General features: G+C 49.7%; 1 protein-coding gene across 12 annotated transcripts; it reads left to right on the plus strand.

Annotated features, from left to right (window-relative positions):
• Positions 1–40,875: 40,875 nt before the first annotated feature.
• On the plus strand, positions 40,876–113,623 carry PPP6R3 (protein phosphatase 6 regulatory subunit 3; the record flags this gene model as incomplete). 12 transcript variants are annotated; one of them, XM_080697790.1, is made up of 23 exons in its annotated part: positions 40,876–41,102; positions 45,471–45,657; positions 47,914–48,051; positions 50,537–50,602; positions 52,468–52,580; positions 57,791–57,904; positions 68,382–68,511; positions 70,914–71,066; positions 73,348–73,497; positions 75,527–75,591; positions 77,393–77,508; positions 78,943–79,028; positions 84,866–84,952; positions 89,285–89,382; positions 90,870–90,924; positions 91,694–91,824; positions 96,433–96,554; positions 100,592–100,745; positions 101,989–102,095; positions 104,384–104,534; positions 109,760–109,777; positions 110,032–110,151; positions 113,572–113,623. In XM_080697790.1, the coding sequence occupies 23 exons, from the start codon at positions 40,876–40,878 to the stop codon at positions 113,621–113,623; spliced, it is 2,640 nt and encodes an 879-aa protein (XP_080553916.1). The 12 variants fall into 12 exon arrangements, with proteins under 12 accessions (XP_080553916.1, XP_080553921.1, XP_080553923.1 ...); XM_080697795.1 differs by having other exon boundaries at positions 89,303–89,382; XM_080697797.1 differs by having other exon boundaries at positions 89,336–89,382.
• Between the last annotated feature and the right edge of the window lie 8,754 nt (positions 113,624–122,377).

A 122,377-nucleotide genomic window follows, 5' to 3' on the forward strand; every position in this document is an offset into this window, starting at 1 on the left:
CACCACGCCCGGCTGGATGGTGTGTTTTAATGTTCGACCATTTTAATAGAGGAGAGTAGCAGTTGATTGTTTTAATTTGCAGTTTCCTAATGACGTACAATGTTGAAAGGTTTTTTGTGTATTTTCATCTGTATATCTTTCCTAAAGTGTCTGTTGAAGTTCTTTGCCAGTTTTTAATTGGCCTATTCATTTTCTTAGCGTTGACTTTTAAGAGCTTTTTGTGTAGGTGGGGTAGTTGTCTCTATTCCTAGTACTTAGGAGACTCAAAGAGGAGGGTTGAAGGCTTGAGATGAACACAGGATAACTTACTGAGACACTGTTTAAAAATCAAAAATAGAGCCAGGCGTGGGGGCGCACGCTTGTAATCCCAACATTTGGGAGACTGAGACAGGAGGATCGTGGTTCGCAGACAGCCTCAGCTACGTAGTGAGGCCCTTTGCAACTCAGACCCTGTTTCAAAATAAAGAATAAGCCGGGCGTGGTGGCGCACGCTTGTCATCCCAGCGCTTGGGAGGCTGAGACAGGAGGATCGCACAGGTTCGAAGCCAGCCTCAGCTACTTAGTGAGGCTCTCAGCAACTTAGTGAGACCCTGTTTCCAAATAAAACATAAAAAAAGGTCTGGGAGTATAGCCCGGAGGTAGAAAGCCCTGGGTTCCACCCCCAGTACCACCAAAACAAAAACAAAACAAAATAAAGAATAAAAAATAGGGCTGGGAGTGTAGCTTGGAGGTAGATGCCCCTGGGTTCCAGCCCTAGTACTACGGAGGAGAAAATATAAAATGGGCTGGAGATGTAGCTTAGAGGTGGAACCCCCCCTGGCTTCAATCCTTAACACCACACACAAGTACACAAAAACACCTGGGTTCAGTCCTTAAGACCGCACGCGAGTGTGCAAACAAGAGTTCTTTGTATATAACTCATTTATGAAATGCGTTATCATATTTTGGTCAGGATGGTATTAAATACATAGATCAAGCTGATAATAATGGCTATCAAAACAGTAATGACTCTTCCTAACTATGAATGTGTAGTGTCTTTGGGCTGGCTTCGAACCTGCGCAGCCCTCCTGTCTCAGCCTCCCAAGTCCTGAGATGACAAGCGTGCCCACCGCGCCGGCTAGGAGCCGATTGACTTCTACATATTAATTCTGTATACCGCAGCCTTCTCATAACCCCAGACTAGTACAAGAAGTGTCTCTTTCTATATTCTTTTGGATTTCCTACCTAGGCGATCAGATCACCTGTGAACAAATTTTTCTGTTCTCCTTCCCGGACGGAATGCTTTTTATTTCCTGCTCTCCTGCTGCACTCGTTAGGACTCGCCGTACACGACTAGGAGGAATGGTGAGGGGTAGCCTTGCTCTGACCAGTATGTACCTGTTTCCCCACATTTCCCTCTCAGTATTAATTACGTGTGATTTGTTTGCTGATTCCCTGGGTATAAAATATTACCTTGTGGATTTTTTTTACCAAGAAAATTCATGAAAAATGAGCAAAACGCCGACTGATTTTCTGATGCTGGCTTGTGCTCCGTTTCTCCTTGGGCGAGCGCTCTGGCCGGGTCGTGGACGCTCACGCGGTTTCTATCATTAGGTTTCTGTTCGCTGGCTCCCACCAGGCATTGGGCAAGCTTGAAAATGATCCTCGTGCTTTGAGGTCACTGCCCCGGTGTTCTGAAAGTGCTAATTTGTTTTTATTCCTATATTTTATCCTTGCTTCTCTTTGTGTGTTTTATTCCCTTATCTGCCACATAGAAATAGGCCTCTGAAAAGAAAATTTATATCAGATAAGTTTGTGTAATATAATAATGGTTTAATTAGCTAATTTCTAGACCTCGTGTTTTCAACTATAAATGGAGTTTTGAGAAATAGATGAAATTTATTCAACAAATATTTGATGGCTTCGTAAATGCCGGACACTAAATGTTTAAGAACGGCCTGGTGCCGCCGTGGCGGCCTGCAGTCCTAGTGCCCGGAAGGCAGGGTAAGGTCGACCTGGGGGTCAGCCTGAGCACTCGGGGCCTGTTTCTCAGGGGTACAGTGCGCCTAGGTTCAGTTTTGACTTGTGACAGTTTGTGAGGTAGCCCGTTGGTGGTGCCCTTTCCAAGTCCTAGCCTGGCCACTTCTTGTCTACTGCTCGGCGTGTGTGTCTGTAACTTAGAAGATGGTGTGGTGTTCAGATGCAGACGTGTGACCAGTCCTTAAAAGCCATCTTCTCTTAGCATCTCCTTTGTAAATAAATACAGATTCATTCTCTTACAGCAGCTTTATTGAGATACAGTAAAGCCTACCCCCCCACCCCCCCAACCCCCGTGCTGGGGATTGGACTGGGGGCATTTTACCTCTGGGCCACACCCCCAGCCCTAGTTTGAAATGGTCTGAGTTGCAGAGGGCCTCACGAGCAGCCGAGGCTGGCCACCAACCTGCGATCCTCTTCTCAGCCTCCCAAGTACTGGGTTTCCTAGTGTTTTCATGCAGTTGTGAACCTATTCTAGTCACAGGTGAAATGTGCAGTTAAACTGGAAGCTCTCAGGGCTCCAGTCTAAGTCAGTGCAGGCCATTGGGACCTGAGCTGCTATATAACGTGCTGTTCATTTGGAATACCCTGTCAGCGTCCTCCTCTCTTTGCAGGGCCACATGACTGCGCTTTCTGTTTTCTGTGGGATGACAGAAGAATACTGACTGAGACTTGTCATTCTGAGTGAGCCGCACCCTCTCCGGTAAAGTGATTCAGGGCATAGTCAGCATGGGTCCAGTTCTTTTTTCTCCTTTTCTAGACAGAACTTGCTTATGTTTTTCAGGCCGGATCCTGCTGTCTCAGTGTCGTAGTACATTTTGGGGACAAAAATTAGAAAAAATTAATGACAAAGTGTTTGCATGAACTTTACAGGCATGGTTGTGCATGCCTGGAATCCCAGTATTTGGGAGGCTGAGACAGGAAGCTCACAGGTTGTAGAGCCACCTCAACAATTAAGTGAGGCCCTCAGCAACTTAGTGAGACCCTGTTTCAAAATTAAAATAAGGCTAAGGTATAATTCAGAAGTAGAATGCCTGGGTTCAATTTTAGTACTTCTCCCCGCCCTGCCCACACACAGACCAAATGCTCGTATATCCAAAGTTAAACTTTAAAAGTTGTTTCCTGAGCCAGATGTGGTGGCATACGCTTGTGATCCCAGCATTCGGGAGGCTGAGACAGGAGGATCGCGGTTCGAGGACAGCCTCAGCTACTTACGCCCTTTGCAACTCAGTGAGACCCTATTTCAACATAATGAATTTTAAAAAAAAGGGCTGGGGGCGTAGCTCAGAGATAGAATGCCCCTGGGTTCCAACCCCAGTACCGCAAAAAAAAAAAAAAAGTTTTATTTTTGTAGTTGTGGAAGTGAGAGAAACTGGTGATGGAACCCAGGAGCATTTTTGTTTGTTCTGCTTTGAAATAGTGTCTTTCTTTCTAGGTTGCTAGTCTTGCTAAGTTGCTGCGATTGGACTTGAACCTGCAGTCTCCTGTCTTAGCCTCCTCCCCAGCACAGAGATTATAATTGTGTGCCACCACACCCATCTAAACTGTTTTCTTAATTCTAATTGTGTGTGTGTGTGTGTGTGTGTGTGTGTGTGTGTGTGTGTGTGTGTGTGTGCATGCATGGTACTGGGGATTGAATCCAGGGGCATTCTACTTCTGAGCTACAACCCCAGCCCTATTTATTTTTAGTTTGAAATAGTCTCACTAGGGTGCTGAGAGTGTCACTAAGTAGCAGAGGCTGGCTGCAAACTGCAATCCTCTTGTTTCAGCCTAAAGGACTGGGATTACAGGCCTGTGTTACCACACCCAGATTCTAATTTTATTCTAAAAGTATCATTTAGCTGGGTTTGGCGGCACACACTTAGCGTTTGGGAGGCTGGAGGCTGAGACAGGAAGATCACGGCTCGCTGATAGCGGTGGCTACTTAGGCCCTTTGCAACTCAGTGAGAGCCTGTTTCAAAAATAAAGAATAAAAATATAGGGCTGAGGGTGTTGCTCAAGTAGAATGCTCCCAGGTTCTGTTCCCAGTACTGCAAAAGAAAAGTATCATTCACATTAAACAGGAGTTGTACTTTGAGTGTTTTAGTTCTAAGTGAATGTGTATAAGTGGCGCCAGTGCACAGCCAGTTCCTGAGTGACCTGTGCCGGCCCCGTGCTTCCTGTGCTCTGACCATAGACGGTGAAAGGAGATGGACACAGTGAGGGCGCCCGCAGTGACACGGAGATACAGTGCAAGCTGCACATGTGGTCTCAAGTTTTCTAATGGCCACATGGAAAAAGTGTGTGCATGTGTTTGCACGCGCGCCTGCGCTGAGAGCCCTGCTACGCTGTGGAGGCTGATCTCAAACCTGTAGTCCTCCTGTCTCAGCCTCATTAGTAGTGGGATTACAGGTGTGTGCTATCATGCCTGGCTGAAAAAAAAAATTAAAAGGGTGAAGTTATTTCAGTTATGTATTTTTTGCCAAGTGTGGTGGTGCATGCTTGTAATCCTAGGACTTGAGAGGCTGAGACAGGAGATCGCATAGTTTCAAAGCCAGCCTCGGCTATTTACTGAGGCTCTCAGCCACCTAGTAAGACCCTGTTTCCAACTAAAGAATAAAAAAAGAATAGTGCTGGTAGTGTGGCTTGGAGGTAGAAAGACCCTGGGTTCCATCCCCAGTACCAAAACAAAAAAAATTAATTATGTAATTTTAAATTTAATCCTGTATATCCAGCTGTATCCATTAGCATTCTTGCAGCTATAATCTAAGATTGACCACATAACTTAGAGGAAAGATTCATTTTCTTACAGTTTTGGGCTCAGTTGACGTGAGGCCGGGGACTGCGGATCTGAGGCCATGGCGGCCGGAGGTGGAGGGAGAGCACATGGGCTGTGCTCCCATCATGGAGGCAGAAGAGAGAGGAGGGGAAGGAGGAACCCATCATATAATCCAAGGCCGCACCCCCAGGGGCCACCTCCAGTCCTGTTGCTTTAGCTCTCCACCCAGATAAAACGGATTTATCCAGTGCTGGGATTATAGCCAGCTTGGCTGCACTATGCCTACTCTGATATTAACACATGAGCTCCTTACATCTAATTGTAACCCCAACATATTACATTTCAACATGTAATCAACATTAATGAGATATTTTCATTTATGTTTCAGTGTTTTGTTTTATTTTATCTTATTTTATTGGTGGTACTGGGGGTGGAACCCAGAGGCTTTCTACCTCCGGGCTATACTCCCAGACCTATTTTATACTTTATTTGGAAACAGGGTCTCACTAAGTTGCTGAGAGCCTCACTCAGTAGCTGAGGCTGGCTTCGAACCCATGGATCCTCCTGTCTCAGCCTCCCAAGCGCGGGGATTACAAGCGTGCGCCACCACGCCCGCCTATGTTTCAGTGTTTTAAATCCACGGTGTGTTTTATATTTCTAGCTCATCTCAGTTCACACCAGCCACATTTGAAGAGCCCAGAGCCTGTGTGGCTGCCACAGTGGGCAGTAGAGATGGGCATTGCTGTCCTCATCACTCTTGTCCACATGAGTGGCAGTAGAAAGTGGCTTGGAGAGGGCAGGGGGGCCGGGCTGAGCTGGGAAGCGGGTCCATCTTCAGGCAGTAGTAGAAGTTAGGAAAGAGGCGGGACTGGTAGCGTTTTGAAGCGCTGGCTTAGTGTACAAAGAGGGATCCAGGCTCTGTCCTTTTTTTTTTTTTTTTGCGGTACTGGGATGGAACCCAGGGCATTCTACCTCCGAGCTACAACCTCAGCCTTATTTTTAATTCTTTATTTTCAAACTGGGTCTAGAGAGACCCTGTTGCAGAGGGCCTCACTAAGAAGCTGAGGCTGGCCGCGAACCCGAATCCTCCTGTCAGCCTCCCAAATACTGGGATCACAAGCCTGCGCCGCCACGCCCGGCTTCACAAGTTGGTTTTACTGAGATGGGGAAGACTTGGCAAGGGAAGGCTTAGCTGACTGTTCAGCCTGTGGAGAGCAGAGGTTCTGTTCTGGTAACATGAACGACACGTGCTGTGAGTCATCCAGGGGGAAGCGTCTACAGGTCAGTGGGTATCTCTGCGGTACAGAGATGGTCTTCCTGGTTTTATAAACCGGAGCTCAGCCATGTTTAGAGTGTTTTAAGGGCTCAGTAGAAGGGCCTCCCTAGACTTTGTCTCCACTGCTGGAGAGTGAATAGAATGGCCGTGAATTCACTCCAGCAAATGTGTTCAGGTTGGGAGCGTGCAGCCTGAGTTCTGTGGACTCCACATATCAGCTGGATAGGAGCTACAGGAGGGGCCCAGGTAAGGCGATGGAGAAGAGGCCGGGAGAAGCAAGGCCAAGCAAGCCAGGAAAATGGCCTCTTGAGGAAGCTGAGGAGGTAAGGCAGGACAGAGTTTCATTTGGATTTAGCCCCAACCGGAGGCCGGTGGTGACTTGAAAGAGCTGTTTCAGTTAAGTGGTACGGATACCGGGTTGCAGTGAGGCGGGGAGGGAATGCTGTCAGACAGAGGGCTAATTCTTATTTTTAAACAACCACAACAAATCATTGAGAGACCAGCCCGGTAGAAAAATGGACAAACGAGCTGGGTGTGGTCGCTTGGGAGGCAGAAACAGGAGAATCGCTCAGGTTTGAAGCCAGTCGCTGGCTTAAGAGACCCCGTTTCCAAATAAAATATTAAAAAATAGGTCTGGGAGTGTAGCCTGGACGTAGAAGGGTTCCATCCCCAGTACCACCAATAAATAAATAAATAAATAAATAAATAAATAAATAAATAAATAAAATGCAGCAAGCCGGGCGTGGTGGTGCACGCTTGTAATCCCCGCGCTTGGGAGGCCGAGATAGGAGGATCGCACGGGTTCGAAGCCAGCTTCGGCTACTTAGTGAGGCTCTCAGCAACTTAGTGAGACCCTGTTTCCAAATAAAATAGAAAATAGGTCTGGGAGTATAGCCCGGAGGTAGAAAGCCTCTGGGTTCCACCCCCAGTACCACACACACAAAAAATAATAATAATAAAATGAAGCAAAATGGACAAAGGATGCGAACAGATGCTTGACAGAAAAGTGAAGTGTGAATGTCCCCAAACGTGCAGACAGTGCCCGGGTCCATGCACGAGGAAAGCAGCGGGTGAGCAGAGTAGAAAACTCGGCCGGGCGTGGTGGTCACGCTTGGAACCCCAGCACTTGGAAGATGAGAGGACAGGAGGGTCCTGGTTCGCGGCATCCTCAGCTGCTTAGTGAGGCCCCCTGCAATTTAGTGAGACCCTGTTTCAAAATAAAGAACAAAAAATCGGGCAAGGGGTAGCTCAGAGGTAAAATGCCCCTGGGTTTAACACCCGACACCACACACACACACACACACACACACACAGAGAGAGAGAGAGAGAGAGAGAGAGAGAGAGAGAGAGAGAGAGAGAGAGAGAGAGAGAGAACCAACCAGGTGTGGTGGTGCACGCCTGTAATCCAAGGCAGGAGATAGGAGGATTGCAGGGCGGAGGCCAGCCTCAGCAACATCGACTCTTAGCAACTTGGCAAGACCCTGTTTCAAAACAAAAAATAAAATAGGGCTGGAGGTGTGACTCAGAAGTAGAATGCCTCTGGGGTCAGTCTCCAGCCTTTCAAAAGAAAAAAACACTTGAAAACCAAGTGGTCATCAGTGGTGATCTGGTTAAACCAGAGCAGCACTAAAGCGAAGGCCGCGCTGTGAAGCATTCCGTTCTTCATTAGACGTTTTGGGGATGGAGAGGCACGCCAGTGGCCTGGTGTGGCCGCCAAAGGCGTCTTTGCAAAGGGCTTGCTGGTCTTTCTGCTTGACTCTGCTTGGTTTAGTACTTTTTACATAGGTCATTAGTCCGTGTTACCTTTTTTTTTTTTTTTTTTTTTTTTTTTTTTTGCGGTACTGGGGATGGAACCCAGGGGCATTGACCTGTGAGCGACATCCGAGCCCTATTTTTTATTCTTTATTTTGAAACAGGGTCTCATTGAGTTGCAGAGGGCCCCACTAAGTAGCAGCTGCGGCTGTCCACGAACTGCCACTCTCCTGTCTCAGCCTCCCCGAGTGCCGGGAGTGCAGGCCTGCGCCCCCGCGCCCGCCCACCTACCTTAGGTTCCTATTGGGATGCTTTTAAGGGGACTCTGCTGGGTTACTTGTGTCCTGAGCTCCACCCCACAGGAAAGGTGTGGCATGTCTTACAAGCTTTCCTGAGGACTTCACTTTGCATTATCTCACTGCACCTGCGTCCAGGGGCTCTGTCAGGAGAGCGTCCTTACTTGCTTGGCTCCCTGCCAGGCATCTCAGTGCGTGCTGCAAGGGCATTAGAGTGTGGCTGATGCCGAGGGCTAGCTACATTGGTCATCTTGTTGAGGAAAGGGGCACTTCAAGCCTTCGTGAGCCATAGGCTCCCATGCCACCCACACGGTGCTGCCTCTCTGACCTCTTGGTACTTGGCCTTTTTTTTTTCTTCTTCAGAACTGGGGGTGGAACCCAGGGACATTCTACCTCCAAGCTATACCCCCAGTCCTATTTTTTATACTTATTTTGAAGGAGGGTCTCACTGAGTTGCAGAGGGCCTCTCTATGTAGCCGAGACTAGCCTTGAACCTGCGATTCTGAGCCTCCCAAGTACTGGGATTACAAGCATGTGCCACCATGCTGGGTTGGTTTGGCTCGCTCGCTTTCTTCTTTCTTTCTTTCTTTCTTTCTTTCTTTCTTTCTTTCTTTCTTTCTTTTTTAATTTTTAAGGTTTAATTTTTTTTGCAGTACCGGGGATGGAACCCAGGGGCATTCTACCTCTGAGCTACACTCCCAGCCCTATTTTTTATTCTTTATTTTGAAACAGTCTCACTGAGTTGGAAGGGCCTTTGCAAAGTTGCTGAGGCTGGCCGCGAACCTCGGTCCTCTGGTCTCAGCCTCCCGAATGCTGGCCTTCTTTAAAGATAGGCAGCTAGCCAGGGTGAGTGGCATAGGCTTGTAATCTGTTACTTGGGAGGCTGAGAAGGGGTAATCTCAGACTCATGGCCAGCCTCAACAACTGAGTGAGACTCTCCATACCTTAGTGAGACCTCGTTTCAGAATAAAAGAGGTAGGGCTGGGGTTGTATATAGCTCAGGTAGAAAGCCCCTGAGTTCAATTCCCATTACCAAAAAAAAAAAAAAAAAGCTAATTATTCATGTGTGGGCTAAAACTAAACAAAAGTGAGGCACACCCAGGCAGGCTAAGCCAGTCTCCCAGCAGACTACTTTTGAGGGTATACAACTTGAAATACACTGTTATTTGTACTTCCTGCTTTTTTGGTTATTTTCCTTTTCCTTTTCAGTACTTGAAAAAGCACTTTTCAGTAAATGAATCCAGGGGTGCTCTACCATTGAACTACACCAGTCATTTTTTTTTTTTTTTTGCAGGTCTGGGGATGGAACCCAGGGGCATTTGACCTTCAAGCTACGCCCCCCGCCCTATTTTTTTATTCTTTATTTTGAAACCCGGTCTCACTAAGTTGCAGAGGGCCTCACTAAGTAGCTGAGGCTGTCGGCGAACCGCGATCCTCAGGTCTCAGCCTCCCGAATGCTGGGATGACAAGCGTGCGCCACCATGCCCGGCTTACCCCAGTGGTTTTTTAATTTTGGTACAGGATCTAAGTTTCCCAAACTGACCTTGACCCCCTGTCCTCCTGTGTCAACCTCCTTGACAGCACTGAACGCACAGACGTGGACCACTGTGCCTGAATAGGGCTTTCCACTGCTAAGATTTTGCTTAGATTTACTTCTTAATAATTTGAGATTGAGGTATTTTCATTGATTTTTTTCCCCCCCTTCTTTGACTACCCTGGTTTCACTTATACTTCTTAGATCTGTAAGAATGAAAAGCTGTAAGATTGAGGCGCGTCCAGGCATGGTCGTGTGTGCTTGTAATCCCAGTCCTTCGGAGGCTGAGAAAGGGGGTTTGTGGCCAGCCCCAGCTACTTAGGCCCTCCAAAATGTAGTGAGACCTTGTTTCAAAATAAAGAATGCAGATAGATCTGGGTTATGTTTCAGAGGTAGAACGCCCCTGGGTTCAATCCCTAGTATCGGGAAAAAAAATTTTTTTTGGAGAATGTTAAGTAATTGTTTTTTTTGTGGTGCTGGGGATTGAACCCAGGGGCGTTCCACCTCCATGCCTTGTCTCTTGCCCCATTTTTTATTCTTTATTTTTGAAACAGGGTCTCACTGAGTTGGAGAGTGGCTCAGCAAGCAGTTGAGGCTGGCTGGGAACCTGCAGTCCTCCTGTGTCAGCCTCCCACGTACTGGGATTACTCAAGTGCACCACCGTGCCTGGCTCCTCTTTTTATTTTGAAACAGGCACAATAAACTTGCTAGGTCGCTGAGAGTCTTGGTGTGCTTCGGAGGCTGGTCTTGAACCTGCTCTCTTTCCTGTTTCAGTCCCAAAGTGCTTATTAGTGTCTGGCTAAGTTGCTGAGGCTGGTCTTGAACTTGGGACTACGTTTGCACCGCCATGCCCAGCATAACTAATTCAGTTAGAATCATGGAGACAATACAACTTTTTTGGTTCATAAAATTGAGACCTAGAGATGTGAAATTATTTGTTCAGGAATATAGACCTGCAGTTTTTTTTTTGTGTGTGTGTTTTGGTGGTACTGGGGTTTCTGGAAGAAGCCCTTCTACTTCTGGGCTACACTCCCAGACCTATCTCTTATATTTTTTATTTGGAAACAGGGTCTCTTAAGCCAGCACACTAGCTTGAACCTGTGCGATCCTCCTGTCTCTGCCTCCCAAGTGCAGGGATTACAAGCTTGCGCCACCACGCCAGCTTCTAGACCTGCATTTTAATATATTATTTCTATGTTTAACTTTGTGTCAAAAAATGCTACCTAGTAGAACTTTATATGATCATGTTCTTAATCTGAGCGTCTGTGTGGCTACTTAAACTTTTTATTAGGTTCATGTGCTCAGTTACCCTGTGGCTAGTAGCGACTGTGTTGGATAGTCAAGTCTATACAGTGTTTCCCCTCTTTTTGGTTGGAGGGTGGTTACTGGGAATTGAACCCAGGGGCTTTCTACCTCTGAGCTTCTCTTTTTGTTTTATTTTGCAGCAGTGTCTGCTAAGTTGCCCAGGCTGACCTTGAATCTGAGTACTAGGATCAAGGGTGCTGACCTTGAATCTGAGTACTAGGATCAAGGGTGCTGACCTTGAATCTGAGTACTAGGATCAAGGGTGCTGACCTTGAATCTGAGTACTAGGATCAAGGGTGCATGCCAGTGTTCCCTACTAGAGCAGTTACTCTTCTGTTTGAATGTGGTACTGGGGATTGAGCCCAGGGGCATTGTACTTCCAAGCTACACTCCAGCCCTGTTTTTTATTTTTATTTTGAAACAGGTTCTCACTAGGTTGATGAGAGTCTCACAGCCGGTTGAGACTGTCCTGGAACCTGCCGTCCTTCTCAGTCCCAAGTGCTGGGATTCAGCCATGTGCCGCCAGCATGCCTGTCTGAGTGATTACTTTTTTTTTTTTTTTTTTTTTTGGTATTGGGAGCTGAACCCAGAGGTGTTTTACCTCCAAGGCAAACCCCCAGCCTGATTTTATTTCTTACTTGGAAACAGGGTCTTTCTAGGTTGCCGAGAGCCTCACTAAGTTGCTGAGGCTGACTTTGAACCTGTGATCCTCCTGTCTCAGTCTCCCAAGTACTAAGATTACAAGCATGTGCCAGAGCAATTACTTTAAAAAAAAAAACAAACTGTAAGAACCTGTGGTGCTGTTGTAGCTGGTTGTGATTCGGTTTCCTCTTGGTGTTTTGTCCTTTTTTAAGGACAGTGATAAGAACCTATATGTTTGTTTGTTTGTTTATTTGTTTATTTATTTATTTATTTATTTATTTATTTATTTATTTATTTGTGGTACTGGGGTTCCTGGAAGCTCTTCTACCTTCGGGCTACACTCCCAGACCTATTTTATATTTTTATTTGGAAACAAGGTCTCTTAAGTCAGCGCGGCTGGCTTCGAACCTGCGCGATCCTCCTGTCTCCGCCTCCCGAGTATGGGGATCACATGCGTGCGCCACCACGCCCAGCAAACCTATATGAATTCTTAATGTAAACATTTTAGCTATAAATTGACAAATTATAATTGTTTATATTTGTGGACACAAAGATGGTTTATGAATACAAAATGGGCTAATTAAACATATAACTAAACTACTATATCTCAGATAAGTATCATTTTTGTGTTGAGAATATTTGGAACTTAATCTTAGTGATTTGAAATGTACGTGACTATTTTCTGTTTTGTTGATGACGCAGTACAAGTTTCACAGAAATAGTTTGTATCTCCTGTCCGAAGCTTTGCACCCATTGCTCTTCCCTCGCTCCCTACAGTCTCTGTTCTTCAGCCTCAGATATCAGTCACTTGGTTTCCGAGATGCCATATCAAAGTTTCTGGCTCTTGTGCTCTGGATTATGGCAGTCTTGGCCTTACCTCAGTAAAAGTGCGCGCACTTCAGCTGAGCCAGCTACGTACAGCGTGGGGCCGAGCTGCGTTGTCACTTGCCCACGGGAGCACGCGCGCCCACTGGCCCGCACGCGCGCCCACGGGGGCAGAGCAGGCGTGGCCGGTTGACTTGGATGCAGTTTTTTTTAACTTTTTACTGAGCTTTACTTTCGATGCTAATTACTAATTTATGACTTGGCTCCATCTTAATAGCAAGTTAGATTGGGTTGGCATCTTGTATGTCTGTAGTGATTTGAGTGTCCATTCGGGTGCATAGCCAGACAGTGAGGTAATGCAGCCACATGCCAGTCTTTACGTACAAGGCCTTGCCTTCAGCCTATGGTAGTATGGGCTTACCTGGACGCGTGCACTTCTTACGGTAGTGCTTTGACACTCTTAGTATGGTGATTTTGACCAGTTTAGAAGCCTTAGCATTCTTGTTGGCTTGTGTTGGTATTTCTGAAATGAGTTGACAGTTCCCATGATATATATTATATATAACTGTTATTGGAAGATGCCCTTTGAAGATGTAGAAGTTTAATTTGTCCAGGTTCTGTCTTCCAATTATAGGTGCTTGTGCAGTTATTTAAAAAAATTATTTTTTTTGCAGTTCTGGGGGTTGGCCCAGGACCTTGTACATGCTATGCATATGCTGAACTACATTCCCAGCCCATGTTATATTAATAAATTAACTAGTAATAAGTGGTACGAGGGATTGAACTCAGGAGCATTCTAATTTGAAGCTACATCCCCAGCCCCATCTCACTAAGTTGTGGAGTGCTTCACTAAGTAGCCGAGGCTGGCCACGAACCTGCAATCATTCTGTCTCAGCCTTTCAAGTACTGGGATTACAAGTGTCTGCCACCATGCCTGGCTTTTACTTTATTTAGCGGTACTGGGGATGAAACCAGGGGCATTGTACTTCTGAGCCTCATCCCCAGCCCTATTTTATCTTCTTAAATTTTTTGAGACAGGGTCCCACTGAGTTGCGAAGGGCCTCACTAAGCAGCTGAGGCTGTCTGAGCCGCGATCCTCTGGTCTCTGTCTCCCGAATGCTGGGATGACAAGCGTGCGTCACCACGCCCGGCCGTTTACTTTATTTTGAGACAGTCTCACCAGGTTGCCCTGCTGGTGCGTACTTGGGATCCTCCAACCTCCTTAGTAGCTGGGATTGTAGATGTGCACCACCACATGTGCTGTGCAGTTAGTTATTTTTGAGATTTTTATAGTCAGAATTTTGCGAGTGATTTTTACTCATAATGTGCTGGGCATTGAAGATAAAATGAAATAGTGAGCAAGCCTTGTGTAGGTCTCTTCAGGCCCTGAGCACACACCTGAGCGGGGCCGTGGAGGGTCACTTCTACTGGTCACACCATCAGAGTTGCCGGAGGCCGGCCTGGGGCGTCATCGCTGCGTGGCTTCTCCTTTGTGTTGTAGTGTTCTGGCGTTCAGCTGCTGCCTGCCTGCCTGCAATTGAGAATGCCCTTGTGAGCGTGTGACAAGTGACAGAAGAGGAAACGCCGCCTCGTGGCTTTTGTTTGTGTGTGTCACTGGGGATGGAACCCAGAGGCATTCTACCTTTGAGTTACGCCCCCAGCCCTATTTTTTTTATTTTGACACAGGGTCTCACTGAGTTGCAAAAGGCCTCACTAGTTGAGGCTGTCCGCGAACCAGAATCCTCCAGTGTCAGCCTCCCGAATGCTGGGATTGTAAGAGTACACCACCATGCCCGGTGTACTCATGCTTTGTATAACAGCTTTGGCTTTCTTGTGAATTTTCCAGCATCAGGTGGAATACTGTGGTATTTATATTAAAATGTATATGAGAGCATAAATAGTTATTTATTTTAAAACAAATCGTGATGCATGTGCGATCTAGGGTAAGGCCTTTCTTATCATTGACTACAAGGAGAGTACGTAATCAAATTGAAATGCATTTACCCAGTGCCAGTACAAAGGGCCTGGGAGGGTAAATGTTGATTCCCGGCAGTCTCAGGTGTTTAGTTGAGAATCTGTTCTGCTGTTTTAGGCTAAACCAGTCTTCATTCTTAAATTATTTTTATGTGTGTATTATGTGTTTCTTTATATACATATATATATGTACACATAATTAAGAATGAAGAAACTTGGGCGTGGTGGCGCAGGCTCAGGACGGGTCACAGCAGTGCAGCGACGTTCTGTGTCCCAAGGAGTTCCTGTTTCTAAATGGAAAGTAAAGAGCCCGGAGTGTAGCTGGGAGGTGAAATGCCCGTGGCTTCAGTCCCCAGTACACACGCACTGCATGGGCCGCAGCACACAGGAGACGCTCTTGTTGCTGGGGAAGGACTCAGGACCTCGGACCTGCCAAGTTGCACCACTTGGCCGCAGTCTTGCCCCTTAAGTGCTTAGGTGATATTTTTATAAGTATGTTGCACTTACATTCCTTTCACAGGCCTTAAACAGAGTCAGTAGTATTGTAAAGAGGCCAGGTTTTGTGGTTAGACGAGATTGTATGGCTGTTGAGAAAAATGCGGCTCCTGTAAGGAATGATTGGCAACAATAAACACAAAAATAATAAAATATGCGATTTGCCCCTGTCTTGGTTCCTTTTTGGGGAGAGGTCTCGGGATCCGTGTCTCTGAGAGAGCGGGCAGTGATGGCTGCCCTTGCAGTGCGCGGGATGCTCTAGTCACTGAATCATAGTCCCCCGCGAGCTCCATAGCATCGGCTGCTCCTCACTTTGAGTAGCCCTTTCTTGTTTTGTCCTTCAGTTAGGAAATTAAAAGTATGACTTTGTAGAACTGGTAGAGCAAGTGCCCTGGTTTCCAGTTCTGATGTTCCTGGGGGAGGACGCTCCGTCACCCTCATGGACTCCATCGCTGCCTGCCTGCGTGTTTGACTTTCTGGCCTGGTAAGTGTTCTCAGTGGTTTTATGTCACAGCTTGATCTCCTAAGTTAGAATCTTCCCAGGAGCTGGTCGTGGTGGTGCACGCTTATAATCCCAGTACTTGGGAGGCTGAGGCGGGAGGATCGGAGTTCGCGGCCAGCCTCAGGTACTTAGTGAGGCCTTGTTTCAAAACAGAATTAAAAACTAGGGCTGGAGGTGTACCTCGGAGATAGCATGCCGCTGGGTTCCATCCTGGCAAAAACAAACAAGCGCGCCTCCCTCCCTCCCTCCCTCTCTTTCCCTCCCTCCCTCCCCTCTCCCCGCTCCCCTCTCCCTCTCCCTCTCCCTCTCCCTCCCTCCCTCTCTCTCCCTCCCTCCCTCCCTCTCTCTCCCTCCCTCCCTCCTCTCCCCTTTCCCCTCTCCCTCTCTCTCCCTCCCCTCTCTCTCTTTTTCACCCCCCCCTTCCCACGCCAGGACCAGGAACCCTTTGTCTTGTCTCCTAAACAAACCTTGTCTACCTCTTACCACCCAACCCACTCTGTCCCCACAGACGTACTGCGGAATTCTTTTCATTTTACTTGGTTTATTCTTCCACCGTGTCTTGTTTTCAATGGTTTAATTTCCACAGTGACTGTAGCCACTGTTACTGTGTTTAGAGCTTTGATTACTTAATGTTAGATTCATAAATTATGGAAGCAGGAAGAAAGCTTAGAGTTAATTTCCTTCACCTCTTCTGTTGTATAGTTGGAGACGGGTGCTTACGTTAAGCAGTGTCTCTCACTACACAGCTAGAGAACAGCCGGGCCTCAGCAGTTAACACTTTCCCAGTCCTGCCTTCTTCTTACACATTTATTTTCAGTAGTAAACCTGAACCGTCCCATCATAGCAAACATTTTTATTTTTGTTTTTATGCTTCTGGAGATTGAACCCAGTAATATTTTACCTGTGAGCTACACCCCTGTTTTGAAGCAGAGTCTGAGCTGCTGAGACTGGTCTAGAACGTGTAAATGAATCCAGGGCGTTGACTCCTTAGCTGTATCTCCAGCACTATTTTATTGTTTATTCCTCTTTTTATGATAGGAGCTTTCTGGAGGTGTGTTGCCATCCTTGGTTTTGGTTAACATTTAAGTCAGGGCTACACAGCAGAGTTGATTCTGACGTTCCCGGCTTTGTCCACTCTACAAACAGCAGGGAATGGGGACCCTCAGCACCTGCGGACACCCTTACCTCTTAGTGTTCATTCCTAAATAGCACCCTCCACTCGGGTGTGCAGGGGCGAGTAGGGCTCCCTGGAGGAATGGCTACTTCAAGACTGCGGCAGAGATGTCCAGGGTGAATCTGGGACTTGCTCTGAGAGGGAAAGGAAGAGCGTGCTCAGGAAATAGGAATAGCGCACAGGGTCTCGGGGCTGGATCTGGGCAGATTGACTGTCACAGTAAGTCGCAGTGTGGGCAAGAGTCATACAGCTAAGGGATTCGGGTGAGAACAGGTGAGCGGAGGCAGGAACTATCGCGCCAAAGGAGCAGTGGAGCTAGCCAAGAGTGCCGCTGTGGTGCGGGGAGCGTCCTGTCTGACACTAATGGCACCGGGCGCTGACACTGACGGGGAGCGTTCTAGGAAGCAGTCGTATCTGTCTATAGATTACTTACTAATCAGTTTCTAAGGAAACTGCTTACTGTACATTGAGGAAACCTGTAGATATCTTAAGTGACCAGAATTATAACCAGTAATGGACAGGTTGGTATCGATAACCTTGTATCTTTACTGTGGTGCTGCAAGTTTGCAATCCCAGCATTCCTGGTTCGCGGACAGCCTCAGCTACTCAGCGAGGCTCTTAAAGAACAAAAACAACAAAATAGGGCAGGGGGTGTAGCTCAGAGGTGGAATGCCCTTGGGTTCCATCCCCAGACCCGCCCCCCCAAAAAACAGCACTCAGCCTCGTTTGTGTAACATTTCTGCAAGAAATACATAGCCTGTATTCTTCAAAGATATTAATTGAAAGACAAAAAGCGCTAAAGAGCTGCTTCACAGAAAGTTGGAGACGGGGCATCAGTTGTGATACATGATCCTGGATGGGAGGCCAGGGGGGTTGCCATCAAAGACGTGCGTTATGTGGCCAAACTGGAACGTGCTGTAGACGGGAACTGTATGTGTTTATGGGCTATAAGGGTGAAGGGAGGCTGAATGCACCGGCCCAAGTTCAGTCCACGCCACCAAAAATGAACGAAGGACTGAAGAGGCTGTGCTGGCTGCCCTGCCCGGCTGCGTTAGGAGGGTGGGGCAGATGGGAGGCGGGCGAAGTGGAAGCCACACAGTTATATCCGTGGTGAGTCTAGTTGGAAAGTTGTGTTTTGTGGTACTGGGGATGGAACCTAGGGGCATTCTGTCTCCAAGTGACACCCCTAACCCTATTTTTATTGTTCAGTTTGAAACAAGGTCTCCCTGAGTTTCAGAAGGCCTCATTAAGTAGCTGAGGCTGTCTGTGAAGGTGATCCTCCTGTCTCGGCCTCCACACTGGCTTGTTTTTGTTTTTAAGGTTGAGACAAAGCCCAGCACGGAGCCACACGCCGCAGTCCCCGTACTTGGGAGGCCGAGACAGTTTTGCAGGCTCAAGGCCAGCCTCAGCAATTTAGTGAGCCCGTTTCAAAATAAAGAATGAAAGAGCCGTGAGTGTAGCGAGGCAGTCCACACTGCCGTTCCACCCTAGCACTCCCCTCCCCAAGGAGTAAAGGTTGAAGTGAGCGGCCAGTGGGGAGCGTCAGGCTCGCCGGGCTCCTTGGCGTGGATGTTCCTGTAGACTGACTCAGTCCGGCTGCTCTGGTCCAGGAACCCCGCGAATTCTCGGCCTTTCCCTTCAGTGTCAGTCACCTTGCTCAGGAGGCCGTTTTATATTTCAGTCTGGAGAGCAAAGTTTTGCCTCCTGGCAAGAAAAGGAGGAGCCCAGGAAGAATCGGCTGGCCGGGGGTGTGGTGGAGCTGCGCCCAGCCTTGCTCGGTGGCCGCGGAGCCCTCCGGCTCTGTGGTCAGTGGCAAGCCAGCCCTTTTGAGCTTTTAATCTTGAAACAGGAAGTCACTAGGTGCCAAGGTCTCGGCCGTCCTCCTGCTCCTGGCTGGAGAGCTCTCTCTACCCTGTGGCCTGTGCTGGTGTGAGAGGGCAGGCAGGGGGAGACTTGAGGATTTAGGTGTCCGGTGAATGTTTCCAGTCGGTATTATTTCTACCGGCCAACTTTGTTGTCTCTCCTGGTCCCGTGGAGTGCGCCTTTAAGAAAATGAGCCAGGCCTGTGGCACCTGCCTGGAATCCCAGCTCTTGGGAAGCTAAGACAGGAGGACCGCAGGTTTGAGGCCAGCCTCAGCAATTTACGAGGGCCCGATTCAAAATAAATAAAACAGGACTGGTGCATGGGGGGCATATGAAGAAAGGTACTTGTAAATTTTGTTTTAGTATTTTAAGGTATCGTGTCTTTTAGCCAATCTTATGTTGGATGAGAAAGCCATTGATGTTTTTATAAAATAAAGATAAGAATACGAGCTGGGCGTGCTGGGACATACTTGTAATCCCAGTACTTGGGGGGCCGAGACAGGAGGATGGCAGGTTCGTGACCAGCCTCAGCAATTTAGGGAGGCCGTCCACAAGGCCCTGTTTCCAAATGAAGAATAAAACAAGGCTGGGGTGTAGCCCCTGTTTCAGTCACTGGTAAACACATGCATGTATGCACACGCATGCGCACGCACACACACAGTTTTTCTTCACTCACCTGTAGTGCTGTTATAGCATCTGCATTTATTTCTTTGTTATTTAGTACTGGATAAAGTGTGGCAGAGGCATGGCAATGCCCTTTCTCTGTGTTCACATCGAAAATTTCAACTGACTAGAACTTTATTTTTTTTGGGGGGGTACTGGGGTTCCTGGAAATTCTTCTGCCTCCGGGCTGCACTCCCAGACCTATTTTTATAATAAACAGGGCCTCTTAAGCCAGTGAGGCTGGCTTCGAACCTGCGCCATCCTCCTGTCTTCACCTCCCAAGCGCGGGGATTATAAGTGTGCGCCACCAGGCCTGGCGTTGACTAGAACTTTTGAATTCTCTGAGGTCGGAAATTAAGACCCTACATCTTTTAATGGCAGCTATTATGAGACCATACAAGAACTTACGTGGTTATTTCTTTTATTTTTTTTAATAGGAGTGCTTCGGTTTCATACCATATTCCACTTTATTCCTTCTACTCTGCTAATGTGGTAAATTGGAAGACAGCTGTCACCAGGATAACCTGTAATGGGCAAGGAGCCACGGAGAAGAAAGCTTTTCTTTTAATTTTTAACCTTGGTTTGAAAGGTAAGACCATTAAGATATCAGGAATTTCCTTCCCTTAGTCACAATGAGGAAAGCAGTGTTCTTTCCCGAGACCCAGGAGCCCAGGTGAGTAAGGTGTAGGGCAGTGTTTTACCTAGGTGCGTTATGGTGCTGCGATGTTTTAGGGCGGTAGATGGGCAGTCTCTAGGGTCTGCTTTGGTGTGTCTAGGAGTCTGCTGAACAGAGGCATTTCAGAGGTCCAGCAGGGACGGGGGGCACTGAGGACTTGGCAGGGCTCACAGGTTGAAGAAGCTTGCAGTCAAAGAGTGCTGTGAGAGACCTGCCGAAGGCCGCGGCCTCCAGCTCGCCTGGCTCTGCGGGGTGTGCGTGTGCGTGTGCGTGTGCGTGTGCGTGTGCGGGCTGTCTGACTTCCAGCCAGCCGCCTGGCTCTTTTTGAGTTCTAATTGCTATCACTTTGGAGCTCTTTACGGGAACTTTTTGTTAGAGATTATCTTTACATATTTGATTCTCGGCTCATTGGCATCAAAAAGGAAGCCACAAGGTAGAGCCTCTGGGGGCGTCATGCAGACATATTCACAGTTTCCTTAGACCGTTGCATCTCAAGATGGCAGGCGCAAACCATCGAGTTATCCATCTTTCTGACCTGGAGCTATCTCCAACACGAGTTGAGCCTCTTTTTACTCTTTTCTTCCTGCTGACCAGTTCTTTCCCAGGCCTTTGGTTCCACCCTCGTGTGTACTTTCATTTCTACTCCCCTCCAGCTAACTCAGGCCTCCCTGCCTTAGGAGGTCCTGTAGCGTTTGCTGTAACAGGTGTCTCACCCGGTGAGCTTTCCTAGACACTGAGAATACACTTTTCTGAAGACAGCTCCCCTTCACGAACGGTCCTGCTCGAGCCCGGAGAGTCCGCTGTGCTTACACGGCAAGCCTCTGGCTCCTTGCCCTCGGATTCAGGTTCTTGTGCCGTCTGACTTCTCCAGCCTGACTCCCTGCTCTTCGCCTACGGAGTCCTGTGTGGCAAATCCCTCCATGGGTTCATTCACCTCTTGCCTCCTTAACTCATCTGGTTTGCGTATTGTTCTGTGTGTTTGATTTCGTGTCCTCAGGGAACACCCCCCCCCTTTTAAAGAACCCAGGGGCTTCCTACTCTGAGCTACACAGCCCAGCCCTATTTTATTTGTTATTTCGAAGCAAGGTCTTGCTGAGCAGGCAGGGGCTTACTAAGTTGCTGTGGCCATTCTTAAATCTGCCACCCTCCTGTCTCAGCTACCAAGTACTGAGGTTGCAGGTGTGTGCTACCACAACTGACTTCTTACCTTTTTGTCTAACCTTTCTAGATTATTTCAGGTCCTTTGTGAACTCTTATTAGAGTATCTCATTAAATCATTTTAGAAGCCGGGCGTGGTGGGCACGCTTGTGATCCCAGTGCTTGGGAGGCTGAGACAGGAGGATCGCACAGGTTCGAAGCCAGCCTCGGCTACTTAGTGAGGCTCACAGCAACTTAGACCCTGTTTCCAAGTAAAGTATAAAGTAGGTCTGGGAGTATAGCCTGGAGATAGAAAGCCTCTGGGTTCCACCCCCAGAACCAAAAAAAAAAAAAAAATCATTTTAGGCCTGTTTTTTCCCCTAACTAGATTTTAAATACTTCCTGAGCAAGGAGTGTTGAGTTCCGCCTTCTGTCTTTAGGAATCACTGGAGGCCCGGCTGTGGGATTTAATCTCAGAGGCATTTCTTCGGACTCTGAGACTTTCTTCATCTCTGTCTCCCTCCACTGTATTTGTCTTTGCCGGCAGGTCCTTGGTTTGGGCAGCTTGTAGAATAATTTTTTACCTTTAACTGTACTTCCTCTTCCTTTGTTTACTGTCTGCAGTCATTAGCATGCTTTCTCCTACTAGGGAAAGCACACTTTTGTAGTGAGTGCCAGGTGATGAAGAAGGATTCCCGAAGTAGACCAGCACATAGAGGTGTAGACTAAACTTTATTACAGAGGACCACAGAGTGAAGATGACAGGCTTTGCGGGCAGAACACAAGGCATTATGCAAGTGTTTCTGTAACAAGAGGGAAAACTCTTCACAGACTTTGTTATTGATGAGGTTTGAAATACGGTAATGGAGCTCACTAGTTTAAGTTTTTTCATTAATAGGGAGACTGGGATCCTTTCTCTAGGGGAATGACATTTCGCCTCTGTGCAGCCTTGGAGCGCTCATCTAAGGCAAACCCTCGTCTCATCTGCCACTGCGGCTCTGCGACGGGTTCGCAGGTCCGGTGATCTGCACGGCTGCTGCCGCATTTGGCCATCGCCTCAAGCTGGGGAGTTGAGATGAGTGTCCATTACTCTGAAGGCACGCACAGAATTGTTCTGGATTCTTTTGGTATTTGAGTTTTGGCTTGTCATTACCTTATAAATTAGCAACTTCAAGTTGAAGCTTAGGTGAAAGCACCTGCAATGGGAATTCCCTTCGCCTTGCATCAGTCTGATAAAAACTGGCTAAGATAGTAGTTTGAGCTCAGAAAGCACGACCGTGAATTGGCATGGGGCGCTCGCGCCTCGCTCTGGCTCTGACAGCGCGGGGAGTGTATTGAGCGCCTCCCGCTCCTGGTGATGTGAGCAAAGATGGCTGTGGGAATGGGTTTCCTTTTTTTGGAAAAGGTTCGTGTGTTGGCACTATTTCACTTTGTAATTTTAAATTGAATTCACTAAAAACATATGCCACAACCTCAACAAAGAGCCAGTCTCCATAGCTGTTGGGTGCTCAGTAACTGATTGAGGCCTGTTCTTCAAAAAAATTTCAATCTGGCCTTGAGCTCAAAAAATTGAAATAAACCTTACCACTGACAAGCTGTCAAGCTGTTGTGTGGCAGAGCAAGGCAGGAGCCAGTGATGGTTAGGGCCGTGAAAGAGGGCGCTCGTTGTGGACAGTGCTGCCGAGCGGCGCGCGGTAGATTAAAACCGTCTCCCTAAGGACTTGCTGATGACCGACAGAACAACCGCGGGCTCGGAACCGAGCCTCTCCTCTGCCGTACGCGGGATTTTTTGTAGCACGTCATAGCAGATTCTGCTTTATTTCTTTTTTTGTGTGGCACTGGAGATTGAACCCAGGAACATTGCACCTCCAAGCTTACACTCCCAACCCTGTTTTACTTTTATTTTGAAACAGGGTCTCACTAGGTTGATGAGAGTCCTGCCTCCCAAGTACTGGGTTGATGGGCATGTGCCACCACACCCAGCTCAGATTCTGCTTTCAGGATTTCCCCTCAGCTTTGGAAGTGTTTGGCCTGTAGTTGTTTCATAAAGACTTCACATAGCAGAGCTAAACACTTAAATAGTATCACAGGTTTCTAATAGGTTTCCCCATCCCTATCTTCCTCACCTGAACCTTTAATCTTATGTACTTCCATATTTCTTTTTTTATTGTTTGTTTTTGTTTTGTTTTTAGTGCTGGGGATGGAACCCAGGTGCATTCTATCTCCAAGCTATACCCCCAGCCCTATTTTTTATTCTTTATTTTTTGAAAAAGGGTCTCACTGAGTTGCAGAGGGCCTCACTAAGTAGCTGAGGCTGGCTTCGAATCTGCGTGATCCTCCTGTGTCAGCCTCCCAAATGCTGGGATTACAAGCGTGCGCCACCACGCCCAGCTACTTCCATATTTCTAAGTGATAAATCTTTATGTGACCATCTCTGATCTATTCCACTCTTAACTGTGAAGAAGGTTTAGCTCCTAAATGCATAGCTCCTTCCCTCCTACATCTTCTAATATAGTTAAACCACAGCTTTTGGGTAAAATCAGTACTACTTTAGTTAATTATTCCCTAGATCTCTGACTTATTTGCAGAGTTCTTTAAAGACTGGTCAGGTAGATCCAGCAACCTGCCCGTCCACCTCCTGTTCTCCTCAGAACCCCGCTCTTGCCTTACTCTGGCCTGGTTCCTTAGCCTTCTCTGCAGCTGCTGTGCTTTCCCGCCATCTTACTTCTGGAGGTTGTCTGCTTCTGGGCTTCATGGATCCCTGGTTTTACGTATTTTTGCCCTGTTTTGGCAAAATACATCCTCAGTAGCTCCCGAGAAAGTGTGAACAAATCTTTCAGACCGTCCCTGTCTAAAAATGTTCTTTCCTAGAACTGCTAGTAGAAGAAGTTAGTGTCATTCTGATTGCCTGTCTTTCTTAAAATGTTTTGGCTTTTCACGGAAAGTTCAGGTTATCTTTGCAGCCACAGATTGCAGCCTTTCTCAAATCTGTCCCACCACTCATTGTGATGTCCTGAGCAGTGTTAAGAAAAGCCACATTTTTTAAATTCGGAGAAATTTTTTCCACTTAAGTAAATTTTGGGGGGAGTTGGCCATTGCGAGGGCTGGCAGATTACTATGTTCTCCTAAAATTCCTTTTATTTGAATATAAAACTTCACAAATGGACTTTTTTATTTTTAATGTTTTGAAATAAATGTGTTGGTATTTGTCTTGGCTCTCATTTGATTTGGTTTTTTGGGGGGTGGTATTAGGGATTGGAGTCAGTGTCATTCTGCCATGGAGTTATACCCCTGGCCCTCCCCTTTGGCACTAAGGATGGCACTCAGGCATTCTGCCTCCAAATTACACTCCTAGCTCTTTGTGTTTTGAAATAAGGTCTCACACAAGTCGCTGGGGCTGGCTTTGAACCTGTGGATTATTTATTTGTTTATTTATTTATTTATTTATTTTTGCGGGTCTGGGGATGGAACTCAGTGGCATTTGACCACCGAGGTACACCCCCTGCCCTATTTTTTATTTTTTATTTTTTATTTTTGAAACAGGGTCTCACTAAGTTGCAGAGGGCCTCACTAAGTAGCTGAGGCTGTCCTCAAACCACAGTCCTCCGATCTCAGCCTCTTGAATGCTGGGATTACAAGTGTGCACCACCACGCCTGGCTGTGGCTGTGAACATGTGATCTTTCTTTTTTTTTCTTTTTCTTTTTTCTTCTTCTTTTTTTTTTTTTTTTGGCGGGTCTGGGGATGTAACCCAGGGGCATTTGACCTCCAAGCTACAACCCAGCCCTACCCTATTTTTTTTATTCTTTATTTTGAAACAGGATTTCACTGAGTTGCAAAGGGCCTCAGTAAGTAGCTGAGGCTGTCCATGAACCGCAATCCTCCGGTCTCAAACTCCCGAATGCTGGCATTACAAGCGTGCGCCACTTCTCCCACTACCTGTGATCTTTCTGTCTCAGCATCTCAAGTAGGGATTGCAGGCATGTGACAACACACCTGGCTGAGTTGACTTTCTTCTTGATACTTAAGTTATCCATTGTACAGTAGTCACAGAAGGAAGCATTTTCTGGAGGTTGATAGTGTATTGCTGCTAGTCTAGGCACTTGCTGATTATGTAGAAGCTGATAAACTTTGTCAGGCAAGGAAGATTGAAGATAATAGCTAAAGCTAAAAACAGGGCCTTTAAAAGGCTTCTTTTGGGGAGGGGTTGCTGGGTCAAACGCAGGGCTTTGTGTGTACCAGGCAGTGCTCTCCTACTGCGCTCCGTCTTGCTCATGGCCCGGGTCGGCCTTCATGGGGATCGTGTCCGCCCAGTATCTGGGGTTATTGATGTGCACCATCATGGCTGTCAGGTCTTTAAAATACATCTGGGACCAATCTGTCAGTTCTGTCTTCGCACAGAATTGGCTGTGCGCATTCTTTTTATTTTTTTTGTGCTGCTGAGGGAGGAACCGAGAGCCTCGTGCATATGAAGTAACTGCTCTACTACTGAGTTACACCCCCAGGCCTTTATTAATGTATTTTTAAATGAAGACAGCATTTTCTGAACTTTTTTTTTTTCTTTTCAGTGGTACTGGGTGTGGAACCCAGAGGCTTTCTACCTCCAGGCTACACTCCCAGACCTATCTTAGATTTTGGAAACAGGGTCTCCTAAGTTGCTGAGAGCCTCAGTAAGTAGCTGAGGCGGGCTTCGAACCTGCGCCATCCTCTTGTCAGCCTCCCACGCGCTGGGATTACAAGCGTGCGCCCCCGCACCCGGCTTCTGAACTGTTTTTTAAAAGCGTCAGATATGCTCTAGAATGTCTATGTGATTACGAAAGACTCTTCTTCCAGAACATATCGTCTGTTGCAATGTGTGATAACGAAGGGGCCACCATCCCTTGCTCCGGCTTGGGTGATGCACCGACTGCACGTAAGTTGGTCTGACTCCGCAAGAACTCTGGTGGACGCGGGGCCCTAAGCCTTCCCTTGACCCGGGAAGTGTAGACTTTTTAACTAGCCGCGCAGTTTTCATACCACTGCTTCTTTGCTCAGGACCACCCGTCCTGCGGTTTCCGGAGCTTAGAAACGTTAGTGCTGTTCAAGCAATGGCGGTGCTAGTCAGAGCCACGCTTCCTCTCGCTATCGTCCCGTCTTTTTTGATATTGACTCCCCGTTGTTGATTCTGCTGCTGTTGTGGTGGTTGGGATCCTACCTGGTTCCAGAGGTTTGGAGACGCATGGATGACGCCGTTCATTCACTCACGATCATTGACCCGTTCATGTGGGCTGTGGGCTGAATCCAGGGGCTTTCTGCCTTTGAGCTACCTCCCCTGTTTTACTTGTCTCGCTAAGCTGTGGAGGGCCTCGCTGGCCTGAGCCCGGGTCCCCTGTCTCAGCCCCCCAAGTCGCTGCGTTGCAGTCGTGGGTGAGCGTGCCCACCTCCGAGGGTACTTGGCAGGAAGCCCTCCTTCTGTGCGCCATGGATGCGGCGGTGCCTGTCCTCACACTCGTCGCGCTTCCTGAGTCCTCTGCTCCTGTGCGGATGCCCAGAGGAGGCACCTGCACTGAGCTGGGTTTTTCTTGCTTCTGTTCCTTTGCTCATTATCATGGCTGCTGAAGAAAACTTTTGTGTCATTCTTCCTTCCAACTTCTTTCTCACTTAAAACAACAACAAAAAAGCTGTTGTTAAGATAAGTAACTTACGCTTTGCACATGTAGACTGAGGATTTGAGAACGAGGATAGACACGTATGTAGGCTTGTGTGCCGTGTGAGGCTTCCAGCACTGACGGGCCATAGACAGCAGTAGTCCCTCGGACTGTGCTGCCTGTGACGGGCTGTCCCGGGCTGTGCACGCTCCGTGGCCATCGCGGTGACGTGGGTCTGTGGGAGGGCTGCGTGGCTCTCATGCATGTCTTCATGATGAGAATTTGTAGAGGAGCATAGCAGTGCTTGATTTCATTTGGACTAGTTAGGAAAAGAAGTCTGGATTTCTCTTGGTTGCCAGTTGGCCTTCTCTCTTTTCTTTTCCTTCCTCCCTCCCTCCCTTCCTCCCTTCCTTCCTTTCTCCCTTCCCTTTCTTTTGTGGTACTGGGGATCCACCTCTGAGCTACACCCCAGCTCTGTTTTATTTTATTTGTTTGAAATAGGGCCTCACTCATTTGCTGAGGTTGTCCTGAACATGCCATCCTCCTGCCTCAGCCTCCCAAGTACGAGGAATGCAGGCGTGCATCGCTGTGTCCAGCTTCCTTCTCTCCTGTGCCTTCCTGCCTCCCTGACTCTCCATTCCTCATTGCCGCTGTCCCTTGTTGCCCTCACTGGCTTGGCTCTGGTCATCCTCCTGCCTCTCGCGCGCCTCACACTCCTTAAGTGGAGGCGTCCACTGCTACTCCTCCAGGGCGTTGACTTTTTTTTTTCTTTTGGTGGTACTGGGGTTCCTGGAAGCCCTTCCACCTTCGGGCTACACTCCCAGACCTATTTTATACTTTTTATTTAGAAACAGGGTCTCTTGGGCTGGCTTTGAACCTGCGCGATCCTCCTGTCTCTGCCTCCCAAGCGCGGGGATGACAGGCGTGTGCCACCACGCCCGGCGGGCTTTGACTGTAAAATATGACAGTGTGATGGAAGATTAGGCCTCTTGCCTTACTTTTAGCACCCCTGCAGTAGATCCGACAGGCGTGTGTGGACATTTGCTTTCTGAGCACTGTGCATTTTCCAGGCTGCTCAGAATTCTAAAGGCAGGCAAGCCTAAACTTTTGACAAGGAGGTGCAGCTCAGGAGTGAAGGAAAAGTGAAGGCTGCACTTTGAGGAGGGTAGGGTTGATATGGGAGGAGGGCTGGTGAGTGTGGGATCTGGTGGGGAGCCTTGTGTTCAGAGTCGAGGCCATCGCAGGATCCCAGCATCTTCTTTGGGCCGGCCGCTCTGGTATCAGGCACTTCCCTCTCCGTTCCTTGTCCACGTTGGCAGCGTCGTCGTTACGCTTGCTCTCCTCTTGCCACTCCTCGGCTTTGCCTCTCTGCCCTCACCCTTGATGTCTTCTGCATAGTGGGCGGTGCCTGCTCAGCAGTCTACCTTCAGCCTCTCCTGCCCGTTTGTCCTCTTCCTTCTCTTCTGTTTTTTTCTTTTTTCTTTTTTTTCGATTCTGGAGGGTGGAACCCAGGGGCAATCTACCTCCGAGCTGTACCCCAGCCCTATTTTTTATTTTTTATTTTGAAACCGGGTCTTACTGCATTGCAAGGGGCCTCACTAAGTAGCCGAGGCTGGCCGCGAACCGCGATCCTCCGGTCTCAGCCTCCCAAATGCTGGGATGAGGAGCGTGCCCACCGCGCCCGGCATCTGCTGGTTTTTCCAGAACCTAAACTCTGCAGAGCACTGCCACGCTTCACTGTCATCGCCCTTATGTGGGTGTTCCTGTCTTCTCCTATTTAACATTCTTTCTTTCTCCCTTTTCCTTTCTTTCTTTCACTGGGGATGGAACTCAGAGACATCCTGCCTTTGAGCTACACCTCCAGCCTTACTTTTTATACTCTGTTTTGGAGCAGGGTCTCACTAAGTTGTGGGGAACCTCAGTAAGTAGCTGAGGCTGGTCATGACCTGTGATCCTTCTGTCTCCGCCTCCCGAGTACTGGGATTAGATAAGTGCAGGCTATCACGCCTGGCTTAGAATTGTTTCTATGTGCTATTAAAATACTTTAATATCGCCGGGCGTGGTGGCGCACGCTTGTCATCCCCACACTTGGAAGGCGGAGACAGGAGGATCGCGCAGGTTCAAAGCCAGCCTCGCTGGCTTAAGAGACCCTGTTTCCAAGTAAAATATAAAATAGGTCCGGGAGTGTAACCTGGAGGTAGAAGGGTTCCATCCCCAGTACCACACACACAAGAAATCGGGCTGGAGGTGTAGCTCGGAGGTAGAATGCCCCTGGGTTCCATCCCCCGAATAGGGAAACAGACAAAAACTCACTTTAATTTCTATCGTAGATGTGTAATGAACACTTTCCCAGTTAAAACCCGGTGATTCTGTCTTTGCTTCTGCATCAAGCCGGACTTTGCTGTGCCATATTTCCACATTCCCCAGTGCAGTGTAAATTACTGCTTAAAAAGTACCTGTTAATTAATACAGCACAAAATAAATGGGCTTGATCTCTTTATATACTGCTCTCTGAAAATTGGAGCGTCGTCAAGTCAGTTACAGATGAAAACTGGAAAGACCCTGGGCCACCCGGGGTCGCCGAGCGCTTTTGAAGTAGTGGCGAACAAGGAGAAGAAAGTAGCTCCTAGTTTGTTTTCCTCGCTCTAGAGAGATGCATCGTCCTAGTAGATGCAGTGGACACCGTGTGTCTAGTGTGACATGGGTGACTATGAAACTGACAAGTGTGTGTGTGTGTGTGTGTGTGTGTGTGTGTGTGTGTGTGTGGTACTGGGGTTCCTGGAAACCCTTCTACCTCCGGCTACACTCCCAGACACCTATTTTTTGTATTTTTATTTGGAAACAGGGCCTCTTAGGCCATCGAGGCCTCCTGTCTCCGCCTCCCAAGCACGGGGATTACAAGTGTGCCAGGCGTGACAGTTTCTACTAAGTATGAACTTTGTAGTTCTGTGGTCTTTTTCCTTCTACTAGGTGAAAAGTACTTTTAGAGCAGGCTGTTTTCACTTTCTGTTCCGTGTTCTGCCTCTTGTGAAAATTACTTTCTTCTGGGCTTTGGACTTTGCTGTCAGGGAAAGAGCTTATCATTAACTTCCATCCTGAGGGAGCTCCCACGGTGACTCTGCAGTCTTCTATTCTTGGATACTTTGTTCCGCGGCCCTTCCCTGCTGCCCAGCAACCACCAGACCCTTCTTGGGCTTAACACTTCCCTGAGTCAACCTTGTCACATTCTCCACCAACCTCCCTGACCTGGGGAGAGTGTTGAGGCCCCATGGAGCCTGGTGCTGCCTGGAGAGCGCCCACAGCAGCTCGCTTTGCTGCTCAGGGCAGGCTTTTCCCGGCCTCTAGAGCCCGGCCTGCGCCCTGCAGGTTGTTTGGATATTGAGAGGCCTCGGGGACTGGGCGAGGACGAGCGAGGATCCTAGGGGTTCTTTCTTGCAGCCATTACTGCTTCCCAACATGTTTGCGTGATCTGGGCATTTCTTTCCTTTCTCTTACTGTTTCTTCACAAGCATGTGCCACGCCTGGCTCGTGATCTACCTTTTCAAGTTGAAATATGTCTGCCCAAGTTGTTATATTTTAAGAATATGTGTAATTTCTCCTTTATATTATTAACTTAGAAGAGCATGAAAGTTTAGCCCATAAAATCCTCTCTTTTACCTGCACTGGCCTTTGCATGCAGGCAGTTCTTAATGACTGACAGGCCGAGGAGGGACATGAAGAGGCCGCTCAGCACGAGCGAGGGAGGGCCTCGAGTCCCGATCGTAGTCATCGCAAACCCAGAGCCACACCGCGGGCGGGAGCCAGCACCCCCGTGGCTCCTGAGCCCTGGGCCTGTGACAGTCCCAAGTGCCGCGTGCCGTAACACACACTGGGTTCCCACCAGCTTCTTCTCATTTCTGCCCCTCGATGAAGATGTTGGGAGGTTTTAAGCGTGTGCGTGCCTGCCGGCGTGTTATTTTCTTTTTTTTTTTTTTAACTGCCATTTTTTTAATTAAATGGATGTTACTTAGAAAGTAAGACTAAAGATTATAAAGCAGAAGAACTTTATATTTTGGAAAAATATCTTTCACAAATAAAAAATAAATCCTCGAGAAGCAAAAAGCCTAAGAATAAAGAAAAAATATTGTTTACAATTTATATATCTGGAGATAAGTGAAAAAATAAGAGTGCTAAATTATTAATTCAAAACTTTGATGAAAGTAGAGATCCTAAATAAAAGAAGTTCTGTAATTTTGAAAAACACATAAATATAAAATGTTAAAGTAAAATACAGGTAGTTCAAAATCCTGGAATAGTGCAGTGAATTTTAAAGATTATTTCTTAAGTTCTGCAATGTTCATAGAAACAATAACACTTGGTATAATTTCTAAATGGACATAATATTTTGTACTATTAGCCTAAACTTTAATTAAATGTCTCTGATTATAAGCTAAAGATTACTTATTACCAGGGTAGTTTCTTTTGTACAAATATAAAACTTTCAAAATCAGAAGTATTCTTATTCAAAACTAGATGTTTTAGCAATTACTCAAAGAAATGTATATTCATGTACAAATATGCCACAATAAAATCTATTTTTTTTTCATAGATATCGCTGACAGAAGTCAGGCAGGAGAGGAGGCGGATAGCTCCTCTTCATTTTTTATTTTTACTTTTTTATTTTTATACAGTCCTGGGGATGGAACCCAGGGGCATTTTACCTCTGACCTACACCCCCAGCCCTATTTTTTATTCTTTTTTTTTTTTTTATTGGTGCACTGTATTCATACATCATAGTAGGATACATACTTTTGTAGACATACATGCACACTTTTCCCAGTCAGCCCCCACCCAATCCCCACCCCATTCTCTCCCTATCCCTCCCTCCCATGCTTGGCTTAGTAGTTGACATCTAGTATTATGGCAATTTATCTAAAATTAAAAATGATAATCTCACATAACAGTTTCATTTGTCTGATACCAAGCTTTTGATGACTTAAAGATAACATTTCAATATTTCTTTTTGCTTTCTTTCTTACCAGAGAATATTTTTTTCTGTTTTTTAGGTGAAACTATCATATATTTATGTATTTATTTTTCAGAAAAAAATCTATCCTAATATGGAATATGGAGTCTAGGTACCCAAAACAATCTTGAAAAAGAACAAAGCTAGAAGATATATATTTTCTGATTTCAAACCATATAAAGCTACAATAATTGAAACAGTGTAGTACTATTCTAAAGGCAGATATATAAACCATTGGAGTTAAATAAAAGCCTAGAGCTAAATTCTTCCCTATATTGTCAAGTTATTTTTGACAAGGTTTCCACGAACATTTGGTGGTGGAAATGATAATCTTTTAACTAAATATTGTTAAAAAATAATAATTACATGGAAAAGAATAAAATTGGACCCTTACCTAATCCCATATACAAATATTAACTCAAAATAGATAATAGACCTAAATATAAATCTTAAGACTATAAACTTTTAGGAGAAAATCTGGGTCATAAAACCTCACAACATTGAAATTGACAGTGATTTCTTGGATATGATTTCAATGGCACAGGCAACAGAGGAGTATACAGACTCCCTAAAAAATAAAAAAATAAAAAAATTGTATATCCAAAGACAATGTAAACAGAGTTAACAGTTACTAATAGAATGGGATAAAATATTTCCAATTGCTATATCTGAAGGTATATTAATATTCCAACTAGAAATCCTAAAAATTAACAACAATAAAGGCAAACAATACCATTTAGAGATAGGTAAAAGACTAACATAAATAATGAATCTCCACCGATAACCAATCTTAATTGTCTGTTGGATGGAAACTCTTGTTTCTCTGGTTCTGGTGTGTGTTACCTATTTCTTCTTTGTAGTTAATCTCTTTGAGTATTTTCTCTAGCGCTGGTTTTGAAGACATAAATTCCTTCAGTTTCTGTTTGTCATGGAAGCTTCTTATTTCTCCTTCTAATTTGATAGAAAGTTTTGCTGGGTAGGACATTTTTGGCTGGAAGTTGTTTTCTTTCAGAGTTTGGAATATGTTACTCCAAGCCCTTCTGTCTCTCATGACTTGGTTTGGGAAGTCTGGAGTGATTCTAATTGGTTTGCCTCTGAATGTCACTTGGCCCTTTGTTTTTGTTGCCTTTAAGATTCTCTGCTTGGCTTCCACAGTGGTCATTTTGACAATTATGTGGCGTGGGGATCCTCTTCTCCGATCCTGTCTAAAGGGAGTTCTATAAGTTTCCTGGACCTTTGTATCAACCTCTTGCTCTATGTTTGGAAAATTTTCTGCTATTACTTCTTTGAAGAGATTGTTGATCCCTTTGGTTTCACTTTCTTTTCCCTCCTCTATTCCAATTATTCTTAGGTTAGCTCTCTTAAAATGGGCCCATATTTCTTCAATATCAGATTCCTGCTGTCGGATATTTTTTTCTAGATTAGAAACTATGAGTTCATTTTTGGATTGCTCATCTTCTAAGAGCGAGATTCTGTTCTTCATGTGTTCTAATCGGTTGTTTGTGCTTTGAATTGAGGCCTTTACTTCATTAATTGCATCCTTTATCTCTTTTTGGCTCTCTCTGAGTTCTTTTCGAAGCACCTCTATTATTTCTACAGTTATTTTCCTGATTTGATCTTCTAGAAATCTCTGATTTTCTGTTTTATCGGGTTCTGATGTTGTGGGGTTGTGGGCATTTATTGCTCCAGTATTATTCCTCTTTCCCATGATTTCGGATGTTTGTGCCTTCTCTGGGTTCTTCCCTTGGGTCACTATGACTTCCCTTAAGGTGTTCTGGATCTCGAGTCAGTAGTATCTCAGACCCCACTACTCCTTTACTGGGTTGTATCACAGAGTCTCCGACCCAGAGAGTCGATAGAGGCTGCTTTAGACTGGGGGGGGGTGCCAGGTTGCACGTTCTCCTATGGTGTGATATCTCTGCCACCGCCCCTCCCCCACTGGGTCAAGTCCCAGTGAGTACAGTACTGGGATTTCTCCTCTGTGGCCCGCAATTTGACTCACTGTTCTTGAGTACGCAGATGTAGCTGTACTGGCCTCGCTGAATTCGCTGCTGCCGCCGGTGGCAATATGGCGCCGCTGCTATGCCCTCGCTATGGGGCTGGCGTTTTTCTTCTTGATTTTGATTTCTACTCTGAATCCCTGCAGTGTGTGCTGAGCTCGGCCACTGGGAGCTTTAGATGCTCTCTGCGCGGAGAAATCCCGCCTAGCTGTTCCGCAGTGGCTCACCACGGCTTGCTGTAGCCGTCCGGTGAATTCGCCAGTGCCTCCGGCAGTATGGCGCTGCTGCCGTGTCTGCCGTGTCCTCGGGCGCAAGGCCGGTGTATCTCCTCTGTGGCTCTGTTCTCAGTCCGCTTTCTCTCTGGAGCCTGGTGATTTTTTGTTTCACTGGCGATGGTGTTTTCTGGCTATGAAAGGCGCTGATTTTGTGGTAATGGAGATTTGTTGTTAGCGGGGCTCTTAAGCCCCGCTTTTCTCGGTCGCCATCTTCCCGGAAGTCCGTGTTATTTTCTAATGTTAGTTTTGTCTTTATATGTATTTATGGAGATTTTTCGTCCTGGTCCTTTCGAGACCGCCCTGCTCTGTTGCGGCCTGGCCTAGCTCCTGAGCCCCGGTGCTTCCGCCCAGCTCCCAGGCCCAGTCCGCAGGCGCATCGCCAGGCCGGCATGACGAGGGCGCGAGTGGAGGCCTGGAGCGGGCGGCCTGGGTATGTTTATGTGCCTCTGCATCTATGTAGTCATGTAAAGTACGCACTTAAAGTATTCTCAATGCGCCAATAAAAGATGAAAAAATAACATATTCCCTCATAGCAGTTTTTTAAAGTAGTATTAAAAGCTTATGACACATTTAGTTGTCTTAAAGTCCTGCCCATGTGTTATTTGGGCAGAAGCAGCTGCTTTTCCTATTTTTGTACTGGTTGTTTATACTCCATATGTTTAGGTAACTGCAACTATTTAACTACAAATAGGCCCTTTCTTCCAAGTCTGGCATATGATATCAGATAATTCACTCTTCTGATTTTTTTGTGGCCCTGGGAATTGAACCCAGGGGTATTCTGCCTCTGAGCTACACCACCAGTTTGACCTTATTTTTATTTGTAAACAGAATCTCACTAAGTCGTAAAGGGTCTCTAAGTTGCTGAGGCTGGCCTCAAACCTGTGATCCTCCTGTCCCAGCCTCCCAAGTACTACTGGGATTTCAAACGTGGGCTACCACGCCTGGCTTAAATAGTTCTCTTTGGATTTGGGAATTCAGCGATTCCGGTGGGACCAGTCGTACAATGCCATAGACAGCTTTGGCTTCTTGAGGCCACTGCCTCTGCAGTCCGGCCCATGCGCCCACGCGCGAGGCGCTTGGCCTGTGCTTCGCCCCTGTTCTCTTCAAGCACGTCAGTCTTGCTAGTTGCTGAGGCGGCTCGAGCCCGCAATCCTCCTGTCTCAGCCTCCCAAGCACTAGGCTGTCAGTGTGCGCCCTGCCAGTCTCAGGTCCAGATTTGCAAGACAGAAGCACAACGCACCAGACCGGCCTCTTTTTGGGATGTGAACATTTTGCCCTTGGTCTAGCCAGCCCTGGGTACGGGTACTTTATCGTTGATAGAGGGTAGACGGAGGGCTTTGCAGAAATCAGTTTCTCCCTTCTGCATTGAAAATTGCTAAATTTAAGCAGACCGAGTTTGTAATAGTGTATGAGGTTTGTTTTGTTTTTTTGGTAGTACTAGGGATTGACCCCAGGGACCTTCTACCTCCAAGCCACACCCCCAGCTAGTTTAGCAACAGGTCTCAGGAGGTCGATGAGAGTCTTAGTCCTTGCTGAGGCTGTCCTTGAACCTGTGGTCCTCCCATCTCAGTCTCCCAAGTACTAGGATTACAAGCATGTGCCACCACACCCAGCTCCTCTGTAAGGTTTTGAATTTGAAATTCTTTAAAGGTCTTCCTTGCCATTTCCTGAGTTTACTGCTCATTTTTTGGTAGTACTGCTAGCCAGATGTATTTTCAGAGAAACAAATAGCCTGGTATTATTATTGGTTTTGTTTTTTGGTGTGTGTGGTACTGAGGATTGAATCCAGAGGCATTCTACCTCTGACCTACATCCCCAGCCCTATTTTATTTCTTATTTTGAAACGGGGTCTCCCTGAGTTACTGAGGCACCCATCAGCCTGTCCTCGATTCCTGCTGTCGCAGTCTCATGGCTGAGGGGCTGCAGGTGTGCTCCACCACACCCAACACTAACTATCTGTCAGTATGTTTATGGTGTCGTTCTTCTGGTCTCTAGTTAGGGAGTGGTCTGGTACGTTGTGCTTGTCTTGCTAGAGGGCCACACGCGTACTAGCTTAGGTAGAGGGGGTTGCTGAAGTGCACGACAGTCACGTGTGTGCACTAGTCTATTTTCCGTGGTTGTGTAACTGCTCCAATGTGCTTACTGCAACTGGAGAAGGTGTGGGCTCCAGTGATCCTTGGCTGTTTGTGGAGTACAGTCCATCAGCAGCGCTTCACCCCGGGCCAGGAGCAGCTGGGGACCTTTGAGAGATGCAAGTCCGGGCAAATCTGGACCTGAGACTGGCAGGGCGCACACTGACAGCCTAGTGCGTGGGAGGCTGAGACAGGAGGATCGCGAATCTCAAATGTCTCAAAATGAAAAAAAGAAAGGGCTGGGGGTGTAGCTCAGTGCTACCGTGCCCTGGGTTCAGTCCTCTCCCCCATCCCCGTTGCTCTACCTATGGGCGTTTGGGGAGCATGGCTGGAAAGCCAGGCCCCTGGTTGTTGACTGCATCTTAACTTTTGTTTGCCAGGCTCCTGTAGATCCCAGCTGCTCGTTGCCACAACCAGTCGTTGGTGATGATGCTGAGGCTTATAGAGGTGAAGTTAGGTTTCCCAGGACTTCAGAGCTAGCCACTGGCTGAGCTGAAAATGAACCCAGGTCTATTTAGTTCCTTAACAGTCCTCAAGAAGTTTTGGGGGAAATGTTTGATGAAAGCTAATGGTTTTAGGTGGTTTACATAAACCACATTTGGGCCCCTGTTAAATATACTGGCATCTTATTAACAGTGCTTTGGCAGATTGTAACTATTGTTTAGGGATTTTTTTTTCTTTTGGTGCTGGGGGTTGAACCCAGGAGCATTCTACCTCTGAGCTCTACCCCAGCCCTGTTGTATTTTTTTATTTGGAAACAGCCTTCCTAAGTTATGGGGGCCTCACTAAGTTGCTGTGGACGGCTGTGAACCTCCTGTCTCAGTCTCTCAAGTTCTGGGATCCCAGGCGGGCACCACATGCCCAGCTAGGGCATGAATCTAAAGTAGATTTTTTATGCTAATAAATACAGAGCTAAACATTTGCATTCTGAGCTCTTCCGTGTCTCTGCAGACCTTGGAGTAGAGCTGTTGTTTAAGCGCTCCATTGTACTCGAGGGCTGGCAATTGACCTGTGTAGTTGCGATTTCATGCCTGGCTTCTTTCTACTCGCAGGCGCACGTAGATGCACAGGTCAGGCCAGGGCTAGTGACTGACCGGGGCCGTGTGTCTCCGCTCACTTTGCGCTTTGACTAACAGGTAAAGTACACGATGCTTGCCTGAGGGGTCTGCCATGGTGTTAAACCCACCATGAAACCGGCATCCTGGTGGAAATGCGTATTTCAGAGTGTTCTGATTTGAAAAATGTTGTTTATCTTTGTAAGGGAGAACAAAACGAGTTGTTTATTTTGTAATGCTAATGGCTGGAGAATTCCTTTTCTGGTATTTCAGGCAGGTGTAGTAAGACCTAGGTCACGGGCCGGGGCCGGCAGGTCATCAGGTAGCCACGCTGCTGGACACAGACGCTCCACGCCACACAGGTAGCAGCCGGGGCAGCTGCTCAGCGTGGCGGGCAGCTTCCCCCACGCCCGCCGTGGGTCCTGCCCTCCTTTCCAGGTGCTCCTTGGTCGTCACTGCCCAGCTGGGTAGAGCAGGAAGGGCACTTGGGAGAAAGCGTTCTCTTCTTGCCACGCCACCCCCGTGCCTAGATGGGTGCCCCTGACAGGGAGACAGGGCTCACTGTCTGCGCAGCTGCCCAGGGCGGGGGTCAAGCACGTGGGCTAGATAAGTTGGTTGGTTCCAGGTTCAGCAAAAAAGCAAGTGTTCGTTGGAACCTTATTTCTTTTGGAGCAAGAATAAACCAGGTAAAGGATCAGATAGTAGATATTTTAAGCTTTACCCACCACAGAGTCTCTGCCACATACTCTTTTTCTCCCTAAAGCAATCCTTTAAGAATGTCAAAACCATTTTTAACTGGCAGGTTGTGGGTTGGATTGGGTCTGTTTGCCAACTCCTGTTCTTATTTCCTTATGACTAATTTTCAGTCTTTTGTAAATCTAGTATTTAATGAGTTTCCTTTATAAAGTTAAGATTTTGAGGCAGAAGTATAAGCAGTTTGTAGGCATTTATAGTGTATACTTGATCGAATGTGTCTTGGTTAATAGTATTTCACCGGATTTGCTTTTTTGTGATTTCTTAGCATTTTTCATTATACTTTGCCTTTGTGTATGTTACAAGATATAAAGATTTGCTATTTTAATTTAAAGGTTCAGGTTAAGTTTTTTTTTTTTTTTTTTGTGGTACTGGGGTTCCTGGAAGCCCTTCTACCTCCGGGATACACTCCCAGACCTATTTTATATTTTTATTTGGAAACAGGGTCTCTTAAGCCAGCATGTGCGGCTGGCTTCGAACCTGCGCCATCCTCCTGTCTCTGCCTCCCAAGCGTGGGGATGACGAGCGTGCCCACCACGCCCGGCCAGGTTAAGTTTTTAACTGGAGTTTTCTGACTCCATGTGGAAAGAGTACTGGACTAAGTTATATGCTGACGTGATAACACGGGGCGTTTGAACACGCATGACATCTTTCAGTTAGTTCTTGACTTTGCTAAAGTATTTAAAATACGTAAAATGAACTGGTCAATTTGTAGACATCCTTGAATCAAAATTTCCGTGTAAAACTTTAAAGACAGATAGACTGACATAATGATAAGTCCCTCCCCCCTTTTGCGGTACTGGAGATGGAACGCGGGCATTGCACCTCTATGCTACACCCCCAGCCCTGTCCTTTAGTCAGTCTGTCTGTCTCTGTCTCTTTGTCCCTCTTTTTCTTGGTTGTTTTTTTTTTTTTTTTTGGTAATACCAGGGATGGAATCCAGGGGCATTGTACCTCTGAGCTACACCCCCAGTCCTATTTTTTAGTATTTTTATTTTTTGAAACAGGGTCTCACTAAGTTGCTGAGGCTGGCCACAAACCACAATCCTCCTGTGTCTGCCTCATGAATGCTGGGATGACAAGCGTGCGCCACCACGCCCGGCTTTATTCTTTATTTTGAAACAGGGTCTCACTAAGTTGAGGAGGGCCTCACTATAAGTAGCTGAGGCTGGCCATGAACCTGCAATTCTCCTGTGTCAGCCTCCCAAGTACTGGGATTACAGGCATGTGCCACCACACCTGAGTTAAAGGGTTTTTAAACAGAAATTACTTTTATGATATTCTTTACATTTCATAGTATTATTATCTAAAGCTTATTCTCTTGGGAGCTTCTTAGAGCATCCTTAAAATGCTTATATTTTAAATTCTGTGACCATATATTTCATAATTGAAGCCCACTGTCCAACATCCAACTATGTAAAGTGAATATACCTTTATAGATCTTGAGTAACCTGCTATGGTGCAGTTTGTGTTTCTTTTTATTCCTGGATTGACCAGCGTGACTAATAGCGTAAACAAACTTTACCCTCCATGATGTCTATTTATTATTTTTTTTATTTTATTTATTTATTTATTTATTTATTTATTTATTTATTTATTTTTGGTGCTACTGGGGGTGGAACCCAGAGGCTTCCTACCTCTGGGCTATACTCCCAGACCTATTTTATATTTTATTTGGAAACAGGGTCTCACCAAGTTGCTAAGAGCCTCACTAAGTAGCTGAGGCTGGCTTCGAACCTGTGCATCCTCGTGTCTCAGCTTCCCAAGTGCGGGGATTACAAGCGTGCGCCACCACTCCTGCCAATCTCTATTTTTTTTTTTTTTTTTTAATTATTTTGAGGCACCGGCCCTGGTGGCGCACACTTGTAATCCCCACGCTTGGGAGGCAGAGACAGGATGATTGCACAGGTTCAAAGCCAGCCTTGCTGGCTTAAGAGACCCTGTTTCCAAAAAATATATATATATTTTTTTTTTTTCATGAAAGATCAGATCAGGATATGTTACTAATATATAATATAGGTGGGCTTATCAAAACATATAGTTGAAAGAATATACATCTTTTTCATTTTAACCCAGGGTTCTTGTAACATGGATATTGACATGAATTTTTGGTGATGATTGTAACAGGGCACATTTGACTGTAGTGAAGCGCCAGCTGATGTAGAAGTTTGATTTTGGGGTATCTGTTTTACCAGGCTCTGGTTTGGGATTTCTGCAGTAGCATCTTTGACAAATGGGAACGACCCTCGAGTAGGCCCGTTCCTACTGATGTCTTACTTCCATCCTGTCCTCTTGTCCTCTTTTGGCCAGAAGTGGCCTTTGAGATGTTCTCTAGACAGCAGCCTCTCCGTTATCTAGTGGTCCCTCTGTTTGTGTTCCCATTCGTGGCAAAGAAGTGCCCGCTCTGTCTCTGAGTTGAAGAACTCAAGCTTGAGTCTGTTGTTGGGGTGGAGGTGGAGCTGAAGGAGGAGTGCGTGTGCGGAGCCGCTGTGTGATCGTTTTGATTGTCAGATGTTTTCCCAAATAGCCTAGGAGACTGTCTCTAATTCTTTACGACTTAGGTTCCAGAATTTTAGTTTCTTTATTAGAAATGGCATCGGGTTTACCATTTTATAGCTTAGGCTTTTAGCTACGAAAGAGCTGGCAGTGGCTAGAAATGCGGTTTGCAGTGGGACTCGGCTCCTTCGTGCTCTGGGAGTCCTAGTTAGGGCTCATTGCTTGTCAGGTGTTGCCGAAGACCAGAGCAGGGCTATTACTAATACATGATGTAGGTGGGCGGTTCTGTGTGAGGGTATGTCCTTAGCACTCATGAAAGGGTTCCTTCCTGCCTTTCCCAACATAAATTCTTAGCAAAGTGTGGTTGAATTATTGTGCAGGTTAAAGTCGTCCCAGGTTTTAGCTTTGAGCATTTTTAAGTCAATATTTTTTAACCAATAAAATTTATTTTCTGAGAAGGAAAAAACATCTTGCCAGGGTTACTTAATAAAAAAATGTTATAGGTTCAATATATAACTTATTTTACTTATATGTGAGCCAGGTTGGCATTTTAGATGATAATACCCAACTGAAATTTGAATTATGGAAAGTTAATACGTGAAGTTGACATTTTATGAAATACTCTCTGCATTTTGTTTAGACCAGCATGTTCTGGAAATTTGATCTTCACTCATCATCCCACATAGACACACTTCTAGAAAGAGAAGATGTAACACTGAAGGAATTAATGGATGAGGAAGATGTTTTACAGGAATGTAAAGCTCAGAACCGCAAACTTATAGAATTTCTGTTAAAAGCAGAATGTCTGGAAGACTTAGTCTCGTTCATTATAGAAGAACCACCTCAAGACATGGACGAAAAGATCAGATACAAGTAAGAAAAAATTCCATCTTCTCTAGGGTGGGGCTAAAGTGAAGCGGGTAGATCGCAGCTCGTGCTGTCTGAGGGTCCTCTGGAGCCGTCGCAGGTCACGATGGTCAGCAGGGACGGCTCAGTGGGGCACTTGCCCGTCCTGGAGCAAGTCCAGTGAATCTCAGAGGTCCAGAAGGCTTTGTGGAAGGGCAGTGTGCTTTGTAGACAGTGATGACCATCCCTTAATAAGTAAGACAGTTCTCCTTCACGGAGAGCAAGTCAGACTCAGTGACGCCCAAGGCTGCGTGGCCAGTCTGCGCTGAAGCTTGGGCTGTGAAGAGCATTGCTGATACAATGAACGCCGACCTCTTGTGACTGGAAATCAGGGCACGGGTCTTGGTGAACATTATTAGCAATGCTATATTTAAATAGGTAACACCGTGGATAACTGCAGTGGGTTTATGTACTCATTACTAGTTTAAAATGCTTACAAACAGAACAACACAGGGCAACAGAACCCTTCATCACCATCGCTTTTAATATATTGCCATTGCTTTGTACCCTTGGAAGCCCTCTAAGAACTTCCTAGGTACGTTAAGTGTTAGGGTTTTAGTTACTTCTCCGTGTCCAGCTCTCTTAAAGTAGTTGGCTCCCTCCAACCCTGAAAATAGAGACAAGAAGTCATTGGTGGTGCGTCCCAGAAGCTTCACGGAGCAGGGAGCATTGTGGCCTTTTAGTAGTTTTCCCTTTGTCCTTCCCCTAGGCTGACCCTCTATTCAGATATCTGTTCTTTTCTTCTTGGAGGGACGATTTTGCTGTGAGGGAAATAATACTAATGTTTTCAAATTGGTGGTGGTCAAGGATGTCCTGTTCTCTGCCAGCCATTAAGATTGACAGCTAGCACTCAGTGAAAGCTTCCATTCAGATGAACACCTTAAAAAAAAAGCCAGGCGTGGTGGCGCGAGCCTGTAATCCCAGTTCTTGGGAAGCTGAGGCAGGAGTTGCGCAGGTTTGAGGTCAGCCTCATCAGTACAGCAAGGCTCACAGCAACCTAGGGAGGCCCTGTTTCAAAAACACAAGGGTCAGGGCTGCAGCTCAGAGGTGGAACACTCCTATGTTCAACCCTCAGTACCACAAAAAATAAAATAAAACAACAAAGAAGAAAGGGCCAGGCGCCTGCCTTAATCCCAGAATTTATGAGACTGAGGCAGGTTAATCACAGGTTTGAGATCAGCCTCAGCAACTTAGTGAGATTGTGTTTCAAAGTAGATGGTTAAACAAGGCTGGGGGCGTAGCTCAGAGGTAGGATAGGTGGAATTCCCCTGGGTTCAATTCATAGTACCACAAAAATAAAAAAAATTTTTTTGGTGGTACTGGGGGTGGAACCCAGGTCTTTTTTTTTTTTTTTTTTTTTTTACCTACAGGCTATACTCCCAGACCTATTTTATATCTTACTTATATCACTAAGTAGCTGAGGCTGGCTTTGAACCTGTGCGATCCTCCTATCTCAGCCTCCCAAGTGCTGGGATTACAAGCGTGCGCCACCACACCCAGCAAAAAAAGTTTTTCTCTGGTTTTTTTTTTTTTTTTTTTGGTGGTACTGGGGTTCCTGGAAGCCCTTCTACCTCCGGGCTACACTCCCAGGCCTATTTTTACATTTTTATTTGGAAACAGGGTCTCCTAAGCCAGCCGCACCTGCGCGATCCTCCTGTCTCTCCCTCCCAAGCGCGGGGATTACAAGCGTGCACCACCTGGCCCGGCCTGCAAAAAAATTTTTTTAAAAAGGAAAAAATATCCAGTAATAGTAATAGGAGCATGTTCCCATCCCTCAAAAGATGCACGCGCCGCTGCTCCGGCATTCCCTCCACAGGGACCCAGCACACGGTAGGTGCTGCCCGAATGGGGGCGTATCCCCGTGGAAGGTGTCGTGGTCTGGACCCCAGAGCAGGGCTCCCCGGGCCCCCAGAGGGGTGGCGCCTTCTCTTCACGCTCTGGGGACGTGGGCAGGCGGCTTACCTTCTTGCTGTGCTCCCTCAAGTGCAACAAGCGGAGCAGGCCGACCTTCCCGAAGTGCTCATCTTACCAAGGAGAAATGGTGCTCCACCCCTCCACTGGTTGCCACTCAGGAGACTGGGAACCTCGGTGGGTGGTCCTGCCGCGCCCCTGTGCTTTCTTGCTGGTCGAGGCTCCCTGGACACCGCTTCCTGGGTGTTCTGGATGGACCCTAGGGAGGAGCGTGACTTGAGTGGCCCGAGCAGAGCCGCCGCAGTGCACATTGTGCGCGGGTGATGGAGCCTGTGGATTAGCGGAGGGCGTTTGCAGGTGGGATCTGAAACCTTTGCAGAATCAGGATTGACTCTAGGCGCCTAGGAAAGCTCAGGGCTTTCTAGTTTGGGGATAGTGGGATGGAGGCTGTGTGAGGTGAGCCTGACCGAGCCTCCCGGTTGTTAAGGAAGTCTTCCGGAGGAAACAAAGCAGGGTGAAGCTGGGCTGCCACGTGTGGGAGGGGCTCCAGGAGAGCCGTCCTAGGAAGGGGCCCTTTGGCTGGGGCAGGAGGGCGCCGTGGGGGTGCCGGGCAAGCACTGTCCAGGCACACGGCAGCCAGTACTGGCAGGAGGCACTGCTTGCCTGTAGTTCCAGTCCTTGACTGAGGCAGGGGGATTACAGGCTTGAGGCCAGCCTGGGCAACTTAGTAAGATCTTGTTTCAAAATAACAAGTAGCCAGGCATGGTGGCACATTCCTGTAATCCTGGTACTTGGGAGGCTGAGAAAGAAGGAAGGATTGCAGGTTCAGGGCCAGTCTCAGCTACTTAGCAAGATCCTATTTCAAAATAAAACAGGAAAAACGCAGGGGGTGGAGGCTGAGGGGAGTCAGGTTCAACCCCCATACCAAAAAATAAAATAAGTTTTAAAAAGGGCTGTGTGTATAGCTCATTGAGAACCCTGGGTTCAGTCCTCGCTACCACAAAATAAAAGAGAAATGCGAACAGCTGTCATTCAGTGACCACTAACTCCAGTCCTTCCCAGTGTTTTGCATATATTGCCCTTCCTCCATAGGACCGCTGCCTAAATATTACAAATCTAAAACTGAGGCCCAGAGAGGTTAAGTACCTTGCCCACGATTATACAGCTTGTAAGTGGTGGAGATAGGCCCTGAGCCTGGGAGTGCGGCTCCTGTAGCTTTAACTGGTAGCACAGGCACTCTCTCCTTGGGACGGTGGTTACTTTACAGGAGGTATGTCCTGGCATCTTGGGGTGCCTGTGTTACCAAAGTGGAGACTTAAGAGCCATACCCTATAGAAGATAGCTGTGTGGTGCGGAGAGCCTTGTGCCCACGCACCTGTCTGCCACGCCGTGGTCCCTGCCCGCCTCCAGCCTGCAGGGCTCATTTGGGCTGTCCCGCCCCGCCGTGCTCTGTGGTCTGTCGAGACCCTCGGCGCCGGGCCGCATCCCCCGCGGCTCCCCTTGCGGCTGCTTTGGCCCCTGTCGCCCCACGTCCGCGCCAGTGTGAGCTCGCCGCTCCTGGCACCCAGCTGGCACCGGGGCCTGGGTCAGAGTCTAAGCTGTGACTCCTAGAGACAGGCAGGAGGCACTTGGTGGAGGAAGGAGTGAATGGGGAAGATGAAGCCATGGCCTGGACTTCAGAGCGCGTGCGCAGAGGGGCGAGGCCTTGCTGAAGCCACGGGAGCGTGTGAGCCAGGGTCACGTGCTTTCTGTGGGCGTGTCCCCCATGACATCAGAGAGGTTGGCATGGGCTGGCTGGGCGTCTTGGAGGGCTGGCTCTCATGGAGAGCATGGTTTTTGGTGTACAGCTTCCCTGGTTGGTAACTCATGCCTCATTTCCCCCGTCAGTAGTCTTCTAAGAGCCCTTGATAACTTGAAAAAAAAACTTTGCAGTACCATTTACAACCCATCTGAGAATAGAGTGGCCGGTCCAGGTCCCTGCAGCGTGCCGGCCGCGGCTAGCGCCGTGCGCAGTGCAGTTCCCTGGAAGCCAGTGGCCCCACAGTGGTAAGTTGTGTTGCTCCCGTGCCACAGCGGGCTGCCGGTGGTGTGCCGGCGGCTTTGCCTTGGCCCTGCGCCGGCCGGCTGCGGAGGCTCACCCCCTGCAGCACGGGCTGCGGAGGCTCACCCCCTGCAGCACGGCCTCCCCTGGCTCTTTAGTCCTAGGTGTGGGGAAAATGCCTTCTTATTAAAACTTGGTTGAAAAGCAAATTTTTAGACAAAGTAGAAAATTCATTTTAATCTAGGGTTGGACAGAATAGCAAATGATATTCTGCTTCCCAACAGATAATTTTGTTTTCTCAAACTTTAGAAGCCTCCCAATGTGTCTTTCACTTTATCTTACGTCGTGTCGATCCAGACGGTGACGTGATCCCTGTTCTCTAGGTACCCAAACGTGTCCTGTGAGCTGCTCACTGCTGATGTCTCCCAGATGAACGACAGGCTGGGAGAAGACGAGTCCTTGCTAATGAAATTATATAGCTTCCTCCTAAACGACCCCCCCTTGAACCCACTACTTGCCAGTTTCTTCAGCAAGGTGCTAAGTATTCTGATCAGCAGAAAACCAGAACAGGTAAATAGTATTTTCTGAAAGGTAAGTATTTGGGCTGATCAGCCCTGAAATGATTCCCAGTCATGTTGCTTTAGTGTCCTGGGCTTGCCTGGAGTCTAGGCTCTACAGGAAAACACGTCTTAAACCTTAAACACTCTGTGCTCGCACTGACTTAACGTTTACTTATACATCCATGAATATTTCTGAAACCTCCAATCTCAAATTGTTGACGTACTTTGGTTTTCTCTTTTGACGAGCACTTGGAAGCCCGAGGACACTGATATTCTTGTGCAGTGGCCTCGTGGCTTGTAGTTAAAGGAATAAGTATGTGAGCAGCACCCTGGGGGACCACGTCGTTGCTCTGCTTGGTTTCCACAGTGACGACACAGATGAAGCTTCCCTACAAAGGCAGCTAATGACTGGTCCATGCAAGTGATGATTCTATTTTGATTCTTTAAAAAACGTTATTTAGCTCAAGATCTTTGGTTGCAGATGGTCATACACATATGAAGCCCTGAAGTTTCTATCCAGTAGTGCCGCCGCCACCTCCTCCCCTCCCCTCTCCTTTTCCCACCTCCTCCCTTTTTCTCCCCCTCTCTGCCTCATTGACACGTACTCTGGGATTTAATTACCCAATTATCTCATATATGCAGCGGTTCTGTACTTGGTCCCTGGACCAGCAGCATCGGCATCACCTGAGAGTTTGTTAGCAATGCAAGTTCTTAGTCCCACCCCAGACCCACAGAATTAGGAACCCTGGAGTTTGGGCCCAGGAATCTGTTTTGTTTTGTTTTGTTTTGTTTTTAATCAAGCCTTCCATTTCTCATGCATGGTAAAATTTGAGAACTGTTCCTCTGGTGGCTGTTGGTGTAAGAAGGACCTGCTGAGTGGAGGTTGTAGTCTGTTACAGGGATGGACACCAAGGATCAAGTAGGGCTGCAGGTGCTCAGGTAGAAACTGACAGGCTTAGTGGTGCGGCAGGAGCGCGGGGCACGGGGTGAGGGTGGTCAGCCTGCAGACCCTGGGAGGCCGTGCAGCATAGGCTGCAGCGACCCGGCCGGCACGAGCACGTGTGGAGGGACTGGCACTGTTTGGGCTCGGCGTGCTTTGTCTTATGCCAAGGTAAAGTGGGTTAGTGTTGTATTTTTTTAATTTGTTTTATTTTTGCCATACTGGGGATGGAACCCAGGGACATTCTACCTCCAAGCTACTCCCCCAGATCTATTTTTATTCTTCATTTTGAAACAGGGTCTCACTAAGTTGCAGAAGGCCTCACTAAATAGCTGAGGCTGGCCTGGAACCACGATCCTCGTGTCTCAGCCTCCCAAAGGCTGGGATTACAAGCGTGCGCCACCACGCCCAGCTACTATGGAATTTCTTGAAGGTTTATGTCGCACTAGAGAAGCACTGTGAGGGTTAACCCTGTATATTTACACCTGATTGTGTGAAGCAGTTGCAGTCATCTCCAGCTACTGGGCTTCTTTATGTGAGATTGTGGAAGGCCTGCGGCTTTTACAGCATACAGCTAGATCAGTATTTAAGTCCCGGAACAACCATGTTTTAGATCTCGAATGGACTTCCCCCACCCGTCTCTCATCTTGGGCTAGCCAATCCCACCTCCCAGGGATCAGGGAGACTGACGGGCGTGCTCCTGGGATGCTCGGTGGGGTGTGCAGGCGGGCAGCGGGCAGTGGGTTGTGCGGACCTGCGGCGCCCTCTCTCCTGGTGGAGGCCTCGTTTCTATTCCCGTTCCGCCCTCGGAGGCTGCTCCTGTGAGCTCTTCACTGGCCGCCTGCCCTGTGCCAGGGCCGCTGGAGGAAGTCCAACTCACCTTATGCAGCAGACGAGTTGGTTACTGCAGAGGAGAAGTCTCTGCATTTTGACTTTTCTCTCCCACTTTTCTAGAATATAATTAGGATTTTGAATATTCTGCATTTGAATATTAAGTCTAATGGAATTGTAACTATGAAATGGTGTTTTTTGCTCTTTATAGATGTTAAATATTTGATCCCCATTCTTTGAGAATTAACAATGAAAATGAATAGAAATAAAAGATCCTATTATGTTGTATTTTTTATCAGGGGATGAGTTTGGGAGGTTTTTTCCCCCTAAGAATTTTTCAAATATTAGCTATACTTTTTGATTTGATAGCTAATTGCTAATTTAGCAATTGTCTTTCCTCAGCTTGAAGTACTGGTGGGATTTTGGAGGGGTGGTAGTCAGGATTTAAAACTTTTCCCGAGATACATGACTTTCCGTTTTTGATTTCTCCTCTAGATTGTGGAATTCTTAAAGAAGAAGCGGGATTTTGTAGACCTCATTATAAAGCATATAGGAACGTCTGCTATCATGGACTTGTTGCTCAGGCTTCTGACGTGCATCGAGCCTCCACAGCCCAGACAGGATGTGCTGAATGTGAGTAGAATCCTGCCTGTCGTCCTGGGCTGCGGTTCTGGGCGGGGGCCACCAGGCTGCATTGCTGCAGGGGGGGGGTTAGGTTGGAGCAGAGGGTTTTCCGGAGTCTTGGGGACAGGGAGGGATTTACTTGAGGAAAGGAGAGATTCAGGATTGGCAGGAGTAGGATTCAGGACGTGCACATGCCTCGGTTTTTGATTTGCCTAGGCTGTGCTGGGAGCAGTTCTTTGTTGCTTTGCTTTTTTGGGGGATGGTGACGTACAGTAGATCGAGGGTTTGTCATAAAGCAGGGCCCGGTGGCGAGTAGAAGTGGGAAGTTTGGGAGCTCTGACTCTCACCAGAGATGCTCTGAGCTTTCCCAAAGGATGCTCGGGCTGCCTGTGAAAGGCAGGTTCAAAGGCGGATCTGGGAGCGTTGGATAAGGAAAATCGAGGTCACATGGAGAGAGACGTTTAAAGCGGGGGCAGATGGTGTTACAGAGTGTGTGCCTCTTGGATAGGTAGGTAGATGTTTTAGGTGGAATTGGGCCGGCAAGTGAAGGGGCGATAGTAACCTGCAAAATGGGCTTGCTTGTTGGTTGGTTTGCAGTACTGGGGGTTGAACCCAGGGGCATGCTACCTCCAAGCTATACCCCAGCCCTATTTTTTTATTCTTTCTTTTGAAACAGAGTCTCACTAAGTTGTGGAGGGCCTCACTAAGTATCTGAGGCTGGCTGCAAATCTGGGATCCTTCTGTTTCCGCCTCTCAAGTACTGGGATTACAAGTGTGAGCCACATGCCTGGCTGAAAGTTTCTCCTGGGCTTTTAGCTGTGCCTTCGCTTCTCTTTGGTTTTTCCTTTCTTGTTTATTTTTCCCCCCTTCTCTGCCTTCTGGAGCCAGCCACTCCTGAATTCATTCCATCTCTTAATAGTCATGCTGGAAACATAAAACTTATTACATTGGAAATGAGATTTGCTAAATATGCTAACAGGAGGGCCCATGAGAAGGAGGTCTCCCAGGTGTGGTCAGTGCAGGGCATACTGACAGTGGTGAGCTGTGGTCAGAGTGAGATCTGGTGAGGTGACCCAGGCACTGCCGTCATCACGGGGAAGCTGGCTGAGTGCTCCTCGTGGCGGTCCTGGGACTTCAATTGACACCTGCTTCTTTTTGGGTGTCTCTTCTCAGGAGGGGTTTAGGATTCTGGGAAAGATCACCAAAGAGAACTCAGGAGATTCATCTCTATGTGTGGATTATTATAGGGCAGACTTATTTAGTGCTCTCATGACCTGGATTTGTGCTCTTGGCCATTTCTGGGTTGAGTTTTAGGGTTTATTTCCAAAGGAGAAAGTGAAAGATGGTTAATGAAGGCGTAGGTTGAGTGTCTTGCTTGGACTCTGGGGACCCACAGTAGGGATTGGTCCTGAGTGGGCTTGAGATGGACGTGCTTGAGAATAGCTGTGGAGAGGTCAGGGCTGCAGGACTGAGGAGTTACCACCCATAGAGTTCCTCCCCCACCACACACACATTCAGGTGTTTGCTATCATTCTCTGTGTGGCCCCAGACTTCACCCGTGAGCTTCGCAGGACTCCATAAGCTCAGGTCTTACCTCCGACCTGCTGAACGAGATCTGCATTTTAGCAAGATTTCTGGGTGATTCATATGCACACTTTAAAGTAGATTTTAAAGTAAGTTGGGCCCCACCTATAACTCTTGTTTGCACCTTTACCGAATTGATACGCCGCTGAAGAAGCCAGACATGGCACCAGGGTTTATTCTCTGTGCTTTTAGCAAATTGCGTTACCTCTCCCCTTCCGGTCTTTCTTTAAGCTTTGGGATTTTTTCTGTAAGTGGCCTTTCTAGGGAGTGAGCTGCCTTGTGTATTGTGGTGTTTCAGTTCATTATGGAACCAATATTCAGCCAGCTGGGTTTGTTATTTTTTCTTACTCTAATCCTTTGATGTTCTCATTCTGGGCATTTCAGATAGAGATTGAGAATAATAATTCTGCCAGCATCGACAGGGCAGGTGAACTCTGCTTACCTGACAGCTGCCCTCCCCAGCTGCCACATTCCTACACAGGACTGGCTTTAGAATCTCAAAGTCCCCTTTCATTTCCCTGTGTTTCCTTACCCAAGGTTTGATGCTAAGTATTCTCAATTCTGTACGTTTGGAGTGTGCTTTCCAGCTTCATGCCCACTCCCCTGCCCCCGATTCCCTGCCTGTTGCCAAAGCACAGACTGTGCTCACTGACCCCGTGTTACCTCGGGGCTGAGAAGATGGGGTGTGGATTTAGTATGTGGTATTGCAGTCTGGGGACCTTTGGTCACTGTTAATATATTTCCTGGCATTTTCCTCAGGGGACTTTCAATTTTCTGTGGTGTCAAAGCCCAGAGAAACTTGGAACATTCTACTTAAAATGTGTTGGGTGTCTTCAGGTTTGTTAATCTTCACTGGGGCTTGAACCAGAAACACGCCTTGCTATGATTTTTTCTGCCATGTGTTTTACAGTGGTTAAATGAGGAGAACATTATCCAGAGGCTTGTGGAAATAGTTCATCCATCGCAAGAAGAAGATGTAAGTTCTCTGTTCTGAACTAAATTTGCTTAAAAAAAAAAAAAAAAAGCAAGCAATGTTTTGAGTACAGGACATACGTTCATAGGTGAAGGTGATCAGAGAAAAGAACACGACAGCACAATCTGGTGCTCTCGAGTGGTTCATTTTCTAGACCACATTATATTTTACTTCTAGCCAGAAATTTTCCAGAAACGTGAGGCCCGCTGGTTCTAGCTCTGCCTCCTTTCCAGAGCTGGTGATTTCATGCTGAACGTGCCGCCTTAGCTACGCCTCTGCCCACACGTCTTTCTCCTTTTCCTGGTCTGTAGCCCAAGCAGTGTGGCCACTCTGTGTCCCTTTGCCTCGGTCTGGCCAAGACCTGGAAGGCAGCACAGCACCCTCGTCCCACAGTGCCCTGCGCGGCTTGCCTGCTTCTCCCCAGCCTGGCCTGCTGGCTCCCGCGGTTCTGGCCGTGGCCCTGGATGCTAATGAGTGGGGTGGCGATGACATGGAGCCTGTGCTGAGGCTGCCTGCAGCGACACAGGGTGTGTCTTGGGCCTGCGAGACCACCACCTCAAGTACCAGTCAGGCCTTGAGCACCTGCCCTGAGCCAACCACTGTCTTCTGAAGACAGTTCCATGTGCTTCAGCCCCACGTCCAGGAGGGAGCTGTTTTAAGTGTGGGGCGGGGGCTGTGTAGCCCAAGGTCTCGTATGCCTCTAGGTTGCAGATTGGATTGGAGAGAGAGCATCATAGACAAGCAGAGTAGAAGACTAGTGTGGAGCTGGAGGACATTTGTTCCCCATAGCAGGGTTTATGTAAAGCAGGGTTGTAAAAGGGATGTGGCTTCCTCCCCATTCCCTCCGGGGCCCATGCAGCATTTGACCCTCAGATGCCCAGTGTTGGGCTCTGCTGGGTGCTGAGGGAGTGCTCAGGTGCAAGGCCTCCTGCCTGGGAGGAGCTCTGGGCTGGTGGGATGCGGCGTTCTCCAGCCTCGAGTGGGAGCTTGGCTGCCGCAGGAGCACTTGTGAATGGCCGCTCAGTGTGTGGGAGCGTGGTGCTCGCAGAGCCTTCCCATCCTCGGTCCCTTCCTGAACAGGGCCGCTCCTCCTCGCCAGGCCCACGGCCCTGAGCAGAGCCTGATTGCTGAACAGGACACTAGACCTGTCTGCAGAGCCTAGTCAGGAGACGCTGACAAAGGAGAGGCTTCCTTCTGCACCAAGGTCTTCGAAGAGAGGATTGTGGATCTCAGCACCTTTGGGCAGACCTGTTGGTTTTGCGTTGTTAGAAATCACACGTTAAGTTATACTGACCAGTTAAAATACTCAGGTTTTAGGCTTCAGACTCCAGCCAGGGGGTTTGGATATCCCATGTGTCACCCTCTCGCTGGAGTGTGCAGTTCTTCCTGTACCGGGCGCACGTGGCCCAGTCTCTGGGCTCAGCTCAGTTTCACACTCCAGAGAACATGGCCGCGTGGGTGTGAGGTGCCGGCCCTGTGAGGAGAACGTGCCCACCAGGAGACCGTGCCGGCACTCCTCGGTGTCTTTCTGGGTGTTTGTTCTTTTTAGTTTTAAAAACTACTGTGTGCATCTGCTGATAAAAGTATATTCGGGGGAATCTGTTTTAGTATTTAATCCTAGAAATTTCTTCTTGTGAGAACTTGAATCATCTCCTGCACATGGTAAGATACACTGTACGGAATTATGTAGTGAGTCTCATGAGCCTGGCACGATTAAACACCTGTGGTGCTTCTTTGAGCTTGCTTTTTTGCCCACTGAAGCTTATGGCCGGTGTTAGTTTCTGATTTTCAAGCAATCCCTCTAGCCCCCTTTTATTTATAAGGTTAACTTGTGACAGATTCTAGCTAATTGTCCTTTTTCCCTTCAGCGGCACTCAAATGCCTCACAGTCACTCTGTGAAATTGTCCGCCTGAGCAGAGACCAGATGCTGCAAGTTCAGAGCAGTGCAGAGCCTGACCCCCTGCTCGCCGCTCTCGAAAAGTACGTTTCAAACTCTCTTCTGGCATTCTCATTGTTGCTGTTTTGATGTGTTACTGGTGAGAGACCGGTAAGTGAAGTGTGGGGTCTGATCTGGAAACACCTGGGGCTGGTGAGGAGAGAGCCCGCCTCTCCTTCTAGGGTCCCCGGCAGGTGGGCACTGACAGGAAGACCTTCGGTCCAGCGAAGGAGCCTGCAGAGCCACGCCAAGTGGTGTTTGTCACCGCCCATCCGCGAGGGGCTTCAGATGGAGACTCGTCTCGTGCACGCAGCAATGTACCCATTTTAGTTATATGGGCGTGCATTTGGCCCAGTACCGGAGGCTGAATCTAGGGCTGTTCTACCTGGAAGTTACGCTCCCCAGCCCTTTTTATATTTCATTTTGAAACAGTCTTGCTAGGTTGCTCAGATTCTTGCTAAGTCCCTGAGGCTGGCCTCAAATTTGTGATTCTCCTGTCTCAGACTCCCTAGTACTTTGAAGTACAGGTCTACACTACCACGCCTGGCTAGAAAGTCATTTTAATAGAGAAAAACCAGACATTTCCCCATTTTGGATGACGAATTGGGGTGAGCATACACGGTTAGTATGAAGTATGATAGCATTTTCACTTCAGTTTCTAGCTGCATTATTCTTAATTTTTGTCACTCCTTTTTAGTTTATAGTTTATTTTAGTATATAGTTTAGCATATAGTTTATTTTAGTTCCTTTTTGTGTGTGTATGGAACTGGGGATGGAGCTCGTGGTCATTCTGCCTCAAGCTACACTTCTGGCTCTATTGTTTATTTTTTATTTTGAAACAGGGTCTCACAAAGTTCCTTGGGCTGGCCTTGAACCCGTGCTTCTCCTGTCTCGGCCTCCCAAGTACTAGATTATAAGCATGTGCCACCACGCCTGGCTCTAGCTTGTTTTAAACTTATCTTGTGAGGAACAAAGTTATGTATTCCAGCATCTGTTGAAAAATAAGAAAGTAGTACATTCCTCCAAGGTAACAAAGCCACAGGAGATTAGCAGCTGCTAAGTAGAAAAGTATCTGGACTATACAGTCCAGTAATTATTATATGGTATGCATACACTACCTTGAGTAGGTTAAGAATGTTGAGTAATCCTGGGTGTGGTGGTGCGCACTTGTCGTCTCAGTACTTGGGAGGCTGAGACAGGAGGATCGCAGGTCTACCATCAATCTCAGCAACTTAGTGAGGCCCTCCGAAACTTAGTGAGACCCTGTTTCCAAATAAGCAATAAAAATAGATGGGTGTAACTTGGAGGTAGACAGCCCCTGGGTTCCATCCCGAAGACCGCCCCACAACACGCACACAAATGTTGAATATTAGCTGTCCACGAGAAATAAAAGCCTCATATAGTTTAAGTATTTTGTATGAAAGTCTTGAAATCCAGTGTCTTTTATACTTAGAATATGTCAAGACATTTTGGTGTTTTTTTTTTTTTTTTTTTTTTTATGGTGGTACTGAGTGAACTCAGGCATTCTACCTCTGAGCTACACTCCCAACTTTATCTTATTTTTTATTTTGAAGCAGGGTCTCACTAAGTTGCCGAGGGCCTCACGAGGTAGCTGAGGCTGGATGCGAACTTGCGATCCTCCTGTCTCAGCCTCCCAAGAACTTGGATTATAAGAGTGCACTACTGTGCCTGGCTCTATGTTTCTTTTTTTACTTTTTCTTTTCTTTTTCTTTTCCATTTTTATTTTTGCAGTACTAGGGATGGAACCCAGGGGGCCTTCTCGGAGCTACACCACTAGTTTTATTTTTTATTCTTCATTTTAAAACGGGGTCTCACTGAGTTGCAATGGGCCTCACTAAGTAGCTGAGGCTGGCTGCGAGCTGCGATCCCGTGCCACCATGCCTGGCTCAGGCTCTACGTTTTGACTGTTAATTGGCGACGCGTGTGCTGAGCGATGAGTGCGGGCCAGCCCGGACGGGGACGCGTAGGCTGCTCCATAGATCCAGGTTCTCCCGGGCAGCCCCAGCCCTCCCCCACGCAGATCTATGTGTGACCAGTATGTGCGCAGCGCCGCCCGAGTCCCTGCCTCTGCTTGCTTTATACTTCAAGCTGTGTGTAGTCCTGGGTCAGGCAACTGTAATATCTGGAATTATGATAAGAATATGCTCAGGATTTATATCCTTTGATATTAAAGTAAATGTCTTCAAATACATGGACGTGATGAGTCATTGACCATGTGCTATCACCAAAGAAAACCTTCACTGCACTTAGTGAAGATTTTATCAGTGACCAGACTTTATTTATTTATTTATTTATGGTGCTGGGGATGGAACCCAGGGGCATTCAACCTCTAAGCTACACCCCCAGCCCGATTTTTTTTTTGTTCTTTTTTTTGAAGCAGGTCTTACTAAGTGGCGGAGGGCCTCACTAAGTAGCTGCGGCTGGCCACAAACCCCGATCCTCCTGTCTCAGCCTCCCGAGTAGTGAGATTGCGAGCGTGACCACCACGCCCGGCTTGAGAGGCTTCATTTTCAACAGTACTCCCCACGGTGCTTTTGAAAGTAAGAAGCAAAGCCTCTGGATGCCTGACGTGCTCCTCATTATGGTAGTTCTTTTAGTGTTCATTGGTTGTGAGAGTAACCATAAGCAACAAAAGAATTCTGTGTTTGATAGAAAACCTTTATTAATCATAATAGCATCCATGTGTTTTTGACAAATATATAATATGTAATATCTACAGACTTAATAAATAATGTCATTATAGCAATAGTGGCCTTTTAAAGCCAACCACTGATGATACATAATATTCAAACAAATTACCTAGTTCTAAATTTATAATGGGGAGCAGCCCACAAATTTGGTACGATTTATATGTAAACATCATATATGTACATAGAAATATAGGTTAACACTTTAAAAATATATATTGTTGCAGTGCTGGGGATTGAATCCAAAGGCCTTCTACCTCCAAATACACCTCCAGACCTAGTTTTTATTTATTTGGAAATTGTCTTGCTGAATTACTAAGAGCCTCACCATGTAGCTGAGGCTGGCCATGAACCCGTGATCTGCCTATCTCAGCCTCCACCATGCCTGGCTGGGTCAGCACTGCCCGAGTTTGGAATGGGATGAGGTTGAGGAGATGGTAAGGAGCGGTAGTGCGCCCCAGCGGCCTTCAGTTGAGCGAACTGAATGCCTGGCGGTAGTCAGCAGGTCAGAATGCCAGACAGCTGTCTGGGATTGGGCTCTGTCTTTTAACAGCTGCTGCTGAGCTTAGAATGTGCAGGTGTGGTTCTGCTTGAGCCCATTAGTTTTGCTTACAGGAGTGAGTCTTCCTCTGGCTACCTCCACAGAAAACAAAACCAAAGTGTCATTGCCCCTCAGGGATGGCAAAGAACTTAAGTGGCTTCGAACCCTTGGTTTCATGAGTTTCGTTGATGTCCTCCCAATCACTCCGTCCATTCATCATGTTTTCATAGTACTGGGGATTAGATTCGAGGCATTCTGCCTCTGAGCTACACCTCAGCCCTTTTGAGTTTTGTTTTGAAACAAGGTCTTAGTAAGTTGCTGAGGGTCTTGGTAAGTTCCTGAGGCTGGCCTGGAACCCGTGATCCTTCTCTCTCAGCCTCCCAAGTATTGGAGTTAAACCTGTGCGCCACCATGTTCAGTGACTCCTGTCTCTTAAAATGGGAAAGAGGAGCTGCGTGTGGTGACACACGCTTGTAATGCTAGTACTTGGAAGGCTGAGACAAGATCGCAGGTTCACGGCCAGCCTGAGCAACTTGGGCCTCCACAATTCAGTGAGGCCTTGCTTTTTATTGTTTCAAAGTAAAAAAGATAAAATAGGACTGGGGGTTTAGCTCGGAGATAGACTCTTCTGGCCCTCAGCTCCACAAAAAAAGGTGTTTAATGTATATGTTCTCTTTCATGTACATAAATGTTCTTTAGAGAGTAGGAAGGCATTTCTTTATTCCGTTTGATGAGCTCAGTCCCTCAGGTTCATAATTTCTTCTGTCTTTGATGGTACTCTGTATGTTTAAGTAAAGCTCAGACTGGCACGGCTGTGAGCTGTTGACTCTAACTCCCCAGGTTTGTGCTGGATACTGTGTCCACCAGTAGCTCTTCCTCAGGCAGGCAGACGTCACAGCTTGGCCATCTGCTCAAGTGGCCAGGGCTGTTAGCCTGCCTTCGGTACCAGCCGTGGCGAGGCTGCGGTCTGCTCTCTGCTGAGCAAGATCTCCGCTACATTGACCGAGGGGGTGGGCGTGGCAGCTGCGAGCTTTGCAGGTGCCCATCTGGAGCGCGGCTCCCGTTGGGAGGCTGTGCATGGTCACCATGCAGGGCGCGCTGCTTCCCAGGGCAGATCCAAACCCGGTATCTCTTCTACAGACAGTGTGCGCTCTTTGCAGTATTTGGCTAGCGGTTTCACGAGCAAATTGAATTCTGCGCTGAGATTCACTTTGTGCCAGGGGATCCTCTGAAGTTAGGTTAGAGACCAGCTTCATTCACTTCCCCAGATAGAAAGAAATTGTCTCCTCGCCGCCCCCTCTGACAAGGGATGCTCCAGGGACTGGTGTGCCGTCCAGTGAGCAGAGCAGGCAGCCGGGAACAGCGCGGCAGCAGGGCCCGTCCTGGGGAGATTCTCATCCCCGTTTACCTGGGCGGGGATCCCTGAGGTCCTAGTAAATGAGCGTTCCTGGAGAGCGTGCATAGACTGAAGTGCAGTGACTCCTGGGTGGCGGTGACCTGGTCTTTCTGGCCTGTGAGGGAAGTGGGAGGCCGCATAGAATGTTGGGGGGCAGGTCCGTCTTTCGTGTCGCGGCCCTCACTGCATTTGGATTTACTAATGGTCACTGTCGGGTCAAGGCAACAATTGCCGTTTAGATCCCTGGAACCACAGTTTCACACCTTTATGGGAAACACTGGCGGGGTCTGGTTTGTTCTCGGGAGAAGTCCCCGCCTTGCGCCGGGGTGAAGAGTCCCGAGTCTCCCGCCTCACACTTACTGCTTACCACGGGGTAATTGAGCCTTGAAATACTTGTTGACTCTCAAGAAGCAGCACTCAGGTTGTTTTGCTGGCGGGGACCGGATCGGAATAGATAGACATGAAGTCTCCGTTTATGAGAATCACTCGCCCACTCTGACAGATACCAGATTATCGTATAAAGCACACACGGCCACACGCACGACTCTGACGCGAATTGAGTGTTCGTGATGTTGCAGTTAGTGCTTCACTGTTGCTTTGTTTCCCCAGGCAAGAAATTATAGAACAGCTTCTATCAAACATTTTCCACAAGGAGAAAAACGAGTCGGCCATCGTCAGTGCGATCCAGATCCTGCTGACCCTGCTGGAGACGCGGCGGCCGACGTAAGCCTTTCCTACTAAGTCATCTCTGTTCACTTAGCTGTAGGGCTTCGGGGAGCTGAGAGCGAAATCTTCAGACTAGCCACAGTAACGTGCCCTTGAGTGTTACGTGCTGGATCTTTACTTTTATTTATTTATTTTTCTATGTGGACTGCTGCTCGTGTTGTATATTATAATTATACAGTTGAGCAGTAAAGTTGATAAATGGTTTATTGGGGATTATTTAGAGTCCGGTAATTTCGAGTTTTTTTTTCTTTCTTTATTTTTGGCAGTACTAGGGATAGAACCCAAGGGCATTCCACCTGCGGGCTCCAGCCCCCGGCCCTATATTTTATTCTTTATTTTGAAACCGGGTCTTGCTAAGTTGCAAAGTACCTCACTAAGTAGCTGAGGCTGGCCTTGAACCACGATCCTCCTGTCTCTGCCTCCCAAATGCTAAGATTCTAAGCATGCACCACCACACCCGGCTTAATTTCAGGGTTAGTCTGCAATGACCGTGTAATAAATCAGTCAAAGCACAGGTAATGTAAAATCAGTCAAAGCACGGGTAACAGCTCAAACACAGCAGCTTACTGCTCGCTCACCAAAGTTGAGACTCGGGTGCTCCTGATTGGTGCGCAGTCCTTCTCAGATGGTGATTCATCTCTGAGTTCTTCAGGTCCCGACTCTAAGTCAGTTGTGAGGCCCTGCGAGCAGCTCCTGAGGTTGTTGTAAACGATGAGCAGGTGGCTTGAGGCGTGTATGGACGCTGGCTTGAGAATGAGATAAATCTAAGGAAAAGCAAATTTTTACATATGAGAGAAAAACATACAATGGTTTTATTTGGAACAAACAAGACAGCGATAAAAATGAGAAGGATTTTTGTGTGTGTTTGTGTCATACTTGGAATTAAACCCAGGGATGCTCTGCGTTGGGCCTCATCCCAGCCTGTTTGTTTATATTTTGAGACAGCAACACACTACATTACTCAGGCCGGCCTTGAATTTGTGATCCTCCTGCCTCGGCCTCCCAAATCGCTGGGCTTACAGGCAGGCGTGCGTCACCATGCCCAGCTTATAGGAGGAAATTTCTGAGCAAATGAAACTCACCCTCGATTCAGAAAGGTTTACAAAATACCAAGCAAGATAAAATTTTAAAATAATCTCAGAGCTTAGCTTTTTCCTAAGATTTCTGAATCCAGGGATAAAGAATAAATCTTAGAGACACATGGATAAGAAAAATAGGCTACTTGGAAGCCAGCAAGATTGCCAGGCAGCTCATTTGTAAAGCTAACACGTACCTCAAAGCAAAGGGCAAAACCTTTTGATCCATAAGGCAGGCGCGGCATGTGGGCCTGGGGGCTCTGCTCTGCTCTGCCTTGCTCCCGGAGTACAGTTATTTGAGCATGAACTTTACCAAAGCCAAACAGAGACAGAAATAAGAACAAGAGTGTTTATTCTTATAAGAAATAAGATGCCCTTACTGAACAAATAAGGAATATTGGTAAGTGACAGTCAGGAAATGTGTAGAGGTTTGGAATTAGTATGATGGTGGAAATCCATTGTTGAGAATATGTAGCTGAGCCCGCACGGTGGCGCACACTTGTGACCCCAGCACTGGGGGGCCGAGACAGGAGACGCACAGGTTCAAGACAGCCTCACCAACCTAGTTGGTGAGTAGAGTGCGGCCCTCGACAACTTAAACTCTGTTTCAAATTTAAAAAGGGCTGGGGATGTCGCTCAGGAGAAGGCCCTGGCTTCACACACATGTGCGTGCAAAAAATGAATAAGTAATTGAACCGAGAAGTCAGATGCTTAAAAAAGAATCCTTCTGGGTTATTTTAACAGACTCAAAAAATAAGGAGAAGGGGGTAAGTTAGTGAATAGTACAATTTTTTTGTTGTGCTGGGCATTCTACCTCTGAGTTACACTCTCAGCCCTATTTTTTTTTTTTTTTTTAAGTTGGAAACAGGGTCTTACTGAGCTACTGAGGCTGGCCTTGAACCTGCGATCCTACTGTCTCAGCCTCCCAAGTACTAGGATTACAGGCATGTGCCACCACGTCCAGCTAAGCAGCTCTTATCTTGAACTGTGGCAGCTGAGGTATATTTTTGTATATAGATTTTTCTTTGTCCTGATAAAATTTTAGTTCAGAGGTATTTTCTGAGTTTGCTGGAAGCTTGGCGTGGTGGTGCACACTTGTAATCCTAGCATTTGGGAGGCTAAGACAGAAGGATCATAGTTCACGGACAGCCTCAGCTACTTAGACCCTTTTGCTCGGTGAGACCCTGTTTCAAAATAAAGAATAAAAGCCGGGCGTGGTGGCGCACGCTTGTAATCCCCGCACTTGGGAGGCGGAGACAGGAGGATCGCGCTGGTTCGGAGCCAGCCTCTCTGGCCTAAGAGACCTTGTTTCCAAATATAAAAAAATATAAAATAGGTCTGGGAGTGTAGCCTGGAGGTAGAAGGGCTTCCAGGAACCCCAGTACCACCAAAAATAAAAAATAAAAAAAAATAAAGAATAAAAGATAGGGCTGGGGGTGTAGTTCAGACGTAGGATACCCCTGGATTTCATCTTCATTACTGCAAAAAAGGGGGTTTGGGTTTATTGGAGCGGCAGTTGATTTCGTAATTCCCAGAACACATGAGGGGCAGGCTGGGTGGTCCCGGGCGATTTGCGCACCCGTGCCTTTCTTCACAGAAACGCAGGGCGAGGTGAGACGTCTCCCGTCGCCCTGTCTAATTTTGGGCAAATGTTCCCTACCTCCCCAGGCCCCTTCTCTGTTCTTGCCCTCACTGAACAGACTCCTCCGCCCCTGAGGAAAGGGAAGTAGGCGCTTTAATAAGACACAGTGGTGGCCATTTGTGTGGAAGGAGGGGACCAGGAGAAGTGCCCTCTGTCCCACGGGAGGGACATGGCCGAGTCCTGAGCATTGGCCATCTCTGCCACTGGACCAGGGCAGGCCTGGAGACCTAGGGACACTCAAGTCTGTTTCTTCCCAGCACAGAGGAGGGGTTGGTGTGGGAAGCTCACTCCCACAGCACAGGCGCGAGCTTAGCGGGAGGCCTGCCAGGGTGGGCCGGCATTACAGTGAGGAGCCTGGGCAGGCGGTCTGCCACAGAGTAAGTCTTCAGTGCACCGAGGAGAGGTGCGGTGACACCAGCCCAGAGCCAGCTCAGCTGCCGGCGGGTTTCTCAAGCCTCTACCCTGAGTTCTAGGAAGGAAAGAGAAATGTCCTTTCTTAACTGCTGTGCGCACCCGTTTCTGCCTCCTATACAAGGTGTGCACCCACCGGCTGAAAATAAGACGGAAACGCATTGATGGCGCAACTGAAAACTCTCAGAACTGGCAGAGGGCCTCCAGTAGACACGGGTCCACGCTGGCGGCATGTGGAAACGTGGGCAGTGTGCAGGTCGTGGGAGTTTAGCAGAGGTGGAGGACTGTGGAAAGCAACACAGTGGCACAGATGAAGAGTGCCTGTTTACCATGGCCCTGATGGATGGAGGACGGCTGTGTCGGCGCGCGCCTGGGAGGCTGCGACGGGACGGTCGGCGTCTGCGGCCCGCCTCGGCACGTCTGTAATCCCAGTACTTGGGAGGCTGACACAGGAGGATCACAGGTTCCCAGATAACTCTAGCTACTTGGCAAGGTGTAAAAAGATAGAAGGACTAGGGAAGTAGTTTCAGTCACTAGTACCACACCCAAAACGTAAAATTAAAATTAAAAAATGCAGAGTGCGAAGGCCCCTGGTTTCGATCCCCAGCGTCATAAGGGGGGGGGGGGCGAAGGAAGAAAATTGCTGATGATGGAAGAGTTCCGCAGAGCACAGATGCTTGAGCTGCAAGGCTCCGTAGCGCTGGCGTGGCTCCAGGAGCAAGAGCACCCAGCCCTGGTTTCCAGCAATACGATCTCCTGGCACGAGGGCTCCTTAGCTCCTGGAGGGGCGGCTAAAGTGGGCGATGAGCACAGCAGCGAGCATGTGTTGGTGAGAGTGTGAAGGTGCATTAGACACGTGGATGTGCTGTGTGCCTGTCTGTATAACAAAACACACCTTTCCGAGGAGCACCGGGGCCATGAGGAGGAGCTCCCGCAGGCCAAAGCTGAAGGGACTGGCCTAATCCGGTGGGATTGTATTAGCTCAGATTACAGACACCATCCTGGAGTCCATGTTGATAGACTAAGGGAGAGAAGAGACACATCTCTACACAGAAGAGCTCCGCGTAGGCTGTGTAGGCATTCCACCCCACGTGGGATATAACTGCGCTTTCAGTGTGGACTGCACGTCATAACTTCCTTCCACAGAGCTCAGTATGGAAAGGGGGCACAGAGTAACTTTGTAGTAGAGAAAACGGCCACGTGCCTGAGCTGGCCGATCGGAGCTGACAGCAGCGCCAGCACGTTGACAGTGACCTTGGGGGTGCATTGAAGAGGCACTCTGTCCTGTGATCTTCCGCTCAGAAAATCACCAGGCGGTGTCACCAGGACGGATGGTCACAGAACACCTGACTAGTATTCAGTCGTCGCGGTAACAAAAAAAAGAGCAAAGAAGTTTGTCACAACTGGAAGAGGCGAAGGAAGAGCTGAATACAATGCATCCTCGATGGGGTTCTGGAACAGAGAGAATAGTTGGAAACTTAAAAACATCTGAATAGGCCGGGCGTGGTGGCGCACGCTTGTAATCCCCGCGCTTGGGAGGCGGAGACAGGAGGATCGCGCAGGTTCGAAGCCAGCGGCGCTGGCGTAAGAGACCCTGTTTCAAAAATATAAAAAATAGGTCTGGGAGTATAGCCCGGAGGAAGAAGGGCTTCCAGGAACCCCAGTACCACAAAAAAAAAAAAAAAAAAAAAAAAACATCTGAATAAACGCCGGGCGTGGGGCACGCTTGTCATCCCAGCAGTCGGGGGGCTGAGACCGGAGGATCACAGTTCGCAGACAGCCTCAGCTACTTAGTGAGGTCCTCTGCAACTCAGTGAGAACCTGTTTCAAAATAAAGAATAAAATATAGGGCTGGGGGTGCAGCTCAGAGGTAGAATGCCCTGGGTTCCATCTCCAGTACCGACGTACCATCTAAGGTGTAAATAGAGGAGAGGGTGTGGCTTACATAGAGCTCTACTGTCTTTTCAAGTTTTATGTATATGTAAAATGGTTTTGACAGCCGGTGTGGCGGCACAGCCTGTAGTCACAGTAATTAGGAGGCTGATAGGATCACAGGTTTGAGGCCAACCTCAGTACAGTAAGTTAGTGAGACCCTGTTTCAAAATAATAAAAATTGGGCTGGGGGTGTAGCTCAGAGATAGAATACCCCTTGGTAATATAAGTTAAAGATTGAAAAGAAAATCTTCGAAGTGCAGAGAATTTGTACTGCATTAGTGTTCAGCTCGGCTCGGTCTGTCTGACACTCTGGAAGCAGGAGTGAGATGGACATTTACTGAGTCTCTCAGGTGCTGTCACGGCTGACCCCAGCTGCGGCTCAGCCCGCGGCCGCTCTGGCAGGGCCGGGGCTGAGGAGGGCCCCCCGGTTTGTAGGTTGCCGCCTTCCTGCTAGATCCCTGGTGGCCGGGAGTGGCAGCACGCCTCTCTGCTTCTCATAAGGGTGCTAGTTCTACTCGTGAGGGCTTCGCCTTCTTGGTCAAAGCCCCTCTTCTGATGACCTTCAGACCAGAGGTCAGAATTTCAGCATAATCTCGGGGACACAAAAGCATTTAGTTGTACATGGAGGTGTACCCAGTTTTGTTTTATTTAAAATAACAAAAATCATGTACCATTCATACGTAGACCGTAATGCATTTAAACTATAAACCAATAAAGAGATTTCTGAAATAGCCTCAAATATTTAGAAATCAGGCAACACACTGCTAAAATACTCTGACTTCCTTAGAAGAAATGATGAGTCAAGAAATTGAGAAAAGATTGTCAGTGACTTGATATGGAAACAAACATGCCGCTTAGTGTAGACCCAGTCAACGCGGCCGCTCAAGACTGAGGAAACAGAAGGAGCAGGCAGTGGCGGGAGCGCCCACGAGAAACTAGACGGATACAGCGTAGTAAGCAAGGAGGACAGGAAGATGAAATTCAAGAGTGAGAGAGCTGGCACGGCGGCCACGCCTATAACCCAGCTACTTGAGAGGCTGAGGCCGAAGGAGCTCAAGTTTGAGTCCAGTCTCAGCAACCTCGTGAGACCTTGCCTCAAAATTAAAGGGCTAGAAATGTAGCCCAGAGGTATCTCTGTTCAGTCCCGAGGGAGGGAGGGAGGGGTCATTCTTTGTAAAGATGATGATTGATAAACCTTTAGCCAGATTGACTAAGAAGAAAGTAGATTGAAAGAAGGGCCACCGCTGTTTTCTGAAGACATCAAAAAGAATAAAAAGAGAATTGTACCAAAACTCAATAAACAAATTCAGCAGTTTAGAAGCAAGAATTTAGAATTGTTTAATTCTTGGTTCAGTAATTTAGAAGCAAGAAATTAAGTTGCTATAGATCATTTTTTCTTCATATGTGCCTTGCATATTATATAGAAATTAACTTCAGCTGGATCCTATGACTAAACAATCCTAAAACTGAATCCAGCCTCAGCTACTACTTAGGCCCTCTGCAACTCAGTGAGATCCCGTTTCGAAATAAAGAATAAAAAATAGGGCTGGGGGTATAGCTTGGAGAATGTAGAATGCCTCTGGGTTCCATCCCCAGTACGCAAAAATACACAACAAAACTATAAAATATAAAAGTTCCAGGAGAAAGTCTTAGACCCGGGATCAGGCAGACTTTTCTTCCCTACATCACCAAAGAAGAAACGGGCGTCTCTGTGACCATTGAAGAACGTGGGCCGGAGCTCAGCGACGGCGTGCGTGCCTAACACAGGCACAGTCCTGGGAGTGAGCCCCAGCGCTGCAAGCTAGAAAATCTGTACCAATGAGGGAACCTCTCTACCTCTACCCTACCACACACCATGGCGGCGGAGGGCCACACCTCCGTCATGTTAGGAAGCCAGCATCGCCTTGAAACTGAACTCGCCAGAAACATTACAGGAAAGAAACCTCTGTGACGAGTCTTCAAGAGCTTAAATGCAGAATGCCTCGGCAAAATACAGCGGGTGGGACCCATCCTCCCTGTCGTGCCTTGCCAGCAGGGTTCTGCCTGGAAGCCTGCACACCAGAGACGGGACGTCGGAAGCCAGATGAACCTCTCCCAAGTTGTGCTGGTCGGCGACGGAAAAGCTCATGACGATTAAAAAATTTTAAAAAGTAATTGCACTTCTCCATTAGAATGTGAGATATTTAAAATACATATCTTGTACCACGGAGGAAAGGAAACACTTAAATGTTAATTTAATGGTATGTGAAGTGTGATGGTGAAGAATGGGAATACTGTGTTCCTAGGTTAAAAGAATCAGAATGTATTTATTCATTTATTTTCGGTACTAGGGATTGAACCCAGGGGATTCTACCCCTGAGCTACACTTCCAGCCCGATTGATTGATTGATTGATTGATTGATTGATTCTGGGGATGGAACCCAGGGGCTTTTCTACCTCCAGGCTATACTCCCAGACCTTTTTGTTGTTGTTGTTTTCTTTTTTTGGTGGTACTGGGAATGGAACCCTCCTACTGGGCTACACTCCCAGACCTATTTTATATTTTTTATTTGGAAACAGGGTCTCTTACGCCAGCGCGGCTGACTTCAAACTTGCGCGATCCTCCTGTCTCTGCCTCCCGAGCACGGGGATGACAAGTGTGCGCCACCACGCCCGGCCTCCCAGACCTATTTTATATACTTTATTTGGAAACCATCTCACTAAGTTACTGAGAGCCTCACTAAGTAGCTGAGGCTGGCTCTGAAGCTGTGCAATCCTGCTGTCTCTGCCTCCCAAGCGCAGGGATTATAAGTGCACGCCACCACTCCCAGTGTCAGACCTCTTTTTTATTCTTTATTTTGAAGCAGGGTCTAAGTAGCTGAGGCTGGCTCTGAAGCTGTGCAGTCCTCCTGTCTCAGCCTCCCAAGTACCGAGTTACCAGCATTTTCCACCATGCCCAGTTTAAAAGTTCAGTATTTAAGACAGCAGTTCTCAGCTGGGTGTAATGCACATTTGTAATCCCAAGCATTCAGAAAGCTGAGACCGGAAGATCCAGGTTCACAGACAGCCTCAGCTACTTAGTGAGACCCTCCGTAACTTAGACCCTGTTTCAAAATAAAGAATTAAAAATAGTGCAGGGGGCTGGCCGTGGTGGTGCATGCTTGTAATCCCAGCATTCGGGAGGCTGAGACTGGAGGATCGCGATTCGCGGACAGCCTCAGCTACTAGGCCCTCTGCAACTCAGTGAGACCCAGTTTCAAAATAAAAGAATAAAAAATAGGGCAGGGGGTGTAGCTCAGAGGTCGAATGCCCCTGGGTTCCATCTTCAGACCCGCAAAATAAAAGGAAAAGAAAAGAAATAGTGCAAGGAGTGTAGCTCGGAGGTCGAATGCCCCACCATGGACCAGCAAAAAAAAAAAAGAAGAAGAAAAGAAAACAACCCAGCAGTTCTTCTTAAACTGCTTTATAATTTTTAATTATATTATAATTTTTAATTTTTTGGTGGTACTGCAGGTGGAACCCAGAGGCTTTCTACCTCCGGGCCAAGCTCCTATTTGATTTGGGAACAGGGTCTCACTAAGTTGCCAAAAGCCTCACTAGCTGAGGCTGGCTTTGAACCTGTTATCCTTCTGTCTCAGCCTCATTTGGGAAGCTGAGACTGGATGTCAAATGCCCCCGGGTTCTATCCCCAGGACCCCCCACCCCCAAATTAAAAGTTCTAGAAGAAGGCCAGGCATGGGGGTACTCACCTGTAACCCCAGTTCTTGGGAGGCCATGTGCAGTGGCACACACTTGTAATCCCAGTGATGATCGCAGGTCTGCGGCCAGCCTCAGATGCTTAGGCCTTCTGCAACGTAGTGAGACCTCGCTTCAAAATGAAGAATAAAAAAAAGTAAGGTTGGGGGTGTAGCTTGGAGGTAGAATGCCCCTGGGTTCAACCCCCAGTACTGCAAACAAAAGAAAAAGAAAAAAATCTAGACATCAGGCATGGGGTTGCTCGCCTGTAATCCCAGTACTTAGACTGCTGAGACAGGAGTATCACAGATTTGAGACCGGCCTCAAAAAATTGGCAAGCCCCTCCGCAACTTAGACCATTTTTCAAAATAAAAACAGGACTGGGGGTGTAGCTCAGCAGTAGAGTGCCCCTGGATTGAGTCGTCAGTGCCACCAAAATAAACAAAAGCTCTATACAAATACTGAGAATTATTGGGTGATAAGGAACTTTTAAGCACGGCTCCCCACATACAAACTAAAGCCATATTTGCCTGCAGACGTCATTAAAGTCCCTACACCTTAAAGAAGTGCCGTGATTGAAATTGGAAGTCTTTTCTGTAACGGAGTTTCTGAATGCCGTTCTACGCACTCCCGCACGTGGGGCGTTTTCCAGCAAGGGTGGCAAAGCAGCCCCCCGTCCCACCCTGTGCTGGCTCTGCCAGGCAGGGCCTCATCCTGAGCCCGCCCTGGGGTGCTCCTCACAGCGCTCCAGGAGAGCTGGGAGCGGACAGGCTGGGTTGGGCTTCGTGCCGAGTGACTTAGTGACACTGTTCTCAGTGCTCCGGGTTGACACGCCGATCTCAAAGGTGAGGGGGAGTGAGTGAGAGACTGTGTGTGTGTGTGTGTGTGTGTGTGTGTGTGTGTGTGTGTGTGTGTGTGTGTACTGGGATTGAACCAAGGGACATTTGACCTCAGTTCCATTTTTACTTATTTGAGAGTCGTGCTAAACTGTTGCCTGCCTGCGAGCCTGCGGTCCTCCCGCCTCAGCTTCTCAAGTATTAGATTACAAACGTGTTCTACCATGTCTGGGTCCGGTGAATCTCTTAAAATTCCACTTTTAGGCTCGCCTGATATCTTCCTTCACCCTGTCTTGCTAAAACTTTGAGAACCACTTTATCCTTGTAGCTCCTAATGTCTGTTGAAATTTTAGAGTCTCTTTCTACCTGTAGTTTTCTCATAAAGAATGGGTCCATGACTATAGGTCGAGCTTTTTGTAGAAGAAAATTTAAACCACTTAAAGTAGGAAACTGTGGATTAGCAGAGACTCTGGAACAAGTCCAAGATGCTTTTTATTAACATAAGAAACTCACAGACAGTATGACGTGCCCTATAATTCAGGGGTCAGATCTCCGCTCGCTTTCCAAATTTTCTGGCCAGAGACCTGCTGTTAGTGTAACAGTTACAGGGAGTTAGGTGGTTTTGGAGACTGTGGAGAAATCCAGTGTGATTTCTCTGTGCGTTCTGTAGGTTTTTTGGATTTTAGGTCATGTTGGCCAATCCCCGTCAAAGCTCTGTTCCACCACTCGTATTTATTACGCTCCCTTTCTTTCCTTTCCTAGAGCCAGAAATGTTGATATGCTCATCATTTATATGGTTCTGTAATCAGTGATTTAGTCTTAAATTATAACAAGTGAAGCTGCCTTTGTTTTGTTTCAAGGTTTGAAGGCCATATAGAGATTTGCCCACCAGGGATGAGTCATTCAGCTTGTTCGGTCAACAAGAGTGTTCTAGAAGCTATCAGAGGAAGACTTGGATCTTTTCATGAACTTCTGCTCGAGCCGCCTAAGGTAGGAGAGCTGTCCTCAGCATGGCCAGTAGCCGTAATTTGTGTAGTGTGGTCATTGAAAGTACGTGAGCCTCGGACAAGCACAGCTGGTGTCATTAGCGTGTGTGAGATGCATATAAAGCTACGTACGCTACAGATTTTATTGCTTTTGAGGTAGTTTTGTTTGTTTGTTTGTTTGTTTGTTTTGTGGTACTGGGGATGGAACCCAGGGGCTTTCTACCCTGGGCTACACTCTCAGACCTATTTTATACTTTATTTGGAAACAGGGTCTCACTAAGTTGCTGAGAGCCTCACTCAGTAGCTGAGACTGGCTTCGAACGTACGCAGTCCTCCTTCCTGTCTCAGCCTCCCAAGCGCAGGGATTACAAGCGTGCGCCACCACACCTGGCTGAGGCAGTTTTTAATCTACATATATCGTTTATATGAGGTTGAATTGGAATTAAAATACTTACCTGCTTGGTAGACTCCGCATTTTTCTTGTAGCCTGTTCCTTATCTTTGAGGTAAGTTTACTCTTTCAGCCTCTGATCCTTGATATCTTACTTTCTTTTTGAGTGTGGGTGTGTTGAACACAGGACCTTGTTAGGTTGACTTGGGAGGCAGAGACAGGAAGATGACAGGTTGGAGGCCAGCCTCAGCAATTTAGTAAGGCCCTTACCACCTTAGCGAGACCCTGTTTCAGAAATTAAAAGGGCTGACAGTAGCTCAGAGGTAGGAAGCACCCGGGTTCAATCCCGGGCACCAAAAAATAAATTCTATCTTGGAAGTAAAGTGTATAGCTTGGAAAGGATGTGGCTTGGGTGCTAGGTTTTCAGTGGAGAAAATCTCTGTAAACCTGAGAGTGATTGTGAGCCCCTGGGAGAGCGTGCCGCAGCCTGTGAGCGCGCTCTTTCCGCCCTCGCCTCCACGCTGCGCTGATGGGGGCCGAGCTGTGGGTGATGTGAGGGCCTGGCTTTTGAGTCGGGTGGGCGATGTGGCTCTGGAGAGTGCCACTCGCACCAGTTCTCCCCCGCCTTCACCGTGTGGCTGCACCCGGTGCCCGGTGCCCTGTGTGTCTCTGTGGCTGTGGTTGGTTATTGGGAACTTAGTAGTTTCTCCTTCTAGATGAGCTGTTTTCTGTGGAACTGTTTGTAGGAGGCAGTTAAGTTACACCCCCACCCCCCAGGAGTCTAGTCAGCACCCAGCCAGTGTTGGTGCTCACCCTTGGAGAGCAAGCTTCTGCCGGTGCCGAGAAGTACAGCCAGTGGCACCCTTCACACGGGTTCTAGGAGCAGGAGGGCAGGGAACGGGACTCGGGAGGAGAGGGCGAGTGCACCGTGGAAGAGGGCGGCGGGAGGAGGGGCGGGGAAGGGCCTCCCCGTCCTGGGCACCGCGCGTCCTCCCTGGGTGGACAGACAGGCAGCGTCCTCCTGGGACCTCTGCTCCGCGGCTGAGCACCGGCCTCATTTCACTGCATCACTCGGCGGGAGCGCATCCGCGGGTGGAGATGGAACCAGCGCCATTCTATCTCCGAGCTACACCCACAGGCCTGTTTTTTTTAGTCTTTTTATTTTTTGAAACAGGGTCTCACTGAGTAACAAAGGGCCTTGCTAAATAGCTGAGTCTGTCTGCGAACCGCGATTCTCCGGTCTCTGCCTCCCGAATGCTGGGATTACAAGCGTGCGCCACCACGCCCGGCGTCTTTTTTTTTTTTTTTTTTTTTTTTAAGAACTGTTACTTTAATTTTTTTCCCCTTTTGTGGTTCTGGGGGTGAAACCCTTGCACGATGCTCAGACCTTTCGTAAAGGCCTCAGGTTGAGCTGCACGTGTGTGTGACGTGTTCTTCACCCCGCTCCGGTGGGCTCCGGTGGGCTCAGGGCGGCGTGCAGGCTGATGCGGACGGGTCGCGCGGAGGGCAGCCGTGCTGCTGTGCTGAGCCTTGCCCCTCTTCCTGCTCCTTTATCATTTCAAACTGTAGAAGCCTTTTTGATGGATGACAACAGGTTTAGATAGATCCAGAGGTAAATCCTGAGTTTGTACTTTTATCACACATTTGGGAATACTAAGGTCTTGCTTCCAAAACCACTTATACATTTTTTTTTAAGTTTCTGGTCAGAATTTGAAATATCCCAGCCCCCTACCCCATGTGCCTCCTTCCGCTTTCTCCCCGTGCCAGTCTGGGGTGTTTGTCAGGCATACACTTTTATGAAATTTATTGTCCGGGGAAATTATTGTTTTTTTTTTTTTTTCCTGTGTGATTATTTCATCAGCTCTTAAAGATATCAGTAGTGGCTTTAGGTTTTCTTTTAGGCATGGACTTTAGGTCAGATTGTTTGTGGGATTACTTAACCTATGTGCATCTTCCATACACAACTTTTGCTTGTTTGTTTAGCTGAATTTAATTGGAAATCTTTTTCTTCCTCAGAAAGGTGTGATGAAGACCACATGGGGTGTCCTGGATCCTCCCGTGGGCAACACCCGGTTGAATGTGATTCGGTTGATATCCAGCCTGCTTCAGACCAATACCAGCAGTATAAACGAGGACCTCATGGAGCTGAACAGCATCGGAGTGATACTGGTGAGCCCCCCGACGCCGGGCCCCCGACTCCGCCGTACAAAGAAGTGTCCGTGGCTTTCTTGGTGTGTGCAGAAGCAGCACTTTAAAAGACTGTTTGCCTTGCGTTTATCATAAAATGTAGGTGCTAATCATTGTTCAGGACTTGCTTATTGTTGCTGTGTGAACAGAACTGTGATAGAGCTTTTCAGCCATGACTAGAAGGCTTTTTCCCTGTGGAAAAAAGTCTCAGGCAAAGGATGCCTGCTAGCTGCAGCCTTGGTCTCTGTTCAGAATCAGCACAGGAGGAGCCTTTGTGTCCTTTCCGCTAGAATGTGTCTGATCTAAGGCTGTGTGGTCTTGTGACTTGCGCCTCCATTCTTCCTCGAGAGCTTTTAGTCGCTTCGTAGTGCAAGGAAAAGGGAAAGCCCAGGACTGAGCTGGGCTCCCTTGGCCCCGGTGCCCCAGCGCCAGGCTTTGAGCTGAGCACACACCAGCCCAGCCCCAGACCTGCGTTTGCTCCGTCCCTTCTGCCACGCGAGCACAGGGCCACGAGGACTAACACTTAGCAGGCTTCGCCAGACGTCTCGTCACATCATACATTGGGAGGTTTGGGGTATCTCAGGAGATGGCTTTGCTCGCTTCATGGTGGGCATTACAACTTGTGCCTTACGTACATTTCTCCATGAGACCAGGCAGTAGACATCCTGTCTGAGCAAGAACCTATTTTCAGATCTGCCCAGCAAGGGGTTCATGGGTACTGAGCAGCAAAGGCAGGCCTGAGTGGACCTGCCGGCTCCCAGCCGCCGTGCTCCCAGCACTGAGGATGGCTTCTTAGTTGGCTTCAACTTGCAGTTAAGCGGCTTAGCTGTGTAGAACGTACGAAGCAGGGAGAATATGGAGAGAGGGGAAAGGCTAGAGGATTGCAGTTTCCTCAGGGGCACAGGCACTGTCCTCTGGAGACAGTTCTTGCGCTGCCTTGACACTTAGGAGGCACCCTAAGCCTCCAGGAGTGGATCTCTGCCCTGCCTCTGGGGCTCTTCCAAAACTCACCGATTCTTTATTCTTACTAATGAAGTATGCACGCATTGTTAGTTTACTCTGGATCTTTACAGCTTTTAGGGTGGATAAATTTGATCAGACTTCTAGATAGGTCATCAGTCCTTTTGTTTTCCTATTGAGATGAGATAATCAGATTCAAGCATGTCATAAATACACATATTTTGCGTTTTGTACTTCTGAAAGCAGGCTTTCTTTCTCATGACGCTCTCTTCTCTGACACTGCTGCCAGAGGCCATCTTGGGACCTTGTGCTTCCAGGACACGCCTGTCACCCGCTCCTGCTCACGTGCTTTCCATGTCAGAGCGGCCGTCCTGGGTTAGGCTGAGGACCATGCTGTGTGTACCGCTGTCTCTCACGCTGCACCACAGGGCTCGCACAGCAGCCTTCAGCAGAGCCGGGCGTGGGGCGCACTCTTGTAATCCCAGCATTTGAGAGGCTGAGACCGGAGGATCACGGTTTTTGGGCAGCCTCGGCTACTTAGTGAGGCCCTCTGCAATCAAGTGATACCCTGTTTCGAAATAAAGAATAGAAACCAAGTGTGGTGGCACGCGCTTGTCCCAGCATTCAGAAGGTTGAAACCAGAGGATCGCCGTTCGCAGACAGCCTCAGCTACTTAGTGAGGCCCTCTGCAACTCAGTGAGACCCGGTTTCAAAATAGGGCAGGGGTTATAGCTCGGAGGGTAAATGCCCCGGGGTTCCACCCCCAAACCCGCCAATAAAAAAAAAAAAAAGAATAAAAATAAAAAATAGGGCTGGGGGTATAGCTCAGAGGTAGAATGCCCCTGGGTTCCACCCCCAGTACTGCAAAAAAAAAAAAAAAAAAAGCCTTCAGTGAATATTGGTTGGATTAAAATGAAATTCTTATCAGTTTATTTCTTTGAATATTAACTGAACTTAATGTTTGCATTCTTTGCTTTGAAAAAGATACTTCTTTTCTCTTTGATAAACTTACTCTTTCTTCAGCCTTCATTGTTGGCTGGTTCTACATTCCATGCAAAGTCTGTCCTGTTGAATGAGGAAATACGTTGTTTAGACAACTACGTGGTGTCTGGAGCCCCTTTAAAATAAACTGCATTCGTGCTTTCCTGTTAAAAAATGAAGGAAACCTGTGTTTCTTTTAATTAGCCCCGTTGGACTGAGGAACGTAAACTTCTTAACTTTACTAAATCACTGTTCTGTAAATGTATTAAATTGGCTTAAACATCACAGTAACTGAGGAAAGAAAATATTTTTTCTTTTGTAGGACATGTTCTTCAAATATACATGGAATAACTTTCTGCATACACAAGTGGAAATTTGTATTGCACTGATTCTTGCCAGTCCTTTTGAAAACTCCGAAAATGGCACCATTACTGATCAGGACTCCACTGGTGACAACTTGTTATTGAAGCATGTGAGCTTTTTGGGTTGTGTTTCGCTTCCATCCTGGTTTTAGGACTTTTCTGCTTCAGTGTGGGATGCATTGAGGCTAAAAGGCCGATTGAGTGAGGTTTCCGATCCTAAAAGTGCATGCACTTTTAGATATTCATTGTACTTTTAACCAGTGATTCTGTAAGTCAAATGCTGGACAGATAGCAGTTATAAATAAATGGACTTTAAAAATATGTGTAAGTGCAGCTGGGCGTGATTGCTCACACTTGTAAATCCCAGGACTGGGGAGGTTGAGACAGGAGGATTGCAGATTCGAGGCCAGTCTGAGCAACTTAGTGATGCCCTCAGCACCTTAGTGAGACTCTGTTTCAAAATAAAAAATATAGGAGCCAGGGGAATCGCTCAAAGTTAGAACACGTGTGTGTGTGTGTGTGTGTGTGTGTGTGTGTGTGTGTGTGTGTTTGTGTTTGTGGTATTTGTATAGATAGCCTGTTTCTCTAGCAAAACTTAAGGCTTGAAAATACATCTTCTTGAAGATTAAAGAACCATGCAAATTTAAATACTTGAGGGGAAATTGTAACAATCCATTGGTATGACAGTTTAGTTTCTGATGTTGAATGGATGATGAAAGTTGGGGATTTTTTTCTTTTTCTTTTTTTTTTTTTTTTTTTTTTTGTGGCGGTGGTGGTACTGGGGATTGAACCCAGGGTCATTCTACCTCTGAACTACATCCCCAACCCCCATTTTATTTTTATTTTTGAAACAGGATTTCGCTAGGTTGATGAGAGTATCGCCACTTGCTGAGGCTGTCCTCAAACTTGCAGTCCTCCTTTCTCAGCCTCCCAAGTACTGGGATTACAGGCATGCACCACCACATCGGGCTCCAGTTTGGAAGTTCAGTTGTATTTGTTGAGGGAATTTCCTTGGCATCTCTTTTCTGAAAAATGGGAGGTTATTTTACACCATCAGTCCTCAAGATGTTTTTTTTCTGAAGTCTGTGGCTTTGCTACAGTATTTTCTAGATCACACTGATTTTACGTGCAGCCTGGAAGATAGGAGGGGCTGGCTCCCAACTCCACACAGCCGGGGAGGCTGAGTGTGATGGGGGAAACTGGCAAAGTCCTCCCTGTGTCGTCGCCCACAGCAGCCAGCACTGCCCACAGATGTGTCAAGGCACGCCGGCTGGTGCATGCCGAAGTGTTACTCGCCTCTTCTTAGACGTACATGCATTTCTTTGTATTTGAATTTTAAGTTTTTGTCAAGAAATACGTGTGTGTGTGTGTGACAGAGAGAGTCAGAGACTGGGGATTGAAGCCAGGTGTATTCTATCTCCGAGCTATTCCCCCAGCCCTCCTTCTTATTTATTTATTTATTTATTTATTTATTTATTTATTTATTTTTGTGGTACTGGGGTTCCTGGAAGCCCTTCTGCCTCTGGGCTACACTCCCAGACACCTAATTTTTATATTTTTATTTGGAAACAGGGTCTCTTAAGCCAGCACGGCTGGCTTTGAACCTGCGCGATCCTCCTGTCTCTGCCTCCCAAGCGCGGGGATGACAAGCGTGCGCCACACGCCCGGCTCCTTATTTTTTATTTGAAGCAGGGTCTGGGTAGGTTGCTGAGAGGCTTGGTACATCGTTGCAGCTGCCCTTGCGCCTGCACCCTCCTGTCTCAGCCTCTCGAGGATTGGATTGTAGGCATGCAGCACCTGGCCAAGCCACGGGACGCTTCCTGGTCCGTTTTACTTTTGGTCAGGCGCTGTTCCTCTCACTGCATTTCCCCGAGCAGTAGACCTGGCTCCGCCGGCCAGCACCTCATTGTGGCTTTCTCAGCGGACACACTGCGTGTGGCCCTGCGATCCCTGGAGTGTTCCAGGGTCGGGAAGAAGCCTCTCTGTGAGGCCTGCTCAGGTTGGCCAGCCACGCGTGTCCACGCTGAACCTGCCGCCTCACCCAAAGTACTGCTCTGCTTAACTAGGGCTTCGTTCCACTTTTGTTTTATTGTTTTGACTGTTTGCATAAATGTTAACTGGATATTTTTTTTTATTCAGCTTTTTCAAAAATGTCAATTAATTGAACGAATACTTGAAGCCTGGGAAATGAATGAGAAAAAACAGTAAGTAAATTATTTTAGAAAAGAATTTTATTTAGAATTTGCAAAAAGAAACTCAGCCCTTTTGCCCTAGTACAGAAAATGAAAATAAGCTACATTGTAACAGGGAGTGTGTGTGTGTGTGTGTGTGTGTGTGTGTGTGTGTGTTATGGTGGATTGAACCCAGGGGTATTCTTCTGCCAGGCTGTGCCCCAGCCCTATGTTAATTCATTTTTGAATCAGGGCCTCATTAGACTGAGGAGAGTGTCACTGCTGCTGACCCTGCCCTCATACCCGCCATCCCACTGGCTGTGGGGGCGCACACCTGCACTCCCAGTACGTGGGAGCTGAGTCGGGAGCATCTCAGTGACTTGGTGAGGCCTGTTTCAAAGTAAAGAGCCAAGTAGGCCGGGGCCTCCGCGCCCTCCGCAGGCGGCTCGGCCCAGCAGCTCTCCTGCTGTCTGTTGCTCAGGTTCATCTGTGTCCCCGGGAGAGCTGGGTGGCTCGTGGGAGGTGTCAGCTCTACTGTGCAAGGTCTGTTTTGTTTTGTTTTTTTAACTAATAAGCATTAGTAAGCACTGATAGGGGTTGGGTTTGACACTGGGAAACTGGCATATAGTCTGCATGGCCGAGGAAGGTCTGGGATGGGTCTCTAGATGGTGGTGACCCACTCGCCACCTGTTTCTGTCTCGCCCATCTTGGCCCTGGTTGCCCTTCCTGACCTCCCATTCTCTCTCCTCCTCCTCTGCCAGTGGTGTCTTTACTCTCTGCTCAGGCTGCTCTTCTGTGGGCTCATCGTCCGAAGGCCAGGCGGATTGCCTGAGGGTTTCTGAAACAGCTTTTCAAGGCGTCCTTGCAGCAGAAGCCTAGAGCACCTTGGAAGCCCAGGCCACCACCTTATGGGGTCACTGTTGTTAATGTTCCTAAAATGTTGTTTTCCCTTTAAGCAAAAATCTCTTATTTGTACCCTGCTACCTGCAGTGCAAAATCATTTATTTGTTAACAAGCAGAAAAGTTACACCGATAGGAACAATTTTGTCTAAGTAAAGGATTGATCACGGTTAGGAAAAACAAAGCCTTGGAAAAGGGACGAAGGTGGACCGGTGTGCTGGCTGTGTGTTGAGTGGTGCGTTGGCAGGCGCAGGCTCAGCACTCTCCTGGCCAGTCTGCAGTTGGCCGGCATCCGAATGACTTACCAGTTGATAGGACTGAAACCTAATGTCTCAGGAAAGCAAAGTGAAGAATTCTCTCCTCGGTTCCTAAAATCTGATTACATTCCAAAAGATGGTTTTACAAAAAGACATAAAGGAAGGTTATGGTATTGGACGTCAGTGAATATTTGTTTAAGATACTAGCTTATTAGCTAGACGTGGTGGCACAGCTTTGTAATCCAAGTACTTGGGAGGCTGAGACAGGAGGATCTCAGGTTTGTGGCCAGCCTCAGCCACTTAACAAGCCCCTGTGCAACTTAGACCCTGTTTCAAAGGGAAATAGAAAGTAGTGCTGGGGTGTAGCTCAGGTAGCCTGCCTGGGGTTCAGTCCATTGACACACACAAGATACTAGGTTTTTGACAACTAATGGCTGTCACCATGGCTGGTAAGGGAGCGTTCTTTGTCCTCTTAGGCAAGGCCGCCATGGTGACCTTGGGGTAAACATCTCCTACTGGTAAAATTCCCGTGCGCCTCTTTGCTGCTTCTTCCTTTTCTGTCCACTGTCGTCATCCTCCGTGGCCTCCATTTTCAGAGCGATTGCTTAGAAGTCCGTAGTATTTATCAGGCGTCTCTCCTAGCAGGAATGTGAATGTCTGTCCTTTCCCCTTGTCAGGGCCGAGGGCGGAAGGCGGCATGGCTACATGGGGCACCTCACAAGGATAGCTAACTGCATCGTGCACAGTACCGACAAGGGCCCCAGCAGCGCGGTGGTACAGCAGCTCATCAAAGGTAAGTGGGAGCCGCGTTACATTGTGCTGGTCAGGGGCGGGGCGGGTGGGCGTGCCCGTGGAGTCTCTGGGTGGCTGGAGCTGCCTGTATTTGCAGGTCTCTGCCGTCCTTCATGCGGCGCCGGCGCTCACTAGATTATTCTTTGACTGCGCTGAGGCCACATCCTGGCAGTGCGGCCACGTGAGCTAGTGACTCTCTGTGTAGTTTCGTCTGGAGGTCACTGTCTCACCTGTGAATTAATTGGGATAGTAAGGAATTTGTCAGCCTCTCGTATTTCTATCCAAAAAATGAGGGGTTGTGGCTCCTAAAAAATTCTGGTTTAAATTTAATCAGCTCAGGGTTACTGGGAGGAAACTGGGGGGCTTTTGCATGAGCACCAGCTGCAAGTCCATGTGCCAGAATTGGGGGCACCAGGAGGTTTGTGCCCCGTGGGGCCTGCAGCCTCCCTGAGCTGGAGAAGGGTGTGACCTCTAGACCAGAGTGCGTTCAGAGTTAGCTTGCTAGAGGCCATCGTCCAGCGGCCTCTGTTTATCTCTGGTTGATGGTCCACGAGGCCCTTCCTGTTGCGCGTGCACCAGAGGCCTGGCTGTCGCCTGGCGACGGGCCAGCACCGGAGCCTCCCAGCTGGAGTGGTGCTTCTCGAGTTGCCGCGCCTCGTCAGGCCACTCCTCCTCAAGTCCTTGCTCTCATATGAGGGAGCTGTGTGGCCTGCTGCAGTTGTGAATTGGGGTCTCTGTGAAGGAAGCCGCCTTGCAGGCGGAGTATGCTGTGTCCCCGTGTGAATGTGCGCCGTGCACGGGTATTTTCAAGCCACAGTTGTCAGGTGCCCCGTTTAGCGTAGTTAGACCTCCAAAATTATAGTCATGGCTTCGTTTTCTCACAAAAGCAGGCGTGTGTCCTTTGGGGCTTCCCTAGCGGGTTGGATTTCTCTGTTGCATCTGTATCGCTACATGGGCTCATAGGGCGTACATCGAGGAGACATCGTCGCAGAGCCATGCATGAGCAAGCAGGGTTCCATGGGGCCTTTATGGGCCAGGTGCGCATCAGAGCAGCTCGGGAACCGTGAAGAGCTGGCCCGAGCGGCACTTCCCGAGCTCCTCTAGCCATGGGGAGGCTGCCTCCCTGCCTTCCACACACACTAAGGACTGACTGCACACCTTTCCCAGAAAAGCTTGTTGGAGACACATTTCTAGGTTTCTCCGTGACAGTGTTAGAAACTTGGCGAGTCGGGCCTCTTGGCCTAACGGGCCGCACCGTTGGAGCGGGGCTTGCTCGGGGCCGGCTCCGGGCCGTTGGAGGCGCTCTGCCTTTGTTCTCTCTGAGCTCCTCGGCTGCCGGGCTCGCCGAGAAGGACAGGTGGGCCTCTGCGAGAGCATCCACTCGGTCGTCCGGGTCACTGTGGTGATAACGCTTTCTCCTTTTCTCACTCCGAAGATCTTCCCGACGAAGTCAGGGAGCGGTGGGAGACGTTCTGCTCGAGCTCCTTAGGAGAAGCGAACAAGAGGAACACGGTAGATCTAGTAGGTTACAAGGTTACTTTCTTTTTAAGTACCCTTAGCTTTTACGCATTTATCCAGAAAAATGTCAGAGATGTTTCATTTGGCTCAGTAAGTGTCCTTATCCAAAAAGATCCTAGTCACAGCCTTCTTGCTAACTGGCTAGTCAGCTCCTGCTTCCCTGCCTTGGGTGATCAAAGGCTACCAAACGCCACTGGCTTCTGCGCCCGCAGCAGCAGCCGCTGCCCCTCTACTGTGTGGCGTTTGTGCCTCCGTCTCAGGTAACCCTGGCTGCTGGGAATCCCGAGTATTCCTGTGGGTGTTTTCTTAATATTAATGAGCTGAGTTTACTCTCAGTTTAGAGAATTCCCTGCGGGGAAAGATGACTTTGAAATCTTTAACAGTTTTAAAATCTTAAACAAAATTGGTACTTTTAGCCTGGGAATAATGGCATTGGTAATTTTTTAAAATTATATTGGACTTTGGAATGTATTTTTGGTTTTTTAGTGCGTTAAGTTTTAAGGTAAGTATTGCTTTGTTTTGCTTTAAGGTGGGGGAGGCATTTTTTGGGTGAGCGTGTGCCAGCTGATAATCGTGGTGGTATCCTCAACTTAGGAACCGTGCTCACTAGCATTTATTTTCTTTAAAGTTTAGCAGCTATAGACTTGAATTTCTAGATCCTGACTGTTAGCAATTCAATTATCTGGTAGTCGTATCTGTTCAGAACATAACTCTAAAAACAAGAGGGAAGCAGCCTCGGCCACAGAGAAGTCGCTGGGTGGTCCTGGGTCGCCCTCCTTCGGGGCCAACAGATTGGGTTCTCCTTTTCCGGTCCTGACAGAGCGGTTAGGCCTCTTAAGGTGGGTATAAGGGTAGGGGTTGGAGCCGCAGCGAGCATGACTCTAGAAAGGGAGCTTTGAGCAGGCTAGAGGTTGTGTTACCGCCCAACGTGGAGACTGACAGCTGTGGGTCATCAAGAAAAGACTAAGTTACTTTTGTGAATATAGTACTCATTGTCGTTAAAATGGCTGAAGCTGCATTTATACCCCAAATATCACCCAGCCTGAATGTTCCAGACCGTCAGTTTTTTGTGTGTTGAAATTGTCCTCTCTACTTCTGTGGGATTTAACCGATGAATCTTAGAGGCTCCCTTATTTCTTGTTAAGAACCTAGGCTCCTTTAAGGGGACCTTTTCTCCTGCTTCTTATGTATAAAGTAATATTTAAGATTATTCTGACTTTGTTTGAGAACTTCTTTGAAAATTTTCTTTGGCTGACTTCAGAAGTGGAGGGAGATTCCTCTGCTGACGCTCCATCCTGGGGACCTGGCACATCTCGCTGCAAGCCGCGCTGTAGTAATGAAAGGCTTCACCCGAGTGCAGAGCACTCGGTGCCTGTGCCTGCTGCCGGGAGAGCTGCCTGGGGTTGTGTGAACGCTGTGCCTGTCTCCCTGGAGAAGCTCGGACCCGCGGCACAGCGCATGCTCAGCCTCCCTCAGCCAGCCACTCGCAGACATCCACACCTGCGTCGGAAGGAAGGCTAGCACGAGCTCCACCGCCACCCAGAGCGAGGCTTAGCCCTCCTGTGCCCCAGTAACCATGTCAGCGTTCCACATCAGAACGGAACAGGGGCAGGTCTATATGGCCAGTGTGGTCAGACTCACAGAGCCCTGCAAAAACACTGCCACCCGGTGCGTTGGCCATCGCAGAGCGCTGCTGCCTGGAGACTTCGGTTAACCTCGAGGCCCCTTCAGTTTCTTAGCCCCGAGCCTGTCTTACATACGTGTCCATTTCGTGGTAGGCCCTTCTGGTTTGGGAGTTTGCTTTGCAATGTTGAGAGGGCTGTGTGTCTGGAAGTGTTCAGGATAACTGCGTCACTCGTTGGCGCCCGCGAGATTCCAGCTGCACCTCCAGGCTCTTCATTTCCTCCTGGAATGCTCTCTGCTTTGGACACCATGTCCTGTGAGAAATAAAGTTTCACGAATCATGCTGTTAGACAGCCTTGGTCGGGGCCTTGCTTAGCCTCGGGAAGGTGGCAGCGTTGCACAGGAGTGCCGGCGTCTCCGCGGACGCACGTTCCTCCTGTGTGGTCCTCACAGGGAGTAGCAGTTGGCCGGTCCACCGCGCGGCCCTGCCCCTCTGTTGCCTTCGCTTAGTGGACGTAGCACGGCTCCAGCACCTCCGGTGTTGGGGTTCATTTCAGCTGTGTTCACAGCTTGCGTGAGGACGTGGGTGTGTTGCCGTGGCCTGTTCTTAGCTCCTGTTCACAGCGAGGATGCGTTCTTTACACGCTGCGCACTTACCTGGCCTGGCTCCTGCACTTCCGCAGGATACGCCGTGCCGGCCCCGCTCCTTCTTGCTCCTGCTCTGCATTGTAATCGAGCGCTGAGTCCTTTGACCCACCGTGCCGTAAGTGTGCAGCAGATCCATACACTGCCTGCGTAGCGATGTGAGGAGTAAAGGTTGGTGTCGGGACATGCGGAGGCCTCGGCTTCGCCTCAGCCGCAGGCTGTAGACGTGGACAGACTTGAGGGTGTCGCTGCCGAGCTTGGGAGTGCAGTTTGTTTCATTCTCTGCTTTTCCCTCCAGTGGGAAAACGCGTTTTCCGAGTGGGGTCCCTCCCCATCCCGGCAGATGGTGGCAGAGGCGCAGGAGTGACCCCTCGGGGCGCGGGCGGTGGGTGCCACGGGCGTCGCCACCCGCCCTGTCGGCTGCCGGGCTATGCAGTGAGCCCACGCCGACTTCCTGCCGGCGGGCAGAGTCGAGGGGCGTCATGCTTAGGGTTTCCTCGGCCACCTAGTCAAGGAAGATCCCTGCTTGGGTTTCCCTGCAGCCGGTGAATGAGGCTGAAGGCTGGGGGGCGGGAAGGCAGAGCGCTGGGCCTGCGGACGGTCCTTCCCGCGTGTGCACGCTGCAGCACGGCCAGTGTGTGGGAGAGAAGGCATGAGGCCACGGAGGCGCTGGCGGCCGCGGTGTGCAGACCTGTGGTCTGTGGTCAGCACCTTGGTGTTTGATCTTAATCAGAGGAGAAACCACTAAGGTTTGAACTAAAAAAGCAACAGCTTTGCCATGCATGTTTGAAAGGTGACTGGCTGCTGGGCACGAGTCAGGAGCAGGAGGCCGGCGCTCAGTGCGCGTCGCCTTGCGCTGGCCAGCTGGAGGTGGGCCTGCGGAGCCAGTGGGCGTGAGGAACCGGCGCTCAGCAGTTTGGCCAAGAGCAAGGGCGCTGTTGCCGGAGTGCAGAGCTCCAGGGCAGCTGCTCCCAAGTACAGACGGGCTCAGCTTTAAGCAGCTTGAGTGACGAGTTGGTTGGAGTTCTGATCACAAGCTCCCTCCATGGGTAAATTTAAATAGTCTTTTCAGCACTTTGTTGTTGTTGTTGATACTGGGGGTGGAACCCGGGGGCTTTCTACCTCTGAGCTACACTCCCACACCTATTTTATACTTTATTTGGAAACAGGGTCTCACTAAGCTGCTGAGAGCCTCACTCAGTAGCTGAGGCTGGCTTCGAACCTGTGCGATCCTCCTGTCTCAGTCTCCCAAGCATGGGGACTACAAGCGTGCGCCACCATGCCCGGCTTCAGCACGTTTTATTAATGCTTTCAGACTGGAGTCGTAGAAGTAGAATCAGAATCACACCCTCCAGGACACAACCCTGAAGGCCACATACCTTGTGTTGCTCTTAGTAATAATAACTTAAGTAGACTAGCTTGCTTTAAAGAAAAGCATTGCTAATGTCTCCCAGGACTGCTTTAAGAGAACATTCAGTTTCTTATTTCTTGCAGTGTTGGGGATGACCCTGGGGCCTTGTGTACGTAGCAGGCACTCTGCCATGATCTCCGTCCCCAGCCCATTAGGAAAACGTTTCATTAGAAACGTGAGGGAGTACATGGTCTGGCGCATAGTAGTCGCTCAGCAAAGCCAAGGTGATGCACGCTCCCTTTGTAGGAAGAAGTACAGGCTGCTGTTTGCACCTCGTCCCGACGCGGCACAGCAGCAGGCCCTGGTTCTCTGCAGTTCAGCTCCTCTGGCCAGCACGATGGGTTGTCTTCATAAACACACGTGAGACACGTGCTGGCCGAGCACGGCCCTCACTAGCCCGCTGGCCAGAGCCCGAGACTCCTCTTAACGCTTTCTTGCCGCTAGGTGGTGGGCCGCCACAAGGCAGCGCTGCCCAGGCGAGCATGGCCGCGTGCTCGGCGGGCTTCCTGGGCCCGCCCCCCGCCTCCCAGTCACTCGCTGCGGCCACCGCTGAGCCAGGTGTGCGCTGAATACCTTTTATTTCATCAAGCCCGACTCGCAGCGAAAATGGCAGTGCTGTATTCCTTACGGGGTAGAGAGGAGGAAAATTTTTGTGTGTGGAGTGGTACTGGGGATGAGCCCAGGGACATTCTACCCTGAGCGACACCCCCGGCCCTTCTTTTTGGAATCAGAGTTTCACTAGATGGCTAAAAACCCTTCTATGTTTGAGTCTGGCCTCAAACCCGGGATCCTTCTGTCTCCGCCTCCCAAGCACCAGGACTGCAGGTGTGCACCACCACGCCCAGTGGAAACCTTGGATTATTATAGTTGAATTTCACTTAGTGCCTTCACCAGAGATGACCAGAAGGGAAGAGAGGGTGCTCTTCCTCAGACAGTGATCTCTTGAGACCGTCACAAAGCACACCTCGTGTAGACCCGCGGGCTTCTTGAACCTGTGCTGGGACAGCTTCTAGAGCAGGCCAGGCAGGCCCATAACCCCAGGCCACTAGGCAGCCTCAAGAGTTGGCAGGCGGCAGCTGCTTGCGTCTGCCCCAAACTCAAACCCTCCTAAGGAAAAGGACAGAATAAACCGAGACCACACTGTGAGTTAATCTCGGAGTGTAACGCTCATTTCTAGAAAGTTTTTTTTTTTTTTTTTTTCTTAGTGGTACTGGGGATTGAATCCAGAGACAATTCTCCCTTTGAGCTACACCCTCAACGCAATTTTTTATTTGGAAACAGGGTCTCATTAGATTGATGAGAGACAGGCTTACTACTTGCTAAGACTGTCCGCGAACCTGCGATCCTCCTGTCTCAGCCTCCCAAGTACTGGGACTATAGGCATGCGCCACCACTCCCAGCTTCTAGAACTTATGACCTGGATAGCAGTTATTATTAGTGCTCTACTTAATCATTTGTCTATCTTGATTTCTGGTCATTAGTACATTTTCCCCTAATTTCCTGTGATACTTAAGAATTAATAAAAACCACTTAATCAGGAATCGACAAGCACTTAGTTTTTCTTAGTTACTGAGCTCTGGTTGCATGTCCAGAGGACCAGGAGCACACCCAGTGGTGAGACCTGAAGTCTTTTATGAGCAGGGTATTATCAGCCGAGATGATACCTCGTGGTTGTGGGCACTATTTTCTTAGTGTGGCAGGAAGTCCGAGCATTTTAAGTGAAATGGTTGTTTTTAAGCCTGGCTTTTCAGGTGGCCCCTTAGTCATCCCCAGGGATTGTAGCTTTACCTGCAGGCCTGGCATGTACCAACTATTTTGTGTTTTATCTGCACCGTTACTTCAGCCTTTCTCCTTGTAAACATTGGTGATAATTATGAAAATAATCCCTTAAATGGAGTACCTGGTCTCCTTTTTACGTCTGGTTTCTGGCGATTCTAGTGCCGCGGAGTGATGTAACAGGGCTGTACGGGGCCGGTGTCCAGCGGAGTGAAGTGTGCCCTTGCAGGCTGGGGGTTTAACAACTTGACTGTTGCTTTTGTTTTTGTTTTTTCTGTTACACATTGAGAGAAAAGTTAAATGTGATTTCTTCCATTACAAATGCTGATTCAAATGTCCAAAAGTTTTCTGTGTTAAACAGTTCTTTACATTTTTATGCATATAGGTTACAACCTGCCATATTCACTCATCCAGTGATGATGAAATTGACTTTAAGGAGACGGGTCTCTCACAGGACTCCTCTGTGCAGCAAGTGAGTCACGCCGGAGCTCTGCTCTCTGTTTGTGTTTTAAGTGCTTAGTCCAGCTGCCGTTCGTGAGCCGCTTCGGAGCCAGCTGCGCACTGTCCACCTGTGGTCCGGGCTCACTCGGTAGGCGAGGCCATTTAAAGCGGCGAGGCTGGGTCACAGCGGCAGGGCCGCGCTCGTGTGTGTCCTCGGTGTCTCGTACCTGATGACGGTGGCGTCAGGGAGGCTCCAGGAGAGTCAGTAACGCAGGGGGTTATTAGCAAGTCGCCTGTGCACCGTGCCGACCTTACCCACCTGAGTTGAGGCTTAAACAGACGTACGCAGCAGAGACTCGTGGGAAAGAATAATAGAAGTAAGGCTTCGCAGGTGTACGCGGGAGCGCACCTTCACCAACATCCCTGTGCCACCCGGCGTGTTAAAACGACCCCTCCCCTGCTAATGAAGTTTCTTGACTCTAAATCCCATCATAGCGACATAGAATGACATAAAAATAAATACGGGTTAGTTGACGCAACTCATTACCCCCTCTACACTCCTGCCCCCAAATCTACGTTTATCAGCTGCTTTTAATCTTTGTGTAACAAAAAGGATATAAGTAATAAATGTAGAGATTTACATTCCACCGGTGGCTCTTAGAAACATAAAAAAATGATTTTACTTTTCTGTCAAACTTGGGAGCTAAAACTAACAATGCGGGGCGTTGGCCCAGAAATCGCTCCGGTGTGACGTAGACTAAGGAGACACCTTCCCAGCCTGCACCGCGCAGTGCTTGGCTTCTTTTCTCTGTCTCCGACTCTCCTCTGCCCAGAGCCTGAGCGGAGCCTGTGGTGCTCGCACTGGCCCCGTCTTGGGGCAGACACGCTGCGTGCCTGTCAGAGTCCGGCGTTGGTGGCGCCCAGCAGTTGCTTGGTTTTAGCACAGTGCTCACCTCTTCAGAGAGGCCTGAGCCTGGCTGGCTCCCTGTTGGTTCCTGCGCCTCTGCCCTCTGCAGCCAGCTTCCCACGCTGCCTGAGGTTAGCTGCAGGGAGCACCCCTGAGCAGCAGTGCCTGCTGGAGAGCAGGCCTGGCCTTCAGGCAGCACCGGCCAGTTGTGAGCCTTCGTGCCCACAGGCAGCCCTTTCTGATCCTGCCCAGGAGGCGCCTGGCAGAGACTCGGCCACAGCACCGTGGAGCGTTGCAGGCCTTACTCAACCAGGAGCCACGTGCTGCGCGGCGGCGTGCTGGGGTGACGCCACGCGTCACGTCTAATCATCAGTTGGTCTTGTAAAAGGCCATTACGCTCTGAGCATCTACTTGTAAATGTGCTAGTAAACTAGGGACTTCCTGAGGGTTTTTTTTCTTTTATGGTGTTGGGGATTGGACCCAAGACCTTTTGCATGCTAAGCAAGCATTCCGCCAATGAGCTCTGTCCCCAGCCCCAAAGTCCTGACTACTGATTTTATGTAGAATTGGTTAATTTTAGGCATTGAGAAAGTGGATTTCCCTGACTTTTGATGTCTGGTTCCAAGGTCAGGTCTGTTCTGGGAAATTTTCTGACGTTATTTTTTTGTGTTTGACTGCTGATGTACTCACGAAGCAACCCCATCATGAAGCTGATCCACTGGCCGAGCCCTCACTAAGTCCCTAGTCTTGTGGACTTACCCAACGCCTCCAAATCCTAGAAATTAGAGGGATCGTTCCCTTTACTGGTTGACAGGCTTTCAGTAACTTTTTGCATATTTTATCTATATAACAATGGGTCATATTTTTGAAAATAAAGAGTACTTCCCAAAGAATTATTTTTTGAGAATGCAAAACCAGGATAGTTGTTTGTTGTTTTTTTTTTTTAAGAATTTCATCATAGTCTCCAGTCTAATCTGAATACTCGCAGATATCAACTTAAATTTCTCATTCCTGTTTAGAGTTGGTCTTGCAAAGCCTCCAGATGTAGAGAGCTCAGAACAGGCCATTTAGCAAGAACACTGCCCTGGTGGCTTCCAGCATTGGTGCCCTGCTCCCAGCCCTTCCAGGAGGAAGCGCTCCTCCCCTGCAGTGTTGCGAGAACTCAGGGCAGTGCCTCAGTGGCCACCTAGTGACCGGCCGCCACCCACCGCGCACAGGAGCTGGCAGGCAGGCAGGGCAGGTGAAGTCGTGAGCTGTTTTGTGGCCAATCCTGTTAGACATTTGCTCGGTCTCCAGCCTTGACTAGGATGGTAGTACTAGAAAGTGTGCTTTCTTAATAAGCACAAGGCCTTCTGGTGCTTCCCAGAGTGGGACTCCTCAAAGTTCAAGCACTTTGAACATTTCCTTGAATAGGCTAGTTTTAACAGCTTTATTGGTATTAAAAATCAGATTTAGCCGGGCGTGGTGGCGCACGCTTGTAATCCCAGCGCTTGGGAAGCTGAGACAGGAGGATCGCACAGGTTCGAAGCCAGCCTCAGCTACTTAGTGAGGCTCTCGGCAACTTAGTGAGACCCTGTTTCCAAATAAAACATTAAAAAAAAAAAAAGGTCTGGTAGTATAGCCCGGAGGTAGAAAGCCCCTGAGTTCCACCCCCAGTACCACAAAAAAAATAAAAATAAAAATCAGATTTGAAACATGAAGGTCTTTGCTAGTTTATATATCCCTAGAAGATATAACCTAGAGCTAACAAGGACTATAATTGAGTTTCCACATGAAGTTACTAGTGCGTCAGTTGCACATGTGGGCGTATGTCTGTGTATGTATATGCACATGTATATGTACACTTGTATACAGATTTACTATTTGCGTTGTGTTTATGAAACCGTTTAAAGGATAAAAACACATAAGGAAACGTTTCTCCCCTGTTCAACCTGAAAAGAATTATAGTATCACTCACAGCACAAAAACTTTGAAGAAAGAAAAGACATCAAAACGAGTGGGACGGGCTGCCCTGGAGTGAGCAGACCTGTGGTCTGTAGAGAAACTCAACCTGTGCGCTGCTCGCTCAGCAGAATGACGCCATGTTCTCGCACACAGGCCTCGCTCTGCCGCGACTCAGGGCTGGCTTCCTTTCTAAAGGAACGCCAATGCTGCCTGCCCTGTTCTCATCCCTGTGCCCACAGCTCAGCCATCGCCCCCAGCGCGTCCCTCTGCTGCGTTCTACCAGACCCCGCAGCTCAGCCGCGGTGGCCCCACACGTTCCCAAGGCACCTCTGCGGTGCACCACGGATGACTGTCCCGCCGCAGCTGCCCGCTAGCCCCAGTCCCTGTGTGCTCGTGCGATGTCATCTCTGTAGGCCAGACAGGGGGCAGCATGGAGGGGCTGGGGCTGGGGCCGGTGGGCGTGCCATGGGCTGCATGAGAGGACAGTGAGTTTGGGGTTCTCTATCTAGCCAGACTAAATACAGCCTTTTCAGACCTAAACAAAAGATACCTTCCAAAGCCAAATATAAGGTTTATTTTTGAATTACCTACAATTTGAATTATCCATGCCATAATTCCCTACCATCAGAATGAGTCATCAGGAACTAGTGGTAGAGGCATTTTTGCGGGGCGGAATCTGGGCTCTGCTCAGAGACCCAAGGAGAAGTCCGTGTGCCTCAGTTACGGCAGCCACCCGCCTTCCTCTGACGGGGAGATGGCGAGTACTCACTGGCTCCTCTTGCTTCCGGGGCCTGTGAACATCATTATTTGGTGGAGTCTGTTTTAACGCTGCCCCATTTTCAACTACGCACACCCACACGAGCCTGCTGCTCACCAGACAGTGAGGCCAGGTGCCTCCGGGTGCCTTCTAGTGCCCTGGCTTTCTCCAGCCATTGTAAAGGAGATTAAAGGCATCCACCCCTCTGTAAGGTAGGTAGTGTAGAAAGTACTTCTAAGATGTAAGTCTTCTGTTGAGGAAACGATGAGCCGTCCCAGGACATTGGGCTTGTAGCGTCATAGTTGCGTCCCTCACCCTCTGGTGCTGTCCGGCTGTGGAGGGCTCGGGTGGGGGGGTGGCCAGGAGGGGTGGTCAGCCTTTGTCAAATCTAAAGATAAAGTTGGTTGTGTTGAGAAGTGACCGATACGCCGTATCGTTTCAGACTGTTTACCGATCACTTCTTGAAGTCAGGCTTAACCCAGACCTCTAAGAAAGACCATTCACAAGAGGACAGGGTGGTCGCTTCATGTTTCTTACATATGTGCATTACAACAGCCTGTGGGACAAATTTCAGATATTTCCCTGTTTCTGGCAAAATGTATCTGAAATTATTTGATTTTCTTTTAGAAAAACACACCAACTTTTACAGCCGTACGGCTAGTTAAATAAAATGATTTCTGGAGCACAAATGGGCAAATAGTATGTAGAATGTCATAGAATCATTGTGTCACTGTCACTGGTCCTGGGGTCGCCAGGCCTTTTCTGATTATCAGATGCAACAAATGACGTCCAATTTCATTGACCAGTTCGGCTTCAACGACGAGAAGTTCGCAGACCAAGATGACATTGGCAAGTGAGTACGCTCCCGCTTCCGTCCTCCGAGACGGCCTCGAAGCCTGGGCCGGGCCGCTGCGGGCTCCTGGGTGGGAGGAGGCTGCCGCATCCGGCTGGGGGACCGGGATGTCGGGCCTCGCCCCAGGGAGCGATGCCTGTCGGGCTTGCCTGGCCCCAGAGGCTCATCCTAGCAGGTGGTCCTCCTTGGCCCCGGCCAGCGCTCTGCTCCTCCAGGCACTGATGACGTGTGCACATGTACAGAATATGGAGTATTATACTGATCTGATGGAATCACATTCCAGCAGACGGACGGGCTGGCAGGAGCAGCTCTGCCCGGCTCATTGTAGGGAGGTTGGTTTGCCAGACCCAGACAGTTGAAGCTCTCGCTCTTTGGTTAGGATACGAGAGGCCGAGTGGGAATTGTGCAGAAAGAGTGAATCGAGACTGCGTTGGGTGATTCACAGAAATGAAAACCCGTGGCCTGGCCTCTGGCCTCGGGCAATGAGAGAGGTTTATAAACAAAGTATGCTTTGAAATGAGTGTCGCAGCTCGTTGAGCACAGAGTTGAAGAGACCCTGCCACCGTGGGGGGTGGCTTTCTTAGCAGACTCGGATCTTGAGCGTGAACACCGTCGTCTGCGGTGCTGCCTTAATGGCAGCCGGTTCCCAGGGATTTGAACTACAGCCAGTGGAGGCTGTTGTTTATTACAAACTGCAGTTTACAGTGTGGAGAAGCTAAAATATTTTTACAGCACAGTCTGCCGTAGCATACTGCATTGCCACAGGGGCGGGGTGCCACTGTAAACAGCGATTGCCGAGGACCAGCAGTGGTGTTAAGGACCGGCTCATCCTGGTCCGGAGAGAGCAGGAACGCTCGGCAAGGCTGCGTGTCGGCCTGAGTTGGCCAGAGCCTCGGGCCGCCATGCCAGCTTGGCCTCGGCCTCTCTGACCCCCCTGGAGCTTTACTAGTTGGGAGTCTGTGATCTCTTCCAGACTTGCTGCTTGGGTGATAATTGTCTAGAACAGACAGCACCACCTGCTCACAAATTATGCCCAATAGGCTATAAATTCTTTTCCTCGCTACCCTCTTCCTGGATGGGGCCTTCCTGTAGCGTAAGGCTTCAGGGAGCCCTGTGCGTTGTGTCTGGATTGGCTGTGCCTGGAGAGAGCCGGGGCCTGGCAGCAGTTTGCACCTTTTCCTGTTTTGACTGGCTGGTTCTTCCTGAGTTACTTTTTTTTCTTGGTTATATTAGTGTGGTCCATGAAAGTCCAGCTCCCGAGTGCTTTCGGGCACTTGGAGGCTCAGGCCCCACAGCTCCACCCCACCTCCGTCGTGTATACCTTTCTTAACACCAAGGGAACCGGCATCATTTAACACAGGGCCGTCCTGTCTGTTTGTACTCAAGATTTTAATGTAATGTAAATGTTTAAATTTAGAAAATGTAATGAGTACTGTTTGTAGGGCACATAGGCAGTAACACATCTTATACTTATATTTTGCTTACAGTGTTTCTTTTGATCGGGTTTCAGACATCAACTTCACTCTCAATACAAACGAAAGTGTAAGTACGAAAGTGTAAGTATGAGCGTTCCTGTGAGGGCGGGCAGGCGGGAGGAGGAGTGGGGCTGCCTGGACAGAGCCGGCACCTGGGCGGCGCCTCTTGCCACCCACTCCTGTGGCTGCCTGGCCCGCGGGTCTGAGTTTGCCGCCCTGGTTTGAGATGTGACCAGTGAGCACGGCCATCGTCCTTTGTGACGCAGTGTGAGTTGCCAGCAGAGAGGCTTGGGCTTCCTTGGGGCTGGCCTCCTACACGGCTTCTCTGGAGACCCCCAGGCAGCTGCGCCAGCGGGTCAGGCAGTCTTGATTTGCAGTTTGCTTGCTGAGGTGGAGAGGCGGATCCCTGCGGCCCCGCCGCGCAGCAGCACTCGCGGCCTGGGCCTCCATCACGGGCGGAGAGGAAGCTCTTGATTAAATCGGCGCTCGGCCAGGGAGAGGGAATTGGTGAGAAGAATGACTCAGGCCCTCAAACCTAGCTTTGAACCCAGTCATTTTTAGGGGAAACTTCGTGCTACTCACACAGAAGCTCACATTAGATGCTTATGTCTTGCTATGTTACCACGCAGTGTCCCAGAACCTGCCATCCTCCCGTCTCAGCCTAAGTACCAGGATCATGGGCGTGTGTAGCTGGGCCTGGCCACTTATATTTTAAAGTGATGTGGTTGGCACTTTTTTTTTTCAAACAAATGGGAAAATGCAATTCATGTTGGTAAGCTTTGGGAGAAAATAACTTGACTAAACTTGTTTTGTCTTTTCCTCTTGTTTTTATTCAGGGAAATATTGCCCTATTTGAAGCATGTTGTAAGGAAAGAATACAGCAGTTTGATGATGGTGGCTCTGACGAGGAGGATATCTGGGAGGAAAAGCACATTGCATTCACGCCAGAATCTCAGAGGAGATCCAGGTGAAAGAGGGTTTTTTGTAGTCGTAATTACAGGCAAACTGTCAAGCAGATGGTTATCATGAGACACACACTGAATCATCACCAGTCGTGTGTAACCCAGAGACCAGGGCTCCTGTCACGATCAGAACATCCTTGGGCACTGCAGTAGGTGGCACCGCTTCTCCTGTCTGTAGCGTGCAATCAAGCAGCAAGTGTTCAGACATTGTCTGAAATGTGGCGGCCCAGCCTCTTCTGAGCGGGAAGGAAGGCTGATAGATGTTGACGAAGCCTTTCGTTTTTTGTTTTGTTTTGAGTACTGGGGATTAAACCCAAGGACATTCTACCTCTGAGCTATATCCTTAGCCCTTTATATTTGTTGTTTTTAGAAACGGGGTGTCAATAGGTTTCAAAGAATCTCGCTAAATTGCTGAGGTGGTGTTCTCCAACCTACACTCCTCCTTTCTCAACCTCCCCAGTTCCGGATTACAAATATATACACAGTGCCTTTGACGAGATACGTGACGGGGTAACAGCAGCTGAGCTATAGATCACCTCATTGTTCCTAGCAGTTAGTCTGCCTGAAAGGCAGGATCTTGCCAGACGATACCCTCTGGGTTAAGCCAGCCATTATGATTGATTGATTGATTGATTGATTGATTGATTGCAGTACTGGGGGTGGAACCCATGGGCATTCTAACTCTGAGCGACACCCCCAGCCTCACTTATTTTTTTGTTCTTTTGTTTTGGTGGTGGTGGCACTGAGGTTCCTGGAAACCCTTCTACTTCCGGGCTACACTCCCAGACCTATTTTTGTACTTTTTTATTTGGAATCAGGGCCTAAAGAACCTGTACGATCCTCCTGTCTCCTCCTCCCAAGTGCGGGGATTACAAGAGTGCGCCACCACGCCCGGCTTATTCTTTCAGTTTTTGAAACAGGGTCTCACTCAGTTGCGAAGGGCCTCGCTTAGTAGCTGAGGCTGTTCACAAACCGCGATCCTCCGATCTCAGCCTCTGGAATGCTGGGTGACTGGCGTGTGTGAGCACGCCCAGCTCAGTCATGTTTTGTCACTCTTAGAATTTAAATAGATGACGCATCTGCACACGGTTCTTGCTGTGTCGGTCTTATTAAGACCTTCATAGCTACGAGAGGGGTGAGAGTCAAGGACGAGTCTCATTCTAACAAGTGATGTTTTCACATGGGTGAGATTTTCAAGGGGAACAAAAGGGATCGCAGTGAGCAGCAGAGCCTGCCCCGTGGCCCAGCCCCTTCCCGCTAGATGAGCACTGGAAAGTCGCTCCTCCCTGCATCTTGGCAGTTACATCCTATGGTTTGGTTTTGTTTTGTTTTATGTGCTGGGTTTTGAACATAGGTCCTTTCTACTTCCATGCTACGTCCCCAGCGCTGCTTTATTTTTTATTTGGAAATAGGGTCTCACTAAAGTTGACAAGGGCTTTACTAAGTTGTGGAGGCTGGCCTTCAACCTTCAACCCTTCTGTCTAAGCCTCCCAAATCCTGGGATTATAGGCATGCGCCACCACGCCCAGCTTCCTATCACCTCTTAAGGACTCATACTGCCAAGCCTGGCGCGGGCGCAGCTTGTCATCCCAGCACTGGGGAGGCTGAGACAGGATCACAGTTTGCAGACAGCCTCAGCTACTTAGCGAGGGTCTCCGCAACTTGGTGAGGCCCTGTTTTAAAAATAAAAAGACTAAAAAAATAGGGATGGGGTGTAGCTGGAAGGTAGAATGCCCCTGGGTTCCATCCCTGGCACCACACAAAAAAAAGAATGCTTACTGCCGCAGGTACAGAGGCCTAGCAATGGCTTCAGCGAGCAAAGCTGGCACGTAGGCTGGGACTGGTAACCGCTTAGCAGGGCGCTTAGACCGAGAGGCTTTGACTCACTTTCTGCCCTGCTAATCTTCTGCTTGTTTATCACGTCCGTAAAGGCCAAGCAGGAGCCAGACATCTTCCTGGTGACTTTTTTTTTGGTGGTACTGGGGCTCCTGGAAACCCTTCTACCTCTGGGCTATACTCCTAGACACCTATTTTATATATTTATTTACTTATTTAATATATAAATATAAATGTGTTATAATATATTTTATAATATATTTTATATAAATATATAATTATAATGTATTATAAACATGCTATGACTAAATATTTATTTATTTGTTTATTTATTTACTTTTGGTGGTACTGGGGGTGAAACCCAGGGGCTTTCTACCTCTGGGCTACAGCCTCAGCCCTATTTTATAATTTATTTGGAAACAGGGTCTCGCTAAGTTGCTGAGACCTCACTAAGTAGCTGGGGCTGGTTTCGAACCTGTGCGATCCTCCTGTCTCAGCCTCCCAAGTGCTGGGATTACAAGCGTGCACCACCACGCCCGGCTTATATATTTATTTACATATATTTATTTATTTATTTATTTTGATGGTATTGGAATTCCTAGAAATCCTTCTACCTCCAGGCTACACTCCCAGACCTTTATTTATTCTTTTTTTTTTTAAATAGGGTCTCCTAAGCCAGCACGGCTTAAGATTACAAGCGTGGGGAATACAAGCGTGCGCCACCACGCCTGGCAATTCCTGATGACTTTTTATTTTATTTATTTATTTACTTTTTGTGGGCTTGGAGATGGAACCCAGGGCCATTCGACCTCCAAGCTACACCCCTGCCCTATTTTTTACTCTTTATTTTTGAAACCAAGTCTCACTGAGTTGCAGAGGGCCTCACTAAGTAGCTGAGGCTATCCATGAACTGCGATCCTCAGGTCTCAGCCTCCCGAATGCTGGGATTGCAAGCGTGCGCTACCACACCCGGCTTCCTGGTGACTTTTTAAAGAAAAGACCTAGCCATACTTGTCTGATTCTTCACCATATCTCATGTTGCGTGAACTGGGTGGCTGTTGCCTGTTCTCTGAGAGTCGACTGGCTCCCCCATCGATAAGGAAACGCAGTCCATCCATGGCGGACACATGTAGAGAGCGCAGGGAACCAGATAGGAGGCCAGGCAGTATTCTGGGGAGGTGGACCTTAGTACTCAGAAGGAGCTCAGGATGATGACAGAGGAAAGGTGTACGGTGGCCGGGTGAGGTGGCCACGCACGCTTCTCATCCCCGCAGGCTGACACAGGATCGCGGTTCCCAGACAGCCTCAGCAGCTACTTAGTGAGGCCCTTTGCAACTCAGTGAGACCCTGTTTTCAAATAAAGAATAAAAAATAAGGCTGGGGTATTGCTCAGAGGTAGAATGCCCAGGGTTCCATCCCCAGTAGCCCCCCGCCCCAACACACACACACAAGAAAACCACCCCCCACACAAATTCAGGGGTGGTGGCACAGGTCTATAATCCAGGACTTGGGAGGCCGAAATAGGAGGATCGAGGTGTTACTTGAGAATTTCCCAGAGACCTTTTTGTCACCGATTACTAATTTAATTCCATTTTGATCAGTGATATTTTTAAGAAGATAGGGAATAAGGTCTTGGGGCAGATGGAGAGCCCATCCTCGGTAGACAGCTGGCTGTTCTACGTGGTGCAGAGGCAGTTGAGTGGAGAAAGCACTCCAGTGAGCCCTCATCCATCCTCCTATCAGTGGAGAAAGCACTCAGTGAGCCCTCATCCATCCTCCTATCAGTGGAGAAAGCACTCCAGTGAGCCCTCATCCATCCTCCTATCAGTGGAGAAAGCACTCAGTGATCCCTCATCCATCCTCCTATCAGTGGAGAAAGCACTCCAGTGAGCCCTCATCCATCCTCCTATCAGTGGGGAAAGCACTCCAGTGAGCCCTCATCCATCCTCCTGCTCTATAAGACAAGCTGGGTATAGTGGTACATGGTTGTAATTCCAGTACTGCTAAGTTGCTGAGGCTGTCATCAACTCTACAGTCCTGTGTCACCTCCCAAGCTCCCGCCCCCACCCACCCACCCCTTTTTTTCTCTTTTTCTTGGTGGTACTGGGGTTCCTGGAAAAACCCTTCTACCCCCGGGCTACACTCCCAGACCTGTTTTATATTTTTATTTGGAAACAGGGTCTCTTAAACCATCAAGGCTGGCTTCGAACCAGCGCGATCCTCCGTGTGCCACCACGCCTGGCCCAGCTCCCTTTTTGGTGGTGATGGTATTGGGAATTGAACCCAGGGGCATTTTACCTCTGAGCTATACCTCCAGATCAATTTTATTTTTTAGTTTGGAAGCAGGGTCTCACTAAGTTGTTGAGAGCCTCGCTGGCTTTGAACTTGAAGTCCTCCTGTCTTAACCTCTCAAGTACTGGGGTCATAGGCGTGCACTTACCACACCTGGCTCCCATTTTTGAAAATGCTGGAAAATGTGAAAAGATATTCAAGATACAAGATGGTCCGCTGCGCGCCTTCTAGAAAGCAGCCGTCTAGATTGTGGTCTCCTTCCGGCAGATCCCAGTGGTGGGGCAGGCACAGGTTCAGCATGAGGCTCGGCGCGCGCCTGGAGACCTCCCGTGTCTCAGCCAAGTGGTGCGTGGGCAGGGTGTTACCGTCAAAGTGTGACGTGGCTTCATGTTGAGTTTGATGATTTTTGATGGGACTTTTTTCTTTTCTGGGTTTGGCTGATGAGAACAGCATTACATACTTCAGTCCTTTTTCTCTTTTTGTAGTTCGGGGAGTACAGACAGTGAAGAAAGCACAGACTCTGAAGAGGAAGATGGCGCAAAGCAGGACTTGTTTGAATCTAGTAGTGCCAGTACAGAAGATAAGATGGAGGTGGACCTGAACGAGCGTGAGTTGCCTTGGTCTTACTAGTTTACTGCAGTTGTTAACAGTGGTATTTTGGCATTCGGGAGGCTGAGACGGGAGGATCGCTAATTGCGGACAGCCTCAGCTGCTACTTAGGCCCTTTGCAACTCAGTGAGACTGTGTTGTTTCCAAATAAAGAATAAAAATAGGGCTGGGGGTGGAGCTCGGAGGTAGAATTGCCCCTGCACTCTATCCCCAGCACTGAAGGGGAAAAAATTGGTATTTTGAAAAATAGACAAGAGTTGTTTACAGTGTCTGAGGCAGCTGCTGAAGGAATCGTGCATTGGAGCACATGGGTTGTGAACCCCTGGAAGTGGACGGCTCCATGCCTGGGCCTCGGGAAGGAGCACGCTGGGCTTTGAGGAAAGCTGTGAGCCTCGCCTGGGTGCCTCTGGCTGAGGGCCTGCACCCCGGAAGGCTTCATGGCTCAGGGACCCATGCGGACGCAGAAGGGCAAGACCAAACCTCAGTTAGGAAATGCGGCTTGTGAAGCATGAGTGGAGTGAGACTGAGCGAGTGACCTGGAGGCGAGATGGTTCTGAATAGGCTATTCGTGCTGTTTAGGAGGCCTGTAGCCCCAGGACTTGTTCAGCCAAGCCCATGCATGTGCCCTGCTGCCTACCAAGAAGACTTGGGTTGGCTGGACTTTAAAAGCAGCGCTAAGCCGGGCGTGGTGGCACACACTTGGAATCCCAGCGTTTGGGAGGCTGAAACAGGAGGATCGTGGTTTGCAGCCAGCCTCAGCTACTTAGTGAGGCCCTTTGCAACTCAGTGAGACCCTGTTTCAAAATAAAGAAAAAAAGGGCTGAAGGTGTAGCTTGGAGTTAGTTAGAATGTCCCTGGGTTCCATCCCCAGTACTGCAAAAAAAAAAAAAAAGGCAGTACTAACCTGTAAAAGTTCCGAAGAATCTTCATATGAAATTCTCCCCTAAGTCAGGTGTTTTGGTACATGGTTGTGATCCCAGCATTTGGGAGGCTGAGAAGATCTGAGTCTCAGCCAGCCTCAACTACTTAGGCCATCCGCAACTCGGTGAGACCTTGTTTCAAAATTGGGCTGGAGGTGTAAACTCTGAGGTAGAATGCCCTGGGTTCAATCCTCAACACCACACACACACACACACACACACACACACACACACACACACACACTCTCTCTCTCCCCTCACGGGTTGAGGTGTAAACTCTGAGGTAGATAGAATGCCCTGGGTTCAATCCTCAACAACACACACACACACACACACACACACACACACACACACACACACATTCTCTCTCTCTCTCTCTCTCTCCCCCCCCCCTCACGGGTTGATAGTGGGCTTTTCCTAAACCTGATGCGTTTCTTGCTGCCAAGAGGGCCTGAATGTCCCCGGCCGTGGTGAGGCCCGAGAGCTGGGCGTGCCCTCAGCAGCCTTCCAGCAAATCCCTGCATGTAGCATATAGGAAAGCTGGGGCCAGATGCGGAAAGTGCAGATGGGCATGGAAACGCGCACTCTAGTCGCTCAGCAAGGCAAACCTTCGCTTTTTTAAAAAGGGCGTGTCAGGGCGTCGGGTAAGCAGGCGCGCTGAGCTTGAAGCCCACCCAGTTCTCGTCGCCAATGCAGATTCTGCACTGTACTTCTTTGGTGGGCGTGCGGCTTCAGTTTTATTCAGTTGGCTAATTCATCTAGAATAGAATGTCGAGAAGGGTTGATGTTTGCAGCTTTCAAGAAACAGGAACTTGTACAGGGTTCCAGTAGTAGCTCTCCCAATAGAATGACATGAAGTTAAGCTAACCCTTGATAGAAAAGACTTAGCTGTCTTCTGGCCCCAGAGAAGAGGGGGGCTGCTGCGCCACCCCGTCTTGGGTGAGCCTGCACTCTGCCCCAGCCAGACACTCTCATCCGTCCCGGGCGGGAACAGAGAGGCGGCCCCACAGGCCTGTGCTGGAGGGTCAGGGAGTGGTGCCTCTGAGGGACAGGTCGATCCACGGAAGGCAGCAACCCACCTGAGACCAGGAGGGACGGGCGAGAACGCTGCCCGCAAGCAGCACCCGCAGCTGCAGGCTGTAGGGCCCCGAGAGAGCTGGCAGGCACATGGCAGCGGTGTGAAGCTGGACCCGAAGCCCCATGCCAGGGACCAGCAAGCTGATCACACATGAGAAGATGAGGGCTTGGAAGGACAGTGCAGTGTCCCTGCACCGTCCCTCTCCAGAAGGGACGGCTCCTTCAGGCCCGGGCGGCCAGCAGGTCTTGTACATCCCTACGACTTTTTCTTTTGTCTTGTGTGTGTGTGTGTGTGTGTGTGTGTGTGTGTGTGTGTGTGTGTGTGTGAGAGAGAGAGAGAGATACTGGGGACTGAACCCAGGGCCATTCTACCTCCAAACTACACCCCCAGCCCTATCTTTTATTCTTTATTTTGAAACAGGGTCTCACTGAATTGCAAAGGGCCTCACTAAGTAGCTGAGGCTGTCAGAGAACTGCTACCCTCCTGTCTCGGCCTCCTGAATGCTGAGGTTACAAGCGTGCGCCACCAGGCCTGGCTCACTAGAACTTTGTAATCCACCCAGACTGAAACTTGGTGCCACTAAGCAACTCCTCGTTGACCCTGTTTTCACTTCACGGTACCCACCACCCTGCTTTCTGAGAATAAGAACTTGACTACTCTTGGGAATTCATTTCAGGAGGGTTGGACAGCATCTGTCACTCTGATTGGCTTGGTTCACTAGCACAGTGTCATTAAAGTTCATTCAGTGTTTCTGCTAGGCCGGCTCTGGGGAGCTGGCCTGGAGAAGGCCTGCTCGTGTAGCCTGATGGAGTTACAGTTCACTGAAACACGCACTCCCGGAATGACTCCAGAACTTCATGTGGGACGAGCAGGCAAGGTGCCTGTCAGGTCCACTTTTCTGAGCTTTAGGTGAGCTTTTCAAACGGTCAGGTGTTGGCCCTTGCCGTCGGTAGAGCCCTGCCACGTCTGTGCAGACTGAAAGACGGTGCATGGAGTAGACGCTGACAGGCCTTTGCTGTGCCGGCCGTTTTTAGCTGAGCAGAGGAGGAAGGAACTGAGAAGTTCAGCTTGCTCCCACTCACAGGCGGGCCTGCCTCTAAACCAGCCCGTTCCTGTTGGCCACAGGCCTCCTCGGTCATTCGTGCCCGGGGAAGCCCCCAGGTAGACGGCCGATTCCGTAGCTTTCCTTTCTAACAGCCAGAGGGAGGTGCCTGCGAGAGAAAGGGCCCTGTGAGTGAGCACGACGGCACACGCCTGTGCCCGCAGTCCTTGGGAGGCTGTCCGGGAGGGTCATAGGTTTGAAGCCAGCCTCAGCAACTCGGTGAGGCTCACATCAACGTAGCAAGAACCTGTTTGCTCGGAGTAGAATGCCCAGTCCCACCCCAGCGCCACGTGCGCCGGCCTCGAGAGCTGCCCGCAGGAGCAAGGAGCTGCCCGTCCTGACTACGGCGCGTTGGGCTTCCGGCCTCTGACTGTTGACGAGCCGTTCTTTTCCAAAGAAACCTTCAATTTTGGAATACTTGAGATTTATAGAAAGCTACAGAGACGGCACAGGAAGTCCCCACTACCCTTTACCTAACTTCCCCAAATATTTGGGGATATTTGTCAAAACTTAGGAATTAGTGTTATGACATACTTTATATGTAATTTTTTTCCCTGCATAGTATTTCTTTTGGGAAAAGCTTCTTACAAGTGGAACCAACAGGTGGAAAGATCTGGAATGGCGTGGGCGTGGCCTGTTGCCCGGGTGTGTCTGCCTGCTTCTCACCTCCTAGTCCTTGCCGCTCACCGGCTCATTCATTGCTGTTGCTAACCTGGTTTAAAAAACATTTTTCTCTTTGGAAAACTTCTTTCTGGGAGACAGTGTGTCCCTGCATGGCCCAGGCTGGCTTCAACCCACTTGCTCAAGTGATCCCTCTGCCTCCATTTCCAGAGAAGCTGGAAATGGCTTGCACTGGGTACCACGTCCAGCATAGAAAAGATCTGTGTTAAGCCTAGTGAGATACTCTCCACATGAAATTCCTTTCCTCGTTTTAGCACCCAGCTGGTCAGCCAATTTTGACGTCCCAATGGAGACCACCCACGGCACTACGCTAGACACAGTGGGGTCTGACGTGTGGAGCACCGAGGAGCCGATGCCGACTAAAGAGACAGGCTGGGCCTCTTTTTCAGAGTTCACGTCATCACTGAGGTGAGCGTGTGTGTGCTGTCGAAGCCTTCCCATGGGACCCTGGGAGTGGGAGGGCTCGCCACAAAAGGCGTCTTCACCATAACTTGGCTCTTAAACAAGATTGAAAACCACCACGGAGAGGTATTGACACAACTCTGGGTCAGAAGCAAAATGGTCACCGTCCTCTCCCACAAGGAGCTGGGAAGGGGAAGCTCCTCCACAGTCACCTGGAGGGTGGCCCCGCGGCGTCCACAGGGCAGGGGGAGATGTCGGCCCTGTGGCGCCTCAGAGCCCAGGCACGCTGAGGACATGGGATGCGCTCCTGGTGGTGCCTTCCTATGGGGTGTTGCACAAAATGCAAAACCACCCTGACTTCACTAGCTGACAGGAACCGGCCGGTGCTGTGAATTAAGAGCGGCGACAGGTACGGCTGTCAGTCTTGCTATTTGTATCATTCTGGATGACAGAAACCTTTAATTTCATAATTTTTCCGAATAATATGATCAGCATTTGGGTACTAACCATAAATTTCATCTCATTAAATTCAGTTTGATTTGCTAATGTTTTGTCTACCACAAAAAGCCAGTCTCTACCACCCCATCTGAAAGACTTCAGTGTTAAATAGACTGACTCTGAAACAGCATCGAGCCCTCGGAGGCACTAGTGAGGCTTCTGAGAAACGTCTCCACAGTGCTACCTCGTCAGCTCTGTCCAGAGCAGCACGGCCAGGCTTCCCTCCTGCCTCTTCCTGCCTGGTGGATAGAGCCGTGGGCTACTCGAGAGTGAAGTAACTTGCTTCTGCTCAGCCTGCATGCACTGGGCGTGTGGGCTGGCTCCGTCGCTGGTGGTCCATATTCTCACAATCCAGCAGTCTGCTGAGAAGGCCACTGGCTCCAGGCAGCGTGGCGCAGGGCAAGTCAGGGCTTTGGTGATATTCGACCCAGTAGGGACAGTTGATATCACATAGTGTGCCTGCCGCCCAGGCCCTGGGACCCGGGGACCATGCGGGTGAGCGGCTTCTGAGCCTGCTCCGGGTCCCTGGGCAGCTCGCCTGTGGCCCTGGCTTGGAAGAGTCATCCCGCCTTCCTGCTCTGCACATCCCCGAGCCCCGGAGCCTGCAGTGCTCCACTCCCACACGGTTGCCAAGGTCACCCCGTAGAAACCATACTTACTCTCCAAAGGGGTGTGTGTGTGTGTGTGTACACTGAGGTCACTGAGGGTCATTTGCTACTGCTAATCTGTGACTTTTCTCTTTTTCTGAAAGCACAAAAGATTCTTTAAGGAGTAATTCTCCAGTGGAAATGGAAACCAGCACCGAAGCCGTGGACCCCCTGACTCCCAGCGCCGCCGCCCTGGCGCCGCAGCCAGAGGGTGAGCACGTAGCGGCTCGGGAACCAGGCCTCACTCCGAGGCTGGGCTGTAGACAGAGAAGGGCCACGCAGGGAGAGTAGTGAGCAGGCTGTTCTGGCACGCTGGCGCGCTGCTCGAGCAAGTGAGAGGCCTGAGTCTTCCGTCCCCTCCACGTGCGGATGAGGAGACCGAGGCCCAGGAGCCGCAGCGGCCGGGCGGGCAGAGCCACACTGGCCTGGGGCGAGCGGTGCTCAGCACGGGGCGGTATTTGGCTCTTTCAAGCTGGGAGGCTGTTCGTTTTCTTCTCACCTCTTTTTGTTTTAGAGTGGTGCTCGGGATTGATTCTGGGGCATTCTGCCTCCAAACCACACTCTAGGACCTGTTTTATTTTCTTATTTTGTAAGAGGGTGTGGCCAGGTTGCTAAGAGTCTTATTACTTACTGAGGCTGGCCTCGCACCTCAATCCTCCTGTGTCAGCCTCCCAAGTACTGGGATCACAGGTGTGCATCCCACACCCAGCCCTGCTCACCTTTTTTTTGTTTTTGGTATTGGAGATAGAACCCAGGGGCATTCTACCTCTGAGCTACACTCCCAGCTCTTTTTTTTATTCTTTATTTCGAAATAGGATCTCGCTGAGTTGCAGAGGGCCTCACTAAGTAGCTGAGACTGGCCGTGAACCGCGATCCTCCTGTCTCAGCCCCCCGAATGCTGGGATTACAAGTGTGTGCTACCATGGCTTCCCACATGGTAGACGAGCATTCTACCACTGAGCTACATTCCCAATCCTATTTTAAATTTTTATTTTATTTTGAGACAGTCTCGCTAGGTTGCCCAGCTGGCCTCAAACTTGCAATGATCCTGCCTCAAGTCACTGGGATTACAGGCTGTGTGTGTGTGTGTGTGTGTGTGTGTGTGTGTGTGTGTGTGTGTGTGTGTGTGACACTGAGGATTCAACCCAGGGCATTCTACCTCCCAGCTTTACCCTCTCCCCCAGCACTTCTTGTTTTTTGGTGGGAAGCAGCCTTAGATTGTTGAGAGCCTCCCTACACTGCCGATGCTGGCTGCGAACCGCGGGCCTCCTGTCTCAGCCTCCTGGGTACTGGGGTTCCAGGTGTGTGCCACATGCCCAGCTTCCATTGCAGACTTTTGAACTGTTTGCTTTCAACCTGGTGACTAGGGTTTGGGGAGGCGGGGTGTGGGTGGAGGATTGCGACAGGGAGCGGGACGGGTGTGGGGGGCAGGAGCCACAAAGAGGGGACGAGGCCAGGAGCCTGAGGGTGTGGGTAGAGGGCACCAGAGGCAGATGCAAGGGGAAGAAATGGCACTGGCAGCCACCCCGCCGTTCCCTGGAGCCTGTGGAGTGGGCGCACTTTGCCCCAGCAGTCTGTAAGGAGCCTCACTGATTGCCATTTTATGGGGAAGGACAGTGAGGCACAGACTAGGGCCCTTGCTCGGCGGGCGATACAGTTGGAAGGGGTCGAAGGCCGAGGCTCCGTCCAGGCAGTCTGCTGTCAGCGCAGGAGCGCAAGCGACATAACGTACGGTTTCCTATCACAGAGCAGAGAGGAGCTAGCATCGCAGCGCAAGAAGGCGACAGTGTAAAGAGAAGGGCCAGCCAGTGTGGGGCCGACGCCTGGGATCCTACTTGGAGGCTGAAACAAGAGGCTCTCAGGCTCAAGCCCGTCCTCAGCAACTTTATGAGACCCTGTTTCAAACTAAAAAATAAAATAGGGGTAGGAGATTATATCTCAGGGGTAGAATGCCCTGGGGTTAATACTCGGTGCCACAAAAAAGCCCACCTAGGATCCACCTGGGAAAACGAACAGGTGAAGGCTAGAGTTGGTAGCTCTGTCCTCTGCTCTGCGCTGCTGACTGGGGTGGTCGGGAGCAGCCAGGTCTGCCAGGAGAAAGCTGAGGGGAGGTGCACGCTGACCCCAGAAGGCGATAATGAGGAGGCCCCGGGAACCCCGTGCTGGGGAGGCAGCAGGCCGGGGCCAAGGGCGTGCAGCTCTGAGCTGCACCCACGGCACCCATAGCCCTGTTTTTGTATGTTTTGTTTTTGCAGCAGGATCTTGTTGAGCTGCTGGGCCGACCTTGACGCTCTGAGCCTCCTGCCTCAGCCTCCTGTGTGCGCCACCGCGCCCGGCTCCACTGGCATTTTTAAGTAGCTGGTGCCCCTCAGGAACTTGGCCAGGCAGTGGCAGGCGGGCCCTTGCCCTGTCGTCTCGAGGCAGTAGAGACGGCCCGGGCCAGCAGGAGGCTGGCGGCTCGGTGTGGGTGTGGCGTGCGTGACCCTCCTGCTCTTGCAGCACCAGGCGGCGTGGCCATGGAAGCCAGTTCAGATGGAGAGGAGGACGCGGAGGGCACGGACAAGGTGACCGAGACCGTGATGAACGGTGGCGTGAAGGAGACGCTCAGCCTCACTGTGGACGCCAGAACGGAGACCGCGGTGTTCAGGAGGTGACCGGGGCGAGGGGGGAGGGGGGGAGAGAGAGGGAGAGAGAGAGAGAGCACGGTGTTCAGGAGGTAACCGGGGCGAGAGGGAGAGGGAGAGGGAGAGAGGGAGCGAGCAAGCGAGCGCGAGCGCGCGTGTAGGAGACTATGACAGAAACAGGAGAATTGGCGCATGTGAGCCCATGGAGGAGACTGATCTGTGCGGAGGCTACAGAGCGTCGCCCATCGAGGTCAGTGTCGTGCAGGTCGTCACTGTCTCCACATATGATGTGCACACCGCAATTCAGTAGCAAAGTGACAACCTAAAAAAAAACTGGGTTTGTTTTTTTTATTTCCCTTTTGCAGTACCCTGAGAATTGGACCCAGGGGCTCCTACCTCTGAGCCACACCCCCAGTCCTATTTTATTTTTTATTTTGAAGCAGGGTCACACTAAGTTGCAGAGGGCTTCAGTACACGAGGCTGGCTGTGAACCTACCTACGATCCTCTTGTCTCAGCCTCAGTACTGGATTATAAGTGTTCACCACCACGGCTGGCTGCAACTTGCTTTTAAACTCATGGATCCAAAAAGAAAATATAGAAATTTAAAACGGAGAGAGTAAAACACAATCTGTTGAGACTTTTATGGACTCTAGTTAAGCCAGTGCTCAGAGCACCCCACACAGCCTTTCAGGGGCCACTGACAGACGCATCCCAGCCCGCGGTGAGCTCGCCACGAAACAAACACCGTGAGAGGAGTGAGTGGGCGTTTGTAATCAACGGCAGTTAGGCGCTGCTAAACCAGGTCCAACGCTGTGTTCTTAAGTCATGACCGAGGCTGTATTGCCTCGTTATGAGAGTACATGCTGGTGTCACACGCGGTGATTATTCTTAACAGTGGAACATTGGAACATTCTCCCTTTACAGGCAAGAAACAAGCAGTGGGACCTTTGTTCAATCCCCAGGACGAAAGGAAGGAGGGAGGGAGGGAGGGAGGGAGGAAGGAAGCTTTAATGGGAAAATTTTGGCGGTGGGGGGTACTAGGGATGGAACCCAGGGGCATTCTACCTCCAAGCTCCACCCCCAGCCCTATGTTTTAGTCTTTATATTTTTTGGAACAGGGCCTCACTGAGTTGCGAAGGGCCTCACTAAGTAGCAGAGGCTGTCCACAAACCGCGATTCTCCGGTCTCAGCCTCCCAAATGCTGAGATTATAAGCATGTGCCACCATGCCCAGCAGGAAGATAATTTAAAACTACTGGAAGACCTAAATATAAGAGAGAGATTTGAGAGATTTGCTGTGCTTATTAGTGGAAATACATCCTTGGCACTTCTCAACAGATTAAACAGTAATGAGAGCTTCGTGGAAATTGTGATATTTATAAAGACCAGAATTGTCCAAGAAGGACCAAGATCATTTTGAAGAAAAAAAGGGAGGCTTTAGACATCAGAACCTTTTAGTGCAGCTATTGTTTGGGAGACGTATCTGGCGATCGCCCTCCATCTGGTGGTGGAGAGACCGCCGGCTCGGTGAGGAAGGACGTGCTAATAATAACAGTTATCCATTAAGTGCGCAACTTCAGAAGACAGCAGAGGAGAGAATCTTGTGGGTAAGCCATGTTTTACCATAAAACATTGGTAAATTTATTAAATTTCTACTATTTCAAGACACACTGACATGAAAAGCCATAGCTACCAAAGGATCAGTAGCCAGGATATAGGCCGAGCCTGACTTAGATCAAGAAGAAAGGATGGCCTCGGTGTTTAGAGGCAGACAGAGGATGCAGGCACGCCCGCCAGTGGGAGAAGCCGGGGTGCGAGCCGTATCGGAGTGTGCCCCAAGGTTCCAGCAGCGCCTGGATGTGCCGTGTTCTCACACTCCTCAGTCTAGTGAGGTCATTGCTCCAGAACAGATTGATCATCTCGTTTTCCTTACAAAGAACTAAGTGCAGAAGTTGTACGTAAGGTATTCACTGGCGGAATCCAGATTACCCATAATGACCAGTTGCCGTTTATCATGGAATGTAAGGATAGTTCAAGATCAGAAAATCTGTGTAGTTTCTGTATATTGGATTGAAACTCTTAGCAAACCAGTTTACAGACAAGTGAACCAAAAAGGCTTTAAAAAAAATTAAGGAGACTGAGACAGGAGGATCAGAGGTTCAAGCCAGCCTTACAACTTAGCAAAATCCTATTCAAGCCAGTTATGGTGGCTCACCCCTATAGTCCCAGTGCTTGGGAATCTGAGACAGTTGGATCGCAGGTTTGCAGCCAGCCTCTGCTACTTAGTGAGGTCCTCTGCAATTTAGTGAGACCCTGTTTCAAAATAAAGAATACAAAATAGGGTTAGGGGTGCAGCTCAGCGGTAGAATGCCCCTGGGTTCCATCCCCAGTACCACCAGGGGAAAAAAAATCTATGAAACCATAGGTCCAGGGGTATAGCTTAGAGATAGAATGTGCCAGATTCAAGCCCCGGTGCCATCTCCCCCGTTCACAAACACGTCTGTCGGTCTTATTTATGTATCACTTGGCCTTCAGACAGCAGCCTGCCTTCACCCAGATCTCCGTAGAGAAAACATGAGAGGTGATCGGGCCTAGTGGAGGCAGTCCATGCTGCTGTGGGTCCACTTAGCGCCACAGGGGCATTGGCCACCATTGCATCGGCCTTGAAGTTTAATGCAGGCCTGGTCACAGCATCACTGGGTTCTTTAGAAGAAACCTGATAAGTATACTCTTAGATTTAGTTGGAGCCGGGCATGGTGGCGCACGCTTGTAATCCCAGTGCTTGGGAGGCTGAGACAGGAGGATCGCGCAGGTTCGAAGCCAGCCTCAGCTACTTAATGAGGCTCTCAGCAACTCAGTGAGACCCTGTTTCCAAATAAAGTATAAAATAGGTCTGGGAGTATAGCCCAGAGGTAGAAAGCCTCTGGGTTCCACCCCTAGTACCACAAAAAAAAAAAAGATTTAGTTGGAAAAACCAGTTCCTCAAGTTGCTTAGATAATCAGAAGGGATGGTTAAGTTTAGCGCTGCTGCCAGACGTTAGCCAGCTGCTCACAGTTCTTAAACAGTGCAGCGTTAGCGTGCGCACAAGGCAGGGAGCACGGTGAGAGACTTAAGGGGAAGAGGCCCAGGCAGCGTCTGTCCAGCCGGGCCTCCAGTCCAGGGTGAGAAGGTAGGGAGCTTGGCCACACTTCCGTGTGCCGGGCCCTGCTGTCTAAGCCCTTCGGGTGCAGCAGCCTGTTTTATTGGGAACCCACAAGACAGAATGGGTGCCATCCCCACTTGGGTAAGGAAGCAGAGACACAGCGCCTCGCGGGAGCTACCAGAAGAGCACAGGCTGGAACGCAGACACGGTCACGCCAGCGGCGCGGGCTCCTGTGGGTGGAAGTGCTCTAGACACAAGAGAGGCAGGTGGCCAATGGGAAGGTGTACACTACCTGAGCCAACCAGGTGCTGCCGTGTGACGTTCACAGACTCCTGTAAGCCAATAGGAAAAGAGAACCAGAATCAGAAAGTGGACATGGTGGGGCGTGATGGCGCACACCTGTAAATTTCAGTGCTTGTAAATCCCAAGCCAAGACTGGAGGATCACAGGTTTGAGGCCAGCCTCAGCAACTTACACCCTGTTTCAAAGTAAAGATCTGGGGTAGAGCCGGGCGTGGTGGCGCACACTTGTCATCCCAGCGCTTGGGAGGCGGAGACAGGATCGCACAGGTTCGAAGCCAGCCTCAGCTACTTAGTGAGGCTCTCAGCAACTTAGTGAGACCTTGTTTCCAAATGATATATAAAAATAGGTCTGGGAGTGTAGCCCAGAGGTAGAAAAGCCCCTGGGTTCCACCCCTAGTACCACAAAAAAAAAAAAAAAAAAAAAAAAAGCTGGGGTCAGAGGTAGATGGCCCCGGGGTTCAATCCCAGTGCCCCACACACAAAGAGCCCAGAAGTCACTGGTCAGAGCAGAGAGATGTGGTAACAACATAACCGCTTTATACTTCTCACTAGACCAGAAGAAGGGAGAGAGGTGGGTCGTAGCGGGGCCCCAGTGGTCTGCAGTGGGGAGGCAGACGGGCCATTCTGGTTAGTGGTGAGGTTTCTTTGTCGAAAGCCTCCCCGCTCTTGTTTGTAGAGCCCTGGGAAATGCCCCAGGCCTCCTGGGCCTTGAACAGTGTCCTGCATCGCGCCTGGGCCCGCGCCTGGACCTAGGGCAGCTCCGAGGCAAGCCAGGCAGCGGGGCGCGCACAGTGGACGCCGCACCACACTGGCAAGAGCAGAAATGCAGGAGAGAGGTGCAAAGCTGCAGGACCCGGGGCCAGCTGCGTGACTATGAGAAGGCGCGGCGCTGTCCACGTGACGAGGACTGAGACGATGAGCACGAGGAGCAGAGAGGGGCAAAGAGCGGAGAGAGGAGTGTGAGAAGGAGTGGAGAGGACTGGGTGTGCTCAGCGGGGAGCGGGTGCTTAGCGCACATGAGGCCCTGCACTTCATCCCCAGCACAGCAGAGAAGAGGAGGTGATGACCGGGTGATTCAGATTAGCACCAGGTCATTAGGTTGAGTTCATTTCCCTACGTAGAACGCATCAACGCCCTTCGGAAGCCACCTGAGAAATCACCCTAAGGTTCGGTGTGTCGTAAGCCAACCCAGGGCAGGCCTGGGCTCGCGAGCCAGAGCCGCTGTGTGAGGTGGCGGCCCAGAGGGAGCGGCAGGAGCCCGCCTGCCAGCCCTTGCGCGTGCGGGGAGGCGTGTGCCCCGCAGGCCGCCGCCCCAGAGGCCGGGCCCGGGCCAGGGCCGCCTGCTCAGCTCTTGTCGTCCCTGCCTTTCCTCGTGGTCTTTGTGTTCTGTTTTGTTCGATGGCGTTAGGGATGGAAGCCAGGGGCGCATGACTGAGCTCCAGCCATCCCTTTCCACGTCTTGAGAAAGGGTCTCCCCTGAATTGCCTGCGCTGGCCTCCACGCTTGCCACCCTGCCCCCGCCTGCCTCCCAAGTAACTGGAGTTCAGGCCTGGGCCCCGCGTCCTGACCACGCCCAGCTGGCGCTCTGAAGGCTCCGTCCTGGTGGCTGCGCTGGTGGGCTCGGCCCGCCCGTGAGCACAAGGCCTCTGAACTAAGGCTCGTTCCTCCAAACAGGTCCCCTTGACTCCTTCACCGGCCCTGCGGTCCTGCCAAAGCGCAGTCGTGGACTTAGCCCCCACCCCTCATTTCTAGGAGTATTCTGAAACTCTTTACATTTCTTTTTCTGTTTTGCGCACTTGGCTTCAGAGTGTTGAAATCCTACCGGTATGTACGGTAATGCGGGCGGCTCTTTATCAGACACCGGCTACATTACATCGCCCCTCTCTGGCTCCCACTGTGTGTGGCCCTTTCCTTCGTGGTTCCCCAGTCACTCCGTGCCCCGTGTGCCTCCCCGCGCATGCTCCGCCCCGGGCTCCTCCATGGCGGCCATGATGTCAGCGCCATCTGCATGTGCCCTCCTCCTCTGGTGCCTGGAGGTCGTGCCCGTGGTGTGATGTGCCTGTCCTCTCTCTCCACAGTGAGGAAGGAAAACTGTCTACCTCTCAAGATGCTGCTTGTAAAGACGCGGAGGAGAGCCCTGAGCCCGCGGAGGCCAAGTGCACGGCCCCCCGGGCCCCCAGCAGCAGTCCTGAGCAGAGGTAACGAGGGCACGCTGGCTCGCCTGCTTTCTCCTGGGAGTTGGGGAGGGCGTTGGCCCTGGGGCTGGGGCCTGGGGCCTTTGCTGCTGTGCCCAGGCCCGTGGCATTTTCTCAGTCCTGACAGTAATCTCTGACCCCCCACCCCCAGAGCTTAGAAACACCACTCGGCCCCTTCCCCAGAAGCCGTGACTGCCTGGCTCCAGCTGCAGTCGGCTTGCTGGCCCGTGAGAACGTAATGGGCAGGGAGGCTTGCAGGCCCGTGAGAACGTAATGGGCAGGGAGGCTTGCAGGCCCGTGAGAACGTAATGGGCAGGGAGGCTTGCAGGCCCGTGAGAGCGTAATGGGCAGGGAGGCTTGCAGGCCCGTGAGAACGTAATGGGCAGGGAGGCTTGCAGGCCCGTGAGAGCGTAATGGGCAGGGAGGCTTGCAGGCCCGCACGCCTGCCGCTCTTGCACGGCGCTAAGCCGAGGGTGCAGTCAGAGCCCAAGTCCTCGGTGGCCTGTGAAGCCACCCACTGTCTGCCACAAGCAGGCCCTGGTGCGTTTCCATGGCTGTGCCCGGGAAGCTCGACTGAGGCTCTCGGCCCTGCCTTAAGCCAGTCCCTATGGTCTCCCCACCCCCAACAAATAATGCTCTTAAGTGTGAAAAGTCCTCCTGCCAAAGCCGTGTGACTTGGAATGTGATGTTTTCTTTCTAGTCACCTTTTGCTTAGACTGAGCCAGTGGTCTGAAGGGATAGGCCAAGCCAAAGCCTCTGCCCGTGCGCACGGCCTCGCAGGTAGAGCCAGGTGGCCGCGGATCGCCCCGGAGCTCACGCCGGAAGATGAATGAGGACGTGCCCCTGCGCCACGGGAACTTTGTTCAGCACCTCCCCGAGTTCACTTTCTGACTCAGTATATATATCTAAGATTGTATATTCCTTCCATAAGGAATAAAGTGACCTTTAAAGCAGTTTCAGAGAAGTCATACTTTCCCTGGCCGACGACCCTGAGCCTTCTAGGCGTTCCGTGCTCCACCTGCCGGGGCCAGCAGGGGGCCCGCTCCACTGGCTGGTCGGAAACCTCTGTGTTCATGGCAAAGTGAGCAGAAATTCTAGCCAAATGAAAAGTTTATTTTTGTGATTTAAAAGTTCGTTTGCTTATAAAATTGAGAACTTGAGCATGTTGACTCCAGCAAGGGCTTTGGGAGGAAAGGCAGGGTGACCCTCCAGCACACACAGGTGATTGATTGGTCCAGCCCCGGCTTCTGAGAGCTTGAGGGACCCTTCTCTCCTGGGGTTTTCAGTGCACTTTTGTGGTCCTTTGTAGGTCTGTTTCCTGGGGTCGTCTCCTGAATTTCCACCTTTGTGTGGAGGGCTCCCTGGGAGGCAGGTTAACCCGGCTCTGACCCGGCTGCCTCGGAAAATTCTCTTGTTCCCCTGACACCCGAGACGTAGGAGGCTGGGTTGCTTCCTGGCTCTCTGGAGTGGAGACTTGTTCCTTAAGAGAACCCCTTGCTTTTCTCTCTGGCTGGTAGCAGCTGGCGTGAAGAGGTGGGGGCACCCAGTGAAAGAAGACGGCACTTCCTGGGCTCCGCATTTGTCCTTCCACTCGGCACAGAGCAGGGTGACAGGCGCAGGACCCCATGTAGCCCAGGGCACCAAGGGCACTTGGGAGGAAGCTGGAGGGCTCCGAGCAGGTCGCATCAGAGCTGGCACGTGGGCGAGCGGGCGGCTGCGACGCCTCCCGCCTATCGGGAGGCCGCGAGTGAGGTGGGGGCGTGCTGCCCCGTGCTCCCTCCGCCGTGTCAGGCCTGCTCTGTGCTGGCCAGGAAGCAGGCGCCTGCAGGCTGTAACTCAGCCCCGTGCAGTGGAGCCCGTGGTGCACACCTATCATCTCAGTGACTTTGGAGACTGAGGCAGGGTTGCAGGTTCGAGGCCAGCCTGAGCAACTTAGCGAGCCCTTGCCTCAAAATGAAAAATTAAAAAGGGCTGGGGAAGCCAGGTGTGGAGGTGCAGGCTTGTAATCCCAGCATTCAGGAGGCTGAGACCGGAGGATCGCAGACAGCCTCAGCTACTTAGGCCCTCCGCAACTCAGTGAGACTCTGTTTCAAAAATAAAAAGACTACTAAAAAATAGGGCGGCTGGGAGTGTAGCTCGGAGGTACAGTGCCTCTTGAGTTTCATTCCAAGTACCGCAAAAAAAAAAAAAAAAGCCGGGCGCGGCGGGCACGCTTGTCATCCCTGCGCTTGGGAGGCCGAGACAGGAGGATCGCGCAGGTTCGAAGCCGGCCTCAGCTCTCAGCAACTTAGTGAGACCCTGTTTCCACATAAAATAGAAAAATAGGTCTGGAAGTATGGCCCAGAGATAGAAAGCCCCTGGGTTCCACCTCCAGTACCACCAAAAAAAAAAAAAAAGACTGGGGGTGTAGCTCAGCAGCAGAGTGTCCCCAAGTCCAGTCCCCAGTCATACAACAAAAAACAAGAAAGCAAAAAGAAACAGCCTGGGAGTGATGAAGGAAGTACCTGTGCCCGGTTCTCGGACGTTGGCTTGCTCTGTCTCTGATACTTGGAGACACAGTGACTGCAAGCAGGGGAGACTCTCACCTTGTGTGAAGCTGGCGCCTTCCTCACCTGCATCTAGCAGGTATTAGCCGAGGGCGTGTGGTACGGCACTTGGAAGGGTGAGTCAGGAGGGCCACAGGTCCAAGACCAGCCTCAGCAACTTACCGAGACGCTGTTGCAAAATAAAAAGTAAAATAAGGCTGGGCGTATAGCTTGAAGGCAGAATACCCCCTAGGGTCAATTTCTAGAAACTAACGCGCGCGCACACACACACACACACACACACACACACACACACACACTTGTTATATGTCCCAGCTGCAACTCTAAGCATCCTTTGCAAAGTCTACTTTATAAAATTGTAGTGAAGCCTTGGAGAATGTTCTATGTGTTCAGATTATTTGGCAGAAGAGGAGAACGTGTGTGTTTCGTCACTGCTTCACGCATGCGCTCTCCTGCCTCCTCTTCCTTCCTCCCGGTGCTTGACTTGACGCGCGCTTTGTGGGAACGTCGTCCACACGCACTGCTTTGCCCTCCGGTTTGTCTCTTCACAACCCCCCGCCCCAACCTTGTTCTTTTATGATTTTCTTCTTCCCAGTAGCAAGCCCTGTTCTTCAAGTGAAATTCTATGTGGATTTTCCTCTGAGACACACACTTTTTGTAGGAGAAATGGTCGAGTATCATGCAGACTGGGGCTGCAGTTTAATGCACCTGCCGTGTGCACGTGCGTGCGCGCGCTCATTCCCGAGACCCTGGGAGGGCGCCCTCCCCGCAGCCCCGCTCTAGCCCTTGCTTATAGACGCTCCCTTCCTGGGGCCCAGCCTCGCTCAGCGCTCCCTCCCTGCGTGCGGCGCTCAGCTGTCTGTCTCTTACTCCGTAGGCCGGAGCAGCCAGGCGCCCCGGGCGATGCGTCGGTCAACGGCCCCGTATGATGAGGACGCCCGCTGCTGCCGACCGAGGACCGCGGCCGCGCCTGGCTCCGGAGCTCGTCTGGAGCCGCCACGCCATCACTGCTGCACTCTGCGAGGAATCAGGACCAGCAATCTTTATATTCTAGATTCTAAGACACTGTACAGAGAGATTCAGAAGTGTAAAGATATTGCACATTGACAGATACCAAGAATTTTTGCGTATGTTTATATTGTATTGTTCTAAATATTGGGCGGCTGTGAAACAAAACCTCGCTGCCCGTGTGATGATAGTAGTCATTCCTGTAGTTACCACGGCTGTAAGAATAGTTTTATAAAAGCGAACACACAGATCTATTGTATTTGAAACAGAACTTTGACGATTATTAGTGTGACCAAAGTATCGGGCAGATTTCCTACAAATTCACCTTGTACAAATTCTGAATTCAGTTTCTTCCAGGCTGGCGAGGAGTTGTAGAATTGAGACGCCCTCTTAAGTGTCAATCTTGGTTGTTCTAACTTACAAAAGTGATTTTGAATAAGAAATATTTGGTGTTCTTTTTATAACCAGTTTTCAATTGGTAATTGTTTTCTGTATCGTTTAAAACGGATCAAAAAATGTCAGTCTATTGGTAGAGATGAGGTATTTATTGCTACGGCTTAGTTGATAGGTTGTTACTGTAAAGCCATATGTTCTGTTCGAGTCTTGTTTTCTTGAAACGATCCCTCCTGCAGGCGAGACACTAGCCCATCTGGAGTGTACGTGGCTGTGCTTTGGGTTTTGGGGGTTTTGTTTTTGTTTCTGTTTTGTTTTGGTAGCTCATCTGCCTCTTAACCCACTCACCAAAATTTACCTTGTTAACAAGCATCACCAGTGACCGAGTCAGAGCAACCTGCGTCTAACCCGAGTCCCGTTAGGCAAGTCCGTTGAAAACGCTCGCGCTGCTGATGGAGTCGGCGCGCGCTCGTTTTCCAGGCTAGTGTTCAGAGCAGAGGTCAGATCCGGCGCCTGCACACGTCACTCGTCTCACTGCACCTTGTGAGGTTTTCACTCGTAAATCCTAAACCAGTGTATTTTTTTTAGGACTGGTTTGTGTATATATATAGTGATTATGGATACTAATTCAATGTAATTTATAATTTTCTATGTCAATATAAAATACATCACAGCCTTCTCCAACAGCTGAAGCAATATATTGTATATTGCCATATCGTCTGGTGCAGGGGTCAGATCACTTCACCTTTGCACTTTCAGATGCAGATCAGTTTTTCATTTCTGTAATAGAAAATTATTCACGTATTTTTACATCATTTGTTTTTCCTGACCAGTATTTAAAACCAAAAGGATATTCTGAAAATGGCCAACGAATTTTTTAGAAACAGCATCCCAAGCAGCGTGCCTCAACATTACATTGCATATGGAAATAAAAGAATCAAATGTCCGATGCCTTACTCCTTATTTACTTTGCGTTTAGGGAGCGCAGACCCCCAGGTCACCTGGCAGCCGAGGACAGTGGAGGAGAGGGCGGCCGGCGGCCAGGGCTGGGCCGGGCTGGCGCTCGCACCTTGTGTGGGAGAGCCTCTCAGAAGCGACTGGAGCCCGGGCGCTTTGCTTATCTCAGGGACGCTGGCGTGTATGGCCCTGGACCCGGGCTGCTGGTGGACGGCGCACTCTCCTCGCCGGCCACGCCGGGGCTCGGCCTCGCGGTGGCTGGCGCGGCCCCAGGCCTCGGTTGACTTAGCTTCTCCGCCCGCCCAAGGTAACGCCTGTCGCTCCGCGCCACCCACCGCTGGGGAGGGCCCGGGGGCTTCTCGTGTCGGGTGGCCGGGAGGCTGGGAGGCTGGCGGGCGGAGGCCGCCGCCGGTCCACGCCTCCTGTCGCGTCTGTGTATCGGCCATATGAGTTGCAAGATTAGCAGATGTCTACGATACAATACTGTGTTAAAAACAAAAATAAAGCCTGTGTTTCTGTTTCTAAGGGTCTCTTGTACCTTGTGTGGCCTTTACTAACCCAACGGTGTGGGCTATAGTGAGCTGCCTGCTGCCCGCCCTCTGCTGGAGAAGCCGGGTTGTGGGAAGCGGGTCGTGGGGGGTCCAGCCCCTGCACACGCTCACCAGCGCCATGTTGCTGAGACAGAGCCACCTGGAGCTCCTGCCTCGGCCCTCCCTTCCCCCAGCTGCTCCCTTTCCCGGTGCACCAGTCCCTCCCTCGGCTGGTCTGGCCCCCGGACCTTCACGTAACCCTCGTGGTTCACTTGCTCAGTGTCTGCCATGATTTATCTTCTATTTACTTGTATTTATTTGGGGGGGGGGGTACTGGGATGGCACCCAGGGGCTTTCTACCTCTGGGCTACACTCCAGACCTATACTTCATTTGGAAACAGGGTCTCACTAGGTTGCTGAGAGCCTCACTAAGTAGCTGAGGCTGGCTTTGAACCTGTGCGATCCTCCTGTCTCAGCCTCCCAAGCGCAGGGATTACAAGCATGTGCCCCCACACCCAACATTTTTCTAAATTTTGAAACGGTCTTCCAAAGTTGCTGATGCCAGCCTTCAAACCTGTGATCTCTGCTCCAGCCTTCCTAGTACTGGGGTTAGAGGCCTGACTTTAAAATGAGCTGGGTCAGAGCGCCCTGTTTCCCACCCTTCCTCTGCCCTGCAGTGCTGGCCTTGGTGTTCCTCTGAACGTGTCCTGGCCCAGCACATTCCTCTGCACACCTAGACCTGGGCTTTGCGCAAACACACGGAACCCACAGGTTCCACAGCTAGGCCCTGCGGCGCAGGCCACCAGCAGCACTCGTGTGGGGGCCCCGCGCACGCCCTCTGCCCCAGCTGCGCTTCTGTCAGGCGAAGACGAGGGTAAGAAGTTCATAGATTCAAAGTCAAATGATTCCTGACTTTTAAAAAACAGACATGGTGGCGCACGCTGATAATCCCAGCATTCAGGAGGCTGTGCCCGGAGGATCGCAGTTTGCAAACAGCCTCAGCTACTTAGGTCCTTTGCAGCTCAGTGAGGCCCTGTTTCAAAAATTCAAGAGACAAGAAATAGGGCTGGAGGTGTAGCTCGGAGGCACAATATCCCTGGGTCCCATCCCCAGTGCTGCAAGAAATAAAGAGGGTGGTTGGCGTGAAGCACTAGCCAGCACGCCATGGCTGGACTGGATCCCCAGTACTGCAAAACAAGAAATGCGAAGCAAAGTCTGAGGGACAGAAAGGAGGGGAGGATGGAGGCGTGGCCATCTCTGGGAGCGTGGTTCTGACTATGACAATCAAGTTAGCTTTACTGTACATAAACTCATTAAAATTGATCTTTTATTATTTTAAAGTGGCCCAAGTCATCTGGGAGTGTATAAACTTTCCTTGACAATTCTTGCCGTAAAGTGGAAGCTGCAACTATCTCAGAAGTGTTAGGAAGAAACACTTTTTCCTTTTCTTTTTGGTTGGTGCTGGGGATGATGGGGGCGTTCTACCACTGAGCTACACCCCCAGCCCTGTAATCCCAGTGCTTGGGAGGCTGAGCCGGGATGATTGCAGGTTCAAGGCCTCAGCAACTTGGTGACACCCTGTTTCAAAATAAAAAGGGCTAGGGGTGTAGCTTGGAGACAGAGCCCTTAAGTTCAATCCCCGCTGCCAGAAAGAGAGAGGAGGGAGGGGGAATAAGGATAAAAAGCTGAAAATACTGGGGGGGAAACCAAGCATGACATTCTTTTTTATATATTTTTATTAGTGCGTTGTATTTCCAAGCATAGTATTCTAAAACAACTTCTAACATCTCAGCGATGCGGGCGCTGGTGTCTGAGGCTGCTCGAGCCGGGCGTGGGTGGCAGCTCTGCCACAAGACAAATGCCCGCGGCGGGCAGCGCTGGGTGCCAGGGAGTTTTATGCAGCTTTTAAAGAGAATGATCTGAACGTCTGGGCCACGCGGGCGGCCCCCTCGACAGACAAGATAAACTCAGCAGATTAGACAGTCTGGAGAAATGATCCGTGGTGTCACAGAGGACGCAGGAGACAGCGCTGGACGCAGAGGACGGCGGCCGACAGGCGTGGGCGCTGGAGAGCAGGGCGGGGTCCCGCGGCCTCGCCCCCCTGCAGGCAGAAGGGACCCAATAACCGCTGCCTTTACAGCGGTGGAGGCCAGCACCCGGCCAGCCTCCCCGGCTCCAGACTCCATCTGGCCCACACGGAGGGCCGCCACGGAAGTGTCAAAGGGCCGCGGAGGCGGGGGTGCCCATCATTAGACCATTGGGACGGGGAAGGTGGGAGCGGGAGCGCTGTGGGCTGCTCTGAAGAGCTGGCAAGCGGACATTCCCAAACCGGCCAGACTTCTGGAGCGGATCCCACTGAAGCATCCAGCTCAATCGTGAGGACCCGCCTCAGGTGGAAGGAATCGTGTAGTCTGAAAAATGCTACTGGAGGCATGCTGAAATGAAGAGGGGTCTGCCCAGATGCCCAGACTCCAGCAAGCGACGGGGCACAGGCAGCGCGGCAGACAGAGAGGACCAGTAGGAACCCTTAGAAACGAACGACGTCACTGAAGTGGCGCGCGCCTGTTATCCCAGTGCCTGGGGGATGAGCTGGGGGGATGGTAGGTTCAAGGCCGGCCCCCACAATTTAGTGAGACCCAGTTTCAAAACATAAAAGCCGGGTGTGATGGCGCCCGCTTGTAATTCCAGCATTTGGGAGGCTGAGACAGGAGGATTGTGGTTTGAGGACAGCCTCAGCTACTTAGTGAGGCCCTCTGCAACTAGTGAGACCCTGTTTCAAAATAAAGAATAAGAGCCGGGCGTGGCGGCGCACGCTTGTCATCCCAGCATTCGGGAGGCTGAGACTGAAGGATCGCGGTTCGCGGACAGCCTCAGCTACTTAGTGAGGCCCTCTGCAACTCAGTGAGACCCGGTTTCAAAGTAAAAAGAATAAAAAATAGGGCAGGGGGTGTAGCTTGGAGGTCGAATGCCCCTGGGTTCCATCCCCAGACCCACAAAAAATAGGGCTGGAGGTGTAGCTCAGAGGTAGAATATCCCTGGGTTCCATTCCCAGTGCCGTAAATTAATTAATTAATTAATTAATGCCTGAGGGTGTCGTTTGGAGGCAGAATACCCTGGGTTCCATCCCACTATCACAAAAGAAGGAGGAGAAGGTAAAGGGGAAGAGGAGGAGGAGAGGAAGGAAGGAAGGAAAAATAAGGTCACTGAAATTCAAAGCATCTTCTCATCCGAGGAGCCGCTGTGCAGGCGCAGGTAGAGTCCAGAGCCGTGTGTAAAGTGGCGCTGCTCCGTGCGCGCTCGAGCTGGCAGGATGGGGCTGTGCCTGGGGGGCGGGGGGGGGGGCTGAAGCATCTGAGGACTCTTAGCCCTTAATTGCCAGGACCAGAAAAAGAAGAGATCCGACAGAGGAATAAATGCCACAACTCGGCAGGCTGAGCATGGCGGAGCCTGCTTATAACCTCAGGCCCCGGGAGGCTGAGACAGCAGGAGGGTAGGTTTGTGGCCAGCTGCTTGGTGAGGCCCTCCGCAACCTAGTGAGACCTTGTTTCAAAATAAAGAATAAAAATCGGACTAGGGGTGTAGGCCGGTGGTAGAATGCCTCTGGGTTCAACCCCCCACCACCAGTATGGCAAAAATAAATAAAATAAAATAGGGCCAGGGGTGTAGCTTGGAGGTAGAATGCCCCCGGGTTCCATCCCTGGTGCCACAATAAATAAGTAAATAATAAATCCCAGCGCGATGAGGACGGCAGCCCTAGCACCTGCTCGGTCCCCTTCACCATGTCACGGATGCTCTGAGATCAAGTGCCGTTTTCTAGAAAGGACAGAGAACACAGTCATCAAAGAATGAGCCCAGTGCAGCACGCACACCTGTCACCCCCAAACTCGGGAGGAGGCGACAGGAGGATCGCGGGTTCGAGGTCAGCCCCAGTGACCTAGTGAGATCTTGTTTCAAGATAAATGGGAAGGGCTGGGCTGCAGCTTGGAGGTAGGATGCCGGGGCGCAATCCCTAGTGCCAAAATAGCTAGAGGCAACCAGAGCCAACAGGCCTGCGGCGGTCCTTGCTGGCGGGAGCAGGGGGTGAGCGCAGAGGCCTCAGGCCGCTCACGTGGGGTACAGTAAGGACAGGTGGACGGGCCAGCGGGGAGCGGAAGAAACCGCGGGGAGGGCGTCTGCGAGCACCGGGCCTGGGGTCTTTAAGAGCTCTTGAATCTTGGAGTAATGAGAGTCAGTGGCCGTCACTACATACTTTGCATGCTATATTTTCGTTAGGCTAAATAAACCTGAGGGAAAAAATTGTTACGGACTTAAGTGTTTATCCCAGTCCGTCCATCCTTCCATCTTTCCCTCTGTCCTTCCTTTCCTTCCTACTGGAGAGTGAACCCAGGGGTATTCTACCTCTGAGTCACACCCGGATGGAGCCCAGGGGCATTCCACCTCCGAGCTACACCCCCTGCCCTATTTTTTATTCTTTATTTTGAAACCGGGTCTCGCTGAGTTGCAGAGGGCCTCGCTAAGTAGCTGAGGCTGGCCGCGAGCCGCGGTCCTCCGGTCTCAGCCTCCCGATGCTGGGATGACGAGCGTGCACCACGCCGGCTAGTTTTACTTATTTTTAAAGGGCGTTGGCTGCTTGGACCTTTCTGTCCCTGTTGCCATGCTTCTTGTATGGATGCTTCCTCCAAACCCCGAGCCTGGCCCATCCCTAGATCCAGGATTGTTCACGTTGCTAAACACCACTCCGAGTGTGCGCGGCCGGCCCTCTTTATTTTAAAAAGGAGCCTGTTGATGCATGCCTGTAATCCAGTACATGGGAGGCTGAGATGGGAGGACCTCTGGTTCGAGGCTAGCCTCAGCAACTTAGTGAGACCCTGTTTCCAAATAAAAAATAAAGTAGGGCTAGGAGTAGCATAGGAGTAGAACGCTTCTGGAGTCAATCTCCAGCACCAAAAACTAAAAACCGCAAGCCCCATGAAAGGCTGTCTGTTCTCATCTTTCAAACAAACAAACAAACAAACAAAAAACCAGAAAATAGTACATCCTTTTTCAAGCAATGTGCAGCCAAGGGTCCGAGGGCTGAGAACGGACAGCGGCTGCAAACAGATGTGCCCCCGCCCCCGCCTGTAGAAACTCAGGCCACAGCGAGGTTACTGAGCGTCTGACTAATCACGGCTAATGCTCGCTGCTGTCAATTAGCCTCATTAGCACAAGCAATTTGGACCCAGGATGACATTACGTTAATTACCACCAGAGGCTGGTCCCTGAGTATGGGGGTGGGGCAGGTTTCCAAAAGGCTGTGCCGCCCAGAAATTAATCACGACCTCCTACATCGTTAGAGATTTGGGAGAGCCGAGGAGGACAGGAAGCGCACAGATTAAAATAATAATAAATAAATAAATAAAGGCGAGGGAAGGCGCGCAGTAATTTCTACTATTATTTTTCTACTATTTTATTTTCTCTGCTAAAGTGCACTGGGGCCATTGTGCGCTTTTTTTTTTTCCTGAAATCTATGCATGGGAGAGAAAATTACCCGCATTAGAGTTCAGCGGAGACATTAAGCCCATTAAGGAAGGCTGTCCAAAAGGGCCTCGTAGCCGGAGCTCTAACCGGCTCGCCCGTGGCGCTCAGGAGAGGGGGCAGCCCCAGCGACAGCCCAAGCAGACGGCTGGGCTCTTCTCCTATGGCTGCACCCCCCCCCCGGCCCTCCCCAGCCCTCAGCACCCGGGCCACAGTCAGGGCCCCGCTGGAGGCGGGCACCCACACACCGGCGCCCAACCCAGGCGCCAAAGCCCCGTCCTGCTGGCTGGGGCTCACACGTACCCAGCACACGCTGCCGGCCTGGATGGCAGCCCCGGGCTGCAGCGAGGGCCCTCCAGAAGCACCCCTCCATGCCACCCTGCTGTGCCCCGCCTGGCGCTCCGTTTCAGTCCGGAGCACCTCTGGGTGCTGGATTGCGCCAACCTTCACGTTCGTTCCCCAGCGCCATTCCCAGGCCATGGACGGTGGCCCTGGAGCTCCCATGGGATTCTGCGTCTCTGACACCTGTCCCCTAGGAGCGTGCACCTTTTTATGGGGGTGGGGGGCAGGACACAGAGCACCGGGCTACACTCCCAGCACTTTTTCTTGTTGTAGCTTGAAACAGGGTCTTGCTAAGCTCGGAGGAGCTCCCTAAGATGCCGAGGCTGGCCCTGAACTTGCGATCCTCCTGTCTCTGCCCCCTAAGTACTGGGATTCCAGGCGTGGCGCGCCTGGCTTCCTGCTCCCTCATGCCCAGGGCCCCCGAGAGCTTCTCCCAGGCTGGGGCTGCGCTCAGAGGGCGTGATGGCGCAGGTGCTCACTGGCCCCAGGGAGGACTCCAGCTTCCACGGGCATCCTGGTGAGGAGGCTCTGCCTCCCGCAGCTGCCGGGCCTGACCGAGAAGGACAGCAGAGTCAGGGACCCCGTGCCCCTGCGTCCCCCCAGCCTGGCAGGAGACGTCCCTCTGGGAGAACCAGACGGGGCCAAATTGTGCTCCAAACGAGGCTTCTAGAACCCACAGACGAGAAGGAGAAAGCCCACGTCGTTTCTCTGAAACGGACAGAAACACGGGGCTGGAGCCCCCTCTGCCCAGCCAGGTGGAGCCGGCGCGGGCCCTGGGCCTGTGAGGACGCGAAGCCCCATGGGGCCCTGTCCCCTGCCCTCCTGGCAGATGAGCCCCTCTCACCCTCGCACCCCCGGGGACACATCAGGCCCACACACACCCAGGAGCAAGCGCCAGGTGCTTGGCGGAGGCTCGCAGCGCCCGCCACGTCCCTGGGG

The sequence above is a fragment of the Muscardinus avellanarius genome (genome assembly GCF_963383645.1).
Source record: "Muscardinus avellanarius genome assembly, chromosome: 1".
In the NCBI taxonomy this organism is placed as follows: Eukaryota; Metazoa; Chordata; class Mammalia; order Rodentia; family Gliridae; genus Muscardinus; species Muscardinus avellanarius.